General features: G+C 61.3%; 9 protein-coding genes across 12 annotated transcripts; 5 read left to right on the forward strand and 4 right to left on the reverse strand.

The window, feature by feature from the left end:
- Nucleotides 1-3,570: 3,570 nt before the first annotated feature.
- On the forward strand, nucleotides 3,571-6,616 carry PUS3 (pseudouridine synthase 3). Of its 2 annotated transcripts, none has more exons than XM_009955649.2 (4): nucleotides 3,571-4,135; nucleotides 5,127-5,707; nucleotides 5,983-6,173; nucleotides 6,303-6,616. In XM_009955649.2, the coding sequence occupies exons 1-4, from the start codon at nucleotides 3,749-3,751 to the stop codon at nucleotides 6,614-6,616; spliced, it is 1,473 nt and encodes a 490-aa protein (XP_009953951.2). In that variant the 5' UTR covers nucleotides 3,571-3,748. The 2 variants fall into 2 exon arrangements, with proteins under 2 accessions (XP_009953951.2, XP_086332993.1); XM_086476867.1 differs by having other exon boundaries at nucleotides 3,628-4,135; nucleotides 5,983-6,183; nucleotides 6,316-6,616.
- Nucleotides 6,617-7,178: 562 nt separating this feature from the next.
- Nucleotides 7,179-9,994, forward strand: RPUSD4 (RNA pseudouridine synthase D4). Its single transcript, XM_086476982.1, has 7 exons — nucleotides 7,179-7,334; nucleotides 7,857-8,022; nucleotides 8,237-8,438; nucleotides 8,724-8,817; nucleotides 8,910-9,060; nucleotides 9,298-9,395; nucleotides 9,548-9,994. Exons 1-7 carry the CDS (start codon nucleotides 7,179-7,181, stop codon nucleotides 9,731-9,733), a joined length of 1,053 nt encoding a protein of 350 aa, XP_086333108.1. The 3' UTR covers nucleotides 9,734-9,994.
- Nucleotides 9,995-10,984: 990 nt separating this feature from the next.
- On the forward strand, nucleotides 10,985-13,679 carry PANX3 (pannexin 3). The gene is made up of 5 exons (XM_086476920.1): nucleotides 10,985-11,212; nucleotides 11,739-11,881; nucleotides 11,967-12,181; nucleotides 12,310-12,977; nucleotides 13,618-13,679. The coding sequence occupies exons 1-5, from the start codon at nucleotides 11,032-11,034 to the stop codon at nucleotides 13,677-13,679; spliced, it is 1,269 nt and encodes a 422-aa protein (XP_086333046.1). The 5' UTR covers nucleotides 10,985-11,031.
- Nucleotides 13,680-14,532: 853 nt separating this feature from the next.
- On the reverse strand, nucleotides 14,533-19,975 carry SIAE (sialic acid acetylesterase). Its single transcript, XM_086476981.1, has 10 exons — nucleotides 19,933-19,975; nucleotides 18,457-18,621; nucleotides 16,613-16,776; nucleotides 16,401-16,539; nucleotides 16,111-16,294; nucleotides 15,736-15,845; nucleotides 15,507-15,640; nucleotides 15,167-15,321; nucleotides 14,895-15,090; nucleotides 14,533-14,811 (listed from the first exon to the last, which is right to left on the reverse strand). Exons 1-10 carry the CDS (start codon nucleotides 19,973-19,975, stop codon nucleotides 14,533-14,535), a joined length of 1,569 nt encoding a protein of 522 aa, XP_086333107.1.
- A 6,461-nt stretch (nucleotides 19,976-26,436) lies between these two features.
- On the forward strand, nucleotides 26,437-30,688 carry NRGN (neurogranin). The gene is given in 3 exon segments (XM_086476983.1): nucleotides 26,437-26,451; nucleotides 30,481-30,531; nucleotides 30,533-30,688. Coding segments are annotated over 3 exon segments (222 nt in total).
- Nucleotides 30,689-35,526: 4,838 nt separating this feature from the next.
- Nucleotides 35,527-47,391, reverse strand: ESAM (endothelial cell adhesion molecule). Its single transcript, XM_086476888.1, is given in 15 exon segments — nucleotides 35,527-35,664; nucleotides 35,666-35,719; nucleotides 35,721-35,750; nucleotides 35,752-35,841; nucleotides 35,843-35,885; nucleotides 36,462-36,596; nucleotides 36,749-36,798; nucleotides 36,800-36,876; nucleotides 37,657-37,801; nucleotides 37,803-37,813; nucleotides 37,907-38,063; nucleotides 38,065-38,091; nucleotides 38,512-38,655; nucleotides 40,734-40,864; nucleotides 47,346-47,391. Coding segments are annotated over 15 exon segments (1,278 nt in total).
- A 3,546-nt stretch (nucleotides 47,392-50,937) lies between these two features.
- Nucleotides 50,938-67,263, reverse strand: MSANTD2 (Myb/SANT DNA binding domain containing 2). 3 transcript variants are annotated; one of them, XM_086476904.1, is made up of 5 exons: nucleotides 66,757-67,263; nucleotides 57,656-57,700; nucleotides 56,756-57,014; nucleotides 55,585-55,645; nucleotides 50,938-51,820 (listed from the first exon to the last, which is right to left on the reverse strand). In XM_086476904.1, exons 1-5 carry the CDS (start codon nucleotides 67,261-67,263, stop codon nucleotides 50,968-50,970), a joined length of 1,725 nt encoding a protein of 574 aa, XP_086333030.1. In that variant the 3' UTR covers nucleotides 50,938-50,967. The 3 variants fall into 3 exon arrangements, with proteins under 3 accessions (XP_086333030.1, XP_086333032.1, XP_086333031.1); XM_086476906.1 differs by lacking the exon at nucleotides 57,656-57,700 and having other exon boundaries at nucleotides 56,756-56,858; XM_086476905.1 differs by lacking the exon at nucleotides 57,656-57,700.
- A 9,430-nt stretch (nucleotides 67,264-76,693) lies between these two features.
- ROBO3 (roundabout guidance receptor 3) lies at nucleotides 76,694-92,286 on the forward strand. The gene is made up of 28 exons (XM_086476889.1): nucleotides 76,694-76,841; nucleotides 81,389-81,715; nucleotides 83,061-83,218; nucleotides 83,314-83,434; nucleotides 83,526-83,664; nucleotides 83,886-84,013; nucleotides 84,111-84,235; nucleotides 85,311-85,482; nucleotides 85,584-85,795; nucleotides 87,295-87,376; nucleotides 87,461-87,629; nucleotides 87,716-87,882; nucleotides 88,502-88,623; nucleotides 88,710-88,929; nucleotides 89,013-89,125; nucleotides 89,236-89,407; nucleotides 89,534-89,719; nucleotides 89,811-89,834; nucleotides 89,904-89,937; nucleotides 90,020-90,123; nucleotides 90,242-90,470; nucleotides 90,518-90,686; nucleotides 90,737-90,942; nucleotides 91,146-91,358; nucleotides 91,538-91,644; nucleotides 91,726-91,803; nucleotides 91,884-91,991; nucleotides 92,072-92,286. The coding sequence occupies exons 1-28, from the start codon at nucleotides 76,694-76,696 to the stop codon at nucleotides 92,284-92,286; spliced, it is 4,248 nt and encodes a 1,415-aa protein (XP_086333015.1).
- Nucleotides 92,287-93,728: 1,442 nt separating this feature from the next.
- On the reverse strand, nucleotides 93,729-101,675 carry ROBO4 (roundabout guidance receptor 4). Its single transcript, XM_086476968.1, has 20 exons — nucleotides 101,612-101,675; nucleotides 101,436-101,480; nucleotides 101,060-101,338; nucleotides 100,841-100,979; nucleotides 100,639-100,766; nucleotides 99,539-99,651; nucleotides 99,205-99,424; nucleotides 99,008-99,129; nucleotides 98,119-98,290; nucleotides 97,888-98,038; nucleotides 97,672-97,802; nucleotides 96,643-96,819; nucleotides 96,257-96,545; nucleotides 95,575-96,162; nucleotides 95,336-95,488; nucleotides 94,830-95,009; nucleotides 94,619-94,768; nucleotides 94,209-94,537; nucleotides 93,962-94,096; nucleotides 93,729-93,865 (listed from the first exon to the last, which is right to left on the reverse strand). The coding sequence occupies exons 1-20, from the start codon at nucleotides 101,673-101,675 to the stop codon at nucleotides 93,729-93,731; spliced, it is 3,702 nt and encodes a 1,233-aa protein (XP_086333094.1).
- Between the last annotated feature and the right edge of the window lie 2,558 nt (nucleotides 101,676-104,233).

Raw genomic sequence — 104,233 nt, forward strand, 5'->3', positions numbered from 1 at the left:
CGTGCGGCAGAGCCCGGGGAGCTGCGGAGGGGAGAGGCGGCCGTTAACGGCGGGGAAGGACGGGGTGAAGCCCCGGGGTGAGACGGGGACCAGGCGCGGCCCGGTCCGGTCCCCACCCGCCGCTCCCAGCCGCCGCTGTCCCCCTGCCCGGCCATGGCGCCTGGCTCATGAATATTCATAGCGGGGGCGGTGCCCCGGAGGGGATGGCGCCTCCTGGCGGGCGGGCGGACCGGCGCTCCCGGTGAGGGCGGCGGGGGGGGGGGGTGGCACCGGATGGGGTGGGTACTTCCGGGTCACCGGTCCCGCGGCGGCTCCGGTCCCGGCAGCGACCCGCAGGTAGGGCCGGCCCGGCCTGTGTGCCGGGGGGCGGGGGGGTTCGGGGGGGTCCCTGGCGGGGGCAGAGACACTCTCATAGGGTGGGGGGTTCCCTGGGGTGCTGGGGACAGGGACATCCCCCATAGTTTGGGGGGGGGGGGCGGTCCGCAGGGGGGACAGGGACCCTGCGGGGGGGGGGGGGGGAGTTGTCCCTGGGGTGATGGAGGAGCAGGGACCCCATAGGGTTTTGGGGGGGTCCCTGGGTTGCTTGGCGGGGTGGCCAGAGACCCTTTCGTAGCGTGGTGGGGGTCCCTGGGGTGCTGGGGGACGACTACTCCCCCATTAGGTTTGGGGGGTTTCCTGAGGTGCTGGGGGACAGGGACTGCTCCCCCATTAGTTTTGGGGGGGGTTCCTGAGGTGTTGGGGGCCCTGGGGACAGGGACCGCATAGGGCGGGGGGGAGGAATCCCCTCCCCTGTAGGGTGGCAGTGCTGGTTCCCATAAGGTTTTGGGGGTGTCTCTAGCACCCCAGGGACCCCGTAGGGTGGTGGCGCTGTCCCCCAGAGGGTTTTGGAGAGTCCCTGGAGTTCTGAGGGGCAAAGAGCCCACTGGACAGGGGGGGTCCAGAGGGTGCCGGAGAGGCAGGGACCCCCCCACCCCACGAGGTCCTTGGGGTGTAGACCCCCCCCCCCCAGCTGGTGGGAAGCACCTGTGTCTGTGCCCCCCCTCATCCCCCACCCGGGGTCCCCCCCTCTGGAGGGGGGTTTGGGGGGGTCCCATCCCCCACTCCCCCTCCTCCCCGCACCCTTCCCCAGCCGCCCCGATGAGGTTTTGGGGGGGGACGACACCCTTTCCCACACAGGAGCTGCCCCATCCCTCAGCCCATCCCCACGGCTGAAAAATAATATTATTTATTTCTGCTTTGTCCTAAAACTCATTTATTTTAAAAACGAGGTGAAACGAGGCAAGGGGAGCCCACATTTTGGCGGGGCCGGGGTACCTCTGGGATAACAGACATCGCCGGGGGGGACACAGAGACACCTCTAACCCGCGGACCCCTAACAAACCTTTCACGGCCTCCATAAAACCTCCAAAACAGGAGTTTTTTTCCCCAAATTACGGAGGAATGCGGTGCTGGGGAGCTAGGAGGAGGTGTGTTTTCTAGGGAGGAGGCCCTTGGCCAGGTCCCAGCGCACCTCCCAGCGCAGGGCAGCCCTCTTTTTTTCGGTGGGTACGGCGTAAGGATTGGGGACGTGGAGGTGCCGCGGCCTGGCGGGGGGCTGGGGCTGGCAGAGCATCCGCTCCCGGATTTCCCAGCGCACTTCGTGGCGCTGATCCTCCCCGGGGAGACGGAATTTCTCCCATTCCTGTTTATATTCCAAATATTTGGCCACTCGATCCGTTTTCCCTCGGTTTCCCCCCGGCGGTTCCAACCGCGGCGGGATGAAGGATTTGGGTCGTTCCGCCGCGGCGGCGGCGCACCGAGGAGCGGGAGAGCTCCCCAAATCCCTGAGGAAAACGGGGGGGCTGCCCCCCCAGTATGGGGGTTCTTCGAGGGAGCTGCTGCTCGTCTCGATCTCCCCCTCGGAGATGCTGTCCTCCCCCCCGGTGCCGAGCGGGAGCGTGTTCTGCCTCAGTCCCCAAACCTCGGCGTCGCTCTCGGCGTCGCTGGTCACCGACTCGTCCGACACCTCCACTCCCCCGTCGGGCCTGTGCCTCAGCACCTTCCTCCTCAGGACCAACCTCCTGGATCCCCTCCCGGCCTTGGGAAGCAGCGGGAGGGCCGGTCGCCTCCCCAAAACGAGGGAGGCCTTGACGTAGGGATCGCCACGGGGCTCCTCGCCGCCTCCTTGCCGGGCGTCGAGCGGGCTCGGGGGGGCCGGCGTGGCCCATCTGTGCCTCTCCTCCTCCATCATTTCTGCCAAACTGGGTGGATTCTGTTAAAAAACCAAAAAAAAACCAACAAAAAACCCGAGTTAATTTCTGGCAGCACATTGGAGCTGGCGAAAGACATCAAGGGGGTTGTGACTCTCAACTTCTTGGGTTTAGGGGGAGCGATTTAGGTTAATCCCAAAATTCCTGCTTGAAAACGCTGCTAAAATTAACGACGTGATAATATAAAGGAGGAAGGGGATGATGGAAGCGCCGGGTGGAGGAAAAGAAGGATTTTATCCCCTTGTTCTGCTTTTAAAAACACGGGATCTAGTGATTTCATCCCGGGACACCTCAGCGGGTGTTTTACTCCGGCAGCTCGGCGCGGCGTGTCGAGGTCTCGTACCCCAACGGCTGTTGGGGTCTCGGTAAACCAAGATCCACGGCAAAAAGGGCTCCGGGCGCGGTTTCCCCTCGCCACACCGGTTTGGGGGGGAAAAAACTAAAAACCCGGCAAGTTTGAAGGGTTGGAGCAGCTGGTGTGGCGGGAGCGGGCGGCCTGGAGCGGGGAGGGCGGCCCAGCGCGGTGCGGGACCGGGAAGGGGCTCGGCGCCGATCGGTGAAGGCCGGCGGGGAACGTGGTGCCACCGCGCCCGGGGCGACGGGGTTGATCCCGCCGGGCGGCTGGGGGGGGAGGAGGGATTAACACGGGGCAAAAAAAAGAGAGATTTGAGCGAGATGAATCTGCTGGGGGGTAAGAAAATAAAGAATTATTCCGCGGGTGATGGTTGTTTCACAGAGCAAACCTCTGGGGGTAACAAAAGCCACGCCAAACCCGCCAATTCCTTCCCGTTCTCCCACGCCAAACCCGCCAATTCCTTCCCGTTCTCCCACGCCAAACCCGCCAATTCCTTCCCGTTCTCCCACGCCAAAACCGCCAATTCCTTCCCGTTCTCCCACGCCAAAACCGCCAATTCCTTCCCGTTCTCCCACGCCAAAACCGCCAATTCCTTCCCGTTCTCCCACGCCAAAACCGCCAATTCCTTCCCGTTCTCCCACGCCAAAACCGCCAATTCCTTCCCGTTCTCCCACGCCAAAACCGCCAATTCCTTCTGATTCTCCCACATAAAACCGCCAATTCCTTCCCATTCTTCCACAAAAATGCCAATTCCTTCCGATTCTCCCACATAAAACCACCAATTCTTTCCAGTTCTTCCACATAAAAACGCCAATTCCTTCCCATTCTTCCATAAAAATGCCAATTCCTTCCGATTCTCCCACATAAAACCGCCAATTCCTTCCCATTCTTCCATAAAAACGCCAATTCCTTCCGATTCTCCCACATAAAACCGCCAATTCTTTCCAGTTCTCCCACATAAAAACGCAAATTCTTTCCAGTTCTCCCACATAAAAATGCCAATTCCTTCCCATTCTTCCATAAAAATGCCAATTCCTTCCGATTCCCCCACCCAAACCCAATTCCTTCCCATTCTGCCACGCCAAAACGCCAATTCCTTCCCATTCTTCCTCTGCAGAGCTACCGGCGACTGATTCCGGCCCCGATGGCCGAGGGGAGCGCGGTCACCGACCCCGAGCGCCTCCTGAGGAGGGTGCAGGAGCTGGAAGAGGAGGTGAAACGGCTGCGGGAGAAGCTCCGAGAGGACCAGGAGGGCGGCGGGAGAAAAGAGGTTCCTTCCGCCCCCGGCAAAGCCAAGAAACGGCAGCAACGGCCGTTTGATTTCGGCGCCTACGGCCGCAGGCACGCGGCGCTGAAGGTCGCCTACCTGGGCTGGGGCTACCAGGGCTTTGCTAGCCAGGAGAACACCGGCAACACCATCGAGGAGAAGCTCTTCGAAGCCCTGAAGAAGACGCGGCTGGTGGATGACAGGCAGACCTCCAACTACCACCGCTGCGGGCGGACGGACAAAGGAGTCAGCGCCTTCGGGCAGGTCAGGAGTCGCTTTCCCACACCCCACCCCCCCCCAAGCCTCTTCCCAGATTTTCTAGGCGCCTCTACGGGACGGGAGATCCGGTGGGATTTGTGTCCCGCAGCACCGAGCCAGCACAGGTTGGATTTTTAAAAGCCATCGGAAAGCGAGGCTGGTGGTGGCTTCCTGCACGTGGAACGAGGATTTTTTGGACCCTCAAATTGTTTATTAATGCCAGGTTTTCTCCATATTAATCCCAGTTTTGGTTGTTTTTCCCCAGAGGCCTGTTGTGCAAGGATGAGAGTGGTTTAGGCTGCAGCTTTCCCAGTAGCTCAACGCTGCCAAAAAAAAAAAAGGGAGATGCTCCTTCCTCAGCAGAGCCCTCTCAGCTGATTTAACTCACTAATCCCCCCCCCCCCAAAAAAAAAGAACTGGAGAGCTTCCCGCTGAGTCAGGCAGCCAAATTCCTGCGCAGAAGGGTCCGAGGGGAGGCAGAAGGGAGTGGGAGCTGGAGGGAGGGGAGCGAGCCGGCCCAGCTCGGTGGGCACGGAGCCGTCAAAGCGCAGCCCTCCCTCGTCTGGGGGCCAGTCTCTCTTCCCCTCCCGGCTCGGGTTGAGCTTTTTGCTCTCCTTCACGCGCAAAATAAGGGCGCGGGGACGCCTTTTCAAGCCCCTTCATTAACTTCACCCCACACCAGATCTCCCAGGCGTTCAAGTCATCACCTCCAGCAGAAAAAAAAACAACATTATATCCTAAAAGCAGCGACTAAAGTTGAAGCTGTTTCGAGACCACGTAGGCAGTCTGCAACTTTCTGTTTTATTAAAGGAATCCGTAGCATCTGCCGGGAGCCTCAGCAGCTCTGCCCGCAGGAAGGAGGGGTGTGATCGCCCGCTCGGAGCCACCTTCGTCCGTAGGAGATCCTGAATTTATTCCCCAGCGGTGTGGGAAGACTTGGCTCGACGCGCCGAGCGCGCCCATCTGCGAGCTAATCCTGGCTTTCCTCATCCCGCAGGTGATTTCCCTGGATCTCCGCTCCAACCTCTCCGAGGGGAAGAAGCTGAACGGCCGCGCGGGCGGCTCGGAAGGTAGAAGCGAGGGGGAGGAGGAGGAGGAAGAGCTCCGCTACACCCACATGCTCAACAGGGTGCTCCCGCCGGACATCCGGGTGCTGGCCTGGGCCCCCGTGGCGCCCGATTTCAGCGCCCGCTTCAGCTGCCTCAGGAGAACCTACCGGTATTTCTTCCCCTGCGCCGACCTGGACGTGGCCCTCATGGACGCCGCGGCCCAGAGGTACGTGGGGACCCACGATTTTCGTAACCTCTGTAAAATGGACGTGGCCAACGGGGTGGTCAACTTCCAGAGAACGATCCTCAGCGCCGGAGTGACGTGGGTGGAGAGAGGAGGAGGAGGAGAAGCCGGGCTAGCAGATCCCTTCCGCCTGTGTCAGTTCGAGGTGACGGGACAGGCCTTCCTCTATCACCAAGTCCGCTGCATGATGGCCGTCCTCTTCCTCATCGGCCAGGGGATGGAGAGCCCGGAGATCATCGACGAGCTGCTGGATGTGGAGAAGAACCCCCGGAAACCGCAGTACAGGTAACGGAGAGCTCGGGGGGGAAAACCTGGGCGGCTTCTCAAAGTGGCCTCTCGCAGTATGGAAGGTGCCAGCGGCCTCTCTAGGAGGTAGCCGTGAGGATCTCGTTTTTCTCACTCTCAGACAAACTTCTGATGGCTTTAGCCCTCGGTATTTGGTGAAAATAATTCAGTTTTTATCAGAAAAAGGAGTTCTGGAAAAGGCAGAACGGACAGGCCGTTGATTTTTACGTCACAGCGTCAGGTAACGCCTTCTCTCTTTTTTTTTTCCCCCCTAGCATGGCAGTCGAGTTTCCCCTCGTCCTGTACGACTGCGAGTTCGAAAACCTTCAGTGGCTTTACGACCGAGAAGTGCAGGAGTTCAACGTCACCCACCTCCAGCAGCTCTGGGCCAACCACGCGGTCAAAACCCAAGTGCTCCGGAACATGTTACGAGGGTTAGACGCTGCTCCCGTGGCAGCCAGCAAAAGTAAGGGAGGGTTTTGTGGCAGTACCTTGGAATTACGGAGGGATGGGGGGGGGGGGGGGGTTAAAAACAAAAAAAAGGGTCATTAAATCGATGGTTCAAACCACTGGTATGTTTTTAATTGTCTCGCAGGCCCAGGGAACAGCACGACCGTCCTCTGGGGAGACGCGAAGCCCCCGCTCTGCAGCCAGGTCAGCGGCTTCGTGGAAGGCGTCAAAGCCCGCACCTACAAGCCCTTGCTGGCCCGGCCCAAGTGCGAGGGGCTGGAGGCTCGCATCCGCCATTTCGTGCGCAGGGGCCGCATCGAAACCCCCCCGGGCCTGGAGGTGGCGGGGGACGGGGACGAGCAGCCCCCCGAGACCAAGAGGAGCCACGGCGGTGACACCCCAGGGAGCGGCGGTGCCGCTGAGCAGCCCCCCAAGCGGGTCTGCGTAGATGTCGAGTGAGGGTCCCCTCAGCGGGAGAAGGGCAGCTGGGCGCTTCGCTTTTATTTTTTAATTGGGGAAAAAAAAAACCCGAAATAATGTTTTCCAGTGCTATTTTTATAAATTTCAAGAAATCTTGTGGAGTGTCCTGGTCTGGAAAGGCGGCGGGGGGGGGGGGGGGGGGGGGGGTGTGTGTGGTGCCTCAGCCCCCTCAGAGCCCCTCACCTTACTGCAGGGCGGCCCTGGGGCTTGGGGTGGGGGGACTGCAGGGGCTGCACTGGGCTCTGGCGGGGGCTGCACTGGGCTCCGGTAGCCGGCCTCCCCCCGCCCCCGGTACCTGGCAGGGCGCAGCTGCTCCCGTCGTCCTGGCGCGACCGTTACCAGACGCCAACCGTCGCCGGCGTTTAAACCGCCGGACAGAGGCGGAGCACCTCCCCGCAGGCCCGCCCTTTTGCAGCTGCGCCATTGGGCGCCGCGGGTGTCGCTCGGCTGCTTTCCCCCTTCCGATTGGCTGGGCGGGTTGAAGCACCGCCTCGGCGTCGCCGCGAGTAGCCGGAAGGGGTAAGGGAGGGGAGAAAGGAAGATGGCGGCGGCGAGCGGCGGCGGGGGGCTGTGGCGGCGGTTCGCCGCGGGCCTGGGCCCGGCGGTGCGCGGCGGCAGCGGGCGGGCGGAGCCGGTGCGGGCCGAGGAGCTGGCGGAGAGGCTGCGGGCGCGGAGGAGCGAGGAGAAGAAGCGAGAGGTGAGCGGGGAAGAGAAAGGGAGGCCGCGGGGCCCTGAGGGACGGGACTACGACTCCCAGCGTGCACCGCGACCGCGCCTCTGTTCCCGCCCTGCACCGCGCCGCCGGGGCGCACACGTGGAGCGGAGCTGGGTCCTCGCCTTGCCTGGGTTGAGGGCTCCCCCGGCCCGGGGTGGGCCCTCGCCTTGCCCGGGCTGGGGGCTCCCCCGGCCTGGGGTGGGTGCTGTGGGCAGCCGGGGCAGGAGAGGGGTGGGCGGGCAGGCATTACCGTTGTGTTTTCCCTCCCCGCCTTGCCCGGGGAAGGCTCTGGAGTGGGATTTGGGGGTGGGTGGCTAAGGGAGAGCACCCCGAGAGCAGGGGATGGGATGGGGTGGCGGGGACAGCATGTGGCCTTTATCTCCCGTCGTGGCTGAGCACGTTGCAGCCGGCTGCCACCGCAGCGGCGGGAGGTCGTGCAGGAGCGTTGCGCCCAAGCCGTGAACTGTTTCTCCTCCATCAATGGCGTTCTGTCCTCCCCCTCAGATCCCCCAAAACCCGGCGCAGAAACGGCTCCGGGAACTCGCCATGCTGAGCAAGCAACTGCAGCAGGTTCACCCCAACGTCCTGGCCAAGGTGCTCAAGCAGGCAACCGTGTACCAAAACGAGGAGATTGTGGTGATCAACAAACCCTACGGCCTCCCCGTGCACGGTGAGGAGAAGCCAGCCCTCCTGGTGCCGTAGAGGGGGAAATGGAAATGGCTCCATGGCACTGACGGGGTCTCTATCCTCCCTGCGCTGAGGTTTTCCTTCCCAGGGAGGTAGATCGGGAGTTTGTCACCTTAGATCCTGCGTTTTGGGGGGGGATTTAAGGTAGGTGGGGAGGCGAACGTCTCCCCTGATTGCCTTGCTCATGGGTTATGCAGGTGGCCCTGGGGTCAAGAACTGCATCACTGACGTGCTGCCGATTTTGGCCAAGATGCTGGAGAACATGAAAGCCGAACCCCTCCACCTCTGCCACCGGCTGGACAAAGAGACCACGGGCGTGATGGTGCTGGCGCGGAGCAAGGAGGCGGCAGAGAAGATCCGGCTCCTCTTCAAAACTCGGCAGGTGGAGAAGATCTACTGGTAGGAAAGGTTGAGGCGGAGGAGATCTACTGGGAGGAAAGGGTTGGGCAGAGGAGATCTGCTGGGAGGAAAGGTTGGGGGCGGAGGAGATCTGCTGGGAGGAAAGGTTGAGGCGGAGAAGTGGCTTTGACGGGCTTCTGGGATTTGAAGAAGGGGGAGGGGACAGTCACTGGGGCATGGGGATGTGGGGCTTTGCGGGTGTTTGCTCATCTTCCCTCGGGCTGGGTCACGGGGAGAGGGGCTGCTTCCTTTCTTTCCCCGCAGACCTCTGGCTTCCCTCCCCAGGGCAATTAGTTTGGGGGACCCAGACCCCCCCGAGGGCATCGTGGAGATCCCCATCGTGGAGAAGGAGGTGCAGAGCCACCAGTCCCACTACAAGGTGAGCCACTCCTCTCGGCCACCGTCCTGGCCCAGTGCTCCCCTTCCCCAGCACCCCCCTTCCCACGGGCTCACCCTCTCGCCCCCGCTCAGATGACGCTGGCCCCCAACTACCGCCTGTCTCCGGAGGACGGGAAGGTGGTCAAGATCCGGCAGAACCGCCACGCCGAGAGCGCCGTCACGCGGTACCGCCGGCTGGCCAGCTCCTCCGCCTGCTCCCTGCTGGAGCTCCAGCCCATCACCGGTGAGGAGGCCTGCCTGGGGGTCCCCGAGCAGGTCCTGGAAGCGGGAAAACTCCTCGTCAGACCTGACTGAAATCATTTTGGGGTGGAGGCTCTGCCAACCAGCCACCCCGGTGTGACGGTTTGATGCCGGGGCCGCTCTCCCCGCTGGTTTTGCCACGGGTTTCTCAGGGTGGCGGGTGGGAGCCGAGGCCTGGCGTGGCCGGTTGTCACGTTTCTCCCCTCGTTCCCTCCCTTAGGGGTGAAGCACCAGATCCGGGTTCACCTCGCCTACGGGTTGGGCTGTCCCATCCTGGGTGACCACAAATACTCGCACTGGAGCAAGTTGGCCCCCCAGGTGAGGCGGGTCCTGCGGCGGGGGGTGCTGCCAGAGCTGGATCCGGGGCCAGGCAGCCCCTTTGTACCCCCAACTCCCCCTGGGCCGGCGTTTTTCAAGTCCCAGCTGAAGAGACGGGGTTGTGGCAGGGACTTTTTCTCTCCTCCCCGTAGAAACTGCCGGGAATCACTTTGAAGAGGCTGAAGCTGGAGCAGAGCAAGGCTCGGCACCTCCCGCTCCACCTCCACGCCCACCGGCTCTCCCTGCCCCTGGGCGAGCGGCTAGACCTCGTCTGCCAGCCCCCCCTCTTCTTCCAGAAGACCCTGAAGAAGCTGGAACTGGACATCCTGAAGGACTAACGAGGCAGGACAGCATGGGAGCACCGGGCCCACCTTGGTGCAACGAAGTCTACGGTCTCCGCCGCTTGCCAGACACCCCGCCGGTGTCGGTACCGGTGTCGCCGGCCTCAAACCAGATACCTGCCTGTGCTCCTTGCCCCGGTTTGGCGCAGAAACGCGGCTGGGAAGAGCCTCTCGCACGGACAAACGAGGCTGGGAGGAAACTGGGCTTTGCCCAACCCGTGGTTTGAACTTGGAGCAATAAAAGGTCCGGATCCCGCCGCGGCGGAGGGTCGTGTGTGTCTCTGTGCTCAGGCCAGGTGGATCTCGGTCCCTGGGCGGGTTTGAGCTCGCCTGGGTGCGGTCCCTCCCAGTTGGAGGGGCGTTGCTCGTCCCTCCAGAGCTGGTCAGCAGACTCTCCTTCCAGTTCGGAGACTCCCTTCCTTCGAAAAATCCACGGAAAGCGCGATTTGGCACCGGCTGTGGGGTTTTCTTGCTGGGCTGAGAGGCGGCGCGGGGAGTTCCTCTGCTCGGTTTGGCCGAGGGCTCCGGGACTCCCTCCGCTCTGCGCTGCCAGAGGCGTGGACCTGGGTTTTTGGGGAGCAGTTACACCGCTGGGAGAACCTTTCCTATCCCACCGCCCCTTCTTATTATTCCCAGAGGCCGCTATCAGGATCCCTCTCCCTCGGGAGCTTGCCTTGGGGCCAGATTCCTCCCTTCCCCCCTGTGCCCCGAGAGGGAGGAGAGCGGAGAGACTGAGGAGCCACAGCTTGATGCCCTGCCTCAAAATCGCCGCCACCAACATTTGGCATCTCCCAAAAAGCTCCGGGCTGAGCAGCAGGACTTTCTCCAGCCCCTCCGGCTCGTTTGGGTGCTGGAAAGGGCTCTTTGTACCCCTTTGGGGCCGCTGTGTGCTTGGCTGGGGCTTTTTGCTGTGGGTAATGCCCCGTCCCCTGCCTCCACGGGGTGAAAATAGCCGGTGGGAGCCTCACACCCCTCGAGCCCGTCACCAAAAATACATTTTGCTGATGAGAGAGGGGCGTAAAACCACGGGGAGCGGCTGGGGAGGAACGCTGCCTTCCCAGCCCGGTGCCGTGGCTGCTGGGGTTTGGGTTTTACTTTCTTTTAATTCTATTTTGGGGCGTGCTATTTGCAAAAAAAAAATAACCAAAATGCTTCCCCCCTGTAATTACCCGGCGATTTAACGCTCCGCCTAAGCTCTCCTTTGCAGCCGCCGGTGCCTTCGCGCCTCAGACGGCACCAGAGCCCCCCGGGCAGCAGCAGTGGTCACCGTCTCTCCTCTTCCTCGCTTAAAAACCATGTCCCTCTCGCACACGGCCGCCGAGTACATGCTCTCCGACGCTCTCCTCCCGGATCCCGGCGGATCCCGAGCCAAGGGCCTGCGGCTGGAGCTGCCGAGCGATCGCCTCCTCAAATTCGTCGCCGTGGGGCTGCCCCTCTGCCTCGTCTCGTTGGCTTTTGCCCGGGAGTTCTCCGCCGGTGAGTCGCCGTCGGGGTGTCGCTGCCAAACCCTCGGGGAGCGAGGGAAATCCTCGTCGAGGAGCTCTTCTGCCTCGGGGATATCGATTGATTGGGTTTAACGGATTTATGGGTGGTTGGGAAAGCCCCGGAACGGCCCCCCTAAAGCCCAGGACGTGGCGGTGAATCGATGCCTCGCCTCGGCCGCCGGCCCCCAGCACCTTTGGGTGCTGCGAGGGCGGGTGGGGGCTGGCAGGGGCGGCTCGGGGGGGGGGGGAGCTGCCACAAGACGGTGCGGCGTCACCTCAGGCTAAATCTGACCTTGGCCCACGTCCCGCTGCTGCCCACCCCCCCACCCCCGGGGATTTGGGTTGAGCCCGGTTTCTGGCCGGTCTCTAATTCATCCCCCACCCTGCTCAAAGGGTTTGTGTTTGGGAAGGGCTGGAAAAAATCCTTGCTGGGAAGGACGGCTCCCAAACGACCTGCAAAAAGGGCTTTTTTTGTTCCTCCCGTGGCTGAGCTTCGCCCCTTTCCCCCCTCGCCCCAGGCTCGCAGATCAGCTGCTTCTCTCCCACCAACTTCACGGCGAAGCAGTCTGCCTACGTCGACGCCGCTTGCTGGGACTCCCTCGTCCACCACGGCTTCGACGCCGAGGGCCACGCCGTCACCAAGTCCCTCTGGGCTCTCAAGGTACGGCTCCAGCTCGCCTCCGGCCGCCCTCGGGTCCCGCCTGGGCGCGCAGCGGAGGCGAAACCCGCTTGTCTCCTCCGCCCAGGTCTTCCCCTACTCGCTGCTGGTGGTGGCGGTGCTCATGTACTTGCCTTCCCTGCTGTGGCGGTACGCCGCCGCCCCCGCCCTCCGCTCCGACCTCCTCTTCGTCATCGACGAGCTGGACAAATCCTACAACCGTTCCGTCCGCCTGGTGCAGCACATGAGGAAGGTCCAGCAGGCCAGCGCCGAGCCGGAGAGCTTCTGGGAGGAGTATGAGAGGTGGGCAGCCTCGAGTGGCCACCAAGTCCCTCTGTGGGGCGTTGTGGTGGTGGATGGACTTTGGTGAAGCACCTCGCTTTGAGGGGGGCGGGTCTAACCCCCCCCCTCTATGTCCCCTCTGCTCCCAGGGCCCGCCGGGAGAGGTATTTTGAATTCCCGTTGCTGGAGCGCTACCTCACCTGCAAGCAGCACGGCCACTCCTTGGTGTTCCTCTACATCCTGAGGAACCTGCTCCTGCTCTTGTTCTTGGCCGCCACCTGCCTCTACCTGGTCTTCCTCCACCTCCACGTCGTCTTCCAGGATGAGTTCAACTGCTCCATCAAAACGGGGCTGCTCCGGGAGGACCCCCACATCCCCCCGCTCCTCCCCTGCAAGCTGGTCGTCTTCTCCGTCTTCCAGCTCACCGGCCTCTCGCTCGGCGGCGTCTACGTCCTCCTCGTGCCCGTCGCCGTCTACAACGCCCTGCAGCTCTGCCAGTGGGACAAGGGGCTCCTCGCCGTCTACGAGATGCTCCCCGCCTTCGACCTCCTCAGCCGCCGCATGCTCACCTGCCCCCTCAACGACCTCAACCTCCTCCTCCTCTTCCTCCGCGCCAACATCGCCCACCTCACCTCCTTCGGCCGCCTCAACGCCGTCGGCGCCTTGAGGGAAGCCGCCGCCAACAAGGACGACATCGACACCCTCGTCGACTTCATGACGCTGCTGGCGGGGCTGGAGGCCGCCAAAACCCACCGCCGCCCTCGCCCCGCCCAGCCCGACGGCGCCGCCGCCCTCCCCAACGGCGCCGCCGCCCCAGGTAGGAGTTTTTTTGGGTCGGTACAGACGACTTCTTCGCTCTCCTCACCCCCACGTCCCACCCTGGGGCCGGGGAAAGCTGGCTCCGTCCACCCTGGCCCCTAAACCCTTTGGGTTTTGGGGGGGTTGCTGTTTTGGAGGGCGAGAGTTTTGGGGGGGGGGGGGGGGCTGTCAGGAGGGCCGACGGCTCCGTTTGCAGCCCACGCGTGGGCGGGAGTTGCTATAGGAACGGAAAGCCGAGTGTTTTGCTGCTTCTGGACAAAACCGGGGGGGGGGTCTCACCCTCCTCAGGCACCTCTGCTCCCTTTCCCGGTTTTGGGGAGCCGGCAGTGCCCCCCTCTGTGGCCTCACGGGGATCTCCGAGACCCCCCTTCCCCGGCAGAGGTTTCTAGCTCGTCCCCCGGCAGGGTGGGAGCCGGGAGGCCTGAGCTCCTTCCCTGGCCCTAAATACAGTCCTGAGGGCTGTGGTTTTTCAAGAAAACCACCCAAATCGAGCTGTATTTAGCATCCTCGTTGGCATGGCAACCACGGGGCTAGCACAGCTGCCTCTCGGGCTAGTCGCAGGCTGGTGGAGGAAGATCGCGGTTGGCCCTCGCCCAGTTAATGATCTTCCTCCTCCTCTTCCTCCCCCTTTTGTCTAGAGACGAAGCCCGGCGTAGAAGCGATGGGAAAAGCCTCCCGGGACTCGCTCGGCTCCGCCTGACCCCCAGAGCGGGCGGCCGCCCCCCTGGGATCCGTTTGGATCCGCTCCCTCGTCGCCAGCCTCGCTCGAGCGCCTGAAACTCCCGTTTCGATACGGCCCCCGCCCTGCGGTGACGGCTGTGACGTGGCAGCCGGCCTGAGCTCACCTGCTTTTTGGGGTTCCCCTTCTTACATCCCGGGGTTTTTTCTGCGCCCCCCCCCCCCCCCCGAGCAAAAAAAGGGTTCAACACCCCATTTGTGGGGCAGAGACTCTCTGGGATGTCTTATTCCAAGCGCTGGGTGCCACGTCGTGCCTCTTCCACCCAAATTTCCCTGCTGGGTGGGGGGAATGGAGGGCGAAGGGATGCTCCTCTGAAGGGAAAAAAGGAGCCAAGATTCAACCAAACCCGTTTATCGACTGTTTATCGGGAACACAAGGAGGGGGAAGGCGCTTGCCGGCGCTGCGGAGCTCCTCTCTCCACCCCAGTCCCTGGATCCTGCCAGGAGGGTGCCCCAAGAGGGGTCCCCGGGGGGGGGGGGGCCAGGACCCAGCTCCGCGGGCAGGGAGGGGTTCAGCTCCCCTCCGTGGGGCCTGCTGCTTGTTTTCACAGAATTTTCCATAAATTGCATTTTTAAATGAGCTTTTTTAAATTTTTTTATTTATTTTTTTTTTTCCCCTGCAGCCTTGACTTCAGGCCAAAGAGGAGCTGGAAAATTAGTTAATTAGTTAAGGCAGTTAATCGAGCCGGACGCCTCCCCCCGGCAGAGAGGCGTGGTGGTGCCAGCAGCCCTGAGCCGCTTTACCAGAGGTCTGAGCTCCCGTTCCCTCCCCTAAACCCCCCCATTCCCTCCCCTAAACCCCCCCGTCCGCTCCCCTAAATCCCCCAGGAGAACCCGGAGCTGGGAAAGAGAAGCAGCTCCCCTTCTCCGGCTGGTGGGGGCAGGGTATCCAGGAGGAAGGGGGGCGCAGGCAGCCCCTGGGGGTTGTAGAGGGGGCAGGACAGGTACTCGCAGGGCCACTCGGCCCAGGCGTAGCGTAAGCCCAGCACCAGCGTCCCGCAGCCCCTCAGGGCCAACGTCACCGTGCGGGACTCCACCGCCACCACCGGGGCCGGCAGCCACCGGCACGGGGCTTCCTGGCTGGAGCAGCAGACCTGGGGTGGGGGGAGAAACCTCCCATCAAGGTGGGCTTCCCTCTTCCAGCCCGTTGCGGGGGAAGCTTTTCCCCCTTCCTCACCTCGAAGGCCCACGTGTCCCTCCGCCGCCAGACGAGCTCCTGGCTGTAGGTGACGTTCAGCAACCCCCTGGTCCCCTCCAGGACGGCGCGGGTGGGATACGGCCCCTGGAAAACCACGGCTTCCTCCCCGTACGCCACGGCCCTGGCGCCCAGATGCAGCCGGTGGGCCACGGTCTGCTTATCCCGGGGGTGGATGCTGCCGAGGAAGAGGAGGGAGGCGGTTGGGATCAGATTCGTCGCTGCGCCCCCCCCCGCCCCCCGGGGCAACTCGCCTGCCGTAGGGCGAGCCCTCGTCGCCCAGATCCATCGCCACGGCCATGAAGGCGGCGGGCAGCTTGGCGTTGGGGACGACCCCCAAATCGGCCGTTTGGTGCCAGCGGAGACGGGCGAAGCCGTCATCCGGGCTGTGCCGGCGGTAGGTGGCCAACTGCAAGGCAAAGCCAGAGGGGAGGAGGGGGCTGAGATTCGGCGCCCTGGTGGGACGTGTCCATGGATTTGGAGCCTCCTCTCCCTCCTGCCGGCTCGGCGGGGCGGAAGGATGGGTAAACCCCCCCCCCGAGCAGCACGGGAGGGTGGGGGTCCTGCCCCTCGTTGTGTCCCCCCCTCTCTGACCTGCACGAAGCCGAAGGGGAGGAGCGGCTCCGTCTGCCCGGCTGATCCGGCGTGGAAAGCCCGGCGCCAGTCGGCGACGAGCGCGGGGAAGGTGCAGTTGTACCGGTCCGTGTGCAGGAAGGCGTTGGCCTCGCCTGGCCCCAAAAATGAGGGGCCGGTGAGAACCTGGTGGGGTAACACGGGGAGGGGGGGCTTCTCCCACCCCAGGGAAGGGGGAAGGGGGGCTCACCCTGGTACCACGCGACGCCCCGCAGCGTCATGTTGAGCAGCGGGTGGATCATGGCGTTCCAGAGCACCGAGGGCGTCTCCGGGCCGGAGAGATGCCGGGGCGAGGGGGCGCTGGGCGGCATTAAGTTGGGCTTAAGGGGGTGCCAAGCCCTAAAGCTGGGGCTGGGGTCTTGCTTTCCCCCCCCCCCGTGCCACCCCCTTTACCCCTCGCTACACTCGGGATTTTACCCAGGCGCTCCAGGAACGCTCCAGGCGAGGAGGTGGGATCCGCCCCCCTCTCACCCCGAGAGTGGCGAGGGGGAGGATAACCCCCCCCCCCCCCCCCAAAAGCAGCGTGGTGCGGGGCAGGGGGCGTTCATCCCGCGCCTTCTCTCACCTCCCCGCGTCCTTCGGGAGCCCGCAGGCCCGCAGAGCCCTTCGGGAAGACCAGGCCTCGATGGGGGTGCCCCCCCAGGCCGCCTCCACCAGCCCCACGGGGTACCGCAGCGCCTCGTAGAGGGAGCGCCCCAGCAGCCAGCAGACGGCCGAGAAGTAGGTGAAATTCCCCTGGCCCAGGTTTTCTGTTCAAGAAACGGGGCTGCAACAGGGCGGGGGGGGGGAAAAAAGCGGGGAAAACCCCATTTCCAGGTGTTTTTTCTTCTTTTCTCGGAGGCACATCGCACTCACCGGCCGTCGGGACCGCCCACGGCAAAGCGATTCGCTCCAGGTCCTCCAGCTCGGTGGCGGAGCGGGCGGGCGCCGCGGCGAAAAGGCGGACGTAGGGGTAGCGCGCGGCGGCGGCGAGCTCCCGGCTGGCGTTGGTGATCTAGGGAAAGGGGGCGGGAGGGCGCCAGGAGCTTCCCGGCTCGATTCCCGGCCCGATTCCCGCCCCCGCTTACCTGCAGGACCGTCATGGCCATGTTGCTCTGCCCGCTGCAAAGCCACACGTCCCCGAAGTAGATGTCCCGCAACGTCACGTTCTCCGAGCCCTGCCCGGCTGTCAGCGCGTAGGGACCGCCCTGCTCCATGGGGTCCAGGATGGTCGTCCACCTCCCAGAAGGTCCTGGAAGAGGAGGATGATGTTGAGGTCCGGGACGGTCGTCCACGTCCCAGAAGGTCCTGGAAGAGGAGGATGACATTGGGGTCTGGGACGGTCGTCCACGGCCCAGAAGGTCCTGGAAGAGGAGGATGATGTTGGGGTCTGGGATGGTCGTCCACGTCCCAGAAGGTCATGGAAGAGGAGGATGACATTGGGGTCTGGGACGGTCGTCCACGGCCCAGAAGGTCCTGGAAGAGGAGGATGATGTTGGGGTCTGGGATGGTCGTCCACGTCCCAGAAGGTCATGGAAGAGGAGGATGACGTTGGGGTCCGGGACGGTCGTCCACGGCCCAGAAGGTCCTGGAAGAGGAGGATGATGTTGGGGTCTGGGATGGTCGTCCACGTCCCAGAAGGTCATGGAAGAGGAGGATGACATTGGGGTCTGGGACGGTCGTCCACAGCCCAGAAGGTCCTGGAAGAGGAGGATAATGTTGGGGTCTGGGATGGTCGTCCATGGCCCAGAAGGTCCTGGAAGAGGAGGATGACGTTGGGGCCCGGGACGGTCGTCCACGGCCCAGAAGGTCCTGGAAGAGGAGGATGACGTTGGGGTCTGGGATGGTCGTCCATGGCCCAGAAGGTCCTGGAAGAGGAGGATGATGTTGGTCTGGACTCCCTACAAAGACCTCAAGACCTTTGCCAAGAGGTTGGACGAGCGGCCAAGGACCGGTGAGGACGGACAGACGACGAGGGAAAGGCGCCCCACCGCGGCGCTGGGCTGGGGAAATGGATTTTTGGGAGCTGTTCGCCATCGGAATCTTTCCTCCTGCAGGAGCTTAGGGGTTAAAAAAAACCAAAAAAAAAAAAAAGAAAATCTCGAAGACAAATGTGTGTCAGAGCAGAAGCTGCTGGGAGGAACCGGGATTACAGGAGCAGCTTGGCGTGTGTGACACCGAGATGTCTCCAGCTAATTTTAGAGGCGCCGAATCGAGGCGTAAAGATATTCTGCTGGAGCTTAGCGTGGATTTTCTGGGGCTGGATCCTGCAGATCTCCTGGTAGCGGCGATCGCCGCTCTCGCCCAAGACACCTCCGGGCTCTCCAGCTTGTGGAGGAGCCTTTTAGGCAGCGTTTTCACCCCCTGCAAAGGTGTTGAGCAGCCCCCCTGCGACTCGCTAGGCAGGGAAATGAGGCCACCAGCTCAGATCTGAGGTGCCTCCAAGACCTCCCAGCCTTCAGGATCCTGCAGGATCCACCGAGGGGGGGATATATCGAAAAAAAAAAGCAGCCAGGAGCGCTCTGGAGGTGGTTTTGGGAGGGAGGGGAGCTAAATTTCCCCCCCCCCCCCCGCCTCCACCCTCTCCCCTCCGCAGCCTCAGCGTTGGGCTCCAGCCACCCACCCCGGCGGCAGCTCGGCGCCTCCGGGATCCCGCCGGTGGGAAACCGAAGGGAGCGAAGGGCCGGCGTTGGCGGGGAGGGGGGTGGCTGAACCCCCCCCCACCCCTTCCCCGAGATCTCCCCAGCCCCAAGGGTGCACGGGGCTGGAGGCGCCACCGTCACCTCTGCCACCCCGGAGGCGGCGGTGGGACAAACCCAGGGGCTGCGGGCAGCAGCCCCCACCCCACCAGCGGGTCCGCTTTGGGCTCGGACGTGCTCCTCGACCACCAAAACCCCCGGCCCCAGTTGCCCGGTGAGGGTCTAGGACCCACCTCGAACTGGCGCCGTCTTCTTCATGACGATGAGGCCGCCGTCCTCGGAGAGAGCCACCGTCACCGCGGCCCCCGGCTCCCCGTAGCCCCACACCACGGCTCCCGCCGGCGCCTTCTGCAACACCATGTGGTCGCCGTAGTAGGACGCGAAGCCGAGCATCATCCCTAGGATCGAGGAGAGCCCAAACGTCACCTCCAAGAGGCAAAAAGCAACGAGAAATCATCCCCTGCGGGGCCTCCGACTCCCCCTTAACCCCGGATTATTTGAGATCCCACTGAATTTGTAGCTTCCTTCAGCCCCGGTCAACCTTAAGGGGGTTAAAAATCACCGAGGAGCTGAGGAAGCGCCACGATTCGGAGTCCCCCGTGCCACGAGGAGCTCGAGTGACAGGGTTTGGATGCTGATTTTGGGGTAAAAATTCTTCTACTAGCAGTAGAGGAGCATCCCTGCCAGCCCAGCCTCGCTAATAAATACGCCCTGACCTAATTTTTCCCTTGCAAAAATGTTTGGCGAGGGGTGGGATGGGAAACACCGGGCACGAGGCACCGGCAAAGGTGCCTTGAGTGAGGAGGGAAGCGGAGGGCTCAGCCCTGGCGCTCCCAAACGCTCCCATTTTTGGGGGTTTGAAAGTAAAACCGCGGGTCGGGGTAATGTTTGCAGGGTGACGGGGTGGGGGTGGGGGGGGTGGGAGCCCCGTCGTGGCGATCACACCGGGGCTCACGAAGCCCCCGACTCCTCCGCGGGTCGTCCCAGGCTGGGTTTAACGAAGGAAAGAACCGACGCCCTCGGCCTCTCCGAAACCAGCCGCATCGCTGGTTCCCACTGGCTCCTGCGAGGAGGCTCCGGGAAGGACGAGTTACATAAAAAAAAAAACCAAGTCAGAGGAGGAAAAAAAAAAAAAAAAAAACCCCCAAACCCACCAAAAACCCGAGACGCCGAGGAAGAGACTGGAGGCTATAAAAAGCAGCGGGGAGGAGGGAAGGGAGGAGAGCCCACGAGACGCCGCCGAGGAGCCGCATGCGGCTCCCGCCTTACGTAAAGCCTCGGCCCACGGCGGCAGCGACGTGCCAAGGGCGTCGAGGAGGGGCTGGGGGGGGGGGGCGAAGGGGGATCAGAGAGGGGTTTTGGGGTGTCAAGGGGATCGAAGTGGAGCTCAGGGGGGTGAGAAGGGTGTCGAAATGGGGCTGGGGGGGGTGCAAAGAGCAACAAAGAGGGGGTTTGGGGGTGTCAAGGGGATCGAAGTGGAGCTCAGGGGGGTGAGAAGGGTGTTGAGGAGGGGCTGGGGGGGTGCAAATAGCAACAAAGAGGGGGTTTGGGGGTGTCAAGGGGATCGAAGTGGAGCTCGGGGGGGGGAGAAGGGTGTCGAAATGGGGCTGGGGGGGTGCAAAGCGCATCGCAACGGGGTTTTGGGGGTGCCGAGGGCCCCGCAGCGGGGCTCTGGGGGGAGCCAGCCCCCCCCGCCCCCAGCCCGTTACCTGCCGCCACCGGAGCCAGCGCCAGCAGCACCCACGCCGCCATCTTGGGGCGACGACGGGGCCCGAGGGCCCCGGGATCCCCCCCCCGCCTCTGCCCCCCCCCAGGCCCCGCCTCCGCCGCCAGCCTCCGCCCCGCGGGGGGCGTGGCCAGCACACGGGGGGCGTGGCCTGGACACATGCCGGCGGGGGGGGGTGGTTGCCAAGCGACAGCGTCCTCACCACGGGCAGAGGCGCCGGTGCGGCCTGGCCGGGTCAGGGCCGAGGGACGGGGCTGGGGGTGCGGGGCCGGGGCAAGGAGGTGCGGGCCGGGGAACCGGAGGCGGGGGGGGAACCACGGCGGGGCGGGGGGGGGGGGAACCGGCGGGGGTTCGGGGGGCACCGGGGGTCCGGGACCTTCCGCGACCGCTCGCTCCGCCCCGCCCTGCCCGGGGCAGGTGCTGCGCACGCGTAGTTAAGAGGAGGCGGTGCGCAGGCGCGGCGGGCGGGGAGGGGGGAGCGCCCCCTAGTGGCGGCGCTGCCCGCCACCCCGAGGGATCGCGGGTTCGAGTCCCGGCGCTGCCCGGTGGGGACGGCGGGGGCTGAGGGTGGGGGTTCATCGCGGTTGTGCCGCTGCAGGGGGACCGAGAGAGGCGGCCATGTCCATCCCTTCCTCCAGCACCGCCCTGCAGCTGCCCTCTGGCTTTCAGAACCTGCTGGAGGGGCTGGCGCTGGAGGTGCTGCGGGCGCAGCCCAGCGACGTGGCGGCCTTCGCCGCTCGGCACTTCCAAACGCTGCTGGAGCAGAGGGAGGGTGAGTGGCCGGGCCTGGCAGCACCCATCCCTGCACCTCCACCCCCTGCCCCGCGCTGCGTTGCCTGCCCATCCCGTGTGGCAGCGGGCCTGCCCTTGTGCCCATCGTCCAGGGTGCCAGGCCTGCCCTTGTGCCCATCGTCCAGGGCATTGGGCCTGCGTTTGTGCCCGTCACCCAGGGCATCAGGCCACCCCTTATGCCCGTCACCCAGGGCATCAGGCCACCCCTTGTGCCTGTCACATCAGGCCTGCCTTTGTGCCCATCACTCGGGGCGTCAGGCCTGCCCTGGTGCCCATCACCCAGGGCATTGGGCCTGCGTTTGTGCCCATCACCCAGGGCATCGGGCCTGCCCCTTAGGCCTGTCACATCAGGCCTGCCTTTGTGCCCATCACCCGGGGCGTCAGGCCTGCCCTTGTGCCCGTCACCCAGGGCATCAGGCCACCCCTTGTGCCCATCACATCAGGCCTGCCCTGGTGCCCATCACCCAGGGCATCGGGCCTGCCTTTGTGCCCATCACCCAGGGCATCGTGTCTGCCATGTGTGCCCATCACCCAGGGCATTGGGCCTGCCCCTTAGGCCTGTCACCCAGGGTGTCAGGCCTGCCTTTGTGCCCATCACCCAGGGCATCAGGCCTGCCCTTGTGCCCATCACCCAGGGCGCCAGGCCCATCACCCGTGGCATCAGGCCACCCCTTGGGCCCATCACCCGCGGCGTCAGGCCTTCCCCTTGCGCCCATCCCGTGTGGCGTCTGCCCCGCGTGCCCCTCACCCGCGGCGTCAGGCCTGCCCCGTGCTCCCGTCACCCGGTGCAGCCATGGGCCACCAGGGCCACGGCGCCCGCCCCTCGTGCCCACCCGTCGCCCCCGTCCCTCGCGCCGTCGGCCTTGCCCCGTGCGCCCATCCCCGGGGCCTCAGGCCTCCTTCCTTCCCCAGGCAGCTCCGCCGCCCGGCTGGAGGACCAGCTCCTCACCCAGCCCCCCTTCCAGGTAGGCCACCCCACCCCTCTGGAGAATTCGGGGTGCCCGGGGTGAAGGGCTGGCACCTCTCCCCCTCCTCCCCCTCCCCGGCCCCGCTGCCCTTGTCCCACCCCACCTAAATTTGAGATTTTTTTCTCCTGCTTTTCCTCCAGGAATGGGAGGAGGACGAGGAGAAGGAGGACAAGGACAAGGAGAAGGAGAAGGCAGGCAGCGTCGCACCCACGGCTGCGGTAAGGCACGCACCGCCCGCACCCAAACTGGGGGTTTTTGAGCCCAAAACAACACCGGGGGGGTAGCTGACAGCGCCGCCACGCCACGATTCCTCCCCAAAAATCCTCGCCCTGATGGGTGAAAGGGAGGATTGCGCCCCGTAAGCGGGACACCTCCCCAGGGACCCGACCCGAGCGCTCGCCCCAAATCCCCCGTTTGGCGACAAAACGAGGTGCCGCGACTCAAAAAAATTAAAAAAAAACCCCAATAACACAATAAAAAAGAAACCCCTCGATTTCCCACCGGGCTCCTGCCCTTCTCTCGGGGCGGGGGGCTGAGCTCTGATCTCCCGTCCCACCCTCACGGCGCTTCTTTTAATGAGATTTTTTTATTAATGAGGTCCCCGCCGTTATTAGTGCCTCTCACCTGAGGAAATTAAAAAAAAACCCCGGGTTTAGGAGCCGAGCTGAGCTCAAAAATGATATTTTAAGGCTCTATATTTAGGCCCCGGCGTCCCTGGAGGTTGCCAAAACTTTAATAGCGTCCCCGCGTGAAGGAGGGAGGTGACATTGCTCCTCTTCCACCCGCCCCCCCTTCCCAAAAGAGCTGAGGTGTCTCCTTGGCATTTTGGGGTGCACGACAGCGGGGGAACAACCCCCCCCCATCCCATTCCAACCAGTGAAAACCAGGTTTTTTTTACCCCATTTGGAGTGGTTTCCAAATCCTGACCAAGTTGAACGTGGCTGCTATTTTTTGGGGGAGGCTGAACCCCAGTTTCACCCCCCACCCCGATCCTTGTTTTCCCCCGGGGCGGGGAGCGAGCCATACGCGGCGCTCGCCCACGGCACGGGCCGCGGCGGAAAAAAACAGGAAGGAGGAATTGGGGGAAAAAAAAGGGAAAAAAATACTGGCGGGGACCCCGTGGCGGAGCCGATGCCAAGCGGCTACGCCGTGACCCCCCCCCCCCTCCCCGCATCGCCTTTGCCGGCACCGGCTGCCGGCTCCCCGCTTCGGCAGCCGGCAACGCCGCTCGCCCAGGGCACCTTTCCAGCCTCCACCTCCCCCTTTTTTTTTTTTTTTTTTTTAAATTTTTTTAAGGATTTTTTTAACACCTCGGGGCCACCATCTCCAACCACGACGGCGGGAGGTTTCCAGCGGGTCTTGCCGCCCGTTTTCCCCCGAAATACGGGATGATTTCTCCAGATTCCTTTCGAGGTGACGCTGGAGCCACCCGGAAAAGCGTCACCCCAATAATTCCCCCCCCACACACACACCCCTCCACCACGTTGCCCCCCCCGGGATGGGGGGGGGGGAGGGGTTTTCTTGGATGAAGAGGCCCCCGGGGAGGAAATCCGCAGAGCCTGGAACGGGCTCAAAACCCGCCGTTAATGATCAGAAATGTTCTGGCATTTCGCGTCCCTCCTCCGCAGCCGCAGCCGGAGGGAGACGCCGGCGCTCGGCGGCTCTGCCAGGACCAGGGGGGCCACGGCCGGAGGGGATTTTGGGGATAGGGATGGGGGGGGGGCTGCATGCCACTGGGGAAACTGGGGTGCCGCCCGCTTTTGCATTGAAATTCCTCAATTTTGGGGCGTTTACTGGTCCTCCTGGGATTTTGCGTCCTAGTTTCAGGGCTAGTTCGTGGTGCACCCGTCACCCCAAAACCCCTTTGCGCTCGGCTCTCCCCCTCCCCGCCAAAATTCCCTGTCTTCCCCTCGCTGGCAGTTATGGATGTGGAGGGTCTAAAAAAATTAAGGAAAGGGATGGTTTTCCACCTAAAAATCCTGGTGGAGCAGCCAAGGCATCGCCTGGAAGCTGGAGCGGGGTTTGCTGGAGCTGAGCTGTTTTTCCTTCCCCCCGCCGCCGCCGCGCTGGTGGGAAGAGGTGGCGGTGGGAAACCGGCTCCAGCGGGGAGAGCCGGGTGCCGACGGCTGGCGGGTGGGATCAAGGGGTGCTCGGGGGGGCACCCATCTCCCCCCGTGTGGGGTTTGGGTGCCTGGGTGCTGCTGGGTGGGAAGGGTGGCGGGGTTGAGCCCCATCAGGCTGCGCCCTGCTTGTGACTGGGATGGGGTGGGCGCCCTGGGGAGCTGGGGGTGTCGAGGGGCAGGGGGTGCCACCGCCTGTCGTCCCCTCCCCCCCGGGTGGAGTGGCCTTGGGGACAGCGATGGAGATGGGGATGGGGTCAGGGGTGAGGGTGGGGATGGGGACAGGGGTGAGGGTGAGGATGGGGACAGGGGTGAGGGTGAGGATGGGGACAAAGATGAGGGCGAGGATGGGGACAGGGGTGAGGGTGAGGATGGGGACAGGGGTGAGGGTGAGGAGGGGACAAAGATGAGGGTCAGGATGGGGACAGGGGTGAGGGCGAGGATGGGGACAAAGATGAGGGTGAGGATGGGGACAGGGGTGAGGGTGAGGATGGGGACAAAGCTGATGGTGGCGCTGGCATGGGCATGGGGCTAGGGATGGGGACAGAGACGATGGGGTTGGAGTTGGGGACAAGGATGAGGATGATGATGGGGATGGGGCCAGGGATGGGGTTGATGATGGGGATAAGGATGAGGATGATGATGGGGATGGGGCCGGGGATGGGGATGATGATGGGGACAAGGATGAGGATGATGATGGGGACAAGGATGAGGATGATGATGGGGCTGGGGCCGGGGATGGGGATGATGATGGGGACAAGGATGAGGATGATGATGGGGATGGGGCCAGCGCTGGGGTTGATGATGGGGACAAGGATGAGGATGATGATGGGGACAAGGATGAGGATGATGATGGGGATGGGGCCGGGGATGGGGATGATGATGGGGACAAGGATGAGGATGATGATGGGGACAAGGATGAGGATGATGATGGGGATGGGGCCGGGGATGGGGATGATGATGGGGACAAGGATGAGGATGATGATGGGGCTGGGGCCGGGGATGGGGTTGATGATGGGGACAAGGATGAGGATGATGATGGGGACAAGGATGAGGATGATGATGGGGATGGGGCCGGGGATGGGGATGATGATGGGGACAAGGATGAGGATGATGATGGGGACAAGGATGAGGATGATGATGGGGCTGGGGCCGGGGATGGGGATGATGATGGGGACAAGGATGAGGATGATGATGGGGACAAGGATGAGGATGATGATGGGGCTGGGGCCGGGGATGGGGATGATGATGGGGACAAGGATGAGGATGATGATGGGGATGGGGCCAGCGCTGGGGTTGATGATGGGGACAAGGATGAGGATGATGATGGGGATGGGGCCGGGGATGGCGGCAGCAGTGGCGACAGCGATGCCCACGGGACAGGGACGCTCACGGTGACGCCGGTGACGGCAAAGAGGAAGGTCACGGCCACCAGGACCCCGAGCGGGGCTCAGCCCCGTGACCGAGCCCCGCCGGGCGAGGCCCGACTGCGCTGGTGGGCCTGTGGGTGCCGGTGCCCGGCTGCTGGGGGGGGGGGGCGGGGGGGGGGGGGGGGGGGCCACGGCACTTTTTGGGGACCAGCCGGAGCCGGCATCATCGCTCGGAGCCCACGGGCGACTTGAGCAGTTGCTTAGCAACTCCCAAACCCGGATTAGAGGCGGGCGAAGCGGGCGAGGTGGGGGGCTGCAGCCCCCCGCATCGCCCTTGCAGGGGGGGGGGGGGGGTCCCCCCCCTTTCTTTCCTGGCGTCCCCCCTCTCCGTCTCACCCCAGCACCTCGAAGGGGAAAGCGGGATCTGAGTGTTGAGTTTGCGGGTCCGGCTGGAAACCACCCCAAATTTGGAGGGGGTCGGCGCGAGCAAGGAAGGGAAACCCCCAAAAGCGGAGCCCCCTGCCCCCCCCCCCTCTGCGCTGCGGGGAGCCCGCGTTTGGGCCGCATCACCCCCCCCCCCCCCCCGCCTTTGGGGGTCAGCGGACGCTCCGTGGGACTCACCATCCCACCCTTCCTCACCCTCCTCATCCTTTGGGACCAAACCCTAAGTAGGTCGTGAAGGTTTTGCCCCCCCCCCCCCCCCTCCCCGTACAAACCAACCCCGCTTTCTCCCGCGTCGCTGCGGGCCAAGCATCCCCTCCTCCCCCCCCCCCCCAAAAAAAACCAACCCCAAAATATACCCCCCCCAAAAAAAATCGCTGCGAATTTCGGCGCAACCCCAACGATCCGCTCGCATCCTCGGCGTGGCGGGTGGGTTTTTTCCCCCCCCCCCCCCCCCCCCCCTCCTCTTCCACGCGACTCCGCCGGCGCCTTTAAGCGTTCGGAGGGAGTTGGAGGCTGCGAAGGAAAATCGGAGGAGGTACGAAAAAATTAAAAAAAAAAAAAGAGAAAAATAATAAGAAACACCCTCCCCCCCCCCCCCCTCCTCCCTCTCCATCACTCCTAAAAGCCTGGCAGGGGTGTAGGGCTGATAGGCTCGCCCGGAGGAAGCGCGTTACGTAGGCAAGAGGCTCCGCTCAACTTGCCACCTGCGCCGGGAGAGCTGCCGGAGAAGCCAGACCCTGCCAGAGCCCCTCGCCCATCGCTGGCCACCCACCCACCCACACCGTCCTCCACCATGGACTGCTGCAATGTAGGTGTCGTGTGTGGTGTGTGTGTGTGTCCCCGCTATTTCTCCTTCTGCTGGTTTTTTCCCTTTCTTTCCGTTATATTTTGCTTTTTTCCCCCCTTTAATGGATTATTATGATTCTTCTGATTGTCGTCCCCACGCTGGGTACGAGGGCGAGGGAGGGAGGGGGGAGATTTGAGGGGGAGGCGGGGGGGATGCTGCGCCCCAACTCCCCTCTCTCTGTGTGTGTGTGTGTGTGTCCCCCACCCCAGCAGCGCTGCTGCAACCCCCCACCCCCCCCCCCCCCAAGCCCCGTCCCCATTTCACACCAGTTCGGCGGCCGTCCCGCCGCGGGCCGGCAAGCGCCCCGCACCACGGCCACCAGCCCGGTCAGGGAAGTGTCCCCCCCCCCCCGATCCCGTCCCCCAAATCCAGCAGCCAGATGGGGGTTCTGCTTTTCTTCCCCCCCCCCCCCCTCCAAATTATTCTCCGAGGGGTTGCTGATGGATAATGGGATAAACTGGGGTGAGCGGGGGGCTGCACCCCTCCGTCCTCACCCGAGGGGGAGCACCCCTCGCCGCCCGGCCACCAGCCTGCTCGGGGAGCTGATCCGGCAGAAAACCACGTCCTTTTTCCTCCTTTCTCCCTTTTCCCCCCCCTTTTTTCCCCCTTTATTTCCTTTTCCCCTCTTTTTCCCCCTTTTTTCCTCCCTTTTTCCCCTTTTTCCCCTTTTTTTCCCCTTTTTTTCCCCCCTTCTGCTCAGCCGGCAGCGCAGAGCAAAAGCGCCCACCTGCCCTCCCGGGCACCTCCAGGGAGGCAAAGCCCACCCTGGATATAGGATTTCCCCCTATATATAGGATTTCTCCCCCCTGTATATAGGATTTCTCCCCTGGATACAGGTTTTCACCCCCTGCATATAGGATTTTCTCCCCCCTGGACATAGGATTTCTGCCCTGGATATAGGTTTTTCACCCCCTGGATATAGGATTTCTCCCCCTGGATATAGGATATTAGCCCCCCTGTATATAGGTTTTCTCCCCTGAATATAAGATTTCTCCCCTGGATATAGGCTTCCCCCACCTGTATATAGGATTTCTCCCCGGAATATCGGATTTCTCTCCTAGATATAAGGTATCCTCTCCCTGGCTATAGGATTTCTCCCCTGGATATAGGTTTCCCCTACCTGTATATAGGATTTCTCCCCAGAATATCAGATTTCTCTCCTAGATACAGGATATCCTCTCTTTGGATAGAGGATTTCTCACCTGGATATAGGTTTCCCCCCCTCCTCCATAGGGTTTCTACCCTGAATATAGGCTTTCTCTCCTGGATATAGGATTTCTCTCCTGGCTATAGGATTTCTCTCCTGGCTATAGGATTTCCTCCCCCTGGCTATAGGATTTCCAGCCCTGGCTGTGACATTTCCACCCTGGCCGTGACATTTCCACCCTGGCCATATCAATTCCACCTCGGACCCGTCCCTTCAGCCGCCGCCGCCGCTCTTTTCGCTCCTCTCACGACGGGAAAACAACCCGAGCAACTTTGCGGAGCCGTGGCACGCTCCGAGGGGATGAGCATCACCCCCCCCCCAAACCACTGCAGCTTCCAAATAACACCCCCCCCCCCAAAAAAAACCCTAAACCCTCCTTTAAAGCACACCAGGGGGATGCAAAGGATGGACCCGCACCGCTGCCGACACCGGGGCGTCCAACGCCGACTCGCTCCCGTCGCGTTCAGGGATTTTTTCCGCCCCCCCCTTGACCTCGGCATCGGGTCCAGCCGCCCGGTGGGATGTGGCAGGAGGGGAGTGGGTTTATCCTTGGGTGTGGAGGGGCTTTTTCTCCCCTCCGGCGTCGCTCCCTTCCCAAATGTCCCGGTGTTTTCGACCAAAACCCTGAGGAGGGATGCAGAGGGACGCAACAGGCTGCGAGGGAAGGGGAAACTGAGGCACGGCCAGCTCAGCGTGACCCCCTGGGCTGAAAACCCCCCTGCCCAAACCCCACCCCGCTGGCTCCCCCATGGGTGCTCCTCTCCCTGGAGCATGATCCAAAGGGGCCAGCTGGGGTTCGGCTTCCTGCAGCCGGGTGGTCCGTGGAGGAAGGGGGGGGGTGTGAGGATTTAGGGATGAGCAGGGGGGTGGGGGGAAGCTTCTTCCCCTGCCCCACTTTTGGTCGCAAATCCCCCGAGACGCCGCCGAGGGGCCCTGACTTTTAGCAAAGCACCCGCTTTTCTAGCAAAGCACCCTCATTTTTACCAAAGAACCTTCATTTCTGGCAAAGCACCCTCATTTTTACCAAAGAACCTTCATTTCTGGCAAAGCACACCCGCATTTTTAGCAGGAAGAACCCTCGTTTTTAGCAGGAAGAACCCTCATTTTTAGCAAAGAACCCCCGTCTTTTACACAGGACCCTGACTTCTAGCAAAGCGCCCGCATTTCTGGCAAAGCACCCTCATTTTTAGCAAAAAAGAACCCTCCTTTTTAGCAAAGGACCCTGGTTTTTAGCAAAGCACCCTCACTTCTAGCAAAGCACCGCATTTTTAGTAGAAAGAACCTTAATTTTTAACAAAGTGCCCTCATTGTTTAGCGAAGGACCCTGATTTTTACCAAAGCACCCTCATTTCAGTAGAATGAACACTAATTCTTAGCAAAGTACCTTCATTTTTAGTAGAAAGAACCCTATTTTTTAGCAAAGCACCCCTCATTTTTAGTAGAAAGAGCCCTTTTTTTAAGCAAAGCACCCCTCATTTTTAACACAGGGACCCTCATTTTAGCACAGGACCCTGATTTTTAGCAAAGCACCTGCATTTCTAGCAAAGCACCCCTCATTTTCACCAAAAAGAAGCCACATTTTTAGCAAAGGACCCTCATTTTTAGCAGAAAGAACCCCTGATTTTTAGCCAAGAACTCACTTTCACCAAAAGAGGACCCTCATTTTTAGCAACGCACCCTCACTTTTAGCGAAGCGCCCTCATTTCTAGAAAACCACCCTCATTTTTAGCAGAAGACCCTGATTTCCAGCAAAGTGCCCTCATTCACCCTCATTTCCACAAAGCACCCTCATTTTCACCAAGGAAGCTTCATTTTTTAGCAGAGGACCTCCTGGTTTCCAGCAAACCACCCTCATTCACCCTCATTTTCACCGAAGAACCCTCATTTTTTACCAAAGAACCTTCGTTTTTGCCAAAGAACCTTCATGTTCATCAAAAAACGCTCATTTTTCACCAAAGAACCCTGATGTTCACCAAAGAACCTTCATTTTTCACCAAAGCCCCCCCATTTTCACCAATGCACCCTCATTTTCACCAATGCACCCTCATTTTCACCAAAGAACCGTCATTTTTCACCAGAACACCCTCATTTTTCACCAAAGCACCCTGATGTTCACCAAAGAACCCTAATTTTCCACCAAAGCACCCTCATTTTCACCAATGCACCCTCATTTTCACCAATGCACCCTCAATTTCACCAAAGAACCATCATTTTTCACCAGAACACCCTCATTTTTCACCAAAGCACCCTGATGTTCACCAAAGAACCCTAATTTTTCACCAAAGCCCCCTCATTTTCACCAATGCACCCTCATTTTCACCAAAGAACCTTCATTTTCACCAATGCACCCTCATTTTCACCAAAGAACCATCATTTTTCACCAGAGCACCCTCATTTTTCACCAAAGTACCCTCACGTTCACCAAAGAACCCTAATTTTTCACCAAAGCCCCCTCATTTTCACCAATGCACCCTCATTTTTACCAAAGAACCATCATTTTTCACCAGAGCACCCTCATGTTCACCAAAGAACCCTAATTTTTCACCAAAGCCCCCTCATTTTCACCAATGCACCCTCATTTTCACCAAAGAACCTTCATTTTCGCCAAAAGAACCCTCGTTTTTCTCCCAAGCACCCTCATTTCCACCAAAGCACCCTCATTTTTAGCGCAGAGCCTTACTCAGGATCTTATTTAACGGACTAAACCGGGTGTGGGTGGCGGGGTGATGCCCTTTTCGGGACGCCCCCCCCGCCCCCGTAACCCTTGCGGGTGCCGCCGGCAGGAGGGCGCCTGCACGAAGCTGGACGAGGACATCCTGGACATCCCTTTGGAACGACCCCGACGCCAACGCGGCGGCCGCCAAGATCCAGGCTAGTTTCCGTGGCCACATGACCCGCAAGAAGATCAAAGGGGGCGAGATCGATCGGAAAACCAAGGACGCCGAGTGCGCCAACAGCACCCGCGGCGGCGACCTCCGCAACGGCGACTAGGTAGGCCCCAAATCTCCTCCGTCCTTCCCCTCACCCCCCCCCCCCCTCCACATTAAGTAGGCCCCAAATCTCCTCCATCCTCCTCTACACCCCCCAAGAGAGACCTCCCCACCATTCCCAGCAGCTCCCCACATCGCTTCGGGGAGGAGAAGGGGGTTTATCCCCAAGAGGAGGCCGCCCGCGGCCTGCCCCCATTTTGGGAGCGCGCCGTAGTAGTTAGGCCGGGCAGGCGAAGGCCTAGATTTGGGTTTAATTTCTCCCTTAGCAACACCACCCCGAACGCCTCGCCTCAGCACATGCTATTTTTAAAAGCCTGTGTCACAGTCTCCTGGCAGGAAAAGGTAAATTTAAAAAGCGCCCACGGCGCCGAGGCCGCGTGGCATCGGGGCTCCGGGGGGGTTTGGTGGTGCCGTGGCCCCCCCCCCCCCCCTTCACCAGCGCCGAAGAAGGGGTCCCCGGTTTTGGGAAAGGGCGGATTGGGGGTGGTGGCGGGGAGGTCTCGGTGGCGGCGAGGCCGCGGTGGGGCTGGGGTGCGGTGGGAGGGTAGTGGGGGGGTTAGAGGAGGTGGTGGGGGGGGGTGAACTGGGAGGCAGTGGGGGTGAACTGGGAGGTGCAGCAGGGGGTTCGGCGAGGGTGCAACAGGAACGAACGGGGGATGCGCTGGGAATTCAGTGGGGGGGTGCATCGGGGATGCACTGAGGATGAACTGGGACACAGTGGGGATGCAGCGGGGATGAACTGGGGGTGCAGCAGGGGTTCAGTGAGGGTGCCACAGGAATGAGCTGGGGATGCGCTGGGAATTCAGTGGGGGGGGGCATCGGGGATGCACTGGGGATGAACTGGGGATGAACTGGGACACAGTGGGGAACACGGGAATGAACTGGGGATGCGCTGGGAATTCAGTGGGGATGTAATGAGGATGCAGTGGGAATTCAGTGGGGGGTGCAGTGGGGATGAACTGGGATGTAGTGGGAATACAGTAAGGATGCAGTGGGAATGAACTGGGACAACAGTGGGGATGTAGTGGGGATGCAATGGGAATAAACTGGGAGACAGTGGGGTTACAGTGAGGATGCAGTGGGGATGAACTGAGGATGCAGCAAGGATCAGGGGGATGCAACGGGAATGAACTGGGATGCGGTGAGGATGCAATGGAATGAACTGGACACAGTGGGGATACAGTGGGGATGCAGTGGGGATGCACTGAGGATGCAGCAGGGTTCAGGGGGATGCAAAGGGAATGAACTGGGGACGCGCTGGGATTCAGTGAGGATGCAGTGGGGATGAACTGGGAACTCAGGGACCATGTAATGGGGATGCACCAGGGGTTCAGCGAGGGTGCAACGGGAATGAACTGGGGATGCACTGGGAATTCAGTGGGGATGCGGTGAGGATGCCATGGGCATGAACTGGGATACACTGAGGATGCAGTGGAGATGAACTGGTGCTGCAATGGGGCTGAACTGGGGATGCAACGGGGCTGAACTGGGGATGCAATGGGGATGAACTGAGGATGCACTGGGAATTCAGTGGGGATGCAATGGGGGTGCTATGGGGATGCAGTGGGACTTCAGTGGGGCTGAACTGGGGATGCAGTGGGAATTCAAGTGAGAATGCAATGGGGATGTAGTGGGGCTGAACTGGGGATGCAGCGGGAATTCAGTGGGGATGCAATGGGGATGTAGTGGGGCTGAACTGGGGATGCAGTGGGGCTGAACTGGGGCTGCAGTGGGAATTCAGTGGGGCTGCAGCGGGGCTGCAGCGAGGACGCCATTGGGATGCAACGGGGAGTCAGTGGGCCGAACTGAGGCTGCAACGGGCCGCAGTGCGGATCCGGGGGGGGGGACGAACCGAGGCTGCAACGGGATGAACTGGGGCTGCAGCGGGAACGAACCGGGGCTGCAGCGGGGCTGCAAGGGGGGGAGCTGCTGCGAAGCTCGTGAGGGCCACGAGGTTCGTTAGGGCGGCCTCGTTAGGTGGCTGAGCTGGCGTCCCCCTCCTCCCACCGGCATCCTCTGCCCCTGGGGGGGGACCCAGGCTGGGGGTCCCCGTCCCCGTCCCCCCCCCCCCAAGCTGGGGCTGGGTGAGGGCAGGTTGCAGGCAGCAGCGGGAGCCGGGCAGGAGCAGGGCAGAGGCAAGGTGCAGGCAGGCTGCAAGTAGGGCAGGGGCAGGGTGCGGGCAGGGTGTGGGCAGGGGTGCTGGCAGGGAGGGGGCAGGGAGGGGAGAGGGTGCAAGATGCAGCAGCAGGGGGCAGGGGCAGGGGCAGGGCACGGGCAGAACGTGGGCAGGGTGCAGGCAAGGGTGCAGGCAGGGTGTAGGCAGGGTGCTGGAGCAGGGTGCAGGGAAGGGTGCAGCGTGCGGGAGCAGGGGGCAGGGTGCAGGCAGAGTGCAGCAGCAGCGGGCAGGCAGGGCGCAGGTGCAAGTGGCAGCAGCAGGCTGCAGGAGCAGGGTGCAGGCGGGATGCAAGAGCAGGGCGCAGGAGCAGGGAGCAGGTTGCAGGAGCACGGTGCAGGTTGCAGGAGCAGGCTGCAGGCAGGGTGCCGGCTGGATGTGGGCAGGCTGCAGAAGCAGGGCTGCAGGCAGAGTGCAGGAGCAGGGCTGCAGGAGCGGGGTGCAGGTTGCAGCAGGATGCAGGAGCAGGGTGCAAGCGGGGCGCAGGAGCGGGGCGCAGGTTGCAGCAGGACGCAGGAGCAGAGTGCAAGCAGGGCGCAGGAGCGGGGTGCAGGTTGCAGGTTGTGGCAGCAGGGTGCCGCAGCAGGGTGCAGGCAGGACGCAGGAGCAGGGTGCATGGTGCGGGTTGCAGCAAGATGCAGGAGCAGAGTGCAGGCAGGGCGCAGGTGCAGGTTGTGGCAGCAGGCTGGAGGAGCAGGCTGCAAGTAGGCTGCAGGAGCAGGGCTTAGGCTGCAGGAGCAGGGCGCAGTTGCAGAAGCAGGAAGCAGGAGCAGGGTGTAAGTTGCAGCGGCAGGACGCGGGAGCAGGCTGCAGGAGCAGGACACAGGTTGCAGCGGCAGGACACAGGAGCAGGCTGCACGTTGCAGCGGCAGGACACAGGTTGCAGCAGCAGGACACGTTGCAGCGGCAGGCTGCACGTTGCAGCAGCAGAGCGCAGGCAGGCTGCAGGAGCAGGGTGCAGCAGCAGGACGCAGGAGCAGGGCTCAGGCTGCAGGAGCAGGCTGCACGTTGCAGCGGCAGGACACAAGCTGCAGGAACAGGGTGCAGGCTGCAGCGGCAGGATGCAGGCTGCAGCATCAGGCTGCATGTTGCAGCGGCAGGACACAAGCTGCAGGAACAGGGTGCAGGCTGCAGCGGCAGGACGCAGGCTGAAGCATCAGGCTGCATGTTGCAGCGGCAGGACACAAGCTGCAGGAACAGGGTGCAGGTTGCAGCGGCAGGACGCAGGCTGCAGGAGCAGGGCGCAGGTTGCAGCAGCAGGCTGCACGTTGCAGCGGCAGGACGCAGGCTGCAGGAACAGGGTGCAGGCTGCAGCGGCAAGGTGCAGGCTGCAGTGGCAGGGCACAGGTTGCAGCGGCAGGATGCAGGCTGCAGCAGCAGGCCGCAGGCTGCAGCGGCAGGGCGCAGGTTGCAGCGGCAGGGCGCAGGCTGCAGCGGCAGGGCGCAGGCTGCAGCGGCAGGGCGCAGGCTGCAGCGGCAGGGCGCAGGCAGGCTGCAGGCAGGGCTGACGGCTGCTCTCTCCTCCCTTGCAGGGCCGGCCCGGCGCCCCCCGGACCCCCCTCGCCGCCGAGCCCCCGCCGCCCGCCGCGGCCCAGGAGCCCCCGCTTCGCCCCGCCGCCCCCCGCATGCGCCCCCCGGGGTCCCCCCGCAGCCGGGCCCTGCCCCCCGCCCCGGCTGCCGCCCCCCGCCCCGGTGTCGCCCCCCCCCAATAAACGTCGCTGCCAGAGGCCCGGCCTGTCCTTGACGCCTTTCGACGTCACCCAGCGGAGCCGTGAGGTCACAGGGGTGGCGGCGGCCGGCGGTGACGTCACGCCCAGGTACGTGTGACGCCTGCGGGGTGCTCTGCAGGCAGGAGCGGGGGGGGGGTGGGGGGGTGTGACGTCACTGCTGGCTGCGTGTGACATCACGGGACACCCCCGCTCAACGCCGTCATCCGGGGCTGTGACGCCGTCCCGGCGCGCGCCACCTCACCGCCGGCAGGGCGGCGGGCGAGCGTGACGTCACCGAGAGCCGCGTGACGTCAGCCGGCCGTCGTGCTCATTGGACCCCGGCGTGTGACGTCACGGCGACGCCTCTCGGGCCGTGACAACGCGCCGCCAGCCTGAGAATCCCCCCCCCAACCCCCCGCCATCCTTGGCTGTGGCGAGGTGACATCACCCAGCCGCTGTGACGTCACCCAGCCGCTGTGACGTCACGCAGGAGGCATGGCGCCACCCGCGAACCCCCCCCCCCCCCAAAACCCCCACAAACTCCCCCAAAACCACGGCGCCGGGTGGCGCGACCAGCTTTTAATCACAAAACCCCTAAAAAACAACCCCCCCCAAAAAGCACGTCCCATGTCCGACCCCCACCCCCGCCCCCGGCTTAAAATGCTCTTTTATGAAAAATCCCCCATTTCAACTGATTTTGGGATAGATATATATATATAAAAAAGAGGGGGGACCCCCCCCTCCAAGGCGGGGCCGGGGCTATTTTGGGGTGTTTAGTTACGGGGAGCCTCATCCCTCCCCGTGTGCTCCCGTTCAACACCGAGTCCGGCTGCTTGAGGCGTCTGAAGAAAAAGAGGAAAAAAAACCCCAAAAAGGGAAAAAACACCCCCAAAAATGACGAGGGGGTGTCTGCTGGATACAGGCACCCCCTTTTTTTTGGGGGGCGGGGGGGGGGGCTCACACCAAAGAGCCGGCTCGGCTCTGCGCCGGGCACCATAACGGGGACGGCGCCCGCGCTGCGCCAAGGCGGAGGGGGGCACCGAAGGCGGGGGGGGCACCGGGGTCCTGGTGGCGTTTGGGGGTCCCGTTGAGGGCGGCGGGAGGGGGGGGAGAGATTCGGGGTGCGTCCCCCCGGCCGGGCGGAGGGTCCCCCGGTAGCTGCCGGTGGCGGTGAGGACGGAGGGCGGTGTCGGAGGGGGGGTGGGCGCCGTAGGGCTGCTCCCGGGTGATGGAGGACAAGGTGCTGGTTTTGGAGAGGGCGTCCGCAGGGGGTGTGTCGGGCCCAAGCCGGGGTTTTGGGGGCCGGGGCGTCTTCCCTGCCGAGAGGGGAGAGGGGGCGGAGGGGTCAGCACCGCAAAGCGCTTGGACCAAAAAGTCCCTTGTTCACTCTGAAACCTAACGGTGGCTGGGCAGAGATGGAAACCTCCTTCTCCCTCCTGTTAACTCTGAAACCTAATGATGACTGCCCAGAGGTGGAAACCTCCTTCCCCGCTTCGTTAACCTTGAAACCTAGCGACAATGGGCCAGAGATGGAACACCTCCCCTGCCCTGTTAACTCTGAAACCTAATGATGACTACCCGGAGGTGGAAATCTCCTTCCCCCCCCCTCCATTAACCCTGAAACCTAGCGATGGCTGGCCAGACATGAAACCTCCTTCCCCTCCGTTAATCCTGAAACCTAGCGATGACTACCCAGAGATGAAACCTCCTTCCCCTCTCCGTTAATCCTGAAACCTAGTGATGACCGCCCAGAGATGAAACCTCCTTTCTCCCCTCCGTTAACCCTGAAACCTAGCGATGGCTGCCCAGAGATGAAACCTCCTTCCCCTCTCCGTTAACCCTGAAACCTAGCGATGACAATTTGAACCTCCTCCACGGGAGGGGCGCCTCACTTGATCTCGTTGGCCGCCTCCTCCTGGCCATCACGTTTCTTCCTCCGGTAGCCGACGACCCGCCGGGTGAAGAAGATGACGGTGGCGAGAGCGCCCAGGGAGCCCAGCACGGTGCCGGCGATGACCGCTTTGGTGCTCGCGCTGCGCGGGGGAGAGGCGGAGAGGCGGCGGGGGGGGGGCAGTTTGCCTCCCCCCCCCCTTCTCCCCATGGGGACCCCGCGGGGGACCTCGTGTGTGTCCCCCCCCCCCTTCCCCCTCCCCCCGCCCCCGGCCCTGCGGACACGTACTCACTTGAGTGCACCTCCAGGGCGATGCTGCACTCGGCCGAACCCGCGCGGGTTTTCGGCCACGCAGACGTAGAGGCCCGACATGTCCAGGGTGAGGTTGGTCAGCTTGAGGGTGCCCCTGGCCCGGTCTGCGGGCGAGAAATTCGGGTGCTGCCCCGCGGTCACCCCCACCCCATCCCCGTCCCCCCCCACATCCTTCTGCAAGGAGCAGGCGGAGTTACAGGGATGAAGACTTCTCGGGGATTTCCAGCCCTTCCCCTGTGTTAACCCTGAAACCTAGCGATGACTGGCCAGAGATGAAAACCTCCCCCCCACTGTTAACCCTGAAACCTAGCGATGACTGGCCAGAGATGGAACCCTCCCCTGCACTGTTAACCCTGAAACCTAGAGATGACTGGCCAGAGATGGAACCCTTCTCCCCCACTGTTAACCTGAAACCTAGCGATGACTGGCCAGAGATGAACCCTCCCCTGCACTGTTAACCCTGAAACCTAGCGATGACTGGCCAGAGATGGAACCCTTCTCCCCCACTGTTAACCCTGAAACCTAGCGATGACTGGCCAGAGATGGAACCCTCCCTGCACTGTTTAACCCTGAAACCTAGCGATGACTGGCCAGAGATGGAACCCTTCTCCCCCACTGTTAACCCTGAAACCTAGCGATGACTGGCCAGAGATGGAACCCTTCTCCCCCACTGTTAACCCTGAAACCTAGCGATGACTGGCCAGAGATGGAACCCTCCCCTGCACTGTTAACCCTGAAACCTAGCGATGACTGGCCAGAGATGGAACCCTTCTCCCCCACTGTTAACCCTGAAACCTAGCGATGACTGGCCAGAGATGGAACCCTCCTCCCCCACTGTTAACCCTGAAACCTAGCGATGACTGGCCAGAGATGATGTCACGTACCGTGGGCAGGGGGGAAGAAGACCTGCAGGGTGGGGGCCGTGCGCTGCCACTGGTAGGCGGGCGAGGGCTTCCCCTTCTTGGAGGCGCAGCTCAGCGTCACGTTGGCTCCCACGGCGGGGTCGCCGTGCAGCTGGCAGGTGGGGGCGGGCCGGCGGCACTGCGGTGGCGCCCACTCTTAGTCCCGAGGGACACCACGGGGGCAGGGTGGGGGGTGGGGGTGGGGGGGGTGGTCGGGGGTGACCAGCCTTACCCAGGACGGTGAGGTTGATGACGCCGACGTTCTTGCCCGTGCTGCTGACGTCATCCACCACGTTGACGGTGCACATGTACTGGCCCGAGTCGCGCTCCTGGGTGGCGTTGATGAACACCGAGATGTTGTGGGTGAGGACGGGGTACACGAACCCCACTGCGGGGCTTCAGCTCCGTCTCCTCCACCTTCACTCACCTCCCGTCCAGGTAGGGTCAGGATCTGCGCGGCAGAAACACCCACGTGGTCCACCTCTGGATGGTGTCACGGGAGGGGAACACCCTCACACACACACTCCCCCTGCCAAAATCCCAAATTTTGGCTGCACGAGCCACCTCCATCTTCAACCGCCACGGTGTAGGAACCATGGGCGCCACGAGCACCCCTCCATTGTGGGCATCTCTCCCCACCATGGGCACCACGAGAAAGTCCCCTACCCATGAGCTTCCCTCCATCATCTCCCCACCGTGGGCATCTCCCCACCATGGGGCACCACGAGCATCTCCCCACTGTGGGCACCACCAGTACCCCCTGTCATGGGCACCATGAGAAACTGTCCCATCATGAGCTTCTCTCCATCAGTCTCCCCGCCATGGGCATCTCCCCACCATGGGCACCACGAGCAACTGTCCCATCATGAGCTTCTCTCCATCATCTCCCCGCCATGGGCATGTCCCCACCATGGGCACCACGAGCATCTCCCCACTGTGGGCATCTCCCCCACCATGGGCAACCACGAGCACCTCCCCCATCTGTGGGCACCACGAGCATCCCCCCACTGTGGCATCTCCCCATCGTGGGCAATCACGAGTATCTCTCCCATCATGGGCACCTCCTGATCATGGTCACCATAATGCATGCCCCACTGCAAGCATCTTCCCATCACGGACACCATAAGAACCTCCCCATCATGGTCATCTCCCCAGCGTGGGCTCCACAAGCACCTCCCCATTGCAGGTATGACGGCCATGTCCCCGTCATGGGCATCTACCCAACCATAGGCATGTCCTCATGGTGGACATCACCCCTTCATGGGCACCACAAGCATCTCCCCATCATGGGCACCTCTCCCATCGTGAGCACCTCCCCATCGTGGGCACCACGATCATCCCCCCATCACAGGTGTCTCCCCACCGTGGGCATCACGAGTATCTCCCCATCACGGGCACCTTCCCATCGTGGGCACAATGAGCATCTCCTCACCATGGGCACCTCCTGATTATGGGCACTGTGATCATGCCCCCACTGCAAGCATCTTCCCATCGTGGACTCCACAAGAACCTCCCTATCATGGTCATCTTCCCATTGCGGGTATCTCCCCAGCGTGGGCTCCACAAGCACCTTGCCATTGCAGGCACCACAGGCATGACCTCATCGTGGTCATCTACGCATCACCATGAGCACCCCCCCCCCCATCATAGGCACCTCCCCAGCGTAGACACCACAAGCGCCTCCCCATTGCAGGTACCAACCAGCATCTACCCACCATAGGTACCATGGTCACGTCCTCATGGTGGAGTGGGGACCACGAGCATCTCCCCATCATGGGCACCTTCCCGTCATGGGCACCTCCCCAACTGTGGGCACCACGAGTTTCCTCCCATTGGGGGCACCTCCCCATCATGGGCGCTACGAGCATCTCTCCATCGTGAGCACTTCCCCATTGTGGCCACCACAAGGTTCCCCCCCCACCATGGGCACCTCCCCATCTTGGGCATCAAGAGGTTCCCCCCATCATGGCATCTCCCCGTCATGGGCACCACGAAGTTCTCCCCATCATAGACACCTTCCCATCATGGGCATCTCCCCATCATGGGCACCACGAGGTTCCCCCCATCACGGGCAACCTCCCCATTCGTGGGGCACTATGAGCATCTCCCCATTGTGAGCATCTCCCCATTGTGGGCACCATGAGGTTTCCCCCCCCATCATGGGCACCTTCCCATTGTGGACACCATGAGGTTCCCCCCATCATGGGGCACCATGAAGTTCTCCCCATCATAGGCACCTTCCCATCATGGGACATCTCCCCACCATGGAGCACCACAAGGTTCCCCCCATCATGGGCACCTCCCCATCCTGGGCACTATGAGCATCTCCCCATTGTGGACACCATGAGGTTCCCCCCATCATGGGCATCCCCCCATCATGGGCACCATGAAGTTCTCCCCATCATAGGGCACCTTCCCATCATGGGTACCTCCCCATCGTGGCACCACGAGGTTCCCCCCCATCATGGGCACGCTCCCCACCATGGGCACCTCCCCATGGTGGCCTCACCACAAGCTTCCCCCCATCACAGGCACCTCCCATCGTGGGCACTATGAGGCATCTCCCCATTGCGGGCACCATGAGGTTCCCCCCATCATGGTCACCTCCCCACCATGGGCACCTCTCCATGGTGGCCATCACCAAGCTTCCCCCCATCACAGGCACCTCCCCATCGTGGGGCACTATGAGGCATCTCCCCATTGTGAGCATCTCCCCATTGCGGGGCACCATGAGGTTCCCCCCATCATGGGCACCATGAAGTTCTCCCCATCATGGGCACGTTCCCATCATGGGCATCTCCCCACCATGGAGCACCACAAGGTTCCCCCCATCCTGGGCACCTCCCCATCGTGGGCACCACGAGGTTCCCCCCCATCATGGGCACCTCCCCCACCACGGACACCTCCCCCATGGTGGCCAACCACAAGCTTCCCCCCCATCACAGGCACCTCCCCATTGCGGACACCACGACCAACTCCCCCACCACGGCCACCCCCTGCCTTGTCCCCCTCCCCGCCCCTCACCTTGGAAGGGGTGTCGGCATCTTCCTTTATCCCACCAGCCAGGTGACGTAGGGCTTCTTCTGGGAGCGGCTGGGTTGTACCAGAGCCGCCAGCACCGCTTGCTGCCCCTCCACGGAGAAGACCGAGCCCGTCCCCACCTGCACCTCCAACACGGCCGAGGAGACACCTGCCCGCGGGCGGAGAGGGACGAAACCGGATGTGACTCAACACCAGACGCTGTTTTCCCATGAAACCCTCCCCGTTCCCAACGGAAAACCCCAACAATCCCCGATTGTCACCGGGAAGTTGACCCGAGAGGGGACATTTTTTCCTCCTGCCACCGCCACGGGAAAGGGCTTTCCGGCTGCTCGAAGGACGCGGGAACAATGCTGCTTCCCTCCCACCCCCGGCTCCCAGGGGACCTCCGCCTCCCCCCAAGGGGCTCCACCACTATTGGGGTACCCCCGTCCCCATGATGCCGCACCCCATGGGATTCATTTGGGATGGGCGTCCTCCCGCAAGCGTTCCCCAGCATCCCGCCTTTTTAGCTGCTAAACTGGGATTATTCAGGGGTGGCTTCTCCTGACGCCCCCATCCCCGTCTCCACCCCCATCCCCGCTGTCCCCTGCATCCAGCAGCCACCCCAAAACCCCACTGGGACGAGACAGTGGGATCCCAGCGGGTAGCACAGGCCGGAGAAGGATGCTCAGCTCCCGGAGCGGGCGGGGGGGGAAGATTATTCCCCGGCTTTGCCGGTAAAGCTCAGCCGGGGAATTAATCGGCTCAGGCCGAGGTTGTGCCGGGGTTTGGGCTCGGTTTTTTTTTGATTCCCGAGGGAACGCCGCCACCCCGGCGGCTCCATCCCACCCATCGATCCGTGTCCCCAGCTGGCCCAGTCCCACCAGCGCCCGGGGATGCTCTGGAGCGGTACGCGGGGGGGAGCAGGGGTGGGGTGGGGAGGGGTGGGGGGGGCAGGGATGATGCTGCCCCATCACCCCAAACCCTCCTTGCCAGCTGGGATTTGGGGGGGGGGGGGGGGGGGGGGGGAAGGAAATCCCTGCTTTTGAAGGATTTTGAGGAAAAAAAAGGAAATCTCTGCTTTTTGAAGGATTTTGAGGAGTCGCCAACGGCCTTGCCACCTTCTCCGCGAAGGTTTGGATTTTCCTTGGGTTTTGCTGGTTTTTTTTTCCAGGGTGGGAAGAGGAAAACGAGGCGCTGGGGGGGGGGGGTTGTTTCAGCCTCGTATCCATCTGCTCCCCCCTTCCCGGCGAGGCATCGGGGCGGTTTCCGGACGGAGCCTTCCAGCTCCGAGCAGGAAACTCTGCTCCGGCCGATAAGTCTTCCCAGGAATTACCCAACAACAACAACAACAACAAAAAATAATCAAATTTCCTTTCTCCGGTGAAAACCCGGGAGAAATCAGCCCCGGTCTGGTGAGGATGCTTAAAAATAGCTCGCCCGGGCTAAGAACATAAACCCTTAAGTCCTGGCGAGGGGGGAAAACCTGCCGGGGGGAGCCCGGCCGCGCGAAATAATTGAGATTATTGGTGGGTAGCGATGGTTGGGGAGGTGTTGGGGAGCGGGGGGGATGATGGTGGTCGTGTGGTCATCGGAGGGAGAATGGTGTTAAATGTAGGTTAAAGGTGCCAAAACCGGCCCGGAGCTGAGGATTAGGGTGGGTTTTCTCGAAGAAAATGGGTAATAGAGGCGGGGCGGTCTGTGTGAAAATGATAAATGTGGTTGGAGTGAGGGGGGGGGTGAGAGTAGTGACCACCGGCACGGTAACAGAGGTACTAATCCTGAGAGTAGTGGAAATAATCGTGAGGATAGTGAAAATCATCACGAGAATAGTGGAAATAATGATGATATAGTGAAAATAATAATGATACTAGTGAAAATAATAATGATAATAGTGAAAATAATAATTATAATAGTGGAAATAATAATGATAATAGTGGAAATAATAATGATAATAGTGAAAATAATGATGATATAGTGAAATAATAATGGTAATAGTGGAAATAATGATGATAATAGTGAAAATAATGATGATAATAGTGAAAATAATAATGATAATATAGTGAAAATAATAATGATAATATTGGAAATAATGATGATAATAGTGAAAATAATGATAATAGTGGAAATAATGATGATAATAGTGAAAATAATAATGATAATATAGTGAAAATAATAATGATAATATAGTGAAAATAATAATGATAATAGTGGAAATAATGATGATAATAGTGAAAATAATAATAGTGGAAATAATGATGATAATAGTGAAAATAATGATGATAATAGTGAAAATAATGATAATATAGTGAAAATAATAATGATAATATAGTGAAAATAATAAGGATAATAGTGGAAATAATGGTAATAGTGGAAATAACAATGATAAGAGTGGAAATAATGACATTAGTGGAAATAATAATGATAATAGTCATCATCACCATAATAGTGAAAATAATAATGATAACAGTGAAAATAATAATGATGATAGTCATCATCGTCAGGATAATAGTGCAAATAATAATGAAAATAGGGACAGTAATAGTGCAAATACTATTAATAATATCATTGATTAACGCTGCACATGGCGTCATTAAATGAAGGCACAGCTCCTAAATCTCTGGGCATCCCCAAATCCAGGTTTTTTCAGCCCAGCTCCTTCATCGTTATAAATATAAACATATTACACCGAGATAATCTGGAAGAAAAGACACGATATCTAATAATTAGACGGTAATTTTTAGAACAAGAGATAATGGGTAGCATAAAGTGTGTAATAATTAAGAATGTAATTATTTTTATAAGAATAATGACAATAGTTATTATAATAATGATAATAGTGGAGAGGAGAAGGAATAATAATAATAATATAATAATAATAATAATAATAATAATAATAATAATAATAATAATATCAATATCATTCATTAATGAGACACCACAGCTCCTAAACCCCAGGGCATCCCCAAACCCGGGTATTTTTCAGCCCGGCTCCTCCACCACCATCATTTTGGCGCACAAAACAGGGGGAGGGGCCAACGGACGCTGCAGGTCACCGAGGAAATCCAGGCTCCGGAGGGGGGAAAAAGATGCTCCGGCACCGGCTGGGGGTTTCCCGCCGTAGCCCGAGGCATGAAAATAGCCTCGTGGGTCTCAACCGCGCCAAACCCGCCAGAGGCCAGGCTCCCTGTGCACTCAATGGGGTGTGTTAACTCTGAAACCTAATGATGACCACGTTACTAGTGCTCTGTGGCTGCTGCTTTGCTCCGTCATCCTTAAACCGCAGCGACAGGAGATCGCAGCTCCATCATCCCCCCCTCCAGCCCATCGGGGAGAGGCGGATGGATCTGGAGGACGCTCGCTCCCCCAACCCCCCTTTTTCTCGCAGAATTCACCACCCGAATTCCTCATCTCGGCCGAATTGGACCCTAAAAAAAAAAAAAAAGGGGGCTGGGAGAACCGGGGCTTGAGCTGCGGGCAGGGGGAGCGAACCCTTTGGCATCAGCTCCAGCTTTAGCCACCTCGCCGCTTCAAATCCTCTAATGCTTTAACCAGATCGAAAAAATTAAGCCGCTCCCGGCGCTCATTACGCATATCAGCGGGCGGGTGGGGGGGGGGGGAGAGCGGTGGTGGGGAACCTCGGCACCTCCCGGCTGCTATTTGGGCTGAAAAACCTTGATTTTTATCCAGCTGCCCCGAGCTAAGCACCTGCCTGGGTGTTTTCCCTCCGCTCCAGCCCATCTGCTGGGGATTTTTTTTCCTTACTTTGAAAAATCCTTTTAGATTTTTTCCCTATAGAAAAAAAAAATCCCCTTTAAATTTCCTTTAAAGAAGACCTTTAAAATTAAGTTGAAAAATACCTAATTTTCCCCTGTGGGCAAAAATACCTTTACATTTACCGTTAAAAACACCCTTCAACTCTTTCCCTATGGGAAAAAAATTTAAATTTCCCTTTCAAATTTTCCCCTATGGAAAACCCAACCCTTTAAATCCCACGCTGATCCAGAACACCCCATCCTCAGCTAAAATCCCGTCAATTTCCCCCCCAAAAAGCTGCTTCCTGGCTTGAACCCCCCTAAAAAGCAGCCCCAAACCCCCCCCCCCCCGCGCCCCTATAAGCTATTAACCGTACGGGGAATTAAAGGCTGGAGGCGCCGGGGTTTGATGACCCTGCTCGATAGGATTAAGGCGCTGGAGTCATGTGAAACCAGACCCCAAATTTAATCCCAAGAGCCCGAGCTTGGGATTTAAAATCCACAGCGGGAATCTGGGCCGGGGGGAAAAAAGAAAAAAAAAAAAAAAATCCCTAAAAACCAACAAAAAAACCTGGAAAAAAGGTCAAGGAGCATCTGGGCGATGCGACGCAGCACCCGGTGCTTTTTTATTTTATTTTTGGGGGGGGATTTTCTTTTTTTTTTTTTTTTTTCTTTCCCTTCCCTTAACTCCGACTATTTATAAACGGGCAGATAGGAGATGCCGGGCCACGGAGCGGCCTCCGTTGGGAAAATCCACGGCGGCTTTTCTCACGACCCCGGGGTGGGGGGTGGCGGGGGCCAGAAGGCGCCGTATCCTCCGGGGAAGGCCAAATTTGGGAAAAAAAAAAAAAAAACAAAAAAAAAAAAGGGAAAAATGAAATAAACCCATCATCATCATCACCATCGGACGTGACTTCGCTATAGATAGAAACGCGCTTTAACCCCTGACGCGGGGAAAGGCGGCGGCGCGGGATGGGGGGTGAGGATGGGGAGGCCGAGCGTCGCCGTCGCCCCTCGTTTGGCTTTTCCCCCCCCCCCCATGACGATTCCGGGGTGACCCCGTAGAGCGGGGAGGGGATGTTTGAAAGGAAAAAAAAAAACAATCACCCATTTTGGGGCTCCAAAAGGGTCTTTTCGCGGCGGTTTTGGGCTCTCGGTTACATCGCTGGCCTCGGGCGGGATTTTTTGGGGGGGATCCACCACGAGCCCGCGCAAACCGACGCCGGCGGGGATGCGGGGAAGGAGCATCCCGGTGGGGGTTTAACGCCGAAGCGACCCCCACGCCTCACCCCAACGACCTTTAATTCGCTTTTAGCACAAGGAAAGGGGGAAAAAAACAACCTCAAGGAGCTAAAACCGGTTGGCTCCGGGAGCGGGGACCCCAACCCAACGTCCCCGCCGGGGAGGAAACGCCGCCGCTGACATTGTTTTTTGGGGCCGTTTCCTTTCCCCAAGGCCTCTCCTTCGCCGGGAACCGCCAAAGATTTCCTTTGGAGATTTGCCTTTGGAGCAACGGTGGCGTTTCAGAAAAAAAAATAAAACACCCAAAAACACGCAAACCAACTCGAATAGGGTTGGAAATTGGGGGGGGGGAAGGAAGAGTCGAGACCTGTCACCCCAAAACCAGCTGGGGGGTCCTTAAAACCAAGGAAAAGGGGAGAAGCGGGTTTTTGTAATCAGGGGACGCCAAGCAGGGAGGGGAATTATCGCCCCCGCCACATCAGGGTCCCCGGGGGCTGTGCCTCACCCTGGGGGTGGCTTTTGGTTTGGGGGTGCTGGAAGGGGCCGCTCGGCAGCTCCGAGGAACAAAGGGGCTTTTCCCGTGGGGGGACCCCCAGAGTTTCTCCACTCTCCCCCCCAAAGAGGGCAAAGGGGTGCGTTGCCTCCCCCCCCCCTTCCTCCAGCACCCACCTGCTGGGGGTGGGGGGATTGGGGGCACGGAGAGGGGCTGGGGGGGGGGTGCTGTGACCCCCTCCCAGTACCCCTGGCTTCTACCCGGTGCCCCCCTAAAGCTCCCCAGCGTGCTGCCCGGTGGTCCCCGGCTCCCGTGCGTCTCGCTGGGTGTCCCCCCGACTGCTCCGCACCCTGCTCGGTGACCCCCCCCCGCCCGGTACTCCCGGACCCCACCCGGTGACCCCCCCCCGGGTCCCATCCAGTGCCCCCTCCGGCACTCCCCGGGTCCCACCCGGTGCGTCCCGGTTCTCCTGAGTCTTACCGGGTGCCCCCCCTGTCCTGCCCGGTGTGCCCCCCGGTACCTTCGGGTCCTGCCCCGGTGCGTCTTTCCCGGTCCCCCCCCCCCTTTCTCCGTTCCCGGGGTCCTGCCCCGGTGCGTCCCCGTTCTCTCCCGCATCTTTCCCGGTGTCCCCCCGCCCCGTACCCCCGGGTCCTGCCCCGGTGCGTCCCGGTTCTCCCGCATCTTTCCCGGTCCCCCCTTCCCGGTACCCGCCGCGTCCTGCCCGGCACGTGCGTCCCGGTCTCTCCGCACCTTTCCCGGTGCCCTCCCGGTATCCCCAGGTCCTGCCCCGGTACCCTCGGGTCCCACCCAGTGACAACCCCTCCCCCCCCCCTCCCGATACCCCACACGGTGCGTCCCAGTTCTTCTGCGTCTTACCGGGTGCCCCCCCCGGTACCCCTAGATCTGCCTCGGTTCGTCCCGGTTCTCCTACATCTTTCCCCGTGCCCCCCCCCCCGATATCCCCGGGACCTGCCCCGGTTGCCCCCCGGGTCCCCAGTCCCCCCCCTCTGTCCCCCCAGCTCCTGCCCCGGTGCCCCCGGGTCCCCCCCTCGCCCTGCTGCGCTGCTCTCCGGGGTTCCCCCGCTCCCGGTGAACCCCCCACCCCCCGTGCCCCCCCCCCCCTCGGTGCCCCCCCCCCCTCCCGGTGCCGCGGGGCTCACCCAGCAGCGCAGCCAGCGCCAGCGCGGCCCGCGGGAGCGCGCCCATGGCCGGAGCCGCCGCCGCAGCAGGTGCCGGGGCCGCGCCTAGAGGGAGGGGGAGGGGGGGGGGCGCGGGGGGGGGGTGTCCCGCCCCGCAGGTGGGGGGCGTGGCCATTTGGGAGGGCGTGGCCTCCGAGGGGCGTGGCCTTACCCCACCCCACGCGGGGGGGGGGGGGGGTAGCGCCAAGTAGCGCCCCCCCCCATAAGCCACACACCAAGAAATTGTGATTAATTAATTATGAGGGTTATTAATTATTGGCTTATTAATTAATTATTAGTTAATTAGGCTATTAGGGTTATTAAGGGGAGGGGGGAGGGGAGCGATGTGGCACCTCAATGTCTCACACACACACACACCGAGGGGACCCCAAAACGCCCCCCCCCCAGCCGCACCCCTCCCACACCGGCGGGCCTCGGGCTGAACTCATTAACCCTCAACCCCCAAATAATTAGAATTAAAAAATCCCCTAAAAAAAGGCCAGTTTTGCCGGGGGGGGGGGGGGGAAATCAAGCCCCCCGATTCCAGGGAGCCGGGGGATGGATCCTGCTCGGCCCGGCCGAGGTTATCCCGGTCCTCGATCCAGCCAGGGTCAGACCTTGAAGGACCAGCGGGGAGATTAGACGCCGCCGGCGGCGGAGGAGGAGGAGGAGGAGGAAGAGGGGGGGGGTTGGGGGGAATTAATCCCTTCTCGTCCTCATCTCCCCCCCCCCCCCCCCCATAAATCCAACCCGGCCGCTGGGATTGCAGGATCGGGCCCTGGGAAGAGCGAGGGGTGGATGAACCCGGCTTGATCCCACCGGGATCTCCCCTTGGCCTCCTGCTCCAGCCCCCGCTTCCCCTCTCGGCCCCGGGCAGAGGCTCTTTGGGGGCAACTCGCCCCCCTTTCGAGGCCCCCTCGCCCCCCCTTCAAGGCAAACTCACCCCCATTCCGAGGCCACTCACCCCCACTTCGAGGCCAACCTACCCTCATTTCAAGGCCCCCTCGCCCCCCATTTCGAGGCAAACTCATCCCCATTTTAAGGCCCACTTGCCCCCCATTTTGAGGCCCACTCACCCCCATTTTAAGGCCCACTCACCCCCATTCTTGAGGCCAACTCACCCCCATTTTGAGGCCAACTCACCCCATTTTGAGGCCACTCACCCCCATTTTGAGGCCACTCACCCCCATTTTGAGGTCAACTCGCCCCCATTTTGAGGCCAACTCGCCCCCATTTTGAGGCCAACTCGCCCCCATTTTGAGGCCAACTCGCCCCCATTTTAAGGCCAACTCACCCCCATTTCGAGGCCAACTCACCCCCATTTCGAGGCCAACTCACCCCCATTTCGAGGCCACTCACCCCCATTTTGAGGCCAACTCACCCCCCATTTTAAGGCCAACTCACCCCCATTTTAAGGCCACTCACCCCCATTTTGAGGCCACTCACCCCCATTTTGAGGCCACTCACCCCCATTTTGAGGCCACTCGCCCCCATTTTGAGGCCAACTCGCCCCCATTTTGAGGCCAACTCGCCCCCATCTTAAGGCCAACTCACCCCCATCTTAAGGCCAACTCACCCCCATTTTGAGGCCAACTCACCCCCATTTTAAGGCCAACTCACCCCCATTTTGAGGCCACTCACCCCCATTTTGAGGCCACTCACCCCCATCTTAAGGCCAACTCGCCCCCATTTTGAGGCCAACTCGCCCCCATTTTGAGGCCACTCACCCCCACTTCGAGGCCAACTGCCCCACTTCGAGGCCAACCTACCCTCATTTCAAGGCCCCCTTGCCCCCCATTTCGAGGCAAACTCATCCCCATTTTAAGGCCCCCTCGCCCCCCATTTTGAGGCAAACTCATCCCCATTTTAAGGCCCACTCTCCCCCCATTTTAAGGCCAACTCACCCCCATTTTAAGGCCAACTCACCCCCATCTTAAGGCCAACTCACCCCCATCTTAAGGCCAACTCACCCCCATTTTGAGGCCACTCACCCCCATTTTGAGGCCACTCACCCCCATTTCGAGGCCAACTCACCCCCATTTTGAGGCCACTCACCCCCATTTTGAGGCCACTCACCCCCATTTTGAGGCCAACTCACCCCCCATTTTAAGGCCAACTCACCCCCCATTTTAAGGCCAACTCACCCCCATTTTAAGGCCAACTCACCCCCATTTTAAGGCCACTCACCCCCATTTTGAGGCCACTCACCCCCATTTCAAGCACCGGGGCCGCCTCCTCCTCTTCCTCTCCCCGCCATCTCCGGGCGACGCCATCCTCCAGCCGGTCTTCGCTTTTGGGGAAGGAAAGGGGCTCCAGCAGCGCCTCGAATAAATAAATTCAACAGCTCCTGCCCGAACGACCCCCCCCGGTGGAATTCCTCCCCCCAAAATTCCCCCCTCCCCGGAGGAGAAAGACATTTGCCGCAGCCCGTCCGTGTTTGCTTGATTTTATTAGGACCGACACATTCATCGTATGTCACAACTTCACCGATCGATGAGCTTTTAGGAAATTAAAAAAAAAACAACCCCCAAAAAAACCAACAACCCCCCCCCCCCCAAAAAAAAAAAACCCCAACCAAACCAACCGAATCCGCCAGCGCGCCGGATCACGGGGCGGAGAGAGTCACACGGCTGAAAAAGGCAGTAGATGCGGCCCACCCCCTCCCCGTGGCCCCCCCCCCCAAAAAACCCCCCTTCCCCCCGCCCCAACCCCCCCCTTCCCCCCCCTTTCTCACAGCTTTGATTGTAGCCATAAGCACGGTTCGACCGAAAAGAAACCAAAATAAAAATATTTCCCAGCTGCCAGGTTATTCTCACAAAGAGGCTAACTAGAAAAATAAAAATAAAATAAAAGAAACAACGCCCCCCCCCCCCCCCAAATAAAAATAAAAATAAAAATAAAAAGGCCAGGAATTATTTTAATGTTAAAAAATAAAATAAAATAAAAGCGGATATGGCAACGCTACGAGTAAAGTGGAATACATCACAGAAACCAAAGTCTTTTTTTTTTTTTGTTGTTGTTTGTTGTGGGTTTTTTTTTTTGCAGGCAACACTGTTTGGAGAGAGGAGAACGCTCGATGGGTGAAAAAAAAGTGAAGTTCTAAATTATGTACAATCGTATCTAACAGTCTCCTTGCACGTGATTCAACGTTTTAACTCGCCGTTAGCTATTGCTTATTTATTCAGATCCGTAATAACACTTAAGAGACGGATGCGTCAAAATGAGACACCGTGGAATAAAGAACAAAAAAACCCCCACAAAACAACCCCAAAACAACAGCTTTTGTCGTATGAAAACGCCCCGTGGACGCGCTTGTCCGGTGTGGAATGTACCTCCGGTCGTCTCACGGGGGCTTCTCCTCGCCGCTCCGGGAGGAAAACCGGCCGCTCCGAGGCGGTGGCAGCGCTCGAGCCGGTGGGAAAGCGCCCCGCGAGCCTCTTCTCATCCCAAAACTCGGGGCCGGGCGGGAAAGTCCGCGTCGCCCGGCGGTGTGAAGGGAGAGGATCCGGAAGCGAGATGGAAAAAACTGGAGGCGGGGGGGGGGGGGGGGGGGGGTGTGGCGGTGGGGGGGGCAGCAAGCCCTGATCCTTATGAAGGATGAGCCTCAGTTGTTAAATTTTAAGGGGTACCCGATGGCTTTTTCCAGGCACTCTACCAAAGAGCCAGCGGACAGAAAATCCCTCTCCACTTCCACAAATTTGATGTAGATGGATTTGGGCGAGACGCCGGGCTCGACGACGCAGTTCTGAGATAAAAAGGCGTTGATCCCCACCCAATCCTTACTGAAGGTTTTGGTGTTCGCCTGGAAGTGTAAAAACAGGCACTGCTGGAGAGTCCGGACCTCGGCGATGCCGAGGTAACAGTAGATAATCCGGGCGGATTCCACGTCCACCCGGAGGGAGGCTTGCGGCGAAGGGACCTCCAGCTCCCCTGGAGTCTCGTGGCCGGGATCGGGCCCCCTGGGCTCGCCGAGAGGGGAAGGGGGCTTCTCGTGGCACTCTTCGTAGCCGATGGCGTACAAGCCGGGACTTTTGGGGATCCCTCCCGGTAATAAATACTGCACGACGTTGCCGCCGGTGGGTTTGGAGTGGGCGATGGGGATCCAGTCGATCTCCATGTGCAGCTCGAGGCACCGGGCTTCGCTGATGGTGATCTCCAGGAATTTGTAATAAACGTTCTTCCAGTTCATTTTCTGCACCCGCGTCATGATGACGCGTCCCTCCGGCTTCTCCGAGTTGAAATATTCCCGGAGCCGCTTCCCGAGGGGAACTTGGGAGCTGATCTCGGCGTAGTGGTACCGGATATCCTCCTTCCAGCGGGTGTTGTACCCGATGCCGAAAATGGCCAGTTTGTTGGAAAGGTGGAGCCTGGAGAAGTCCGTCCAGCTCTGAAACAGCTCCCACTTCAACTGGACCGACTCCAAGATCTGCATGATGTTCTGCATGACGTCGCGCTTCCTGGGAAGGCAAGAACACGGAGAGAAGGGTGAAGGCAGCAAAACCATCCCGTCGGGAAAAACATGAATCCCTCCTGGCTTTTCCCGGTGTTTCATTGCGCCACCCCGACGGTTTCTTTCACTCCTCTCCTCCAAACCAAAAGGAAAACCCACCCCAACCCGCCCCACGCAAGCCAGAAAGGAGATTTCACGCAAAAAGCTCTTCGGGGAAGAAAACGAGGGCTGAGAAACACCCAAAATCCACCTTCCAGGGAAGATTCCTGCTCTTCCCGACCTCCCCAAACCCACACGGTGGAGATGTCCTGCTCCCTTCAAAGCGATCGCGAGCCTAAACAAACACCAGTTCGGTTACTGGGTTATTCCTGCGAGGTGCAGCCAACTGGAGCTGCGGCCCCAATTCACCCCTCAAAACGCTTCCACCTCGTCACTGCTCCGAGCAAACGGGGCCAAAATTGTGGGACAAACCCCACCCCAACCCCAAGCACCGAACGGCTCCGAGCGGCAGAGAACCCCGCGGAGCAGCAGCCGACCTGTGCCAGGACCCAACCGCTGCCACAACCCAAGAAACCCCCCCTGTGTTGTCAAAGAGTCGCCCGTCGCTGCCGGTAACGGCGCCGGAGCGCGGCTCCAGGGAGGGATTTCGGCGTCGCTAAGCCACCGGGAGAAGGAGAGTGTTCGTGCACGCTTGGAGCAAGCTGGAAGAGGATGAATGAGGCACTTGGAGCGTAATTAGGGAGAACTACTACTAATTGTAGGAGTTATTGTCCTACAATCAAAGCTGCTGGAAGAGACCGCGGCTCGTTGGGAACGGAGAAACCTCCCTCGGGCCAACCAGCGGGATTTCACGCGACTCTCCGCCCTTTTACCGCTGAAAGCAAAGCTGAACCGCGATCCCCGCGTCCCCGGGGGGGGGGGGGGGGTGTCTGTCCTCCTCCCACGTCCCCCCAAGGGGGACAGCCCGCCTCTTGAGTCCCTGCAGCCGGGTGTGCACGAGCTTCCCCCTCCGCTTGAGCCTTCCACTCCCCAAAAATCAGCTTTTCCCAACGGCTCCCCCCCCCCGGAGTTACACACAGGGCTGCGGAGGGACACCGAGGGATTTAAGCATGAGCAGACTGGGCACCCCACGGGGGGACACCGAGGGATTTAAGCACGAGCAGATCAGGCACCCCACGGGGGGACACCGAGGGATTTAAGCACGAGCAGATCGGACACCCCACGAGGATACGCCGGGGGCTGAGACTCCGCCATTTCCGCCCAATAAACCCCGACGTGGATCAGCAAAATCTCTTTTTTCCATCATATTAATAGAAAGGTTCAAAGGAAAAAAAAAAAAAAAAAAAAAGACAGGGTTGGGAGCTGCAGACCCTTCCTCCCTCCATCTTCCCAGCTTCCCATCTCAAAATCCCAGGTTTTAGGGGCGTAACTACCACGCACGCCATTTTGGGAAGGCCCGCCGAGGCGGCCCAGGCCTCAGCAGGCCCTGCTCCCCCCCCCCCCCCCCCCATGGCGTCCACCCGAACTATCCAGCCCCGGAGCTGCCCCCAGAAGATTCCCGGCGAGGCCTTACGAGGCGTTTTTACATCCCGTGCCTCAGCGCTGCCGCGCGATTCCCAGACAAGAGAGCGCGGATTTCCAGCGGGCAGGCCCACCCAGCCACAGGGGAGAGCAGCGTGGGGAGATTGTCACTCCACAGCGGAGGAACACAGCAAAATACCCCCCAAAAAAAAGCCCCCACCTTTATTAACGACGCTAGAAATACTCTCGCTAAGTTTAGCTCCGCACAAAATAGAGCTGAAGCTCTGGTGGGGGGGGAAAAAAATGAGTCACTCCTGTAGGAAAAAGGAATAATCGCGCTGGAGATGAGCTCCGGCAGCGCCTCACGCACGGGAGAGAAGGGCTTGTCCCAGAGGGAATCCAGCCCTGCCAGCACGGAGGAAGCAAAAGGCGGGAAAAGATTTAAAAAAAAAAAAAAAAAAGATGTTTTTAAAAGCTCTGCTTTTGGGTTTTAGCACCTCTTCTCGCTTAGGCCAGGACTGGGCGGCCGCCCCCGCGCGGCTTCGCTTTGCCAGGCTCCAAGCGGCACCTCCACGAGTTAACGGTCACTTAATTATTATTAATTGTTATTTATTTCTCCGTAGAAAGCCCTGAGCTAGGGGAGGGTTTCCCCCGCGGCCCGGGGCAAGCTCATTTTTCAGGCCCCAGAGCTGGATTTGACCCACGACCTCCCTGCTGGCGACCGCCCCATCGGCGTTTTGAGCCGTTTTCAGCAAATTTCTTCAGAGTTTCTCACCTGCACGCTTCACAAAACACCTGAGAGTTTTTGAGAGGATTTTGGGGGGAAAAAAAAAAAAAAGGAAAAAAAACAAAACAAAACAAAAACCACCAGAAAACTCTGACAGGTCTAATCCACCAAATCGAATCCAGCCGCCCATCGAAAGCTGGAAGGGAAGATTCCGGCAGCCCAAGCCGCCACCTCGGAAAAATTCAGGATTCTTTTCTACACAGCTCCTAAAAAAACGCCTTGAAAGGCCAAATTATCCCAGAACGGTCCCGAGCAGCTGTTCAAAGCGGCAATAACAATGTTTATACCAAAAAAAGTGATTTTTCTCCAGCTCATCCCTAACTGAATTTGCTCCATATTAAGATTAAAATAAAGTCACCTTTGGGTACCGTGAGAATCCACCTGGAGCGAGGAGCTGGAGGAAGCTCGGCCATTGCAATGGAAGCTTCTTTTTTATTATTTCTATTATTTTTTTTTTTAGGTTTTGGAGGATTTTTTTCACGTAGTTACAGCAAAAAGCCGCTGTTGTACTGCCACAACATCGACGCATACGGTGCTGGCGACTTCCCACCCCGCAGCGGCTCATCTTCCAGCATAGGAAACACCAGTTTGCCTTCAGCTGGCACCACTGGCGGGAGGAGCCGATGCGAGGAACCCACCCAGAAGGGGCCAAGAGCCCGTTTGCGACCGCTCAACCCCGCTGCAGACGGATCCACAACCGCCCTGTGGGTTTTACACCCTCAAAGTCCGAAGAAAGCGGCCTTGGATTGAATAAACCCGGCACAATTCCTTGCATTTCTCCCCGTGTTGTTGTTGGCGAGGCGAGGGCGAGGCACAGGCTCCAAGCGTTCGAAACACGCCGGGATTTGGCCCGTGAAACCAAGAGGTTACGAGTCAGCTCTGCAAAGTCATAAAACTAAAATAAAATCTAAAAAAAAAACCCAAAAAAACCCCCCAAAAAATACAAAAATCACAAGTTTCAGCACGCCTTCCCACCGAGGAGGGGAAACGCATCAACTGTCCTCACCCCGAGCCAACCCTGCTACCGGGGCGTCCCTCGACTCGCTCCTTCCTCCTCACTTATAATCCCTTTTTTTTCCTCCTCACATCCAAAGGGGGCAAAATTCAGGCAAATGATAAAAAAACCCCCAGATTATAAATAGATCGAAGGGTTCGGCCTCGTGCCACGCTGACCCTCACGAAGCCGATGGGGCTTTTATCCGCTCTGAGGCGGATTCTATCCGCGGTTTAGGCCCTTCCTTCTCGTTTTCGGTCGCTGAACGACGGAGCCGAGAGGAGAGCAGAGTTGTGAAGCTTTTTCAGACGTTCTGAGGAACTGGAAAACGCGTGAAGCGGATTCAACTGCACGAATCGTCTCGCACGATGCGTTTATAATTACAATCAGAAGCTCCAAAGACCCTCCCGTCGTGCACAACATCCCCAGGGAAACGCATTCCAGGGTAAAACATTCATAAATTACTTACTGCGTGTCTTCGGAAGATTCCTGTTTTATCTTTAATGTTCTTTTTGTGGTCGGCATTTCATCTGAAAGGTACAATTCCAACACATAATCAGGTTTTAAAGCACGTTCCCGGGGCTTTAAAAAACAAACAAAAAACCAATTTAAAAAATAATCAAAGCTGCTTCCTAAAGTCTGCTAAGTTCTGCACGAGGCAGCTCCAGTTCCTAAATCCTCCGGAACCGAAGGTTATTTTCCTTGGAAGAGCCGCAGCCAGCGGAGATGTGAATCTCTCTCCACAAGTGCAAAACCTTTCAAGGACAAGCCTGCAATTCCTGCTGTTAAATCTAAGTGCAAACTGCGTGGTTCAGGGGAAAAGGAAAAAAAAAAAAAGAGGGGGAAAAGAACGAAAAAAGGTTGTTCTCCCTTTCAGTGGCTCTTGTGAAGCGCGAGCACCAGGCCAAACCCATCCGTATCCCACCCAGACGGGGTGGGCGAAGCGCTTTGCTCCGTTTAACGAAGTTCCATCGGCCCCAAGCGACAAGCAGGCCTCTAAATTAATTAATATCTCGATCCTTGGGCAAGAAACCCCCATCATTCAGGGCAGAAAAGCACGCGGAGGAGCTCGGTTTCGTTCTCAATCGTGGAGCGTGAGCTTGCTTTGGTTTTTTTGGGTTTTTTTTTTTTTTGAATTTCAAAAAGGCCACAGGGCTGGAGAGAAGCACATTTGCAGGTTTAAAAAGGAACATACCCAGAGGAAGGAGCAACATTTCTTTTTATAGTTGTTGGGATTAACAGCAGCAGCTCGGAGTCCTGCTCGTAATTTAAGCGAACGGCGCTCGGACGGTAACGCACGGGGTCAGCTGGTGCCCAAGGACCACTGAAAGGGAAAAATACCTCCCTGATGGAGCGAGGGGAAGGAAAAGCGAGGAGGGGAAGGAGAGATGGGGCACGTGTCACCTCCTCCTCGGCCATTTCTGGCCTTTCTTTCCCCCCCTCCCCCCCCGCCCCCGCCCGGCTCTTTAAACTCAAATCCCCATCCTCAAATATTTCGGCAACGCCAGTTTGCTTTTGCGGATGAACTGGGGAATTTCTCTCCCGTTTCTCCCCGAGGGTGTTTAGCAGGAAAACCCCGGGTGGGAGCACCGAGGTAAAAAGCAAGAGGAGGGAGAGGCGCCAGGAGGGGGTTTTCTTACCCAATTCCTGCTCGCCCGTCTGGTAGCAATGAAGGTCCTGACTGTGGTTGCCCCAATCCTCCTGCGAATACTCCTCCATGGTGCTGCCGTCCGACTCCAGCTCCTGGTACAACCCGCTGCTGTTGATGAGGACGGGCTGGCAGGGTTGGGAGTCCCATCCCCCTTGCCCAAACACTTGCTCCAGCTGCTCGAAGGTGTAGCTGCTTTTCCGCTTCCCCACGCCGTGCTCCTTCACCCGGCTGTAGCACCTGCGGAGGGTCTGGGACACGAACGGCACAACCACGTCAAGCCGGGCTGGGAGCGCCCACGCGCACTCGCAGACAGTCACGGGGCTGCTAGAGTTTAAAAGGATTCGGTTTCTTTGTCTAATTTTGGGGTTTTTTTTTAAACTTCTGATCCATTTTTGCCCCCACGATGCTCCCGAATTAAATCTACGCCCGCCGGGAAGCACCGGCTACATCCGACCACGTTAACATTTTTTTTTTAGGGCACGGGACGAAGCGGATTTAACTCGATTCTCTTCCCCCACTTCAAAACAAAACAGCCCCAGATCTGCTCCATAAAACCAACCAACCAAAAAAAAAAAAAAATCATCATCATCATCACGAAATAAAAATACCAAGAGGCCCCCAGTCAAGAGACACCAACCAGCCAAGAAAATGCACACCTACTACGAGGAGGAGAAAGCAGAGCTGGTGTTGTGCCCACAGGTCGGAGGAGGTAAAGCGGGGAGAAGGAGAGAGAAAGGAATAATAAAAAAAAAGAAAAAAAAAAAAGAGAGAAAGAAGAGTTCCCCAAAGCAAAGATGGTCCAACCTTCCTCACTCTGCTAAGAAGACACAAGGTACAAAAAAAATGTATATGCCTAAGCTATTCAGCTAGGAAAATATATATTACTTACATATTTTGCATTCCTTACTAACTCACTCTGCCTCTTGTGAAGCTGCTGAAATTTAAAAGAGGTCAAATCAATAATGCTCCAAATGCCCAGACTTCGATATCAAGCATTAAGTAAGAAACAATACCAAGATGGCGCTAACAAGCCCTCCAAAGCAGCGCTGAGGCCAGCACAGCCAAAAAATAAAAAAAAAGCCTGATCTCCCTCGGGGTGAACAAGGCAAAGCCGTGGGAGCCTACGTTCCCCCCCCCTAATCCGGAGCAAGCCACAACAATCTGGGGGTAAAACCGGGTATTTTCGCCACCCTCACGGCGGTTTTTGAAGGCTACCACCGCTCTGCTTGCGAAAGGGAACGATGCGCTCCGGGTTTTGCTGGATCTTGATGGTTTTCGGATTGGTGGAGTGCTAGAAAACATGGTTTTGTTTTTTTTTTTTTCATATTAAATTTATCAGATTGTCAGGTTCTAGCTCGAATGGCTGGAGTTTAAGAGGCGTTAATTTGGGAAGAGCTAGTCGCCTTGCTTGCTGGAGGACGACTGTAACGGACTTTCAAGCACGCACCACTGCAAAAACCACTTGCTTTGGGTTTTTCGTCTCCCCCAAAAGGAACCTTTACGTCTCCAGAAAGCTCCAACCTACCTAATGCTCCTCATATACTGGTTTAACAGCATCAGCGGGAAAGGAATACATTTCTAACCAGTTTCCTCGTGATATTCAGAGCCCTGGGGGCAGAAGCAAAACTGCTAAGCAGCAAGTCAGCTTTACCCTGCTGTTTCAAAAAAAACAAACAACAACAAACACACACAAAAAGAACACAAAATAATAAAGAAAAAAAATATATATATATAAACACACAGGCAGCAACAAGCACCAGAGTTACTCAGCGGTTTATGGTGGAACCCTTCCCGATTTGGCCTTTGCTACCCCTCAGGATAAACGGGCAGATCCTCCCTGGATGGACACCAGGAAATTTTAAGTTTCTGGCCGCAAGCAGGGTGAAAACCAACCGGCTACGCCAACCTGGAAGCAAAGACGCCGCCGAAATCCCTGTCGATATTCCCTGACTGCCAACCGGATTCCCTAGGGCTGGGAGTATGGATTGGTTTGGGTGTTAAAATTTGGCTTTTTCACTCCAAACCCTCTCCTTTCAGCTCCAACCTCACCGAGCGACACGGGCAAGCTCTCGTTTTGCCCCCAGCCTCTTCCTAAAACCCCCCCGGGTCAGATTTTTTTTTTTGGAAATATATTTCCCAAACCCCCAGTTCCTACATCAGCCCCGGCTTATCCCACGGAGTTAACCGCGGATCGAGAGCCTCGAGCCGATTTTCTTAGCAGCCTTGAGGCTAAACAAACCCTCCCCGGCACAGTTGACCAACGTCAACGTTCTTGGCCAAGCCCCGTCGGCAGCGAGCGACGCCCGTGGCCGCCGGCGCCATTTTACGCCCGCCGGCGCCATCTTACGCCCGCCGGCGCCATTTTACGGCCGCCGGCGCCATTTTACGGCCGCGCTTCAACCATCTCTCCCCGCCGACGGAGTCGCCGAGTACCTCACACCAGGTTGTAACCTCGTAGTCATGAGTTCTCTCCTTCCCACCGCCTTATTCGAGCACAATTTAGCATCAAGTCAAAGAAGAAAAATTCAAGGGAGCAACGCAGAATGGGGGTAAAAACAAACGAGCAACGCTCTGGGTTGCTCGTCCCTCTTGCAAGTCAAGAGTCAACCGTTGAAGTCGCCGTCCCGGTGCTTCCAGACCCGGCTGTGTCAGCCATCTTCTGCCTCCGCTTCTGGCGGCAGATCTCCAAACGTTTGAGGGCGAGAATCGCACGTTCGGTGCTTTCAAAAGCACCACGAGGCCCGCGGCCGAGCAACTTTCCTGGAGAAGCGAGAATTCCAGCTCAGCTCTTCCTTCTCGGAGGCCCTCCGCGGTTTCCCCAGCAGTCCCCATCGTTTCGCTAAGGGACATTCACCTCCGAGCAACGCGGGGCAGCTCCGTTTCACGGAGGCCCACCGGCTTCTGCCCGAGGTGGACCAGAGGGTGGCTCTCCCTCCGCAGCTGCCAGCATCTCCCACGGCGATTTTCTTCAGAGAAAAAGACCTAAATAATTGCTCTGACTTCAGGAAAGCTCCCCGGGACATTTTACAGCACTCCAAGGCGCAGGCACCTTCCCCCCCAGCAGGTTCTTCTGATGGCCAAGATTTAAGCTCTAGGTTTTTCTCACGCACCTCCTCAATTCCTCCCCGGTGTCCAGCTCAACTCCGCAGCTCCTACAGCGCACACCCATCTATTGATACAGAACAGACCACAAACCAGGATATTTAGGACTAAAACCAGACCTGATCGCCGCCCAGACTGGAAGAGAGACCGAGGCTTTTGCTTACTGTCCTGCCACAGGAAGACAGACGGATTTATAACCATGAAATCCAAAGGAGGGCAGGGTCAAACCGCTCAACGAGGATTTTCTCACCAGTTCTCACTCACGAGCCCTCACCTCTACAAGTGAAGCCACCGGAGAACCGCTCAACCCGCACCTCCACGATCAAAAAATCCCTTAAGGATGAGGAAGGCTGTAGGCACAGTCCTCCTCCCGGCCAAAAAAAACCCCACCCCACCCCACCGCGAGCTTTTTAGGTAGAACCCGAGATGGTCCAACACAAGAAACTCCAGATCCTTGATCCGAGACGTCCTCTCACTCGGCGAGAGGCTCCGCAGAGCGGCCAGGCGTGTCCACGCTCAGCTATTGAAGTCTATTAAGTGACAGCAGCTGCCCTAGAAGGGGTCCTGCCGGCCCAGAGCATCGCTCAGCACAACGTTCAGCTCTGAAGACGCTCTTTTACCTCACAGGACAGGGGAGCTCTTGGCTTCACGTCCCCAAATTACGAATGGCAGCGGCAAATCGCTTCCTCCCTCACTGTGCCACAAGCAACACGAGATGATTCCTCCCTCCTCACGCTGGGATACTCGCAACAACAGGAGATGAAGCTACGCTGGGATAAAAGAAAGGGCTTTCGAGGCCTGCAGCGGTCGTAGGGCACGTAGGGACGAGCGGCGCAGCAAAAGCTCTTGGAATCTTCGTTCCCGAGAAGGATGGTGGGAGCACAAGGTACCAGAACCAACTACAGCAGCCCAACAGCTCTGCTCATGGATTTTTTTAGGTTGAAAGACACGCGCAAAGCGGGAGAACGTGAGACTTCGGCGGGACATCGCCCCAAGAAGCCCTATTTCTGCGGTCTCTCCGGCAGAAACGGGGAGGAAAGAGCCCCCTTAAACGCTCGAGCGCGCCGTGCACCCCTGCAGAGAGGGAGCTGACGGCTCCAACGCGGCCCTCACCAAGCTGTAACGCCCTCCTGCAACACACGAGGAGTCCTGCACAAACCTCCCCCTCCCCTAAAACTGTGCAGGAGGACCTTTCCCCAAAGGCTCCAGCCCCACATCTGCCAGATCCCAGCACTCGGGGTAGGGGGACAAGGCGGCAGGGGAAAAATAAATCACTCTTTGCGCCAAAGAGCGGAGCCTCCATCGTATCCTGATGTGCCCAAACGCACAGGGGCTTCCTTCCTGAAGGATCTGGCTCCAGCCCAAAAGCCTCTGGTAGGGAACAAGGAAAAGTGATGGGAATGTCCCGAGGGGAAAAGGGTGGTGAGGGGGAACACGGACAAGCCGATTGTCTGATCGAGACAGGAACCTGAGAGCTCTTTGGACAACGACTTGAAGAAGCAAAGCCACCCTAGAAGGCCCAGAGAAGGGAGGTCAGTCCAGGCAGGGAAGGGCGAGGCGACCAGAGCTAGAACTGAACCAAAAAAAAAAGCAGCAGATTTTCCACCACAGCCAATTTCTAAATCATAATTAAGCATCTTAAAAAAACCAAACCACCCAAACCCCAAGCTCTTGCCTGGACAGGAATTATCTACAGAAGCACCACGGCCACTTGTCGAGGTCAACCTCGACGAGGCAGGACTTTGCCAGCGACCCCGGGGGAAGGAACCCGGGGTACAAGGCGCGAGGACGTCGCGCGGCGAGACGCGGCGCCACGGGACGACGAGCTCCCCCGCCGCCGCCGGGAAGATGCTCCCTCGGTGGCTGCTGTGAGAGAGCCGAGAATCAAACCATTCCCAGCCTTCTTAGGGATTTGGTGCCAATCGGGCCGGACTTCCTGGAGGGAAGGAACTCTCCAGGATCGCCTGTGGAACGATCCTGACGTACCGAGCTCCTGCTTTAAGCCAGCGCTGGAGGGAAAGAGAGAGCGCCCAGTTCGAGCTCAAGCAGGCAGACCAGTCAAACCCTCTGCCACGCCCGGCCCCACCACAGCCGCCGGCTTTTGGCTCCCTAAGGAGTTCCGATGGGATGGAGGCGTCCTCCAGGCAGAACCGGGCTTGCAGAGACACCCGAGTGAGGTTCAACCAGCTTCTGCCCAAAGCTGCCCAAACTGCAGCAGTCTGGGCCCCAGAGACCCCACGGCGCGCCCCAGAGACCCCACGGCGCGCCCCAGAGACCCCACCTCTGCTACCAGCAAGCCCCAAAAGAGACCCCACCGACTCAACTCCCTGCCGGTTCTCGCTCTCCAAGCGGAGCGAGGGTCTCTAGAGGAAAGGGCTGCGTCACCTCCCTCCAGCTGTGCCGAGAAATCGTGGAGAGCAACACCTAAATCCACGGGAAAAGCTGGAGGTGACGCACCAAAGGTGGCTTCGACTCCAGTTTTCACCAGGACCGGCGGCCAAGCTGTCTGGAAAGCAAGACAGCCGGCGGGTTGTACCAATATTGGAGATCTTTAACTTAAAAGGCAGCCGCTCTGCTCAACGGGATTGGCCCCCGGTGAGGAAATCCCGGGTGAAACCCAACCTCTGGAGGCAAAACCAGATCGCAGCAGCGTCGCTTCCGAGATAATCCGCTTGGCCAAGCTTCTCCCCTCTCAAAACCAACTTCACCCGAGATTTAAAGAGGCTGTTTCCAGCGCAAAGCAGCTCAAACCACAGCCCCTTCACGCACAAACCCCTGTCACCGCCAGGGAACGCCGGCGGCCGGTCCTCGGGCGCCGCTTGGTTTCCTGTGGGTTCATTCCCTTTGTGCCAACCAGCGGCTTCGAGGTATTTATGTTCCTTTCGACACGCTCAGCCGACAACCACAACCCAGCCAAAACCCTCCAGGCACCCACCCGGGGCAGGGAGGAGGGCGCTCCGTAGGGAAACGTCGAGCGAGGTGGCGGTGGGCGGCGAGAGGGGTGAATTCCCGCAGGCGGGAGCGCCGGAGCGGCTCCTCTCGGAAAAAACAGCGCCGGGCACACGGAATTTCAGCATCGCTCTCACAAAATCAAAGCAGAACGGGCCTTTCCACAGTTGCTGGAGAAAGGACACGTTAAAAAAGTCCCCAAATCCGTTGCCACCGCCTCCTGCCGCCCAACGGCGCCCCTCGCGGAGGGATTTCCCGCCAACCGCCGCCGCGGGCGGTGGATTTCCAGCACCGAAACGCTCGGTGACGCCACGCGCCGTCAGCGGAGCGAGTCTGATTTCACCTTCCCTGCGGAAAGACGCACCCAAGAGAAGCCAAAATTCTTCCGGACTCCAAAAAAAAAAACCAACCAAACCCCCGCAGCACAGCCGGAGCACGGGATTCCGAGCGCGCTCCTTTCAAATAAAACGGGGCTCGATGGCTGGAAAACAAACAACAAAAAAAATCACCCTGGGCTCGCCCAGCTCTGCCACCGAGCAGCGGCGCCGGCAAACCCTGAGCCCACCTGCACGTCCCCAGCCGGGCAGAGGAGGGAAGGACCATCGCGCCGAGGGAAAGCGAGCCGGAGCCACCGGCGCGGCGCCGGCTCGTGGGGGTTTTTTGGGTTTTTTTTTTTTCCCCCCCTGCGGTGAAAAGCAGCTCAAGTTCAGGGCTGAGCTCCCGCTCGCCGGCTGAAACATCGCCACGAAACCAGCTTTCCAAGCCGGAAAGGGGTTTTTGCCAACTCTTCCATCACCTGCTTTACAAACACCAGCGCCAAACCGTACAACTCGGGGCTCTTCGCGCGCCGCCGCGGGGAGGGGGTGAGTTTTGGGGGGGGGCGTAGATCCTTGGCTGCGAATGTCCGAGAGCTGGGCTGGGGGAAAAAGGTCCTTCCTGGGAGCGAGGTGTCGTGGGGAGGGTCAGAATATCAGGAAGAATTAAGGATACAGCAGGATGAGGATACTACAGAGCACGAGACAGCGTTTCCAGGAAGCCAACGGGCCGAAATCGAGAGGTTTCCATCCTCCCCATCGCCCAACTGGCCGCCCTCAAGAGCCACCCAGTCGCATTTGAGGGAAGAAACCAGGGAAAGCTGCCGGAACGGTGACGTGTGAATCCCTAAATTTGAAACAGACACTCCCAGAGCGGCTCAAACCCGAGCTCGCAGCCGAAAAGCACATGCAGATGGTGAAGAGACAAGGCGAAAGGCAGAACCAGGCCCTTCCTTGGCAGCCTGTTTGAATTAGGAGGGAATGCGTCTACAACGGGAAAACCTTCTTTGGAGCAGGGTTTTTTTTTCCCTTTCCAGCTCATTTCTAACCCGCTCCCTGAGATTTGGCCGAGTCCAGGCGTCCTGACGAAAGCCAACACCGAGTTCTGATCTAAAACTCATCGATAAAACAAGTTGAACCCGTTTGAAGCGCGATTTACATCGATAATACATCAGCAAATCCTCCCCCTCCTGCCCCTGGATGGGCATGAAGTCGAAGTATCCGATAAACCCATGGAAATACGGAATATCGTGGGTAATAAAGGGAATGACGTGCTCCTTCGTCACCACCTCCCCGGTTCTGTTTCCAGCTCAGGACCACGAAGCGCTTGCGACCCCCAACAGGGCTTTCAAGTCGTCCTGCTCTGAGGCGTTGACCCCTCCACGCCCAGCAGCCGTTTCCACCCCTGGGTTGAGCACGGAAGAGCCAAGCAGGCAAAGAATCCTCCAAAAATCGGGATCCTTCCGGGTGGGCAGCAGCTCCCGCCGCTACCTCAGTGATCCCTGTAACGGGGTCGACTCCCGGCTCTCGCGAGAAGCCCCACGAGCGCCCACTTCACAGCAGCTCCAGTGAAAACCCTCCGGCGAGCCCCAAGCTTTGGGAAAAAAAGCCGCATTTTCGCGCCTCCAGACGACAGCACCCACGAAGACGCCTCGCGGGGGGGGATCCAGGATACGCAAAAGCCACCAAAACGCTTCCTCCGGCCCCAAAACGGCCACAACCCGCGTCCAGCTTCACCCAAAAGCGAGACGTCTCCTCCCGATGCACTCAGCACACCCCCCCCGCCAGAGGACGAACCGTTGCGGCCCAAAGCGGGAAAACTCTCCAGTCGTGGCCTCAAACAGACCCAAACCCACCAGAGCCTCGCGGGACTCCGCTTCCAGCAACTCCCCCGCCGCGCCTCGGCAAAGCCCGAAATTCCGCGGAAGACGCGACGGCGGCAACGAGCGCCGAGAAAACGAGAGTCTCCGAGGGGTTTCGCGGCGCAGCAGCGTCCCTCTCCAAAAATATTCAGATGCCTTCGAGGGAAACAAATCCCCAAGCAGCAAAGACACGGAGGTGACAGGAGGAAAACATGTTAAGAACCTAAAACGGCCCCAGGAAGGGGGGGGTTTGCTTCGTTTTGACACCTACTTTGAGGGTCGAAGGCTGTTTTAACGAACAGGGGTTGAAGGGCGAGTCTCTCAGAATCCCTTTTCTCACTTATTTTGCAAATTAAAGGCAGCCTGGATGTGGACACCCGGAGAATCCCAGCCTAGCTGAGCTGTATTTAACGGATGCGAAGAGGAACGGGGGAAACAAACCCTCCCCAGCAATAACGAGACGTCAGGTTTTTTAAAATCAATCGCGCTTGAAGCGGCCGCAGGGACAGCCTGATGGGTCCTGGAAGGGGAAAATCGAAGCCAGAGGGAGCTCAGAGCATTTCATCTGCCCTTCCGAGCCTCACTCACGTTTATAACCCAAAACCCCCGCAGCGTTTCCCACCCCCCCCCCCCCCGCAAATATCTCCTCTGGGTAAAAGCGGGACGGGCGGCGCGGCGGCTCGCCGAGGCGGAAGCCCGAACCCGGCCTTTCCCTTTTCTCCCAGGGAATGGTGGAACTGGGAAGATCCCTCTCTAAAAGCTGCCGCCCGAGGCCAGGTGTGGCCCGTCGGGCTGTCGAACGCGGCTCCGTTATCAAAGAGGTTTCTGAGAGCGCCCCAAAAGCGGAGGAGGGAGCCACGAGGGCAAGAGGGCAACCAGAGCCTGAGCCCCCTCCTTGTTACTGGAGGAACTGGGAGACTTTTCCCACGGGGGCTTCAGGGAGGTGCCACCTCCTTACGGCCACAAGCCACTGGAGGACACCGAAGGGGACTGAGTCAACCCCCGCTTGGGGCTGAAGGAGGCGACCCAGGGGATGGGGTGCCCCAAAAAGCCTGGAGGAAAGGATGGCGCTGGGGAGGGGGGGGCACCCACGCGAGGGGACCCGTCCCCCCCGCAACTCAGGAGCAAAGGCTGCTGCCACAGCCCGCCCGCGCAGGGGGAACGCGCGGCTGCGCCCCAAGAACGCGGCGCCCGGCCCCGAAAGATGCCGCTGGAGGTGGCGGGGGCGAGGGCTGAACCCCCCCCCAGAAGGTGGCACCCAACCTCCAGGAGATGCCAACTGGGTGCTGTGGGGAGCCGGGCCCAGGGGACAGGGTGCCCCGCACCCAGGGGACACCCCCAGCCAGGTGATGCTCCGTTAAAACCGCCTGCGTGGGGACCCCCCCCGCCGGGGGTGGGGGGGGGGGGGAAAGCCCAGGGGAGGGGGCACCCCCCACCCAGGGGGCCAAAGGATGCTCGGGAAAACCGCCCGCACGGAGACACCCCGCCACGCCGAGCCCAGGGGACCCCGGTGTCCCCAAACCCAGGCCCAAAAGTTGAGCTGAGCCCGGGGGATGCCCGCAGCCAAAGGATGCTTCCAGGGGGGGCTCCTGAAAGGATAAGGGGTGGGGGTGCGGTTGCCGCCCCCCCCCAGCGCCAAAAGCCGCCCCGGGAGGTCACACCCCCCCCCGCCCCGCGCTGGCAGGCGGACGGCCGAGCCTGCGGACCCCCGGCCCGGCCGCCCCTTCCCCGGGGCCGAGCCGCCCGCCCCCCCGCCGGGGTACCTTGATGCGCTCCCGGCACTGCGAAGGGGTGCGCTCGTAGCCCAGCTCGGCCAGGGCGCGGGAGACGCGCTCGTACATGGCGGGGCCGGGGGCTTTGCTGCCGAAGACGGTCCCGGCGCCCTCCAGCTGCTGGTACCGGGCCTCCACCAGCCGCTCGTTGCCCCAGACGGCGATCAACGCGTTGGTCTCCGCCGGCGTCCAGGACATCCCCCGGCAAGCGGCGGCAGCGGCGGCGGCGGCGGCGCCGCCGGGGGAGAAGGAGACGGAAGGCGAGGCCCCGCCGCGGCCCCCCGCCCCGCCGCCGCCGCCCCCCAGCCCGGCCCCGCCGGCCGCCGGCCCCGGCCCCGGGCCGAGGGGGGAGGCGCCGCTGGGGGTGGAGGGGTCGGAGAGGCTCGGGTTGCCGTCGCTCAGCGCCCCCGGCGAGCCCGGCGACAGCACCTCCATCTTGGGGATCTTCAGCGGCGGCTCGGCGGCGGGGAGCTGCGAGGAGCCGCAGGACGCCGCCATATTGGAGATGCCGGACCGAGCGGGCGGAAGTGACGCCGGGCTGCCCCCGGTGGGAGGGACTTCCGGCAGCCCCGAGGGTTGGGGGGGGGGGGGCTGGCGGCACATGCCGCCGCTGCCGCCGCCGGGGGCGTGGTCAAGGAGGGAGGCGTGGCCATAGGGCGGGGTGGGGGGCGTGGCTGTGAGCGAAGGGGGCGTGTCCACAAGGCTAGGGGGTGGGGTGTGCCGCCAGGGGGTGTGGCCGCGCCAAGGGTGCGGGAGCCCATTGGGGGCGTGGCATGTGGTAAGTGGGCGTGGTCAAGGGGGCAGGCGGGGAGGGGCTAGGCAGGAGGCGTGGCCAGGGCGAGGGGCACGGAGTGGGGTGGGGTCTTGGCTCGTAGGGTGAGGCCACGGGCAGTGGGAGTGGCTTCTGAGAGTGGGCGTGGCTCGGGGATGGGCGTGGCTCCAGGAGTGGGCGTGGGCCCGGCACCCCCTGTGTCCCCATAGACCCCATACGTCGAGAAGTGCTACAGGGCAGAGACTCCCCCCAGGGACCCCCCAAACCCCGGGGCTGAGCACCCCCAAACCCCGCGGCTGAGCACCCCAAACCCTGGGGCCGAGCACCCCCAAACCCTGGGGCTAAGTACCCCCCCAATCCCGGGGCTGAGCACCCCCGAACCCGGGGGCTGAGCACCCCCAAACCATGCGGCTGAGCAGCCCAAATATTGGGGCTGTGCACCTCCAAATATCAGAGCTGAGCACCCCCAAGCCCTGGCACCCCCAAATCCTGGGGCTGAGGACCTCCAAATATCAGGGCTGAGCACCCCCAGACATCAGGGCTGAACACCCCCAAATATTGTGGCTGAGCACCTCCAAATATCGGGGCTGAGCACCCCCAATCCAGGAGCTGAGAACCCCCAAGTATCGGGGCTGAGCAGCTGAGCACCACCGAATATCAGGGCTGAGCACCCTCAGACATCAGGGCTGAGCACCCCCAAACCCCAGGGCTGAGCACCCCCCACCCTGGGGCTGAGCACCCCCGAACCCCGGGGCTGAGCCCCCCAAATATCAGGGCTGAGCACCCCCAAATATCAGGGCTGAATATCCTCCATTTATTGGGGCTCGGCACCCCTCAATTTTGGGGCTAAGCACCCCCAAACTCGGGGGCTGAACACCCCCAAATATCAGGGCTGAGCACCCCCAAACCCGGGGGCTAAACACCCCCAAATATTAGGGCTGTGGCCCCCCCCCCCCCACAGCGAGGCCGAGCCCCCCGCAGCCATCAGGACTCCCCTCCTTTTTGGGGGATCCCCACTTTTCCCCCCAGCCCCTCAGGGGTCCCCCCCCCGACCCCGGTGCCTCTGCCGGCGGCCCCCCCCCCCCCCCCGGTATCCCAATTAAGGACCTTGGGCCCGGAGGGGGCCCTTAATTAATGAGCTCGGGGGGGGGGGGGGGGAGCTAACGAAGGGGAGGGGGCCCAGCACCCCACCTGCGCCCCCATCTCTTCGTTAAGCCAAGACTAACGAGCAGCGAGATTTACACACACCCCCCCCTCCCAAATACACCCCCCAAGTGGAGGGGGGGTCCTATGGGGTCCGTCGTTAATTAAACGCTTTAATTAGGACGGTGTTGGTTAAACAAATGGGGAGGGGGGGGGGGGGCAGGATGGGGGGAGGGGGAGTTAAGAGGGGAGTAGGATGGAGGGGGGGCAGGATTAAGGGGGGGGGGACGGGGGGTGGGGGGGCGCTGCCTGCTCCTGCCTGCTCCCCCGGAGCAATCAGGGGCCGTAATTATCCCCCTTCTAATTAGGGGGATTAGGGGCTGGCGGAGGGGGGGGGGGGGGGGGGGGCGAGGGGAGGGGGGCACACAAGGGACACACACACACACACACATATACGTGACAGGCTCTTTGTCACCGGCTGCCTGTCCCCAGGGGGGGTGTCCCCAATGCCAGCCCCAGGAGTGTCCCCCAAAGGGTGCACCCCTACTGCTGAGGTGTCCCCAAAGGGCTGCCCCTGCTGCCACCCCTGTGGTGTGTCCCCAAAGGGGTGTCCCTGCTGCTGAGGTGTCCCCAAAGGGCTGCCCCTGCTGCCACCCCTGTGGTGTGTCCCCAAAGGGGTGTCCCTGCTGCTGAGGTGTCCCCAAAGGGCTGCCCCTGCTCCCACCCCTGTGGTGTGTCCCCAAAGGGGTGTCCCTGCTGCTGAGGTGTCCCCAAAGGGCTGCCCCTGCTCCCACCCCTGTGGTGTGTCCCCAAAGGGGTGTCCCTGCTGCTGGTGTGTCCCCAAAGGGCTGCCCCTGCTCCCACCCCTGTGGTGTGTCCCCAGAGGGGTGTCCCTGCTGCCACTGTGTCCCCAAAGGGGTGTCCCTGCTGCTGGTGTGTCCCCAAAGGGGTGTCCCTGCTGCCACCCCTGTGGCATATCCCCAAAGGAATGCATCCGCTGCCAGAGCATCCCCAAGGGGGTCTCCCTGCTGCCACTGTGTCCCCAAAGGGCTGCACCCACTCCCACCACTGCCCACCTGTCCCCAAAGGGATGTACCCACTGCTGGTGTGTCCCCAAAAGGCTGTCCCCACTGCCAGCCCTGTGGCATGTCCCCAAAGGGACATACCCACTGCTGGTGTGTCCCCAAAGAGAGGTACCCACAGCCACTGTGTCCCCAAAGGGGTCCCCCTGCTGCCACCCCTGTGTCGTGTCCCTAAAGGGGTGAACCCACGGCCACCGTGTCCCCAAACAGATGTCCCTGCTGCCACTGTGGCCCCAAAGGGACGAACCCACTGTCACCCCCCGCGGCATGTCTGCAGAGGGATGTCCCCGCTGCCAGCCCTGCGCTGTGTCCCCAAAGGGACACACCCACTGCTGGTGTGTCCCCAAAGAGAGGTACCCACAGCCACTGTGTCCCCAAAAGGCTGCACCCACAGCCACCCGCGCCCCCCAAAGGGGTGTCCCCGCTGCCACCCCTACCTCGTGTCCCCAAATGGCTGCACCCGCCGCCAGCCTCGCCCCGTGCCCCCAAAGCAGGGGCCCCCAAGGGATGTCCCCAGCGCTGGTGTGCCCCCAAAGGGACGTGTCCCCAAAGCCCACGGCGACGCACCCGCTGCCGGCATGTCCCCAAGCCCTGGCGGGGGGGGGGTGTGGGTGGGGGGCCACCAACCCCTTCCCCCTCGTCCCCGAGCCCACCGGCTAATCAAGCCCCAATTAGAGGGGGCTGGCGGTAAGGCGGGGGGGGGGGGGGGGGGGGGGGCGGGATGCAAATGAGGTGAACGGTTAATTAGGGATTGAAAAATTCATTATTCCTCCAGAGCAGCTGATTGCGATGCAGCCCCGCGTCCCCATTAGGGCCATTTGACCGCTCGCTAACGACACGGTGGCGGGGGGGCTGGGGGGGGGGGGGGGGGGGGGGGGGCTGTCCCCCGCCTCAACCCGCCGAACCCCTCCGAGGGTCATTCCTGCAGAGAGTTGTGCCCGTTCTCAGCCTCCCCGCAGCAGCAGGAGGGGGGGGGGGGGGGGGGTGTCTGGTGAGATGAGTCGTGGCTGGTCTCGGTGAGGGTCACCCGTGCAACGAATTGTGGCCGGCCTCAGCTCCCCCGGGATGGCAGGGTAGCTCGGGGCAGCGGTGGGGAACCCCCCCCCCCCTCCATTCCTTCTCCGCTATCCCCTCGCTCCAGCGAACCTTCGGTAAAGACAAATCAACGAACAACCCAAAAGCCGAGTTGGGGGGGTACGAAACCCTCGTGTTTCCTGCAATTTACTGAGTAACGAAAAACTCTGACAATTTACCGACCCGTTGGGAATGAACCTCCCACCTCCGAAACGCGCCGCCAAAACGACGCCTTCCACTTCTCCACGGCGGCGGCGGCTAATTAAACCCAAACCTTTCATTATCCCGAGCTGTGGCCGCCGGCAGGAAACCGCCGGGGATCGATGAGAGGCGGCGAAAAGGCGCTCGATGCGCTCCTCGATGCCGAGCGAAGCGGCGCCCTGGTACCCAGCAGCATCCTCAGGGGCTGCATCCTGCATCCAGCTGCCCTGCCCGCACAAAGGGGGACCCAGGCGGGCTAATTCGGCGGGGGGAACGGCGGCACGCCTCCGCCTTTGTCTCCCTTTCAAACCCAATATCCCGGCCCCAGATGGGTTAATACATAATGCAGACAAGCAAGTAATTGCTTGCCTTTGTAGGGCCGTCAGCGCTGGGTCCCCGGCCCTCTGATCCCCCATTAGCGGCCCTGCAAACAAGCCTTCCACCCAATTAAGCCCAGCTTTGATAGAGCCTTTCCCAATGATGTGCTGGTCCCAAACTGGCGATTCGCACATGAGCCACTACCTGTTAAACCCGGAGCCGCCTTCCTTCGGGGATGAGCATCCCTCGCCTCTCGCCGGGCCCCAGCTGCCGAGCTCTGCCCGGCTTCCCCCGGCCCTGAAGGGCAGCTCGGCTGATAAATGATGTCGCCAAACTCGATATTAAAGAGGGGGAAATGGGATGTTAATATACCCCGAGTCGCTCGTCTCGAGAACACATGGGCTCCGGCTTCCCGAAGCCGGCGGTAATGAGGCGGGCTGGGACACCCCGCGAGGAGACCTCGGCCGGCGGCTGCCAGGCGTGGAGGAAAGACAGGCTGACACCCGGCCTCGGTGGTGGCCTCCCCGCCTGTGTCCCCCCCCGCCCCGTGTCAGCCCCGAAAGCATCTCAATCTGCTCACCGAAAGCATCCCGGCGGTGGCCCCTAAAGCGGGCCGGGGCGCTCCCCGAAAACGGGGCGGCGTTGTCGCTCGGCGCACGCTGGCGTCGTCCCCTAAACAGTCCCGGGGTTGTCCTCTGAAGTGTCCCAGTGTCATCCCTCGAAGCGTCCCAGCGCCACCCCTGAAGGACCCCAGCACCATCCCCTGAAGGATCCCAGTACCACACCCTGAAGGACCCCAGCACCACCCCTGAAGGACCCCAGCACCATCCCCTGAAGGATCCCAGTACCACACCCTGAAGGACCCCAGCACCACCCTGAAGGATCCCAGCACCACCCCTGAAGGACCCCAGCACCATCCCCTGAAGGATCCCAGTACCACACCCTGAAGGATCCCAGCACCACCCCTGAAGGACCCCAACTCCATCCCCTAAACCACTCCAGCATCATTCCCTAAAGCTTCCCAGTATCATCCCCAAAGCACCCCAGTACGGTCACCTAAAGCATCCCACCGCCATCTCCTGAAGCTCCCCAGCAACCTTCCCTAGTACATGCAGGCATCTCCCAGTGCATCCCAGTGTAATTCCCTGAAGCATCCTGGCATCATCCCCTAAAGCATCCCAGTTTTCTCTCCTAAACCATCCCAGCATAATTCCCTAACGAGTCCTGGCATTGTGTCCCGCAGCATCCTGCCATCATTCCCAACGCATCCCAGTATCATCCCCAGTACATCCTGGCATTCCTCTGTGCATCCCAGTATTGTTCCCTAAAGCGTGCTGGCATCACTGCCCTGAGGCATCCCAGTACACACCATTAAAGCTGCCCAGCATCACCCCCTAAAGAATCCCACCAGCATCTCCTACAGCTTCCCAGAGCAGTCCCCTAAATATCCCAGTATGCTCCCCAAAAACATCCCAGCACCATCCTCTAAAGCATCCCAGTGTCAGCCCCTAAACCATCCTAGCATCATCCCCTACATCATCCCAGTATGCTCCCTGAAACCATCCCAGCATCATCCCCTGAAGCATCCCAGCATCATCCCCTACAGCATCTCAGTATGCGCCCCAAAAACATCCCAGTACCATTCCCTACACCATCCCAGTATGCTCCCCAAAACCATCCCAACATCATCCCCTGAAGCATCCCAGTACCATTCCCTACACCCTCCCAGTATGCTCCCTGAAACCATCCCAGCATCATCCCCTGAAGCATCCCAGCGTCATCCCCTACAGCATTCCAGTGTCAGACGCTGCAGCTCCCAGTATGCTCCCTAAAAACATTCCAGTATCACCCCCTACAGCTTCCCAGTATGCTCCCTGAAGCATCCCAGCATCATCCCCTACAGCATCCCAGTATCATCCCCTACAGCATCCCAGTATCATCCCCTACACCATCCCAGTATGCTCCCCAAAACCATCCCAGCATCATCCCCTACAGCATCCCAGTATCATCCCCTAGAGCACCCCCGCATGCTCCCCAAAACCATCCCAGTATGCTCCCCCAAACCACCCCAGTATCCCCCCTCCAGCCCCTCCCCAGTCTCTCCAGCCTGACCCCCCCGGGCAGGCCCTCTCTGCCCCCCCTCCCCCGCCCCCTCCAGCCCCCTGTGCCTCGCCACAACCTCTATAAATATTCAAAAAGCCGCATTTTCCAGCAAACCGCCCGCTTCGGGGTGGGGGGCTCCCGGGGGGGATGTTAATAACGGGGTTGGGAGGGATTTCCCCCCCCCCCCCGGCATCAGCGCTGGGGGGGTCCCAGCCGCTCGTTTGCCCGGACGATCGTCGCTCCGAGGCCAGGCCCTTCGTGCCTCAGTTTCCCCTCCCGGGAAAAATCAAGAAGCGGCGAAAATAAGGAGGAATGAGGATAAACGAAGCATCCCCCCCGTCCCCAAAAAAAGAACTCGGAGGTGCTTTTGGAGCGTGGGCAACCAGAGGTTTGGGCAAAGCCTTGGCAAACAGCCGCTAATCGCCAAATAAAAGGGCAATTAAACGCCCCCCCCCCCCCCCCCCCCGGCAGCGGTAATAAATCTGCTAAGGAGGAGGCGATGCTGTTTGCCCAGCTGATTAACAGGGCTAAATCCAGGAGTGCGGGGTGGGGGATTATCCGTCGGGATGAGGCGGCTCCTTTGTCTCCCAAGGCGTCGAGCGTGCCAGGCCCGGGAGCCCATCGCCGCTGCGTCAGGCCTTGTAGCGGGATTAACACAGAGGTGCTTTAATCCCCCCCCCCCCCCCAACCTCCAGGATTCCTGTTAAAAACTCTCCTCTCTTCAAAACATTCCAGGAAAAGAGGCCCAAAAGCTCTCCTGGGGATTAACACCCCATATCCCAGGGGTCGGAGATGCCCCATCCCCGCGGCTTTTTGGGGCCACCCACAAGGAGAGCGGGGAGCAGGAGGGGGGAAAATCCCCCCGGTGTTTAATATTCCAGCATCACCTTCCCCTCCCATCCTGGAGATTTATTCAGATAATGGTTGGATAAACCCGTTATTCTACGGATAATTTATTTCTCCTGGTTTTTTTTTTGGTTTTGTTTTACTTGGATCCTACCGGGAAATCCTCGGGCTGCCGCATCCCCAGCAGGAGAAGTGGAAAAAGCTTTGTCGTCCTAGAAATTAATATTTATTTACTTGGGCAGCTCCCGGCTGCGGGAGGGCGGGATGAATAATGCAGCGGGTGCCCCCCCCCCACCCCGCAAGACACCCGGGTAGGAGCTTTGCCGACCCCGTCCCTGGCAATTTCAGGGGCAATCGGGCAACTTCAGGGGGAATCGGGCAACTTCAGGGGGAATCGGGCAACTTCAGGAGGAATCGGGCAATTTCAGGGGGCATCCGGCAATTTCAGGGGCAATCGGGCAACTTCAGAGGGAATCGGGCAATTTCAGGGGGAATCCGGCAATTTCAGTGGGGAAGCGGGCAATTTCAGGGGGAACCGGGCATTTTCAGGGGGGATCTGGCATTTTCAGGGGGAATCGGGCAATTTCAGGGAGAATCCGGCAATTTCAGGGGGCATCCGGCAATTTCAGGGGGAATCGGGCAATTTCAGGGGGGAATCCGGCATTTTCAGGCGGAATCGGGCATTTTCAGGGAGAATCCGGCAATTTCAGGGGGAATCCGGCAATTTCAGGGGGGAATCGGGCATTTTCAGGGAGAATCGGGCATTTTCAGGGGGAATCGGGCAATTTCAGGGGGGATCTGGCAATTTCAGTGGGGAATCGGGCAATTTCAGTGGGAATTGGGCAATTTCGGTGGGATACGGAGAGCCCGGAGGACGGCGGCGAGGCTGCGCGCTCCCAGATGTGCTCCGGGAGGCCAGATGTGCGCCGCTGCCCCCCCCCCCCCCCCCCCCCCCCCCCCGGAGCTGGCGGCGAGCGCCCGTGCGAGGTCTGCAGATGTGCGCTCGCCAGATGTGCTCGGGCAGCCCTCTGCCTGCCAGCTGTGACCCCCCCTTCCCCCCCCCCCACCCGAGCCCTCCAGATGTTCGCCCAAAGGCGTCCCCCAGCCCACCCGACCCTCCCAGGTGGGACCATCCCGGAGACCCCCCCCTCTCGCTGCCCCAGATGTGCCCCATCCCTCCCCAGCTGTGCCCCAATGGCCTTCCAGATGTGAACCCCTCTGCTGTGAACCCCCAGATGTGAACCCCCCAGATGTGTTATTTGGGATGAGGCCGGGCAGCTGCTGCTTCTCTTCCTCCACCTCCTCCTCCTCCTCCCTCCAACCCAAGACACCCCCCCCCCCGCTTTTTTCCTCCTCCCCCACCCCCAAAGGTCACCCCAATCCCCCTCCACCCCCCTCCCATGAACCCCCACCGCCTATGGGCGCCCTCCCCCCCTTCTTCACCCCCCTTCCCAAAAGGGGGTGGGACACAGGGGCACCCCCATCTCCCCCCCCCCAGCGCTGGCCGCGCCCCCGCTCCCCGCCGGACCCGGGGGGCGGTGCCGCGGGCTGAGCCGAGCCGAGCTAAGCCGTGCTGGGTTGAGCCGAGCTCAGCCGGGCTCAGCCGCGCTGGGTCGGACCGTGGCTGAGCCGAGCCGGGCCGTGCAGAGCCGAGCCGAACCGAGCCGGGCTCAGCCGGGCCAGATCGGGTCGGGCAGAGCCGAGCCGAACCAAGCCGGGCTAAGCTAAAGCAAGCCGAGCCGCGCTGGGTCGGACCGTGGCTGAGCCGAGCCGAACCAAGCCGAGCCGTGCTGGGTCGGACCGAGCTGAGCCGAGCCGGGTTGTGCCGAGCTGTGCTCATCAGAGTCGAGCTGAGCCGTCCTGGATCAGAGCGAGCTGAGCCGAGCCGAACCAAACCGAGCCGAGCCGGACTGTGCAGAGCTGAGCTCAACGAAGCCGGGCTGAGCCGTCCTGGGTCGGACCGAGCTGAGCCGAGCCGAGCCGAGCCGGACTGTGCAGAGCTGAGCTCAACGAAGCCGGGCTGAACCGTCCTGGGTCGGACGAGCTGAGCCGAGCCGAACCAAGCCGAGCCTTGCTGAGCCGCGCTGGGTCGGACCGAGCTGAGCCGAGCCGAACCAAGCCGAGCCTTGCTGAGCCGCGCTGGGTCGGACCGAGCTGAGCCGAGCCGAACCAAGCCGAGCCGAGCCGGGCTGTGCAGACCTGAGCTCAACGGAGCCGAGCTGAGCCGTCCTGGGTCGGACCGAGCTGAGCCGAGCCGAACCAAGCCGAACCAAGCCGAGTCGCTCTGGGTCGGACCGAGCCTCGCCCCGCCGAGCTCCGCAGAGCTGGGTCGGACCGCGCTGAGCCGAGCCTAGCCAAGCCGAGCCTAACCAAGCCGAGCCGGGCCAGGATGCTGCGGTACCTGCTGAAGACGCTGCTGCAGATGAACCTGTTCGCCGACTCGCTGGGGACCGAGGGCTCCAATTCCTCCCAGTTCCTCCTCGGCATCAACCGCACCATCGCCGCCCTCCACCTCCCCGGCCTCGCCCCCGGCAACGGTACGTGGCCCCCGGGGTCCCGGGTCCTGCTGTCCCCTGTCCCGCTGTCCCGCTGTCCCGCTGTCCCCGGTCCTGGTCCAGCGGGGATGCTGGGAATAACCCACTGCCCGCCCCCCCCCCCCCCCCCCCCCCCATCTCCAGCCTCTAGCTGGGACCCGGCAACTGGTCCTGGGTCCCCAAACCGGCCCCGTGTCCCCACACCGGCACCTGCCCTGTGTCCCCAAACTGGGACTGACCCAGTGTCCCCAAACTGGCGTTGTGTCCCCATTCCGGGACTGGCTCTGTGTCCCCAGACCACAAACTGGGAGTGATCCCATGTCCCCAAACAGTCTGTGTTGACCCCAAATTGGGATCAACCCCATGTCCCTAAATCATGAGCGACACTGTGTCCCCAAACCAGCCCCACGTCCCCAAACCAGGTCCGTGTCCCCAAATCCTGAACTGGGAGCAACCCCGTGTTCCCAAACCAGCCCCTCGTCCCCACACCAGCCCTCAGACCGTGAACTGGGATTGACCCAGTGTCCCCAAATTGTCCCCGTGTCCCTGGACCAACGCCCAGACCCAGAACTGGGAACGACCCCATGTCCCCAAACTGTCCCTATGTCCCTACACCAACCCCGTGTCCTCGAACCAGGAGTGACCCAGACTGTCTCCATGTCCCCACACCAATTCCCAGACTCTGAACCGGGACCAGCCCCGTGTCCTCAAACTGCCCCTGTGTCCCCACATTGACCCCCTGACTCTGAGCTGGAGACACCCCATGTTCCCAAACCAACCTCGTGTCCCCAAACCAGCCCTGTGTCCCTGAGCCAGGAGACACCCTGGTGTCCCCAGACCATCCCTGTGTCCCCAAACCAGCCCCTAGACCCTGACTGAGGAGACACCCCATGTCCCCAAAAACCCCTGTGTCCCCAAACCACCCCTGTGTCCCCAAGCCATTTCCATGTCGCCAAACCAACCCTGTGTTCCCAAACCAGTCCTGTGTCCCCAAGCTGATCCACAGACCCCGAACTGGAACTGACCCAGTGTCCCCATACCAGCCCCAGTGTCCTCAAACCATCCCTGTGTTCCCCCACTGACCCCCAGAACCTGTGCCTGGAGAAACTCCATGTCCCCAAACCCAGTCCCCACCGTGTCCCAACCAGACCTCTGTCCCTGACCCCCAGTGTCCCCAAACTGTCTCGGTGTCCCCAAACCAACCCCTAGACCCTAAGCCAGGAGAGACCCCATGTCCCCAAACCAGCCCCGTGTCTCCAAACCATCTCCATGCCCCCGAACCATCTCCATGTCCCCAAACTGCCTCCATGTCCCCAAACCAGCCCTATGTTCCCAAACCAGCCCTGTGTCCCCAAACCAGCCCCATGTCCCCAAGCTGGGCTGGAGCAGGGGGCAGAGGGGGGCAGCCTGGGCTGGCTGTGGGGGACAGCGGAGTGAGGCAGGGGGTGTCCCCCTGAATTTTAACCCCTTTTTAAGCTTTCCCCCTCTTTTTTAAGCTGAGCTTCCCCCTCCCGTTGGCTCCGGGTGGCCGATGAAAAGGGGGGGGGTGTCCCCAAACCCCCTGGCGCAGCCGGCTGGGCGCAGGAGGGGGCCTGGCCTGACCCCCCGCTCGGCCCAATTAGCCACCGGGCCCAGCTGCGGCCCCCTCAGCCCCCGCTGTGCCCACCAGCACCCCGCGGGGTCCCCGGTACCCCGCAGCATCCCTCGCCGTCCCCATGGCAGCTGCATCCCATCCCCATGGCAACGCATTCCCCTACCCCCCCCCTCTCCGCCCAGGGCACCCCAAATCACAGCCCCGGCCCCTCCCTCAAGGCTCAGGAGCTGGGGCAGGAGCGTGTGTGCGTGTGTGGGCAAATGGGGGGGCACGCGTGTGTGGCGTGCGTGGAGCTGTGTGCACATGTGTGTGCACACGTGTGCATGCGTGTGAATGTGTGTGCATGCATGTGCATGCGTGTGCATGCATGGATATATGGGGATATGACTAAGCACAGGCTTGTGCGCCCCACTGGAATGCATGGTGGGTGTGCAAGTGTGTGTGTGTGCAAATGTGCGTGTGCAAATGCATGCCTGGGTGTGCATGTGCAAATGCATGTGTGCGAATGCATGTCTGGGTGTGCATGTGTGTGTAAATGTGCGTGCAGATGTGGGTGTGCACGTGGGTGTGCAAATCTGCGTGCAAAGGCACATGTGGGTGTGCCTGTGCACGCACAAATGTGCATGCAGATGCATGCGTGGGTGTGCACGTGTGTGTGCCGGTGTGCATGCAAAGGCATGTGCGGGGGTGCATGTCCATCTGCAAACGTGCGTGCAGAGGCATGTCTGCGTGTGCGTGTGCATATGCATGTGCAAATATGCACGCAGAAGCGTGGTGCATGTGTGTACACAAATGGGTGTGCAAATGCATGTGTGGGCGTGCATGTGCGGGTGCCCATGTGCATCTGCAAATGTGCGTGCAAAGGCACGTCTGGGTGTGCACGTGTGTGTGCAAATGTTTGTGCAAATGTGTGTGCAAATGCATGTGTGGGCGTGCATGTGCGGGTGCCCATGAGCATCTGCAAATGTGCGTGCAAAGGAATGTCTGGGTGTGCACGTGTGTGTGCGAATGTTTGTGCAAATGTGTGTGCAAATGCATGTGTGGGCGTGCATGTGCGGGTGCCCATGTGCATCTGCAAATGTGCGTGCAAAGGCACGTTTGGGTGTGCACGTGTGTGTGCAAATGTTTGTGCAAATGTGTGTGCAAATGCATGTGTGGGCGTGCATGTGCGGGTGCCCATGAGCATCTGCAAATGTGCGTGCAAAGGAATGTCTGGGTGTGCACGTGTGTGTGCGAATGTTTGTGCAAATGTGTGTGCAAATGCATGTGTGGGCGTGCATGTGCGGGTGCCCATGTGCATCTGCAAATGTGCGTGCAAAGGCACGTTTGGGTGTGCACGTGTGTGTGCAAATGTTTGTGCAAATGTGTGTGCAAATGCATGTGTGGGCGTGCATGTGCGGGTGCCCATGAGCATCCGCAAATGTGCGTGCAAAGGAATGTCTGGGTGTGCATGTGTGTGTGTGCAAATGTGTGTGCAAATGTGTGTGCAAATGCATGTGTGGGCGTGCATGTGCGGGTGCCCATGTGCATCTGCAAATGTGCGTGCAAAGGCACGTCTGGGTGTGCATGTGTGTGTGCAAATGTGTGTGCAGATGCATGTGTGTGTGTGCAAATGTGCGTGCAAAGGCACGTCTGGGTGTGCATGTGTGTGTGTGCAAATGTGTGTGCAGATGCATGTGTGTGTGTGCAAATGTGCGTGCAAAGGCACGTCTGGGTGTGCTTGTGCATGCGCAAATGTGCGTGCAAATACATGCCTGGCTGTGCATGTGCGTGCGCAGGCGTGCCACGAATGCACGCGTGCGCGCACCGCGTGAGCACGCGCGTCCGTAAGTGCACGCACCTGGGCAAATGCGTGCGGATGCGCTCACGCGTGCCTGTGCGTGGCTGCACGCGCGTGCAGGTACACGGGTGTGTGCAAGCCGCACGCGTGTGCGTGCACAGGCGTGTCTGGGCGTGTGTTGGCGTGGGCGCGCCGCCGGTCTCTGGGACAGCGGTGACCCTGGGGGAGCGCGGCCGGAACGGCGGTGCCAGCCGCGGGTGGCACTGGGGACGCGGGTGGGCCACGCCACCCGGGCCCAGCCTGTTAGACCCAGCATTAATGAGCATTAATTATGCCGGTGTTAATGAGAGTTCGTTAATTCCCATGCCCTAATGGCGGGGATTTTCCTGGAACAACCCTACAGACCCAATATGGGGGGTTTTTAACTTAAAATTAGGCGTTTTCTGCATCCTGGAGTTATCAGCTCCGCTGCAGAAAATCATCGCTTGCAGCTGATGGAAAAATCCCCTTTTCGGGGGAGTTTAGCACCAACACCCTGTCCCCAGGGATGCCCAGTTGGAAACTGGGGGGAAAAGGGGCGTTACTGGGAGCAGAGCTGCTTTGTCCCCTTGTCCTCATCCCCGGGTGTCTCAGAGGTCCGAGACCCTCCTGGGTCCTGCTCCCACCCCGTCGGCACCCAACCTCTGCTGGGGCCAGGGGGGATACACTGGGCTGAGACCTGGCCACACCTCATCTCACCTGCTGGGGGTGTACTGGGACACATTGGGCTGAGACCTGGCCACACCTCATCTCACCTCCTGGGTTTGTATTGGGATATACTGGGCTGAGACTTGCCCACACTTCATCTCACCTCCTGGGAGTGTACTGGTATACACTGGGCTGAGACCTGCCCACACCTCATCTCACCTGCTGGGGGTGTACTGGGATACACTGGGCTGAGACCTGGCCACACCTCATCTCACCTCCTGGGGGTGTACTGGGACACACTGGGCTGAGGCCTGGCCACACCTCATCTCACCTCCTGGGGGTGTAATGGCACACACTGGGCTGAGACCTGCCCACACCTCATCTCACCTCCTGGGGGTGAATTGGGATATACTGGGCTGAGACCTGGCCACACCTCATCTCACCTCCCAGTATAACTGGGGGACCACCCCCCGTGATGTTTCCCCGCAGGCTCCCACCCCCAGCTGGAGGACACGGCCCCCCGCATCGTGGAGCACCCCACGGACCTCCTGGTGTCCAAGGGCGAACCGGCCACCCTGAGCTGCAAGGCTGAGGGTCGCCCGGCCCCGGCGGTGGAGTGGTACAAAGACGGGGAGCGGGTGGAGACGGACCGGGAGGACCCCCGCTCCCACCGCACCCTCCTGCCGGGGGGGTCCCTCTTCTTCCTCCGCATCCTCCACGGCCGGCGGGGGAAGCCGGACGAGGGGGTCTACGTCTGCGTGGCCAGGAATTACCTGGGAGAGGCCACCAGCCGCAACGCCAGCCTGGAGGTGGCCGGTGAGTCCCCTGGCGGGGGGGGTGGGGGTTGGGGTGGGGGGATCTGGGGGGGCTGGTGTCACTGCTGAGCCCAGCCTGGTGCTGTGGGGGCGAGGGGGCTGCCAACCGCCCGATGAAAAGGAGGGGAAAGAGGTGAAAAGGAGGGGAAAGAAGCGGAAATAGGTGGAAATAAGTTAAATCAGGTGAAAAGGTGTGGAAAGAAGTGAATATAGTTGGAAAGGAATAAAAATAAGTGAAAAGGAATGAAAAGAAGTGAAAATAAGCAAAACCAGGCAAACGGAAATAAAAAGAAGTGAAAAGAAATGAAAGTAAGTGAAAATAAGTGAAAATAAGTGGAAATAAGTGAAAATAAGTGGAAGTAAGTGAAAATATGTGGAAATAAGTGAAAATATGTGAAAATAAGTGGAAATAAGTGAAAGTAAGGGAAATAATTGGAAATGAACAAAAATAGTTGAAAAGAAATGAAAATAAGTGAAAAGAAATGGAAATAAGCAGAAGTAAGTGGACATAAGGGAAAATAAGAAGAAATAAGAGAAAAAAAATGAAAATAAGTGAGAACAGGTGAAAACAATTGGAAATGCATAAAAATAGTTGAAAATAAATGAAAATAAGCGAAAATAAGCCCAAAGGAATGAAAATAAGTGAAAATAAGTGGGAATAAGTGAAAATAATCAGAAATAAACAAAAATAGTTGAAAATAACAGAAAGTAAGTGAAATTGAGTGAAAAGTGAGTCAGTGAAAACAAATGAAAATAGGTGAAAATAAATGAAAACAAGAGAAACAAAGTGAAAATAAATTAAAATACGTGAAAGGAAACACAAACAAGTGAAATGAAATGAAAATAAGTAGAAATAATTGGAAATAGATAATTGGAAAGAAATGAAAACAAGTGAAAATAAAAAATAAGTGAAAAGAAATGAAAATCGCAAAGAATTGAAAAGAAAACAATTGAAGAGAAATGAAGAGAGTTGAAAACACCCGAAAATAAGTCAGAAGAATTGTCAAGAAATGAAAATCAGTGAAAATACCTGAAAAGCGTTAAACCCAGTGACGTCATCGGGTGGCTCCGGGCACCCGCTGAGCCGCGGCTCGGGGTTAGACCCAGGCCTGGGGTTAAACCGGAGCGGGGTGAGACCCCGTGTAAGCTCCGCTTAACCCCAGGGGTTGTTTCTGGGGGGTCAGGGCGAGATCTGGGGGGGTCCCACGCCGCGTGGGGCCGGGGGGTGGGATCCGGGTCCTGCTGCGACGCAGCACCCGGGAGCTTTCCCACGGGGCGCAGCGATGGGGAAACTGAGGCAGGGCCAACGCCATGATGTTCCCTCCGTCCCCTCCGTCCCCTCCCAGTGCTGCGGGACGATTTCCGCCAACCCCCTGGGGACGTGGTGGTGGCGGCGGGAGAACCCGCCGTCCTGGAGTGCGTCCCCCCCCGCGGCCACCCCGAACCCAGCGTCTCCTGGACGAAGGACGGCGCCCGGCTCAGCGACAAGGACGAGCGCCTGACGGTGAGGGACACGGGGCGGAGAGGGGGTGTGTGTGACCCCCAAAACCAGCGTTGGGGGGTTCCCAGCCCACCCCGGTTGACTGGGCTGCCCGGTAGATCCGCGGTGGGAAGCTGATGCTGGCCAGCACCCGCAAGAGCGACGCCGGCGTCTACGTCTGCGTGGCCACCAACGTGGTGGGCGAGAGGGCCAGCGAGCCGGCCGAGCTGGTGGTCTTCGGTGCGTGACGATGGGGACGTCATTTGGGGGGGGGGGGGGGGATGGATGGGATGGGCGCCACCCCCGGTGGGACTGACGCCCGCCCCCGCAGAGCGCCCGGCGTTCGGCAAGAGGCCGCTCAACCAAGCGGTGCTGGTGGAGGGGACGGCGGAGTTCCCCTGCGAGGCGGTGGGGGACCCTCGGCCGGCGGCGCGCTGGCGCAAGGAGGAGGGCGAGATGCCGCCGGGACGGTGAGCGGCGGGCGAGGGGGTTCGGCGCGGTGGGTGCCAGGGCCAAAGGGTGGCTGCCGGCCGCGCAACCGGGTGGCGTGGGTGGCGGCCGGCCTGGTGCCCTCGGAGCGTCCCGCGTCCCCATCGCATCCCGCGTCCTCACCGCATCCCCCGTCCCCGCGGCACCCCGCGGCCTTCCCGGCACCCCGGCACCCTGCCGGCGCGGGGTTCCCCCCGCCCAGGTGGGAGGTGCTGCCCGACAACACCCTGCGGATCAGCCGGCTGCGGGCGGAGGACGAGGGCACCTACACCTGCGTCGCCGACAACAGCGTGGGCAGGTCGGAGGCGTCGGCCACCCTCACCGTGCACGGTAAGGGGGGGCCCTGAGGGAGCACCCATGGGTGCTGGTAAAGCGACCGGGCCAAGCCCTTTTCTCCCCCCCACCCCCCCCCCCCCTGCTGCGGCAGTGCCCCCCCAGCTCGTCACCGGGCCCCGCGACCAGACCGTCACCCCCGGCCAGAGCGTGACCTTCCAGTGCCAGAGCAAGGGCAACCCGCCGCCCGCCGTGTTTTGGCAGAAGGAGGGGAGCCAGGTCTGTCCCCCTCCCTGTCCCCATCCCTGTTACTGTCCCTGTCCTCATCCCTGTCCCCATCCTTGTCCCCAGCCCCATCTCCAACCCCACACCCATCCCTGTCCCTGTCCAGTCCCTGTCCCCACCTCCAACCCTATCCCCAGCCCTGTCCCTGTCCCCATCCCTGTCTCCAACGCCATCTCTGTCCCCGTCCCCATCTCCAACCCCACCCCTATGCTGATCCCTATCCCTATCTCCATCCCCATCACTACCACTGTCTCCATCCTCGTCCCCTCCCTGTCTCCATCCCTATCCCACCCCATCCTCGTCCCCATTCCCAACACCATCCCATCCCATCCCATTCCATCCCCATCCCATCCTAGTCCCCATCCCCTTTCCCATCCCCTTTCCCATCCCCATCCCTACCCCCCCACCCCACCCCATCCCATCCCATCCACATCCTCACCCCATTCCCATCCCCATCCCCATCCCATCCCATCCCCATCCCCATCCCCATCCCATCCCATCTCATCCCAGTCCCCATTCCCATCCCCATCCCCATCCCAGTCCCCATCCCCATTCCTGTCACCATTCCCATCCCATCCCATCCTCAACCCCACTCCATTCCCATCCCCATCCCATCCCATCCCCATCCCCATCCCCATCCCATCCCATCTCATCCCAATCCCCATTCCCATTCCCATCCCCATCCCAGTCCCCATCCCCATTCCTGTCACCATTCCCATCCCATCCCATCCTCAACCCCACCCCATTCCCATCCTCAACCCCACCCCATCCCATCCCCAACCCCACCCCATCCCCATCCCATCCCATCCCATCCCCATCCCCATCCCCATCCCCATCCCATCTCATCCCAGTCCCCATTCCCATCCCCATCCCAGTCCCCAACCCCATTCCTGTCACCATTCCCATCCCATCCCATCCCACCCCATCCCCATCCCCACCCCATCCCCATCCCAGTCCCCCTCCCCATCCCCATTCCCATCACCATCCCACCCCATCCCCACCCCACCCCCATCCCCTCCACCACCCTCCCCCACTCAGCGGCCCTCTGCGCCCCTCCCTTCCCCCCCAGACCCTGCTGTTCCCCGGCCAGCCCCCGCACCCCACCGGCCGCTTTTCCGTCAGTCCCGGCGGCGCCATCACCATCGCCGACGTGCAGCCCAGCGACGCCGGTTACTACCTGTGCCAGGCCATCAGCGTGGCCGGCAGCGTCCTCGCCAAGGCGCGGTTGGAGGTGGAATTGGGTAAGTCCCGCGCCGGCAGAGAACGGGCACGTTCGGCGCACGAGCGGCGCCTGTCCCGGCACCGAGGAATTCCCGGTTTTTCCCCCCGGTCTTCACCGTAGCGCCGGCTGAGCACCAACCGCCGGTGATCCGCCGGGGTCCCGCCAACCGAACGGTGTTGCCGGTGGGGGCCACGGCGCGGTTACCTTGCCGGGTGGGGGGTGGTGACCCCCCGGCCAGCGTGGGGTGGCTGAAGGACGGGAGCACCCTGGTGGGTGCTCAACCCCGCGCCAGCCTGCTGGAGAACGGCACCCTGCAGATCACCGGCCTCCGGGTGAGCCGGCCCGGAGCGGGGGCTCAGGGCACCCACCCCGGGGAGGACACCCATGGGGGGGGCACTGCCGGGCTGGGGAGGGCTCCAGGGGTGGGGAGCAGGACGGTGGGTGCAAGGGATGGTGGGCGCAAGAGGTGGTGGGCGCAAAGGGAGATGGGTGCTCGGGGTGGTGGGTGTTCAAGGTGGTGGGTGCTCAGACCGGCGGATGCTCATGTTGGTGGGTACAAGGCGTTGTGGGTGCTCATTTTGGTGGGTGCAAGGGGTGGTGAGTACTTGGGGTGGTGGGTGCAAGGGGTGGTGGGTGCTCATGTTGGTGGGTACAAGGGTGGTGGGTGCAAGGGGTGGTGGGTCCTCAAGGTGGTAAGCGCTGAGGGTGAGGGTGCTCAGGGGATGGGTGCTCAGGGTGGTGGGTGCAAAGTGTGGTGGGTGTTCAAGGTGGTGGGTGCTCATGTTGGTGGGTACAAGGGTTTTGGGTGCAAGGGGTGGTGGGTGCAAGGGGTGGTAGGTGCAAAGGGTGGTGGATGTTCAAGGTGGTGGGTGCAAGGGGTGGTGGGTGCTCAGGGTGATGGGTGCTCAGGGTGATGGGTGCTCAGGGTGGTGGGTGCAAGGATGGTAGGTGCAAAGGGAGGGGGGTGCAAGGGGTGGTGGATACTTGGGGTGGTGGGTGCAAGGGGTGGTGGGTGCAAAGTGTGGTGGGTGTTCAAGGTGGTGGGTGCTCATGGTGGTGGGTAAAAGGGGTTTTGGGTGCAAGGGGTGGTGGGTGCAAGGGGTGGTGGGTGCTTGGGGTGGTGGGTGTAAAGGGCAACGGGTGCTCAGGGTGGTAAGCACTGAGGGTGAGGGTGCTCGGCAGATGGGTGCTCAGGGTGGTGGGTGTGAGGATGGTAGGTGCAAAGGGAGGTGGGTGCTTGGGGTGGTGGGTGCTCAGGGTGGTGGGTGCTCAGATTGGTGGGTGCTCATGTTGTGGGTACAAGGGGTGGTGGGTGCAAGCAGTGGTGAGTACTTGGGGTGGCGGGTTCAAAGCGTGGTGGGTGCTCGGGGTGGTGGGTGCTCGGGGTGGTGGGTGCTCATGTTGGTGGGTACAAGGGGTTGTGGGTACAAGGGGTGGTGGGTGCTTGGGGTGGCGGGTGTAAAGGGCAACGGGTGCCCAGGGTGGTGGGTGCAAGGATGGTAGGTGCAAAGGGAGGTGGTCCTTGGGGTGGTGGGTGCAAGGGGTGGTGGGTGTTCAAGGTGGTGGGTGCTCAGATTGGTGGGTGCTCATGTTGGTGGGTACAAGGGGTGGTGGGTACAAAACGTTGTGGGTACAAGGGGTTTTGGGTGCAAGGGGTGGTGGGTGCAAGGGGTGGTGAGTACTTGGGGTGATGGGTGCAAAGCGTGGTGGGTGCAAAGGGTGGTGGGTGCTCAGGGTGCTGGGCGCTCATGTTGGTGGTAAGTGCTGAGGGTGATGGGTGCAAAGGAGATGGGTGCTCAGGGTGATGGGGCAGGAGCTCTTCCCCTCGCAGGTGACAGACTCCGGGCACTACGAGTGTGTGGCCACCAGCTCGGCGGGCGAGACACGCTGGGGTGGCTCCCTGGAGGTGCAAGGTGGGTCACGGGGACGTCACTGCACTGGGGACACTGTAGCACCGGGGACGAAGCCACCCCAGATCTCCTTGCATCTCCCTGCAGGTGATGGATTTGACTTCTCCCAACCTTCCCCCGAGCCCGGTGTCCTCCCCGGGCCACCCTCCACCCCTGTGGTCACCAACGTCACCAAAAGCAGCGTCACCCTGAGCTGGAAAGGGAACGAGGACGGCGCTGCTGCCGATGCCACCTCCTACCTAGTGGAGGCTTTCAGGTATCACACAAGCGTCCTTGCTGCGTGCAGGGGTGACGTGGTGGCCCAATGCCACCCCGCTATGGGTCACCTCTGTCCCCTGGCAGCCAGGCAGCAGGTGGCCCGTGGCAGACGGTGGCGGCCGACGTGGAGGGTGAGACCCACACGGTGAGCGGCCTCGTCCCCGACACCGTCTACCTCTTCTTGGTGCGGGCGGTCAACGCCTACGGGCTCAGCGACCCCAGCGGCGTCTCAGAGCCCGTGCGCACCCAAGGTGAGACCCGGCGGTGATGCCAGTGGAGGTGCCCATGAATCCACCACCCTTGGGTCCGTCTCCACTTGGTGATGCCATTCGAGGTGCCCATGAACCCACCACCCTTGGGTCCATCTCCGCTTGGTGACACTAATGGAGGTGTCCATGAACCCACCACCCTTGGGCCCATCTCCGCTTGGTGATGCTGATGGAGGTGCCCATGCACCCACCATCCTTGGGCCCATCTCCGCTTGGTGATGCTGATGGAGGTGCCCATGCACCCACCATCCTTGGGTCCATCTCTGCTTGGTGATGCTGATGGAGGTGCCCATGCACCCACCACCCTTGGGTCCATCTCTACTTGGTGATGCCATTCGAGGTGCCCATGAACCCACCACCCTTGGGTCCAGGTCCTCTTGGTGACACCAGTGGAGGTGCCCATGAGCCCACCACCCTTGGGTCCATCTCCGCTTGGTGATGCTGATGGAGGTGCCTGTGCATCCAAAATGTTTGGGTGCATCCCCACCCAACGGAGGTTCCTACGGACCCACCGTGGGAATGTGGTGTCGCCGTGGCCTCCCCACTTCGTGCCACCAGCAGAGGTGTCCATGGACCCTCCACCCTCTCCTGTTTTCGGCAGATGCCAGCCCCACGCAGCAAGGGCTGGACCCCGAGGAGGTGCAGCGGGAGCTGGCGCAAGTGGCCGTCCACCTACAGGAACCCGTGGTGTTGCCGCCGGGCGCCGTCCGCCTCTCCTGGACCGTGAGTGCTGTGCCGCGCCACCAGTCCAGTGCTCCCAGTGCCGAGCAACCCCCCCCCGCCATCCCACCCTCCCCTTGGGTCCCCAGGTGGAGCGCCAAGCACCCTTCCTTCAGGGCTACCGGGTGCTGTACCGGCGGCGCGGTGGGCGCTGGGAGGAGGCGCGGGCGGTGCGGGCGCCGGGCGAGCGGGGGGCCTTGCTCACCGAGCTGCGCCGGGGCCAGGACTACGAGGTGAAGGTCCGACCCTACTTCCGTCACCTCCACGGCCCCGACAGCGCCGTGCGTGCCCTGCGCACCCCCGAGGCGGGTGAGCGTGGGGCTGTGGGGGGACGGCGGGGATCCCTGGGGACCCCGTGGAGGTGACACCCCCTGTGTTCCCCCCCCCGGAAGCCCCCAGTGCCCCACCACGAGCCGTCAGCGTGGCCGGTAACGGCACCAGCGTCCGCATCTCATGGCAGCCGCCGCCGCTGGCCGAGCAGAACGGCGTCATCCGCGATTACCGGGTAAGGGCAGACGGTGGCGGGGATGTAGCGGGTGCCCTCTGTCCCCCCACAACTCTGGGTCATGGTGTCCCCATGAGCGTCCCCCATCGTTTCCCCCTTCCCCTTCCCAGATTTGGTGCTTGGGCAACGAGAGCCGCTTCCACATCAACCAGAGCGTGGAGGGGACGGTGCTGGCGACGGTGCTGCGGGGACTGGTCCCCGGTGTCCCTTACCACGCCGAAGTCGCTGCTGCCACCAGTGCCGGCGTGGGCACCCGCAGCGCCCCCGTCCCCATCCGCATCGGTGAGTCCCTCGTCGCTGCTGCTGCACCCACGGGTGGGTGGGGGGGTTGGCAGGGGTCACCCCGGTGCTGCGGATGGCTCCTCGGCACCCCTGCCGGTGTGTCCCCCTTCCCCACGTTGCTTGCAGCCTCCCCGGCGGAGCGGGACGCGGGGCCGGCGGGCGGGAGCAGCGTGGCCGAGCGTTTGGCCGAGGTGGCCAGGCGCCCGGCCTTCATCGCCGGCGTCGGCGGCGCTTGCTGGGTCATCCTCGCCGCCTTCGCCGCTTGGCTCTACGGCCGCCGCCGGAGGAAGAAGGAGCTCAGCCACTTCGCCGGTACGGGGTGGGGGATGTTACCCCTGGGACCCCCCCCCACCACCCCAGCACCCATGACCCCACCAGCCACCCACCGCCTCTCTCTTTGCAGCGTCCTTTGCCTATACACCCACCGGTAAGCCTATAGGTGCCGCCGCGACCCGGCGTGGCCCCTCACCACCCTCACCCCCACCTCTTTCCGCAGTCGCTTTCCCGGCTCCGGCGCGTGGCAGCCCCAGGTAACCCCCCCCCCGGTATCCCCCATCCACCCTGGGACCCCAGCGCCACCCACCGCCATCCCTTCACCCCATCTCCTTGCAGGGCAGCTGCCGGCGGTGGTTACCCGTGGCTGGCAGACACGTGGCGTGGCGGTGGTGCAGCCGGTGCCGCCGCTTGCTTGGCGACCACCGAGAGATACTACAACGGTGAGGGGTCATCGCGGGGATGGGTGGCTTGGGCTCGGGGGGCCATGGGTCACGGTCATGGGTCATGGTCATGGTCATGGTCATGGTCAGCCCTGATGGTGCCGGCCGCCCTCCGCAGATGCCGGCATCACCCGTTACATCGCCCAGACGGAGCAATTTGGGGCGGGGGCCGGCGAGGGGCCGGTGTACAGCACCATCGAGGTGGGCGGCGAGGAGCTCCGCACCTTCCCCCGGCCCTTCTCACAGCATGGGACCCCCTACCCTGGGGGGGGTCCCCCACCGATGGATGCCCCGGCCCCCCAGGCACCCCGCAGCCGGGCCGAGCATGGTAGGGTGGTGGGACGGGGGTGGGGGGGGCCCGTGGGGTGCTGGTGGCGCGGTCCCCTCCCCGCAGCGCCCCCCCAAAATCGTTCCTCACCGCAGGGGCCAAAGGGAAGAAGCTGGGGCAAGCGGTGAAACCCCCGGTGGTGAGCTGGACGGAGCTGCTGCCCCCACCACCCTCGGCCAGTGAGCTCAGCCGATGCGCCCAGGAGGAGGAGGAGGAAGAGGAGGATGAAGAGGAAGAGGCAGCTGGAGGGTGAGTGTGGGGTGCCGGAGGGGGGCCAGGGCATGTTGGGCCCCAGCGTCCGCCCTGTGGCCTCCACCTCACAGGTTGGGGATGGAGGAGTGGTACCCGGGTGAGGATGTCCCCTGTGCCACCGCCGCATCCTCACCCACCGCCTCCTCCGGCTGCCGGTCCACCGCCACGCTGACGCCGTCACCCCGTGCCACCGAGGACATCCCCCGCCTCCGTGACTTCGATAGCCCCCGCCTGCCCCGGTAGGAGATGGGCTTTGCTTCGTCCGGCCATGCCATTAGGGTCCAGATGTCCCCTTGGGGTCTGGATGTCCCACCATGGTCCGGGTGTCCCATCACGATCCAACCATATTGTCACCACACGGCTCTGCCGTGCCATCATGGTTTGGACGTGTTATTGGGGTCCAGATGTCTCATAGGGGTCCAGATGTTCCATTGGGGTCCAGAAGTCCCACCATGGTCCAGATGGCCCATCACGATCCAGCCATGTTGTCACCATACAGCCCTGCTGCGCTGTCATCATCCAGCAGTGCCATCGGGGTCCAGATGTCCCACTGGGGCCTGGATGTCCCATCACCACCCAGCCATGTTGTCATGATCCAGCCCTCCTGTGCCATCGTGGTCCGGCCATGCCATTGGGGTCCAGATGTCCCACTGGGGTCTGGACATCCCACCACGGTCCAGATGTCCCTTCGTGATCCATCCATGTTGTCACCATCCCCCCCTGCCGTCTGGCTGTGCTCTGGCCGCGCTGTCACGATCCACCCGTGACGCTGTGGGCACTGCGGTGGCCGCCCAGCCCCCCGCCCAGGCTTCACCCCCCACCCCTCTTTGCCAGGAGACCCCCCCACGGCACTGGCACCCCGCCACAGGCACCCAGCCCCCCACCCAGTCCAGATGCCAGCGAGGGTCACCCACCCCAAGCCCGCCGCCCCCTGGGCACAGGTGAGCTCTGGGGGGCCATTTGGGGTGGGTGGGGGGGATTACCGGCTGGGGGGGGGGGCCTGACGCTGCCGTCACCCCCAGGGAAAACCCGCAGGGAGACCCCGAAAAGTCACCCAAAGCCCAAATGCAGCCGCTACCGCCGGGAAAAGCAGCCGGGTGGTGAGTGGAGGGGGAAAAATCCAGGGGTCCATGGGGGGTCTATGGGGGGCTCAGCCCTCTCCCCCCCCTCTCCGACGCAGACCTGCCACCGCCACCGCTGCCACCGCCGGGGGAGACCCCCGGCCCCTCGCCAGAGCGGGAGCCGAGCGGGGCCGAGCGCAAGGTCACCCATCACCCACGCCGTGGTGGTAAGCCGGAGTCACCGACCGAGCGCCAAAAGGGGTTGGGGTGTCACTGCTGAACCCCAACGTTGTCCCCTCCCTTGCAGACGAGGTCGTCCCCTACGGCAAACCCTCCTGCCTGCCCCGGGGACAAGTGTCTGGCAGCTGCTCCACCACGGGCAGCATCTCGTCCCGCGGCTCCACCGGCTCCCGCGGCCACGGCTCGGGGCGCAGCCGGACGCCGGGGGACCGTGGCGAAGGGACGGGCCACCGCCACCGCCCGGGTCCCCCGTTTCCCTGCCCATCGCAGGAGAAGCGATGAAGGCGAGGGCGAGCCGGTGGCAGGGTTGGGGATACGGGGATGGGGACATGGCGGGGACGGGGGGGGGATGCTCTTTAATTTCTGAGTGGCACCATGGAAATTAGGGTTCACAGAGCCAGCGGCCGGGGGGTGACAGCGCGAGGCGGGCGGGACAAGGGTGTTTGGGGTGGGACGAGGACATTCAGTATGGACAAGGATGCTTGGGAGGGACAAGGGTGGTCGGGAGGAATGAGGGTGCTTGGGGACAAAGACAGTTGGGAGGGACAAGGATGCTTGGGAAGGATGAGGACCCTGGGGACAAGGACATTCAGGACGGACAAAGATGCCTGGGAGGGACAAGGATGGTTGGGAGGGATGAGGGTGGGAGGGATGAGGAGGATGCTCAGGGAGGGATGAAGGCCCTTGGGACAAAGACAGTTGGGAGGGGCAATGGTGCTCAAAAGAGGTGAGGATCCTGGGGACAAGGACATTCAGGATGGACAAGGATGCCTGGGAGGGACAAGGATGCTTGGGAAGGATGAGGACCCTGGGGACAAGGACAATTGCGAGGGACAAGGATGCTTGAAGAAGGATGAGGATGCTTGGGGATGTCAAGGACAGTCACAAGGGATGAGGACCCTGGGGAGGGACAAGGACGCTGGGGAGGGATGAGGATGTTGGCGGGGCAAGGACCCTGTGGACAAGGACGGTTGGGAGGGACGAGGACACTGGGGAGGGGTGAGGGTGCTCAGGAGGGATGAGAACCCTGGGGACAAGGACCTTTGGGAGGGATGAGGATGCTTGGGGAAGCCAAGGACAGTCACGAGGGATGAGGACCCTGGGGAGGGATGAGAATGCTCAGGAGGGAAGAGGACGCTTGGAGGGGGCACAAGGACATTCAGGCAGGACAAAGTGGCTTGGGAGGGATAAGGACACTTAAGAGGGCCAAGGATGGTCAAGGTGGGACAAGGATGCCGAGGAAGGACTCAGATGGTCAGGAAGGACGAGGACAGTCAGAAGGAATGAGAATGGTTAGCGAGGATGAGGACAGTCAGGGGGACAATGACCCTGGGGAAGGACAAGGACACTTGGGATGGACAACAGCGCTTGGTTTGGACAGGGATGGCTGGGGGACGAGGATGCTGGGGAAGATGGGGATGCTGGGGAGAGATGGGGACTCTGGGGAGGGATGGGGACACTTGGGGAGGACAAGAATGGGGACGCTTGGGGGGGATGAGGACACTTGGGATGGGCCACAGTGCTTGGGCTGGATGATGATGGTTGGGGGATGAGGATGCTGGGGAAGGAGGCGGACGCCTGGGGAGGATGAGGATGCTATGGAGGGATGAGGACATTTGGGGAGGAAGAGGATGCTGGGGAAGGAGGGACACACGCCCACCTTGGTGCCACCCACCCTTTGTGGGTGGCTTTTGATAGCAAAGAGCCCCTTTTGGGGAAACGGCTTAATAAAACTGAATTTTAGCTGAGCCAAGCGGATTCTGGCCTTGCCGCGTCGTACACCTTGGAGACCGCCAGGCTCCTGTCCCCATCTCGCCACCCGTCCTGGCCCAGGGGCTGCCACTCCCCAACCTGTCACCACCTGGAAAGAAAAGGGGACATTTTTCAGCACCCCACGACGGGTGACACCCCGCACCACCCCCAGCGCCCATCACCCTGGTGTTGGGACGCCGCTCACCGTGCTGCGGGATGCCCGTGGCCACCTGTGTCCCAACTCTCCCCGGGACCCCCAGCGCTGTCCCCCAGTCCCAGGTGGGGATGGGGACCCCAGGCGAGAAGATCCTCTCCAAGGGCGACGGTGGCGGTGAGAGACCTGCCGAGGAGAAAGCAGGAGATGGTGGCATCACCATGGTGTCACGATGGGGCCACCTCCCCTGGGGAGGTGCGTGGGGTCAGAGGGCAGGGACCGGGGGCACTTCACTCACCCCCGTAGCCCCCATCAGTGTCCTCGAGGCCTAAGCAGAGGCCATCGACGGCCACAGCCAGTGCCCGGGCGAAGCTGGCGTCCAGAAGGAAGGAGCCATCGCAGGAGCTCACCAAGCTGCAGCGGGCGCTGGCGAAGTTGTCTTCCGATACGGACCCCCAGCCGTTCAGCAGCGACCCCCCCGGTGAACCCCTTGTCGCTGGCCGCTCTTCTTCCTCCTCCTCCTCCTCTTCCTCTTCCTCCTCACCCAGCTCAGAGGCTGGTGGCCCGTAGATGTAGCCGTAGGTGTGCAGTGGCGAGAAGGATCGCGGTGTTGTCGGTACTGGGGGGCTGCGGGGGGACACGGCAGGGATGTCGCTGGCACTGGGAGATGCTGCAGCCATGGTGGTGTCCCAGGGGGACAGGGTGTACCTGGGGCAGGTGGTGTCCTGGTCCACCTCTAGGTCCTGGGCCACCTGCTGTGGCGTGAGGATCCCATCGCTGAATGCCGGGGAGTGGCGCCCGGTGACTGGGGACCTGTCCCTTGGGTGCCTGGTGGCCACAGGTACGTCCTTGGGGTACCTGATGGCCAGGAACATGTGCCTTGGGTGTGTGGTCACCCACGATATGTCCTTGGGGGTACCTGATGACCAGGGACATGTCCTTGGGGTACCTGTTGCCCAAGAACATCTCCCTCCAGTGGCTGGTGACTGTGGACACCTCTTTGGGGTGCCTGGTGACTGGGGATGTGTCCCTTGGGTGCCCGGTGGCTGGGGATGTGTCCTTGGGATGCTTCATGGCTGGTGACGCATCCTCAGGGTACCTAGTGGCCAAGAACATGTCCCCTGGGTGCCTGGTCACCAGTGATGGGTCCCTGGGGCACCTGGCAGCCAGAGACACATCCTTGTGGTACCTGGTGACCAGGGACATGTCCTTGGGGTACCTGCTGCCCAAGAATGTGTCCTTCTGGTGACCAGAGACTGGAGACATCTCCGGATGCCTGGTGACTGGGGATGTGTCCTTTGGGTGCTTGGTGACCGGTGACGTGTCCTTTGGGGATCTGGTGGCCAGAAACATGTCCTTTGGGTGCCTGGTCACCAGAGGTGGATCCCTGGGGTGTCTGGTGACTGGGACATGTCCTTGGGGTACCTGCTGCCCAAGAACATGTCCCTCCGGTGACTGGGTACTGGGGACATCTCCTTGGGGAGCCTAGTGACTGGGGACGTGTCCCTCGGGTGACTGCTGGCTGGGGATGTGTCCTCAGGGTGTCTGGTGGCTGATGACATGTCCTCAGGGTACCTGCTGGACAGAAACATGTCCCTTGGGTGCCCGGTCACCGGTGATGGGTCCTGGGGTGCCTGGTGGCCAGAGACATGTCCTTGCAGTACCTGGTGGCCAGGAACTTGACCCTGCGGTGCCCAGTGGCTGGTGACTTCTCCTTGGGGAGCCTAGTGACTGGAGACGTGTCCCTTGGGTGATTACTGGCTGGGGACCTGTCCTCAGGGTGCCTGGTGGCTGGTGACATGTTCCTCTGGCGCTTGATCACTGATGGTGTGTCCCTGGCGTGGCTGGTGACCGGGAACATGTCCCTGGAGCACCTGGTGACCAGGGATGTGTCCTCAGGGTGTCTGGTGGCTGAGATTGTGTCCCTCTGGTGGTGCCTGGTGGCTGGTGATGGGTCCTTGGGGTGCTTGGTGGCTGGTGCCATATCCCTGGGATGCCTGGTGAGTGGTGACACATCCTTGGGGTGCCTGGTGGCCAGGAACATGTCCTTGTGGTGCTCAGTGACCAAGGACATGTCCCTAGGGTGCCTGGTGACCAGTGACACATCCCTGGGGCTCTCAGTGACTGGGGATGTGTCCCTGGGGCACCTGGTGACTGGAGACGTGTCCCTGGAGTTCCCAGTAGCTGGAGACAAGTCCTTGGGGTGCCTGGTGACCAGGAATGTGTCCCTAAGGCACACGGTGGCCGGGGACCTGCAGGTGCAAGCGACATGGTGGCTTTTTGCAGCACAGGGTTGGGGTTCAGGGCACCCATCTGCGTCCCCCGTGTGGGGACACCCGGACTCACCGGGTGACCGGTGGGTGCCAGGCGTGGGGTGGTCTCGGGGGTGTCACTGGTGACCCGGTGACACCAGCAGCCAGCGAGGCGCTGCCCCGCCGTGGTTTTGGGGAGCTGAAGACCGGCAGCTGCTGCGGGTCCTCTCCGGCCGTCACGGTGGTGTCAGTGTCACTGTCATGTCCCTTTCGTTGAGGCCACCCAGCTCCCAGCCCAAAATCCATCCCCCACTCTCCTCTGCTCCCGGTGACGGGGACAGGGCCACCCGGGAGCACCGGGGTGCTGTGCACTTGGTGCAGCTCTGCGCAGGGTGGGGGGGGGGACACACACACACACGGAACCGTGAGCCACATCCCTGGTGTCCCTCGTGTGTCCCCTCGTGTCCCTCCCATACCCACCTCGCTTGCGGATGCGCTCCCAGGGTGCTGGGTTCGGGGTGCTGGGCGAGGTGTGCACCCCGGGGTGCCCCCCGTTGCAGCACCCCGTGTCCCCAAGGGGTGGCGGGTGCCCCCCACGGAGGCTGCTGCGGTTGGGGGGTGTGGGGGGGCCGAGGCTTGGCGGCTCCAAGGACAGGGCTGGAGGGGTGAGAGAGGGCAGGGCACCCATGGGTGCTGAGCCAGATGTCCCTTGTCCCCTCTGTTCTCAGCTCTGTCTGTCCCCAGGTCCCTACCACCTGCAGAGAGGTAAGGGGGGGCACCCAGGTGGGGGGATGGCATCGGGGGGGGGGGTCCCATGGCATCGGGGGGGGTGTCCCAGCATAGGGTGGGGGTATCAGGCACCATTTGCTGTCCCATAGCACCCTGTGTGGGTCCCGCCCATGGGGTGGGGGGTCTGTGGAAGCGGGTGAGGGGTCCCAGGGAACTGGGTGGGGGTCCCAGGGGACTGGGCGGGGGTCGCATGGCATCATGTGGAGCCCTCATTGGGATGGGTGGGGGGTCCCGTGGCCCTGGGTGGGTGTCCCAGAGCACCCTGGCGGGGAGAGGGGGGTGTTACATGGCACTGGGTGGGGATCCCAGCCCCCATGGGGCTCACTGGAAGGGTGGGGGGCACCATGGCACTGGCTGGGGGTCCCATGGCACTGGGTGGGGATCCCAGCCCCCACGGGGCTCACTGGAAGGGTGGGGGGCACCATGGCACTGGCTGGGGGTCCCATGGCACTGGGTGGGGATCCCAGCCCCCATGGGGCTCACTGGAAGGGTGGGGGGCACCATGGCACTGGGTGGGGGTCCCATGGCACTGGGTGGGGATCCCAGTCCCCATGGGGCTCACTGGAAGGGTGGGGGGCACCATGGCACTGGGTGGGGGTCCCATGGCACTGGGTGGGGATCCCAGCCCCCACGGGGCTCACTGGAAGGGTGGGGGGCACCATGGCACTGGGTGGGGGTCCCATGGCACTGGGTGGGGGTCCCAGCCCCCACGGGGCTCACTGGAGGGGTGGGGGTCCTTGCCATCGCTTCCCAGGAGCCGGCTACTGAGGCTGCTGCTGCTGCTGAGGTTCCCAGGGGCGCAGCCGGGTTTCCAGGGGCCACCGAGCCACGGCGAGTCACCGGCCACCAGCCTGCAGGGCAAGGGGTGCCATCAGGGTGTCCCATCCCCACCACACCAGGGAACCCCTGGGTGTCCCCCACCCCACGGCCTCTCACCTGCGGCGAGCCGCGGCGTCCCGGCTGGAGCGACGCTGGCAGAGGAGGAGGAGGAGGGCGAGCAAGGCCAACCAGAGCAGCGAGCCGGCGGCCGCGATGACGGCGGGCTGCCGCAGCAGCCGCACCACCCCGGTGCTCCCTGCTGTCAGCCCTGCAAGGGTCCCACCAGCGTCACCCCTGTGCCACCACCTTGACCCTCACCCGCACTCCACCTTGCTCCCCGTTCCCTACCCAGAACGCTGCAGGTGGCATTGCTGGGGACCCCCAGCCCCGCGCCGTTGAAAGCCGCCACTTGGACACAGAATTTGGCCCCAGGGTTTGGGAGGAGGGTCTCCAGGCGGCGGGTCCCTCCATCCACTGTCCTGTTGGTGGGACGCTGCCAGTCTTCGCTCATTGACCAGACCTGGCGGGCACCAAGAAGATGGGCCCTCTTAGATGAATCTCCTTGATGGACCCCCATTGATGGATCCCAACAGGATTGACCCCCTTGGATGGGCCCCCTTAGATGAATCCCCTTGGTGGACCCCCATTGATGGATCCCAACAGGATTGACCCCCCTGGATGGGCCCCCTTAGATGAATCCCCTTGGTGGACCTCCATTGGTGGATCCCAACAGGATTGACCCCCTTGGATGGGCCCCCTTAGATGAAACCCCTTGGTGGACCCCCATTGATGGATCCCAACAGGATTGACCCCCTTGGATGGGCCCCCTTAGATGAATCCCCTTGGTGGAACCCCCACTGATGGATCCCTCTTGGATGGACCCATTTGGATGAGCCCCCTTGGAAGAATGCTGCTAGGATGGATGTCCTTGGGGGGGCCCCCTTAGCTGACTCCCCTTGATAGACTCCTGTTGACGGACCCCTCTCAGACAGATGCCTTGGATGACCCCTTTAGATGGATCCCCTTGGCTGAACCCACTTGGATGGACCTCCTTGGGTTAGATCCACTTGGATTACGCTCTCCTTTACATTGACCCCTCAGATGGATCTCCTGGGATGGACCTCCACCTTGGTTGGCCCCTTTAGATGAAACCCCTCGTCGAGATCCCTCTTGGATGGACCCTCCTTGGCCAGAAGTCCCCCAGACCTGCCCCCCACCCCACCCCGCCACCCCAAACCTTGTAGCCCTGGATGATGCCATTGTGGGCCTCAGGAGGAGGCGGCTCCCAGCTCACGACCACGGTGCCGTTCCCCATCTCAACCTGGCCCACGGTGACGTGCTGGGGCGCCGCGCTGGGCACTGCCGGGACAAGGGTGCTGAGATCCCTGGGACCCCCATCCTCCACCCAGGCACCCCTGGGAACGCCCAACTCACCTTCTTCAGGTATCCAGAGGTGCCTGCTGTTGCTGTCCAAGCCCTGGGTCTCTCCAGTGTAGGGTCGCACCTTGAACTCGTACTTGTAGCCCCTGCGGAGCGCCGGGATGATGGTGCTGAGCTCCCTGCCCGCGTCATGGCGGACCCAGGAGGTGCTGGCAGGGAACAGGCAGCGGTACAGCACCGTGTAGCCCACTGGCACCGGTGCCGGCATCAGCATCTGAAGCGGATGGGAAGGGTTATGGGTCACGGTGGGACGTGAGGATGTGGCTCCAGCCTCATCCCTGCGTTCCATCCCACCGCTCCGGTGGGGACATCCCAGCATCACACCGACCCGCCAGCGGAGCCGGACGGCGGCGGCGGGCAGCACGGTGCCATTGTCCAGGTGCAGCCGCACGGCCAGGAGGTCCCGTGGCGCAGCCTCCTGTCGGTCCGTCGGCAGCCGGTCTGTGGGGCAGACAGAGGCTAACGGCAGCGCTGGGCAGGAGAAAGGTCCCTCGGCACCTGCCCGGGCACCCACCTCAGATACCCATGCCTGGAGACCCCCAAGTCTGCCTGGATGAACCTATTCTAATAGACCCCTTGGATGGCCGCCTCTTGGATGGACGTCCTTGGACAGACACCCTTGGACGGATCTGTCTTGGATGGACACCTTTTGGACAGACCTCCTTTGATGGACCTCGTGATAGACTTCCATTGATGCATCCCTCTTCGAAGGACCCTTTAGATGGATACATCTTGTGGGATCCTCCTTTAACGGACCCCCCGCCTTGGACAGACCTCCTTAAACAGATCCCCTTGGAGGAACCTGCTTGAATAGATCCCCTTGGATGGACCCCTACCTGGATGTATCCCCTTAGATGCTTCCCCTTACATGAACATGCTTGGATGAACCCCTTGGATGGATCCTGTTGGATGGATGCCTTTAGATGGACCTCCTGAGATGAACCCCCTTCGGAAGTACCCCCTTTAGTGGACCCTCCTCGAATGGACCCCCCTGAGATGACTCAGTTGGATGGACCCTGTTTTGGTGGACCCCCTTGCTTAGTCCTCCTTGGGCAGATGCCCTTGGGTGGATCCTGCTGGATGGATGCCTTTAGATGGACCTCCTGAGATGAACCCCCTTTGGAAGTACCCCCTTTAGTGGACCCTCCTTGAATGGACCCCCCTGAGGTGACTCAGTTGGATGGACCCTGTTTGGGTGGACCCTCTTGCATAGACCTCCTTGGACGGATACCCTTGGATAGACCCCTATAGATGGTCTTCCCTTGGCTGACCTCCTTGGATGGACCTCCCCCTTGGATAAACGCCCTGTGGATGACCCCCTTGGATGACCCCCCTTGGATGAACCCCATCAGACAGACCCTGTTAGATGGCTCCCCTTGCATGGCCCCCCAGATGGCCCCAGCGGGCCACAGAGGTCCCACCACTGACCCTCCACGCGGAGCCGGGCGGCGGCGGCGGCGGTGCCCAGCTGGCTCTGTGCCGTACACACGTAGGTGCCGGCGTCGGCAGGCGTCACGGCGTAGAGGCGCAACGTGTGCTCCCGGTCCACCTCGTGCCTGTGGGTCACCAGTTCTCCATCAACCCCACCCCCACCGCGGCGAAGGGACCCCTCCACCCCGCCACCACCTACCTGCCCCACGGCAGGTCCCCGCGTTCCTTGTGCCACTGCACCCGCGGCGCCGGGTCCCCTTGGGCGCCGCAGCCCAGCTCCACGGCGCTGCCGGCCACCACCGCGGCGTCGCTCGGGCGCCGCACGATGGTCGGCTTCTCTGCGGGGTGGGGACATGGAGGAGGTGGCACCAAGGCTGGGTGTGACGCGTCCGTCACCCATGGGAGACCCTTGGCTTACCCAGGACGGAGACGCGGGCACCCCGGCTCTCCCTCTCGCCCGCCGCGTTGGCCGCCACGCAGACGTAGAGCCCGGAATCGCTCCGGCGTGCCGGTGCCACCCGCAGCTTCCCGTTGGTGACCACGTACCGGTCACCCGCCAAGTCCAAGGTCACCCCGTCTTTCCTCCAGGTGACGCGGGGTTCGGGGTGCCCCGAGGGGGGGACGCAATCCAGCTCCAACACTTGCCCCACCGTGGCCACCAAATCGCCCGGCTGCAGGCGGAAATTGTCCCGCAGCGCTGCGGCGGGGAGGGGACACCATGGGTGGGTGGCCACGGGATTTTTTTGGGGGTCCCCCATCCCCCGCCCCCCATCATCCCCACGGGGTGTCCTTACCAGCTGCGGTTTGGGGTGCCGGGGCTGCGCTGGGGGGGTGGCAGCCTATGGGGGTGACATGGAGGCCGGTGGGTGCACCGAGCGGGCACGGTCTCAGCCTGAGTGCCGGGCGGGGTGGGGGGGGGTGGAATTAAGGGGTGTTTTGTCCCCCCATAACACCCCGGGGTCGCACTCACCTCCCCGGCGCAGCGCGGTGAGGCAAAGCCCCAAGCCCAGCGCCGTCGCCCAGCCGCCCGCCATGCCGGCCCCGGCGCTCAGCCTTCCCGCTTCCTCCCCGAAATCCCGGTCCCTCCCCGCTAGCACCGGCGCCGGATCCGGCTCCGGATAGGGGGGGACAATAGCCGGACACGGGGGCCGGGAAGCGCTGGGAGGGGGGGGGGGCAGGGGGGGGACGGGCACACAAACAGCTCGGCCAAGCCACGGTGGGGGGAGCACCCGGGCGCGGTGGCACTGGCAGCACCCGGAGGCAGCGGGGTTGGGGACACCAGCGGTTAATTCATTTAATTAATCAGAAGAGATTTCCCCCACCCCCCACCCCTGCCATATTCAGAGGAAGACAAATGAAGAAGAAACAAGCGCTCAGCTGGGGACGCCATCAGTAGGGGCCAGAGTGAACGGTCTGGTTCGGCTTAAATGGGGGTGCCAGCCAAGTTCGTCGAGCTCGTCCGGTCTCAGCTGTCACCCACCTCTCCTGTGCATCCACCCCCACCCCGGGGGGGGCACTCTGTCCCACAAAGACACCCAAGGGTGCCACCGCCGGCCAGCCGGGTCGTACGTTTAGTTTATTGGTTAGTAGCCCACCCTGAGCACCCCAGGGTGCCCCGGCACCCACCCCAGGGTGCCCCGGGGCCCGGCTGGCTTGGCCGACCGCTCTCCGCTTTCCATCCTAAACCTATTTCCCGGGAAGGCCTGGGCACGCGCCCCCAAAACGGGGGATTTTCACAGAAAATCCCAGCGCGGCGGAGGGGCAGCGCTCGGGCCGGGGGTTCGAGCCCACGTTTAGGGGACGGTGCAGCTGGGGAGCTGCGGGGGGGGCGAGAGGAGGGAGACACACCCCCACACACCCCAACACACCCCCCCCGTTTGGCTGCCTGCATGCGTGTGCGCTCGGGCGGGCTTGCACGCTGGCGTGCTCCCTCCCGCCCTGCAGCGCCGGGCGGCCGCACGCGCGGGTGTGCGTGCTGCGGCGGGTGGGCCCGGCGCGCACGCACGCCAGCCGCGCGCTTGTGCATGCCCTTCCGTGCGGCATGCGTGCCCTCCGCACGCGCCGCACGCGCGCTCGCTCCTCACGCTCGCCGCGTGCTCCGCGTGTGCCCCGTGCGTGCACGTGTGCCCTCTTGCAAGCCTCGCGTACGCTCGCCGCGCGCGCTCTGCCTGCACGCTCGGTGCACGCTCCCTGCAACCACGGCGTGCGCGGTCTGTGCCCGCTCTGCACAGGTTCCCTCTGCACGCCCGCTCCATGCACGACTGCCGTGCACAGGCTTCCCTGCACGTTCCACGTGCGGCCTCTGCACACCCCATGCACGCTTTCTCCACGTTCTCCGTGTGCAAGCCCCGTGCAGCTCTGTGCATGCTCTCTCTGCACGCTCCACGCGTGTTATCACGGGGTGCTCCACACACTCCCTCGTGCATGCTTCATGCATGCTGTCTTTGCACACCGCATGCACGCTTCCTCTGCATGCCCTTGTGCGTGCCTTCCTGCCCTGCATGCGCCAGGCACCCTCTTGCACGCTCGCTGCGCGATCTGCCTGCACACTCCGCGCGTGCTCTCTCCACGCATTTTGTGCCCGCTCTGCGCGTGCTCTCTCCGCACGCCCCCGTGCACACCCTCTTGCACCCCCGGTGCACACTTTCTGCATGTCCTGTACATGTCCTCTTGCACGCTTTGCACACGCTCTCGCCCTGTGCACGCGCTCTGCCTGCGTGCTCTGCGCGTGCCCTCTTGCACGCTCCGCGCGTGCTTCCTCTGCAGACTGCGGACATGCCGTCTTGCACGCTCCATGCACGCTCCTTCTACACGCTCTTGCACGCTCCATGCATGCTCCCTTCATGCACACTCTCTCTGCATTCTCCCTTCATGCCCTTTTGCACACTCCGTGCACACTCCCTTCGCGCCCTCTTGCACACTCCGTGCATGCTCCCTTTGTGCCCTCTCACACGCTCCGTGCACGCTCCCTCTGCACGCTCGCTTCACGCCCTCTTGCACACTCCATGCACACTCCCTCTGCATGCTCCCTTCATGCCCTTTTGCACACTTCATGCACGCTCCCTTCGCGTCCTTTTGCACACTCTGTGCACGCTCCCTTCGCGCCCTCTTGCACACTCCATGCACGCTCCCTTCACACCCTCTCACACACTCCATGCACGCTCCCTCTGCACACTCCCTTCACGCCCTCTTGCACGCTCCATGCACACTCCCTCTGCACGCTCCCTTCACGCCCTCTTGCACACTCTGTGCACGCTCCCTTCGCACCCTCTTGCACGCTCCATGCATGCTCCCTTCGTGCCCTCTTGCACACTGTATGCACACTCCCTCTGCATGCTCCCTTCACTCTCTCTTGCACGCTCCATGCACGCTCCCTTCATGCCTTCTTGCACGCTCCATGCACACTCTCTCTGCACGCTCCCTTCGCGCCCTCTTGCACACTCCGTGCACACTCTCTTCACGCCCTCTTGCACGCTCCATGCATGCTCCCTTCGTGCCCTCTTGCACACTGTGTGCACGCTCCCTCTGCATGCTCGCTTCACGCCCTCTTGCACACTCCATGCACGCTCCCTCTGCACGCTCCCTTCACGCC

Source organism: Leptosomus discolor, chromosome 22 (genome assembly GCF_034619465.1).
Source record: "Leptosomus discolor isolate bLepDis1 chromosome 22, bLepDis1.hap2, whole genome shotgun sequence".
Lineage (NCBI taxonomy): Eukaryota > Metazoa > Chordata > Aves > Leptosomiformes > Leptosomidae > Leptosomus > Leptosomus discolor.

What these genes read in the sequence shown, in the direction of transcription:
- PUS3 (XM_009955649.2), top strand. Translation starts at nt 3,749, where the DNA reads ATGGCCGAGGGGAGCGCGGTCACCGACCCCGAGCGCCTCCTGAGGAGG. An exon ending in GAGTCAGCGCCTTCGGGCAG is followed by an intron (nt 4,136 to 5,126) that starts GTCAGGAGTCGC and finishes CTCATCCCGCAG; the next exon opens with GTGATTTCCCTGGATCTCCG. An exon ending in TCCCGTGGCAGCCAGCAAAA is followed by an intron (nt 6,174 to 6,302) that starts GTAAGGGAGGGT and finishes ATTGTCTCGCAG; the next exon opens with GCCCAGGGAACAGCACGACC.
- RPUSD4 (XM_086476982.1), top strand. Translation starts at nt 7,179, where the DNA reads ATGGCGGCGGCGAGCGGCGGCGGGGGGCTGTGGCGGCGGTTCGCCGCG. An exon ending in CTACGGCCTCCCCGTGCACG is followed by an intron (nt 8,023 to 8,236) that starts GTGAGGAGAAGC and finishes TGGGTTATGCAG; the next exon opens with GTGGCCCTGGGGTCAAGAAC. An exon ending in CAGGTGGAGAAGATCTACTG is followed by an intron (nt 8,439 to 8,723) that starts GTAGGAAAGGTT and finishes TTCCCTCCCCAG; the next exon opens with GGCAATTAGTTTGGGGGACC.
- PANX3 (XM_086476920.1), top strand. Translation starts at nt 11,032, where the DNA reads ATGTCCCTCTCGCACACGGCCGCCGAGTACATGCTCTCCGACGCTCTC. An exon ending in TGCCCGGGAGTTCTCCGCCG is followed by an intron (nt 11,213 to 11,738) that starts GTGAGTCGCCGT and finishes CCCTCGCCCCAG; the next exon opens with GCTCGCAGATCAGCTGCTTC. An exon ending in CAACGGCGCCGCCGCCCCAG is followed by an intron (nt 12,978 to 13,617) that starts GTAGGAGTTTTT and finishes CCTTTTGTCTAG; the next exon opens with AGACGAAGCCCGGCGTAGAA.
- SIAE (XM_086476981.1), bottom strand. Translation starts at nt 19,975, where the DNA reads ATGGCGGCGTGGGTGCTGCTGGCGCTGGCTCCGGTGGCGGCAG. An exon ending in GAAGACGGCGCCAGTTCGAG is followed by an intron (nt 16,777 to 18,456) that starts GTGGGTCCTAGA and finishes CTCCTCTTCCAG; the next exon opens with GACCTTCTGGGAGGTGGACG. An exon ending in GGGACACGTGGGCCTTCGAG is followed by an intron (nt 14,812 to 14,894) that starts GTGAGGAAGGGG and finishes CCCCCACCCCAG; the next exon opens with GTCTGCTGCTCCAGCCAGGA.
- MSANTD2 (XM_086476904.1), bottom strand. Translation starts at nt 67,263, where the DNA reads ATGGCGGCGTCCTGCGGCTCCTCGCAGCTCCCCGCCGCCGAGCCGCCG. An exon ending in AGTGCCGGGAGCGCATCAAG is followed by an intron (nt 57,701 to 66,756) that starts GTACCCCGGCGG and finishes TTTAAATTTCAG; the next exon opens with CAGCTTCACAAGAGGCAGAG. An exon ending in GACGGGCGAGCAGGAATTGG is followed by an intron (nt 55,646 to 56,755) that starts GTAAGAAAACCC and finishes TGTACCTTTCAG; the next exon opens with ATGAAATGCCGACCACAAAA.
- ROBO3 (XM_086476889.1), top strand. Translation starts at nt 76,694, where the DNA reads ATGCTGCGGTACCTGCTGAAGACGCTGCTGCAGATGAACCTGTTCGCC. An exon ending in GCGTCATCCGCGATTACCGG is followed by an intron (nt 89,126 to 89,235) that starts GTAAGGGCAGAC and finishes TCCCCTTCCCAG; the next exon opens with ATTTGGTGCTTGGGCAACGA. An exon ending in CTTTGCCTATACACCCACCG is followed by an intron (nt 89,835 to 89,903) that starts GTAAGCCTATAG and finishes CTCTTTCCGCAG; the next exon opens with TCGCTTTCCCGGCTCCGGCG.
- ROBO4 (XM_086476968.1), bottom strand. Translation starts at nt 101,675, where the DNA reads ATGGCGGGCGGCTGGGCGACGGCGCTGGGCTTGGGGCTTTGCCTCACC. An exon ending in CCGTCCGGCTCCGCTGGCGG is followed by an intron (nt 99,425 to 99,538) that starts GTCGGTGTGATG and finishes CATCCGCTTCAG; the next exon opens with ATGCTGATGCCGGCACCGGT. An exon ending in GCATCATCCAGGGCTACAAG is followed by an intron (nt 98,291 to 99,007) that starts GTTTGGGGTGGC and finishes GGTGCCCGCCAG; the next exon opens with GTCTGGTCAATGAGCGAAGA.